Genomic DNA, 144179 nt, shown 5'->3' on the forward strand with positions numbered 1-144179 from the left:
CGTTCTTATCCCAAGTGAGTCTTTGGGCACATCCATGTGTGGGATGATGGCTAGGCACTAAAAAATATGAAGTGCTCCATGTCATTTTCACACCAACAAATCTGAGGGGGAGGGTTAGGCTTGGCTTTTTCTTCTATGCCCTGTGAGTGAACAGAGACATGATGATTTAATGAAGAGGTGATCTTAAAGAAATCCCAGCCCTGTCCTCCTACCACAGCTGCTTTAGTTCAGGGCCTGGGGCTTTGACTTGGCAAGACGGTTGCATTCGGGGAATACCCCTTTCCCTCTCCTTTCCTCCTGTGAAGACTCTGCCATGCACGGCCTAGGCCGAAATCCACCACCAAATCTGAGAGTACGTGCACTCTGCCTGCAAGCACCGCTGCCTTCCATTCTGCACAATGGGTTCTTTGTTCTGACTTTACTTAAATGCACAGGCCATTTTCCATGTTGAAAACAGCTTGTCTGTAGTTGTTCCCACAGATGCTTTATGGCAAAACAAATTGAAGAACTTTTCCTAATTTCTATTTGAATGACGTGTATTCCTTTACTTATCTTTAGAAATGTCAATACAGACTCAGTGGTGTACTTGATAGAAAACAAATAAGTAGACCCATTTTTAAGTTTATTATGACAATAATATCAAGGTTTATCATCCCGAAGAAGCGTCAGGTGCAAATCATCCATTGCTCCCAGTTCTGAGCAGAGCTTGGACAGTTTGCTTCTAAAAATAATAGTGGGACAAGCTCTGCTTAGATGTTGTCAAGAGCTTCCATGATTCCCTTGGGAAGCATTTTCAGTAGACAGTGATGGTCTTGCCGCTTCCTTCTATACCCTATGTCAGCAGGTCTCCCACTCACGCACCTCAGTGTGGATTTACGCAGCTACGACCAGAGTTTAGGAGAGTCTGAATTGAATCACTGAATAGCAATGACTTGTTGGACTAAACCTACAGTTACCAGCTCTTCCAAGCCTGTGCTCTTCTTGGTGGAATGCATTCACTTCCATATGTGATGGCACGGAGCTCCCACTGAATTTAAGGGGGTGGGTTTGGGGGTGATTGAAGTTCAGCTCTGCAGAGGCCTGGAGATCTCCTACTCCATGGCCCTCTCCCCACCATCGCCTCTTCACACACCCCAACTCTCCACTCCCAACTGGCACTCCCAGGGCCCCACCTGTCCAAATAGGTCCTTGTGCAAATTAGGGAATCATCCTCCTTCCCCAGAACACCATATAACCATGTTCTGCTGGAAGACTGCCATGATAGAAATATGATAGGAGGCCTAGGATAATTATGATACGAATGGTGTACGAACCTTATATCCTCCTGTCCTAAAGAGATGCTCGGGGAAGTTCCTCCTCAAAAGCTGCACAGTTTATTCACTACCTTGGAAATCTGGCAGAGAGGGAGGGAATGAGATGCAGGTACAGGCTAGAGAGAATGACTTCCTCTTTGTAAAGTCAGGTTATTTTTGCTTCTGGAAGATCATTACCTGCTCCCGATTGGTCCCTTTCCAGTAAGCTATCATGGGTCTTTGGGAAAGTTACCGTAGAGCTAAGTTTACGGACAAATATTTACTTTTTAAAGTTATTGCAATGAGAGCCTTAAATAGTAGAGACATTTTCATTTTGAAAATATGGACTGGTTTTAGCATGTACGTTAACATAGTGTACTTGTGTAGCTATTTATAGTGTCCAGAATCTTCCAATAGTCATTATCCCATTACAAGAATTCTATGAGAGGTTAACTCACCTTTGTATAAACATAGAGTCTGAGACAATTAGGGGATGAGAAACTCAACCAGGTTCACATGGCTGCACAGAGGGGCACAACTCACACTCAAGGTTGTGTTTAAAATATATAATTTACCATATATACACGGTCCATTACAAAGCCAAACAACTTCCGTAGTGTGCACTAAAAATCCACCCAGACCACACTCACACATCAAGAAGTGTGTCCTTAACAACACAGCTGATAGGATGACTCTGTACCAGAACGGATCCGCCTTCAGTGAGATCCTGGATGTCATATAGGCCCACAGAGCCACTTCCCCATGGATCTATTTGCCATATGCATCACTGCCTCCCAGCCAAGCTAATTAGAATTCACACGCAAAGCTGAGTCGGGCAAGGCACTTTATAACAGAAGCGTGTTCAGGACACAGTTTTCCAGCCCTGCTTATACTTCCTATTCTCCTACCATTGGGGAACCAGGCAAAAGACTATGCTCTCACACGAGTGGACATTCAATTAGAGTTGGTAACCTCGGCACACTTCCAAGAGGTCCCCTTCTTCCATCTGTCAATTGATGGCAAACCCCCGGCTCCTTTGGAAAAGGGTGAGTGAGAACTTCTTGGAGAATATAAGTCTCTATACCAGGATAAGCACCCCCTGCCAAAGGGGTGGAAGCCCTTCAGAATGAAAGATGTTCTCCTTGTCCAGTGGCCGTGGGTGATAGTGGGTAGAGAAACGGGCACTGGGGTATCTAGATAGTTCACTGTCAGCTTAGATGTCAGACTGCCTCACAGTCTGTCTCTCTGCCCTTGAATCACCAGAGCCAGAGCATCTATTTAAAACAAGAGATGCTATCTTGAGTGACCGCTTGCAATAAGCACGTTGCACCGCTCTGGGTGCCCTGGCAATGTTATCTGATCCTTTGAAAACCAATTAGTACATATCTACCATCTCACACTTGGGCCTATAATGGCATTTCCTCTAGCTATATATTATGAGCTTGATATCACAGATACAGGAAGGGTAGAAGATTAAAATTCAGATTAAAAATTATAAAACCCAGAGAAACAAGAAGAAACATGAAGGGGTTTGGCTCAGCAGAAAATCTCCTTGGATGGTCTCAGAATCAAGAGTCCTCACCGCTCAGGACTCAGACCCAGAAAATCTTGTTCTGGGAGATTTGTCCAAGGGCTGCAGCCCCTGCTCTTTTGCAGAGAGGAGCCTTATACCTCTCTGAAGGCACCTGGGATGCCGTTGGAATGGGGCTCCCACCACACAGAAGGCACAAGTGAAAATACAAAAATAAGGACTTTGTATCCAAGGTTTCATAAATAACTGGGGTGGCGGATATTAAATACGATGCAGAGTTACAGTTTGTTCTCCTCAAAGAGGATCTGGGCATAGACGGTGCTGGTGGGAATGCCTTTGGCAGCCTGGTGGGGCTTGATCAGCTCCAGCTCAGCATAGGTCAAGTTCTCTTCGGCAATCTTTGGCTATAAGACAAAACACAACACAATTTGAGCTGACTGCCGGGAGTTCAACATCACACATACATTCGTCAGGCATGTATTTTCATAGCACTTTGGGGATTCAAAGGGAAACAAACGGACAAAAAATTTAAAAGGAAATGTAAAACCTAAATAACATAAGATAGATCTTGTTATCTTATACAGAACACCATGTCTTGCAAAAAACACTATGATTTATTTTTAAGTTGTCACAGAATACTAACAAAAAATTGATTAAACATGAGGCCACAAAGTAAACTTTAATTCTGAAAAGTAAAAATAATGTAACTACAGTCTCTCATCAAAAGGATAAACTAGAGGTAGAGACAGAGACAAAAAGTCCCCAAAACTGACAACAAAACTAGAATGCTACCATCTAGAAAATGTAAGTGACTTAACCTGTATAAAACTGACATTTCTGCATATCTTGAAAATACTGATGAAGATATTACATGCCAGAACCTAAAGAATGTAGTACTCAGAGAAAAATCATAACCTTAAATATCTATATTAAACGACATGAATTAAATGGACCAAGCATCCAACTGAAGTTAGTAAAAAAAAAGAACAAAATAAAGAAAAGCAGAAGGAAGAAGGAAAAAAATAAACACTAGACTGTATAAGTCAGAAAATAGAAAACAGTAGAATAAACAAAAATATCCAAAAGCTTGTGCTTGAAAAACACCAATGAAACAAACAAAAAAATTAATCAAGATAAAAAGGGAAAAAGCAAAAATGAATCAAATAGGAAATGAGAAAGGAGGTATAATAAAATGAAAGAAGTTTTAAAACTTCAACTTTGTTCAACGTACTGCAAAAACCTTGAAATACAGGATAAAACGAGTACTAGTCCAGAAAAATATAAATTATGAACATTAACTCCAGAAAATGTCAATGTACTAGCTACCATCAAAAATAAAGAATGAAAAGAAAGGACCAGAGGAAGGAAGGCCAGAAGGCAGGCAAGACAATATTGCCCAAAGCACCAGGCACAGGCAGTTTGATAAGAGAATTTCTAAGAGAGATTCCCTTAAGGAACAGACAATTCCAATATAATTAAACTGATCCAGAGCATTACAGAAAAGGAAAAACTTCACATATTTTAGAACAATTTCATGTATTAGTATAAATTAGCATAAATCAGATTTACTCAGAGACTATGAAAAGGCACACTAAAGGTAGATAATCATGTTCAAGTTGACTTTTTTCCAGGAATGCAGAGATGGTTCAATATTAGAAAAATCTATTAATATAATTCACAGTAGTAACAGAGAGAAAAACCATATGGTTATCTCTATAGATGCTGGAGAGGCGTTTAATAAAAAATTTTAAATTTTTGTTAAAAATAATTCTTGATGGGCTTCCCTGGTGGCGCAGCGGTTGAGAGTCCGCCTGCCGATGCAGGGGACACGGGTTCGTGCCCCGGTCCGGGAAGATCCCACATGCCGCGGAGCGGCTGGGCCCGTGAGCCATGGCCGCTGAGCCTGCGCGTCCGGAGCCCGTGCTCCGCAACGGGAGAAACCGCAACAGTGAGAGGCACGCGTAGAAAAAAGAAAAAAAAGAAAAAAAAAAAATTTTTTTATAATATAGTCATAGATTTTTTTTCTTACCATGATTAAGAAACATTATTAAAATAAAGAATAATTGGTGATCCAACTTCAGTCATATTAAAAATAAAGCTGCTATAATTAAAACACTGTGGTATCAACAAATGAATAGACCTCAGTGGGACTGATGAAAACATTCAGAAATTAACCCAAATATTATTTTTCAATAAACGGTGTTGGGATACTCGGGTAGCCATCTGAAAAAAATCATCTCCTTTATGTCATCCTTTACATTAGATAAATTCCAGATGAATTAAAATTTTATTATGGAAACTGAACTCATAAAAGTGTTAGAAGAATACGTGTGGGGAAATTTTCAAAAAAATAATCTCAGCCTATGGAAGGTGTTTCAAAGTCTAACACAAAATCCAGGAGCAACAGAAAAATGATATGTAAATTTTCATGCTGTATATTGCAGAATGTTCTCTAAATAAAGTCAAAGGACAATTGAAAACATGAGCAAAATATTTGCAACTCATATGAAAGGGCCTTACAATTTAACAAAGATAATGGCCAACAGTCCATTAGAAAACTAAGCAAAGAACAAGAGACAGGACCAGAGAGTGCACAGGAAGAGAAACACAAAGGCTCTTATACATATTGTGACTCAACCTCTCTCAAAATAAGACAACAGAGATTTAAAATCACTTAGACATCAGTTTTTGTCTTTCAAGTTGACAAACAAACTAAAAGTTTTCCAAAAGAAACAGAAAGAAACAGGTCCTCTTGTATATTGTTGGTGGAAGTGTTTATTGGTACAAGCAAAACACTGCAAGCACTTCAGTGGACATCAACAGGAGCCTGATGCATTCATAGTGGAGTATCCGGTACAGTCTTTAAAAAGAATGATGGAGGGCTTCCCTGGTGGCGCAGTGGTTGAGAGTCCGCCTGCCAATGCAGGGGACACGGGTTCGTGCCCCGGTCTGGGAGGATCCCACGTGCCGCGGAGCGGCTGGGCCCGTGAGCCATGGCCGCTGGGCCTGCGCGTCCGGAGCCTGTGCTCCGCAGCGGGAGAGGCCACAGCAGTGAGAGGCCCGCATACCGCAAAAAAAAAAAAAAAAAAAAAAAAAGAATGATGGAGCTGTATATGTATACTGTACGTTTTCCTATCATTTGTGTAGTGTATGGGAGTATATATACATGTATATATGTTATATACTCAGAAAACCCTTGGAACTCGCCTGGAAGTCAAGAACCTGGTCTCCAAGGTTCCCTCTGGGGAAGTAAATGGGGTGGCTGGAGAGAGACTCAACCTTTATTGTAGACATTTGTTGGTACCTTTCAAATTTTCTAGATGGTACATTATTTAAACAGCACATTAATTAATTTTAATTCACAATTAGAAAAATAAAAGCTGGTCACTAATTTATAGTCGTAAAAGACACATTACTTTCATTTAAGCAGCCCTGCTTTTGTTTTTTGGCTGCTTTGGCTGTGTTGTCATTGTTTTATTTTTATTTGGGGGGCTATACCTTGGTTAACTCACCAGAATTCAGGACAAATAAATCGTACACATTCGATTTAAGTTTCTTAAAAAGTATGCCAAAAGCAAAAAGCCTCTTTTCTTTTGAGATAAAGCATCACACTAGAGGACAGGGAGCAAGAGACAAAGAGAGAATGTAAAGAACTCCTTACGGTCAGGGGCGACCGCTGAGCGACCTTCAAAATTGTCTGGCCCTTTTTAAATTTCAACGTTAAGGACAATTATAGGGATCAGAGCCTCCTGCTTGTCTTTTGATACCAAAAATCTTTACGTTGTCTCTTAGTCATCCATATCTTACCAGCCAACAAAAATACCATTTACATCTTGCCTTTCGGTTTAATTACATTTCACATTATAATGATTCCATTTAGAAATGCCATGTGTCCTCAAATAAGCACACAAAAGCCAACTCATGTAAATTTTAGAACCAAGATTTATGAAATCATATTGTCCAGGTGTTTTATTGCATTACTTTGAAATTGCATTGTTTTCTAGCCTAGATTATCTGTTTATTCTTAAGTTATTCCATTACGTTTGGATATGAAAAATAACACTAGCTTTCTCAATACAGGTCACCAGGCTGGCTTGGCTGATGTGTTGTTTTCATACATTTTTATGATGTTCCTATAGTAAACATAATTTAATAAAGCCAAAGCACACTAAATAAATAATTGCATCTAGAAAAGCAATAAAAACAAATAAAATTAGTACTTTCATAAGTGGAAAGGTACTTCAATTACTGCTACAAGCAACAACCCACCATAAAATGTGTAGAATCATTTCCCTTATGCATATTTCTGGAATATAATAATTTGATTGAAGATATGAGGCAGCACACAGGAGGCTCTGAATTGTGAAGTGTATACAGTTTCCAACAGGAGATGCATAATATTAGCCCTTGGCACCTTTAAAGAACGTATTGTTTTTCTGGCATGCATCCTTGGCTATCCCCATCAACCATGTTCTTAATTACATTTCCCAGCTTGTTTAACTAGAAATAAATTCCTAACAGCCACTGAAATGGGCAAAATGTAGACTCCTCACCAGTTTTCACCCAGCCACCTTTCTTGGCACTGACGCTTTAGTGGAAGGTTTAGGTGCATTAAGAAGTAGCTTAGAGAAAATTAATGGCGTTATCAGTGAGACCAGGTAAGACTGTAGAACTGGTAGTAAAACTGGGAGCCAGGAGCAGAATGTAAAGGTTAAAGCGGGCAATTGCAATGAGGCAGAGGCAAGGTGAGGGACGTGCTGCAGGGCGCCACCCGTATATCAGGTGATGTCCGCCATCTTGCCAACACAAACCTGTTTGGATTTAAGATAAGGAATCACTCCTAATGTGTATGGCAATTCAAGAACTGGAGTACAGTGAATGGGTCTCCGAAGGTGAATCAAGACATACTTCTGTTAGTTCCCTGACAGCTTCTGGCCCTCAAATGACCCTCTCTTCAAGCCCCCGTCCCGTTCCTGGTGGTGCAGGAAGTACATGGGGCATCAGCACTCAAGAAGACCAAATTTAATACTCTTGAACTGGCTGTTCACAAACACGCCTGCAGCAGCTCTCAACTGCACTGGAAAACACAAAGGAAACTGTGGAAGGTACGGCTTCCAGGCCTCAGACATGAGCTTTACACTTAGATCTGCTGTTGCTGTGTTCCCGGAAACAGACGGGGGCTGGAAGTTCTGGTAGGGTCCTTTAGAAGAGGCTCCAGCACTTTCTAAACATGTGAGAAGCAATAGTGCCATTTCCTCTTTCCCAGGACTGTTTGGTTTTACTTTCTTTTCCCTTTCACCCAGCCTGAAGAGACGCCTGGTCCATTTCTCTTTCTATTCCTCCAACAGAGGCCTGGTATTTGTGTCAACCGCTTGGAGTCTCGTAGGTTCTAAACCCTTTTGTTTTATGTGCCTTTAATCTCACTTTTCATACATTTCCTCCTAGTCATGAAGAATCCACTCCCTAGTCTGGAATGGGATTCTATGAGCAAGGCGGGATGGAGGTTCGGATGTAGACATGTGTCACTGCACCCAAGGAAGGTGAGAATAAAAGGAAATGCTCCCGGTTCAGTGAAAGTGTTCACGGCAAGGAGGTGAGGAGAGAGGCCGTCCCCCGGTGGCTGCCTGCAGAGCGTGGGTGCAGGAGGAATTGGGTCAAATGCCAGCTGTGGGACCTTGGGCCAGTTCCATCACTGGCACTCAAGGACCTACCTTGCCGACGTAAATGAAGATTTAAATGAGATGATGTGTGGAATGATTCTGGCACCACTGGGCCTACCCCACAGAAGACGCTAAACGCGGGCCTCCTGAATGAATAAATGTTCTGGTGTCATCATTTTTCTCTAGAGTGTCAGCTCAAATATCCACTTGTGTACCTTCTGAGATCTTCATGAGTTACCAACAACTATGTGAACTAAGTAGTCCTGGATATCTTCTGACACATAAGGAAGAGATTCTAGGAAATTAGTTGTTATGGGCTGAATTGTGTCCCTGCAAAATTCATATGTTGAAGCCCTTACCTGCAATACCCCAGAATGTGACTATATCTGGAATCAGGGTTTTTAAAGAGGTAATTCAGGTAAAATGAGGTCATTAGAGTGGGCCCTAATCCGAGATGACTTGTGTCCTTATAAGAAGAGGACATTAGGACTCATATACATATAGAGAGAAGACCATGTAAAGACACAGGGAGAAGATGGCCATTTATCAGTCAAGGCAAGAGGTCTCAGAAGAAACTAGCCCTGCAGACAACTTGATCTCAGATTTCTAGCCTCCAGAACTGTGAGAAATATTTGTTTAAGCCACCCAATCTATGGTACTTTGTCTGACAGCTGAGCAGACCGATAGATTAGTCAGAATGGTGAGACAGAAGAGAAGAGAAGAGGGAATGGGCTGCCTTAGTGGGAGAGGACTGGGGTGGGTGCATATAATAAGTCACTGCATTTTATGTCAATGTGGGAGGAGAGCCATCCTCTCCCCCTATTCGGTGAGGAGCAACATTGGAATAAAGAGGCTCTAGGACTCTCTCATATGGCACAACTCCCACCCCCCAAGACACACACACACACACACCTCCCACCCCCGCAGCCCTGCCCCCCACGGCGTAGCTGGACCCTGGGCTGCAACAGACCTAGCTGCATTGCTGGGCCATATACCTATTAGCTTTTAGGAAACATGGGATGGGGATGCTGGCATTTATATCCTGCTAAGAAGGGCCCTTGGCTCCAGCCACGAGAAGGAGGCTACTGCAGGCAGCAACCGAGGCCCAGACACGGCTGCCTCCATGTGAATAATGGGCTGCAAGACAGTCTTGCCCTCTGAACTGAATCCAGGGCACAGACAGAGCCCACGCTTATCCTCATCTTTACAACTGAGCAAACAGAGCTCTGAGTGTGGAGCAGTCAGCTTTATCGAATCAGGTTGCTTTTGCCCGAATCCCCGTGCACCCACCTACCCCTCCCCAGCTCTCCCTGAAGCCACTGCTTTTGTTGCCATTTCTCATGCAGCTGATATAAGGAGAAGCAAACCTCAGGAAAAGACTTGGACGAGGTTTAGCAAGTGTTGAGTAGAAGACAGATTGAAATCCCACAGAAAAGGGCTCCTTGGTCCAGGGAAGTGATAATACATCTGTGCGCTTCAGACCTTCTTGGGCAAGGTGTCTTGTCTCTTCCCAGTGAAACATAAATGGAATTAATTTTGAGACTTGTGGCAAAAAGAATGGAAACCAGGTTCCACATGCTCAAGATGTGGAGCCTCTTGGTCTCAGGAAACCAAGGCCCCGAGGTTTAGGTAACTGAGGGTTGAAATTCACTCCATGCTCAGCTTTCCCAAGAGGGTGCAGGGCTGTTCCAACAGTGCTGGGGAGCCCTTCTGCAATGTCTGTTCAGAAGGAACACTCTTCTATAATCTACATAAAAGTGCCATATGCACTAGCAGTGGCCCTAGCCTATGCCCAGATATCTTGTTGTAAAAGACAAATAAATGACCATGTTTCAAAATAAAATGAAATACATAAAATAAACCATGATTTTGGAAATTCCTACTCCCAGGGCTAAGTGGAAGTGGCCAGATGGTGTGAGGCAGTGACCTGTGATCTCCCGTAGCTCTCAGCAATCATGGCAGCCTGGAGTCTGCTGCCTCTGGTACGGAGAAAGAGGACCCAGCCCACTGTGGGTGTAGGATTGGGTGGGGCTCAGGATATGGGTGTCAACACGAGCCAGAAGCAGGGCTAGATTTATTCTTTCACAGTACCTTCCTCTCGGATCTTTCTGGTGTGTTGTTTGGAATATCAAAGAAGTTCTTTAGCAACACATGTTGTAGGTTGCAAGCCCCCAAGGGAAGGCACTGATGTACTTTGGACATCCTGCCACTGCTAAGAGTGCCAAGGCTTATGCTCTAGATGCAAACTACCCCACGTGACTTGCTTTCAGTCTTCCTCCCAGGTTCCCTTCCTGTAACGTCCCAAGCAGGCGAGGGGAGCTCAGGTTTCAATTTATGCTGGATCCCTCCGCATGGAATTCCCTCTCCCCTCATACACAAGGTGGACCCCTCCTTCTTCAAAACCTAACCAAGCCCTCGGTGAGGCCTCCCGGACACTATCTTTGGCCACATCTTCCTCCATACCACTGCCCAACCTCGTGAGGTCTTCTGAGATTGCAGTGGGATCCACCATGACATATTCTCCGCCTCTCTCTCTCTCTAATAATAGTAATCATCAAACTGCTCACTGGCCAAAGAATGAAGAGATTTTATAATAAATTCTTATTTATTTACATAAATAAATATTTAAACCTTTCTATTTAAACCTCCTGAGCTATGTTCTCCAACACAGGCAACACCCCATAACCCCCCAGCCCACAGGTTCACGCACGCTCCGTGCACCCCCAGCCCTAGGATTACAGATCTACTCACACCTCTCACTGTGCCTTCCAGGGACACCAAGGAGATTTTTATTCACTTTTTAATTTAATTTTCTTAAAAGACATGCAGTAAACGTGACTTTTTAGGGGGATCGTTGTATGCATCTGAACACAAGTACAGGTTTCTGGGCCCAGGACACAGGACAGTCCCGTCACATGCCCTCACGCTTTCCTCTGAGGTCATGTCCTCCCTCCAACCTGACCATGGGGGGCAACCTGATCTGTGTTCTGTCACTATGGTTTTCTCTCTTAGAGAATGTCATATGAAAGGCATCATACGGTATGTAACCTTGTGGGATGAGCTTTTTTCTCTCAGCATAATTCCCTCGCATTTCATCCAAGTTGCTGCATGTATCAACAGTTTGCTCCTTTCGATTGTAAGGAGTATTCCACGGTGTGTCACATGCCACACTTTGCTTATACATTCACCTGCTGAAGAACATTTGGGTCGTTTTAAGTTTTTGGTGGTTATGAATCGAGTTGCTCTAAATATTCTTTGCAGGCTTGTGTGTCATGTGTCATTACTCCAGGGTAAACACCCAGGAATGGGGTTGCTGGGTTGCATGAAAAGTACGCTGAACTTCAAAAGAAACTGCCGTACTATCTGTCCAAAGCGTCTACACCATTCTTCCCTCCCTCCAGCAATATCTGAGTTTTAATTGCTCTGCATACAGGATGGCACTTGGTGTTGCCCGTATTTTTTACTTTAGCCATTCGAGTAGGTGCTAGTGATCCAGTAATTACTATTTCACTGTTCCCGAGGGACTCACCAATTCTAGACTTGCACTCAAGTTCTAACTGACGGCCACTGAGCCAGATTAAATTCCCACACAGCACGACATCCCCTCAGAAGAACTGGGAAAGGATTATCACACAGACCAGTTTTCTGATGCAGTGATGGAATCTTCTGGACTCCAGCCATAACAAAGTGAGTATGCAAGTTTCAAAGTCTGAAGCACCACGTCTCCCATCCCCTATCCTTCTGTTCTGCCAGTGAGGAGACGCTGCTACAGCAGACGACGGCCTCCAGGCTGGACCTCCCACTTCTCATTTAAGCCCCACTTACCCCCAGTTTTAGGGTGATGATTATGGGACATATATCTATGGGGAAGGATTTACTGGATAAAACTAGCACCAGAAAAGGCAGAAGTTGTGTAACTCTTGGGAACACACCTCACTTCGAGCTCCTAACGGGAAGTTTCTTGAGTGTTTCATTTTGTAGGTGTGTTTCTGGGATTCAAGCCAAGAATGAACTTTCCTACTAGGACAGAGAGAGATTTAACATTCTACGCAGACTCCTGCGAAACAACATTTTTTCACAGAGATCACAGTTGGACGTGCGAGTTGAATTAAATTGCAGGAATAAAAGAAAAATGCAATCGCAGCCACTGCAAGTTCTCCAATGTCAGAAGTTCAATTGGGTAATACCATTACCGCAGCAACAGATCAATAACTAGGACATGGGATGTTTATGCTAACGTCACCTTAGAGTTTAAAAATGTGATTGCAGTTCTACTGAGTTGCACGATCAGGAATCTATTTACCCAAGAGAGAATTACATATTATCCATATTATCAAGGGCAGACTTCCTCTTCCCCCTTTGAGATAAGTGCTCATTTTTTATTCAACAAAGGAGTACCTGCTAAAACAAACTCTCGCCTCCCAATATCCGTACACATGCAACTATGGCCACTGGGGTGAGGGATGCTGTGCATTCAGTGAAGCTCTATCTGATGGAGGGCCCTCAATGGATACCTGTAGGTCCCAACTCAGGGAAGAAAACTCTGTTGTGGTCCTTATATGTCCTGTAAGAATCAACATGCCTTGGAAAGGAACTTGACTTAATTTTGAGTTCCAAAGGCCTGCTGACTGTTTATATGTTTATTTATATTTAAGCATATTATAGAAAGAAAAAGTAGAGTTCCCTGGTATGCACGTTAAATTAAAATAAAGGATCAAACTGAACAAACGAGACACCTTTCCAAGACAGAGATGTTAAACTGTGGTATGAAGGACACAATCCAGAAGTGACTTTGGGAGGCGACAGAGGATGGGGGTTGAGAAGTGGTCCTTCCGAGACAGAACTCAGGAAATGTCAACTAATCTTCACCAACTCAGTCAGTCCTCACATACCAGCCCTGAGGTATGCGAGGTGGAGCCAACGCCCATGCCCACTTTACAGAGGGGCAAACAGGCTTTAAAAGGCAGGTACATCACTCACGGTCCTGCAGCCATTGCTGGATGGGGTCTGGACTCAGAGCCAGGCAGGCCTGCCCAGAATCCACCCTCTGCTCATGGGCAGTGCCCCACACTTAAAAGTACAGGGCCAGCCGCAGTGACTAAGGCTCTGGTGTGGACGCCTGGTACCCAGGTGAGCCAACCAGGCAGACAGCAGACCTTGAAATCCCAAGGGGGAAAAGAGTAACCTTCCAAAGACAAGGGGGAAGCTTCACTGGCACAAATCTCAGGAGAGTGTGTTTTCAGAACAGGTCTGTACTGCTCAGTGGGCAGGTGAGCTCCAGCTAAAGGGGCAGTGGGGCAAGGAGAGCTGTCCCGTGCTCATCAGAGGCCTGGCTTGGTGTGGAGGGACAGAGTACTTGAGGGTATGGCTCCAAGAGCAGACACGTGGCGCTGACACTGACGAGAGGATGATGAAGGAGGAGGGAATCCCTTCAGGTGATCACTTGTCTCGCTCCACAGTCTCACCCACAAAGGACTCTTAACCTCCAAGGACGGAGCAAGTGTGCCTCTTACCAGCATGGGATGGAAGTGACAAGGGTGCAGGCTCTGCTTCGGCCAGGCTGCGTGTGAGGTGGCAACAGACTCTTGATTAGAGGTGCCCATTGAACAGGTAGAAATATGAAGCCAAGTGTCAATGGGGTAGGACTGGAAAATCCAGGGGAATTTTCCGAGGTACCCGCTGGAGCCACATGCCAGGTCTGCTCTCACTGTCTCCTTGGGGCTGAGGTCAGTGGTCCAATGGGACCTCTCCCTCAGAGCTGGGAGCTGGAATCCAGCTGCGTTCTCACATCAATCAGGCAGCTGTGACTGCTGACTTAGATGCAGCTTGACAATCTGAGCCAGGACCCAGAGACCAGGACCCTTCGTTGCTGTGCACGGAGATAGAGGCACTCTCTGAGGCCCACTTCCTTTGTTGTTTCAGCCATCTATAAGCCTTGCAATTATATCTGCCTACCTCACACCCAGCTTCCCTTCCACACGGTTACTCGGTGACTAATGGCCAATAACCCAGTGTTCTCTAGGACTTTGGAAGGCTTAGAAAGGCTCTGTAACTCAGCAGAGAAGCCTTGGATGGAGATGAAGATTTTAAAGTCTTATCCAGGCGTGTTGGCACCTTGGATTGGATGAAGTCATTCGGAAATCATGAGCTGAGCAAATTCACATCACACTCCTGAATCTGGAGAATTCAAAGGCTGTTTAGCAAAGTGCATTACCAGAATGAATTTGACGTGACGGAAAGTCACATGCCCCTGGCTAATTGCTCTGAGGACAGACAGAAGTGACCAGCTTTAGAAAGTGCTGAAGCTTTGCACTGAAAGGCCTGAGGCATTACAAGTCATCAGGCAGATGGATATCTCTAGATTTCACCAACATATGTTTTGGAAGCTAAAATGTGATTATAGATAACGCTCTTGGGGAGGGTCCTGATACATGAAACTTTTCACAGTGGCACAGTGAGAGCTCCATGATCTAATACAGTCACATATTTTCTCTTCCCCGTGGACCATAGATGTATGTTTTCCCAGCTGCCTTCCAAAATTACTTTTCCTGGCAGTATTACTCAAGAGAATGCTTATGCTTTGAAAAAGAAAGTGTTTGGTTACCTACTACATAGGAGTCCACTCTGAGAGTCTTCAATCTTGAACACTCTTGAGCTTCTAATCAGCTGCAATCTTTAACACTTTTCTAGATTCATCGGATTGGGCAAGGGTCTGTCTAGGGGTACTTAAGAACATGGACTCTTGGAGACTGAAAGACTGCTATTTACTGGCTGTGTGACCTTAGGTAAGTTACTTAACCACTCTGTGCCTCTGTTTCCTCATCAGAGGCACGGGATTCATAAAGTGGGATTAATAATAGTACCTATCCCATGGGGTTATTTTGAGGATTAAATGCATTAATACATGTAATGTACTTAGAAAATTGCCTGGTAGCTCAACAGTAAATGCTACACAAGGGCTCAACTATGACTACAACTTTTATCATAGAAACGAACAAGTGTTGCTTTAACAATTTCCCTTTGAAATATTTAGAGGCAGAGAACTGAAGATATTCAGAGGTCATTTGGAAAACATCATGTACCAGATGCTGCTGGATGCCACTGGACCTCAGAAACCAAGGCAAAGAAATGGGAGGCTTGGGCTCAATAGCTAGCAAGCGACAGAGCCAGCGCAAGAGCTGGCCTATAACCACACCGCTCAGGTCCATGGGAGTGGTGACTTTGTCAAACTTATCCATTGCTGCACCCAGGGGTGTGCAGGGAAATTGCCAAGCAACTGGCCCTCCAAGAAGAAAACTCTCTTTTGTAGCATTTGCTGATTTACGTGTGTAAATCCTCCCGCAATGGCTGATTTCAAGATGCCGAAGAGATCTGTTTTCTCTAGTGGATAGGAGTGGGCTGGGGCACGCCATTGTTTATAACTTAGCTCCTAGGAAGATACCTGAGCCAGGTGCTACCTGGCACACAGGAGTTACTCAATGCTCATTTTTAAATGAATGAGTGAATGAATGAATAAGACAAAATGAAAGAAAACCAGTCTGACACTCATTAAAAACTGTTCTGTGGATATCCTTGGTCCCAGGAATGTAGGGAGGGGATGCTCTCAGAAATCATGGGCAGAACCATGGGACTCATTTCTCTTTCAGCCTATCTAGGGTTTCCATGAGGACAGTCTACTGAGAAGTAGGATGCCTGGGTTCTACTACTTGGGATCATATAAAATTTGCATATGGCTTTCAACTATATGGTTTTAAAGATAGATGATAGATAGATATAGATAGATGATAGATAGATGATAGATAGATAGATAGATAGATAGAAAGATATCTACACTGGGGAGGGTATGAGGAAATGTTCACTCTCATCCTTTGTTGGTGGGAGAAGAAAATACTTTTGGAAGGTAATTGGGCAGAATCTATCAAAATTGAAAATGCAGATATACTTTCCCATCGTAATCCCATTTCTAAAAATCTCTCCTACAGAAACACCATTAAGCAAATTTGTATTTGAAAGGATATTCACTAGAGCATTGATCCAAAGAGTTAGAAATTAGAGTTGGGACTGATTAAAGAAACAATGATGCCATGACACTTTGCAGTCATGAGGAGAATGGGGTAGATCTATATGTACTGATATAGAAGTAAGAGCCTGATATATTGTTAATGAGAAGACAATTCAACGTGTGAATATTTTGTTTAGGATTGTTTTTAGGGAACACACAGAAATGGATTTGTCATAATCCGTGGACAGGACCTACAATGACTGTGGGTCAACTGTATATACGCTTTGAGAATATACACATATATATGGATTTAAGTTTATATGTACATAGAAAAATACTTAGAAGAATATAAGCCAATCTCCTAACAGAAGCCACCTATTAGGAGGCCCAAGGAAGAATTTTACTTTCTGTTTTAACAAATAGAGATCCTGAATTGCCAGCCTTACTCCTGCACCCCACGCAGTATTACCATTACAGCTTTCATCATGAAAACCCATCCAGTAAAGTCAGGACAGAAAACACCCTCGACCCAGTGGCCTAGGACTTTACTGAGTGCTTTTGATGAAAGGCAGCAGACCCCAGAGTCCAGCGAGGAAGAAAAGGAACTGGGGGCCAAGTGCCTGGTCAGATCCAGCTCTGCCACTTCCTGGAGGGGGCGTTTGTGCTGGTCCTCCTTCCCTATGCCTCCCCTGCCTCATCTATGAGATGGACACATTACAACGCATAGGTCAGAGTCATCCCAATGTCCACGTTGGTAAACACTGGGATAGTGCCTGCATGGGCAAGTGCCATCAAAGTGAAGTGTGTGTATCATCGCCATCATCACCTTCATCATCATCACCACCACCATCATCATCACCATCATCGCCGTCATCACCATCATCACCACCACCATCATCATCACCGTCACAATCACCACCACCATCATCATCACCGTCACAATCACCACCACCATCATCATCGCCGTCACAATCACCATCATCACCACCAGCATTATGTTCTAGACACAATGTACAGGCAAGCATTAGGAGCAAACACAAAATAGCAGGAGGTGTGCTAGCTTATTTGTTGGATTCATATGTAATGTGGGCAATGGGCACGTATGACTGAATTCATAGTTCGTATTCATCACCTTTTCATGCACACCGTAATCTTAATTCACAAGACTGTGTCTTATTGCATCACATGTACTTGCTGGAATTTATAAATTCAGCTTTAGGAACTTATAATAATAAATGAGAGTTGAATCTGGCTAGGGAAACAAAATCCCCTACCGTTAGTTTGTCATGAACTCAGAGTTTCACATAGAAATTTTCTTCCTGATATTCTGGATGCCTACCTTGATGTTACAGATAGGTTGATGATGTTTTTCTTTCTTTTCTTTTTTCCCAAAATGGCACTTCATTTCTAGTATTCTCTATTTGAGACTGAAAAAGTCTTTTAAAAACAACTCTGGGGCTTCCCTGGCGGTGCAGTGGTTGAGAGTCTACCTGCCGATGCAGGGGACGCGGGTTCATGCCCCGGTCCGGGAAGATCCCACATGCCGCGGAGTGGCTAGGCCCGTGAACCATGGCCGCTGAGCCTGCACGTCCGGAGCCTGTGCTCCGCAATGGGAGAGGCCACAACAGTGAGAGGCCCGCGTACCGCAAAAAACAAACAAACTAAAAAAAAACCAAAAAAACCTGAAGTTTTAAATGAAATAGGCTTTTTAAAAAAATATATCAAATGTGAGCACAAATGATATTGTTCCAGGAGATTACAAAAATAAAATAGAGTGAAAAAGTTAAAAAACAATTTCCCAGCAGTGCAATGATCCCAGCAATGAAGTGCCCAATAAAGGCAGCAAATCAGCTGAGCCGAGATGCAAAACAAGCTACCACTCTGAAGGGACATTCCCTGCAGACACACAGAGATGGCCCTGCCCCAGAGTGGGCCCAGGACCCCCGGGAGCAGGGTGGGCCTGTGCAACCAGGCAGGGTCACTCAGGGGACTGGACCTGCTGGGCTTCCAGGCCTGCCTCCAGCCTGGACCATCCTCAGGCCCAGCTCACCTCTCTGCTGCCTGTTCACCTTTGTCAGGGGGCTCCAAGGCTCCTGTCCCCACAGCACCGTACACTGCCTGTCAACACTGAGTGGGAGACTGCAAAATGATCCAAAGGAATCTGTGATGCAGCAAGTTGGAGGAACACAGCTCCAAGGTGGTCAATTCTGAAATCACCTCCCTCCTGAAAGCACAAAGCCACACTACCCTTCTAGAACAGGGCAAGGCAGACTCCCTCTGCATCACTTCTAGAGGATTCCTGTCATCTCCCAAAAGGGGGTTCCCAAGGAGTGCTTAAGGTGCTACCAGTCTTAAAAGACTCCTGAAAGTAACGGCTTCACCTGGCCCTTTGTTAATAACATCAGAGCCTCAACCAACCTCCACTGGCCTGTGATGAAGCTGAGAAGCATCCAGCCCCGTAGCTGTTTTTAGACAGCGCGAAGCACAGAGGGGCCTCGGCACGGACCTCGTGGCCTGCGGGGAAGTGACAGCCCTGCATCAGGGCTGAGTCTCTAATATGAGATGTTCCCACTGTCACTTTGGGGAGGCCTGATCTCGCCTCCTTGGTGATCACATCCCACTTACGAAAGGCCCAGCCACCTGCCCTCCCCCGACTGAAGGAAGCCCATGAAACGAAACGACTTCTGTTTTCCCGACTCTCATCCCTTCCGAAGCCCGGGCATCTATTCTTCCCTCCAGTCGACATACATAACTCCCCGTGACAATAACGGGATGTGCATGTGTACCGAGGGGGGCATAGAATTTTTATCTCTGTAAAAATGGTACGAGCGTGGTACAAGCAAAGTTTTTGTTTTCTTCCCCAGGCTTTTACTTGGGGAGATATATTGTTCATGTGCTTGTGGGTTTTTCCTTCTTTTTAATTTTAAATCGAGATTATGAACATATTTTATGCAGGTTAATATATTCTTTTCATGCAAAATTTAACTGAAACCAGTGCTAGCACACTTAACGACAACAAGAGAAATTCTTCAGCTTATTATAAACATCCTTCAAGAAACCTGAAATGCGTGTCCTCTGGAAATAATTTTGCTGGGATTTGGGTTATTATTAAAATCCTCTCAGAATTCTACCACTAGAATAGAATTGTGTCTAATGTGTCTCAAAGCCCTTTTCTGCTACCGATCAGAGAAAAACCCTTTTTGGTCTTGCAAGTACACTGTCGATAGTGAAAACTGAACTGGAAGAGGGGGCTTCTTTCCTGACACCAGGCAAACACTCAATAGGGCTGGCATCTCAGTCCTGGGCTGACCACTGGGTGCAAGGCCCACTCCTAAGACAGGTTCCCTTCAACTATGATGGAATGAACCTCATCCCTCTGTTTTAAGTGCTCTGATCTTTCAGATTCCATGAGAGGAGGCAGGTTTACTGCAGACTTTAAACTCAAGGGAATCCCAGACAAGCAGGTTTTGGTCACACATTCCCTACGTGTCAGGATTCTCTACCTGTGACTGTGAGAGGTCCTAGGAGATCACAGGACAGGGCTACACACAGCTGAGACGGGGATGAGCTATCCAGGAAAGGTTTACAGGAATGAAAGAGAGTCACAATACCCTTTAGAAGTAGATTCTCATGTTTAATTCTCTCTTTGTGGATAAATAAGAAAACCCACCATTCTCCCAAGTGGGCTGAACAGTCTCACTAAAATGTAAATACAACTGTCTCCGGAGGTGGCCGGGGATGACTCTGTCCCGCCAGCCATGACCTAACCGGAGCTGGCTACTGTTTTTGAAGTTACTTAGAGCTGCACTTCTTAAGCTTTAATGTTCACCAGATTCATCTGGAACCTTACAGAATTGAAGATTCTAATTCAGTAAGTCTAGGGTGGGGCCTGAGCTTCCATGTTTCCAGCAAGCTCCCAGGCAATGCCCAGGCTGCTGGTCCGTGGACCTCACGTTGAGCAGTGAGGACTTAGAGCTCCAATCTCAGATCTCTGCCCTCAATTGTTCATTCATTCCACACAGTCTGCAGATCCCAGGTCCCCCACTGGGGACAGAGCGATGGGCAGGTTGTCGATGACTTTAAAACTAATGCTAATCAAAATTTAAAACCTCTGGGCATCAAAGGACATAGCAACAAAGTGCAAAGGCAACCTACAGAATGGGTGAAAATACTTGCAAATTGTATATCCCAAAGGGGTTAATATCCAGAATATATACAGAACTTCTATAAACACAACAACAAAAAACGAGCAATCTGATTTTTAAATGGGGGAAAGACTTGAACAGACATTTCTCCAAAGAAGATATACAAATGGCCAACAGGCACATGAAAAGATGCTCAACATCACTCATCATTATGGAAATGCAAATCAAAACCACAATGAGATACCATCTCACACGCATTAGGCTGGCTACTATATTAAAAAACAAAACAGAAAATAACAAGTGTCGGTAAGGATATAGAGAAACAGAACCCTTGTGCACTGTTGGTGGGAATGTAAAATCATGCAGCCACTATGGAAAAGAGTATAGCAGTTCCTCAAAAAATTAAACAGAGAACTACCATGTGATCCAGGGATTCCACTTCTAGGTACATATCCAAAATATTTGAATGCAGGGACTCAAAGAGATATTTGTACATCCATATTCATAGCAGTATTATTCATTGGCTTGTCATTTTCACCTGGAGTCTGAGGGTCTGCAGGGAGTTGGCATGTGCAGTTGAGATGAGGGAGATGGAGCCTACAAAGCACCTAGCAGAGGGGTTGGCACACAGTAGGTGCTCAGTAAATGAGGGTTCTCGCTTTTTGCCAATGAGTCAGTGGAGGTGGCAGGCAGGTTGTTTCCTCGGGGTGAGCGTGTGTCAGTATCACTCTGGAAAGAGCGGCTGGGTGACTGAGGGGCTCTGTGGCCTGTGACCACTCCAGGAAGCATGCTTTTATGGATTTTGTGGCAAAATGCAACAATTACGGAATTAAACACCTAAACTGGTACCAGACTCCAAAGAAAAGATGTTGCCAAATTATTTTCTAAATTACCCACTAAGGCCTGTGTGAGTCAACAAGTAGCTATTGACTTTAGTTTCAGCTACCATCAAGACTTACTGATTTGAGAGAGAAATATTGACCAAATTGAGACCAAGGTCAATGCTGGCCTCCTGGGAAAATAAATCTTAATATTAACCAAAAACTGCAGACGCTAGGCCTGGTATTTTGACTCTAAACTGCTGGTCAGACAGAGGTCCACTCAAAGTCAGCTCTTTACTTCACTGTGTATTGTTATAGGTGCAAACTGGTCTCCAAATTGACTCGTTTCTGGAAAATTTGATATAAAAATTTCAAGCTTTTTCATATCTTAAAAGATCAAAGGACAATTGGTACTTAAGAACTGTCATGGGTGATATTTCCATAAAACAAAGAATCCATTTTGAAGTGCAGATAAGTGCCCCAACTTACTTTCTGTGAAAATTAAGAATTTCCTATGTTGACTCTCCATCCAGAGGGGCATACCAGCTCAAACAAGCAAACAAAAACTCAACCGTAAAAACTTGCAATTAAGACCAGTTATTTTTGAAAATGCTGTTGAATCTACTTTGTTTATAAGTGGCCCCAAATTGCTTAAGGCAAACTGCTTTTATAGCTGTGGACTCAAAAAAGTTGTCCATTCAACGCTGCTGACACTGCCCCATCTACTGGGTCAGCAGCACCGTCTCCATGGGACATGAAACACTAGGCTCCGTGGGTTGTAGGAACTCACTTTTCTGAAACAGAGTGTTTGCGTGTCCTCACAGGCAAATCTGGGAGTGGGGGTACTTATTGTGAGATGACATGCAAAATATGTCCATGTGGTCCATGACACGCAAACTGCAAATATGATGACATGCAAAAAGTGCTTTTTCTTATATATCCCTGGGATATATCAATGGAATGTCAATAAAGAGCGGTTTGTGTTGTTACCAGGGGTAAAAGATTGGATTAGAAACGACAGGCCCTAAGCAACTTAGAATGTAAGATGGGGGAAATTTACAAAGTATAATCATTCTTGAGGTTGTTGATAAATATCAGGATTAAGAATAAAAGATCTGGAAAAGATACACACACGCACACACAGATGTGCAGTGATACGGACAGCTGGGAGAGAGTGAGCTCAGACTATCTGGGGAAACTGACCTCAGTGGATGGGATGAAGGATGCTCCGAGGAAAGCTGATAGTTTTAGCCTTTGTGTTCAATTGAGTTTCCCAAAGTCTACTGAATGACCAGAAATCTATTAAAATCAGCAAAAACTCCGCTGCTACATTTGAGGACAAGACAGTGTAGTCAACAGAGCAGAACGGATAAGGAATTTTTGATGATATGAACCTGATGGAATCACACTGTATGAAAAGCCCTTCAGGACCCACAACTCACTGCAGGCAAAAGGAGGCTTTCTTTGGAAAACAGAGGAAGCATCCTGTCTAGGAGAACAGCAGAAACCTGGGCACAGAATAGGAAGGTCAGGGGCAAGGCTGAGCCATGAGAGGATGTCAGAATCATGCACAGAGATCCAGGTTCCACTCTGAGACAAAGGCTTCAATTAAGCTGGTTAAAACCTTACACTCTGGCTTCAGAAGGACAAAGGTTCAAGTCCTGACTGCAGCCCACAAGCTGCATGACCTTGGGTTAGTCGTCCATCTGTCACCTTACCGACTCCGAGTCTCACTGTGTCCATCTATAAAAGCACAATGACAGAACCTACTCCACAAAGCTGGGGTGCAAAATCACACATCCCCATCCTGTTGGACACTGCTCTGGTGTGGAGAACACAGCAGTGACCAGAGCAGACAATCTCCCTGCCTTCATGGACCTTGCATTCTGAGAAGAGAAAGACAGGTAATAGATACAAGTAGAAGTACGTCAGGATGCCTCTCATGGGGAGTTCCTTCAGAGGGTGGGTGGTGTTTTATATAGAGTTTCAGGAAGGCTTCTCCACTGAGTTGATATTTGAATAGAGACCCTAGGGCGTGAGTAATAAGCCACAGACATAGCCTGGGGAGGACGGTCCAGGCATATAAGACAACAGAAGCCCTACCAGAACATGCTTGGTATGTTTAAGGACTAGCGAGGAAGACAGAATGATGGGAGGGGAACGAGAAAGGGGGACTGTGGTAAAAATGATGTCAAAGAGGTCATGGGGGCTAGATCATTATAGGGCTGCGCTGTCCAATATGGTAACCAATAGCCAAATGTGACTATTAAGCTCTTGAACTGTGGTTCTGAAATGAGATGTGCAGGAAGCATGACATACACACTGGATTTTGAAGGCTTAGCAGAACAATACGCATTAAAATATTTCATTAATAACTTTTATACTGGTTATATGTTTAAATGATAATATTTTGATATATTGGGTTAAATAAGCCATACTATGAAAATTGGTTTCACCTGTTTGTTTTTACGTCTTTAATGTGGTTACCGGAAAATCTAAATTACATGTGGCTTGCATGATATAAGGCATTAGAGGCCACAGTAATGAGCATGGCATTTATGCTGAGCAATATGGGAAGTAAACAGAAATGCACACAAACTGTTTAGCATATTTCCCAGAACAGAGCGGAAAATGTTTAGGAAACTAGAATTCCATTCACAGACAAACTACTCAAATGTAAAGGCAAATATATTTAGCGGGGAAGACACTGGATTCAAGAAAAAGTAATAACAGAACGAATAAAAGTTAAGTTTCAATAATTGTTTGGAATGTAGTGATGACGTGTAATGAAACTGTCAAGCAGCGATTATGGAAGTATGAAACATAAAGTTAAATAAAAAAGAATCTGACAAAAAAGAATGACAGATAAAATTGGATCCATTCCTAAATTCCAAATGGATCAGAGGAAAACAGGCAAAAAAAAAAGGAAACCATGTAAGTATTTCACTGTAGCCATCCTGGTAGATGTGAACTGGGTTTCTGCTTCTAACCTCCATTTCCATGACACCAATGAGATTAAATACTTTTCATGTGCTGACTGGCTATCTGTATGTCTTCTCTGGTGAAGTACACGTTTAAGACTTCTGCCTATTTTTTTGTAGTGTTGCCTTTTTCTTTTTTATTGATTTGTAGGTGTTCACAAATGCTAGGTAAGAATCCTTCACCAAATATACACGTGGCAGGTACACTCCCCATAGGTGGCTTCCCTTTTCATTCTTGTACTGATATCTTTCATCAGAATAGACCTTCTAAATTTTAATGTAATCCGAAGTTTTCAATCTTTTCCTTTATGGCTCATACATTACACGTCTTGTTTAAAAATCTTTGCTTGCCCTGACCTTATGTAGATAAGCTAATTTTAGGAAGTTTTATTTTTACCTTTCTTACTTAAGTGTATGAACCTTCTCTAATTAATTTGTGTGTGTGTGGTGTGAAGTCCAGGTTATGGATCATTGTTTTTCATGTGGAGATCCTACAGACCCATCACTGTGTACTAAAAATATAATCCTTTCTTCACTGCACTGCAATGTCACGTTTGTCATAAAATCAAGTGACAATACATATGTAGGTATGTTTGGGGCTCTTTATTATGTTCCTTTGGTTTATTTGTCTATTCTTGTGCTAATACCATTACTTACTATACAGCTTAATTATTATGGCTTTAATATAAATCTTGTGAATTGGTATATAAATTCTTCACTTTGTTCTTTTCCTTCAAGATTATCTTGGCCCTCTGCAAGGTCAAGATAATCTTATTATCTTACATACACATTTTAGGATTGGGTTGCCAGTTTCTCTGCCTCTCTCTCCCTTCCTCTCTTTCACACACAAATACACAGCTGCTGAACAAAATTGGCAACAAAATAATAAAAATACGATTACGAACTTAAAAGAAATTAAATCTTCATGCATCCATACTGATATAAAGAAATTGGTGAATAAGTCAATGAGGAAAGGGATCCAGCTCTTCCTTACAGAAGAATTTCAAGTAGTAAATGGAGATGGATTGAGGAAAACAGAAAATCACCATCGGTTCACCATAGTAATAAGTGCTGCAAGCAAAATCCACGGATGAATGCTAAAGTGAGTAGACGAAAGTTCAAGGAAAAACAGGCTATTTGCACAGGCTTGATGTGTCTCCCCTAAAATACCTATTAATTACTGTGGTGGTCTTCATATGTGTCCACAAAGTCTCTGAGACCCCTCCCTGAATTCTGGAGGTTCAGCTTCACTCTCCTCCCCTTGAGTGTGACCTGGACTTAATAACTGGCTTCTAACAAATAAAGTATGGAGAGGGAAAAATAGTGACTCTATACTGAAGGAACCTTGTAGACCCACCTTCACCAAGTGGTCACGGTCAACATCATAGCACGTTCGCCCACTCCATGGGATGCTATGAGAAAGGCATATCTCCTCTGTGTTGTTCTTCCCTCAAATCCATAACCTCATTACTAATCATCAGAAAACCTCAGAGAAACCCAAATCAAGAGACATTGTAAAAAATGCAGCTACTACTCTTTAAAAGTGTCAAGGCTGTAGAAGCAGACAGACGGAGGCGCTGGCCCTGATTGGAGGAGACTAAGGAGACAAGACCACGAAATGCGATGTGACAGCCTGGATGGGATCCTGCACCAGAAAAAGAACATTCGTGGAAAAACTGCTGAAATCTGATCCAAGTCTGGAGTGCAGTTAATGGCAATGTGCTGATGGTAACTTCTTAGTTTTGACAAATACACCATGGCTATGTGAGAAGTTAACCTTAGGAGAAGCTGGGCGAAGGGTAGACAGGAACTCTCTGTACCATCTTTCTAACTCTTCCGTAAAACTGAAGTTGTTTTAAAACTAAAAGTATAACATGTTTTCTGGAAAGTTCTTCAGCAATCTCTTCAGAGTGGTTATCAAGACAAGTTTATACAAGCTGGTCCACTTTCTATTTTATACCTTTCTGAGTGCGATTTTTTCCCTTCTTTTCAAAAAAGGAGCATTGATAATGAAAAGTAATTCCATTTGGATTTTTAAAAAGCCACTCTGTGGGAACTAGCTATGGAGAAAAGCTGACCCAAGAAGAGAGAATGCCTTTGCTTGGGAACAAAGCCCCAAGAACGTGGAGCATGTTTTCAGTCAATAAAGGTAATCCTTGGACCAGCGTTGTGTTTAGGGCTTGAGGGGACAACACGGAGACTGTGGTTACTCACCAGGGCGACTTTCCTTTGTGGCTTCAGCAGCTTCGGTTTATGGAACGGGGCAGCGATGGGAGCTGTGGAAGCACATCAAAGGTTTAGTTTGCAATTCCTCCCAGGACTCTTAAAACCCACATATCACGAGCACCACGGACAGAGAGCCTCGGACATAGGGCTACTTCCTGTCCTCGTGGAGGAACTCTAGTTTCTGATCCAGGGAACAGCTGGACTGGTGCCCCTTGGGGGAGGGTGATCCTCTCCTAACCTTTGGATACGTCATCCTCTCCTCTCAACAAGGTCAACAAAACCACAGCATAAAACACTGCCAGCTACAAAGAGGTCAGATGTGCAGGTGAGAACCCGGTGCACTTGGTAAAGGCTGAGGCTGGGACCCTCCCTGGGGCTTCCTCCTAGTTGCATGCTAACGCTGACAGCGGTGACCTTTGACCCTCACAGCTGCCCTGGGAGGTCAGCAGGGAGGGTCTTATTGTCCCCATCTAACAGAGGAGGAAACCGAGGCTCTTCTTCTAACATCATGTAACTACCTAGTATTTAGATGAATTGGGACTTGAATTCAAAGCCAGGCTCAACCACGTGGCTCTCTGAGTCTCATTTTCTTCTTTCGTAAAGTAGGGCACCACCTATGCTGACTGAATGAGGTGATACAGCAGTACAATGCCTGGCGCAGAGCAGGGACAGCTCCCTTCCCTCCCCAGATCCACAAGTGTCATGCCTTGCAGGACGCTCACGTCTCCCAGCCCCTTCTGTCCACCCAGTATACGTACAGTCTCAGCACCACTGCCTTCCACCACAGGGCGCAAAGGGTGCCAAGGGGCCATCCTGGGAAGCCCCAGTTGAGGGATAAAATGGATCCTGTCTTGTTCTTAAATTATTCACCTGGGCAACCCTTGTATTCCTAACTGTATATCAAATCCTTTGATGTATGACCTTCTCCTAAATTGGCCACAGTTATTTTAGGAATGATCTATAAACAGTTTTACTTCTCACCTCAGGAAATGTCCATCTTCCTCATTTATGTTGCTCTAAGTCGTAACTGGAATCAAGTAATAACCCTCGTTTTAATCCCCAGAACAAATCCAAAATAAATTACACACCTGGTTTTTATCTTTAGGAAAATCATAGAGCCTTCTTTCCCTTAAATGAACCAAGAGGATGCTGACACCCCCTTGGTCCACCCTGCTACGTGCAGAGAATGTTAGTACTTCAAAGGGAAATACACTGTGGAATAGTCTGTAGAGGTTGACTCCCGCTAAAGCCATGCACGTCCAATGGCAATGCCCCCAGCCCACCTCAGGGACGGGGCTCAGTTATGACCAGAATCTAGGTGGGGTTCTCCAGACCATATAATCAGGGATGTCACATCCTCCACCTGCCTACTCTCCTGTCCTGATCTCACATCAGACCCCAGGTGCTCTCCACATGGATGACTGCTGGCTGGCTTCCTACCTTTGGCAGGGACTGCGGGAGGAATGTCAGCTTTTTCCTTCCGCCTCTTGCCCTTCTTGGGCTGCAGTGGGACCAAGCTGGTCACGCTGGTGACAGTCTCCCCTGAGCTGGAGAAGAAAAAGGTCCTGGTGAAGGCAAAGGCAGGCTTGTTCCGGGGAAAGGAAAAGGAAGCAATAGTTACCAGGTACCCCGTGTACCTGTGTGTAAGGTAGGGTACTCTTAGAGCCGGACTGGGATCACTCTGTGCCTATCTCCAGGGATGGCTGGAGGTCTGGTACTGACCCTTGGCTAAGGATGATGAGTTGAGCTAGTTAGGGATTTGTAACATGCTGTGTAAAGTTCTAAAATCTCTGGAGAGACCCAGGGCCGGCTTGCCTACATTGTTTTGGGGTGTATAGATTGTTTGTATAGATTGTTTACACCTGGTCAATGGGTTTACACAGTCTGGCTTGGGTACATCACCAGGAGGATATTAAGATATCACTAAAAACTTCTCCTTGAGCTCCCCTAAAACCAACGCTCCTTGCACACATCTTTGTGGCTCACAATCCAGAGACAGAGCAGCACCTGTGCAAGTGAGAAGGGACCCTGGGGAGTTGCAGCTGGGAGTCCCTAGGGCCCCCCATGATTGTTCACACTTTCTCCTCCTGCTGTAAAGACTTTAAGTTAAAGACTGAGTTAGCCCTCAGGAGTGTTGTGAGTGTTTTCAATTATCTGGGTGGTTACCTGTGTAATCACTGTAGTATCAGACTCTATGTGTTACCGTTATAACCCAAAGTAATAGGTAAGCCTTACATTACAGGTAACAAAACCAAGATTCAAAGATGCTAAGTGACTTGCTCTAAGTGACACTGTTTGTAAGCAGACAACACGGAAGCTGCAAACCCAGACTGGCCTGATGTGAAACCTGTTCTCCTTGCTACCTGTGGGGTGGAGTCCAAGCACTTCCTTGAATGGTCATCGTCTTATTTCAAATGCATCCTATGGCTCCAGCAACTCAGAGGGCAGCTTCTTTTAGAATCTCTTGTCCTCAGGCACATATTCCAGCCAGGTAGGTACAGTTACCAAGAGAGGCTTGGTAACTCCCTTGATCTCCCTAATACAAAGGATTTCTAGAAATCCATAAGATATGACCTAATAGTCAAAATGAATGAAGGTGGTAAACAGTTTTCACACAAGAGGAAAGGCTCGTACCTAGGAAAACATGCTAAAACTTCCTCAAGAAAAAGCCAAATTAAAATGTACTGCACTTTCTTTCTGCACATATCAGAATGGCAACAACCAAACTGAAGGCAAAGCACTCTTTTGGCAAGGGTGTGAGGAATCAGGCACTCAGAAGTATTGCTGGTACAAGTGTAAACCCTTCCTGATGGAGGGTAATTCGGCAATCAGGATCACAGGCGCTGTCAGAATTACAGAGGCTTATACTCTGTGACCCAGCAATTTCACTTCTGGGAATTTATTCTGTAGATATCCTTGCATGGGTATGAAATGTACATATAAGTCATTATAGTCCTGTTGGTAATAGCAATAGATTAGAAACAACCCAACTGTCCATCAGCGGGGGACTGGTTAAGGAAATTATGGTGAATCCACAAATCCACACACGGGGTCCTTTGTAACTGTAATGAGGGATGAGGAAGCTATTTATACAGGGATAAGAAAAGACACATTGTTAAGTGAAAAAGCTAGGTGTTGGACAATGTGTAAAATGTGTCATTTCTTTTGTATAAAAATACAGAAAAATAATATATATTAGTATTTATGTACACAAATAGAGAAACTTTGGAAATATTCACAAGAATTTAAAAATAGTGGTTCCTTAAAATGGGGGTGCTGAGGAAATAAACAAAAGGAAGATTGGACAAGGAGAATTATTTATTATTATTATAATTACATATTACATAACATAATAATAATAATATAATTAATAATTATATTATATAATATATTATTATATAATAATATGAATTATTATTACATATATATTTAAATTAATTATTTAACTTTAAATTTTAATTATTAAATCATGTGATTGTATAATCTTTGAAAAACAGTAAATTAAACACTAATAAATATTTACATATATTTAATAAAAGAAAACAGACTATTCTAATATAGTCCTGGAGTTTTAAAAATAAACAAAGACTGAGTCACGTTGTGGGGAAATTTCCAAGAATGCAGTTCACACTGAGAGTCCCCAAAGACAGCTTATTTTTATTGGGAACAGAAATTCTAACTGGCCATGGCTTTAGAGTACAGGGTCAACTGTGTAAATGTACAAATAGCTAAAAGGGATGTGTGTTTACAAAACTCTGGCCACAAAGAGAAAACAAGGGATCAGAAACCCTCAGAACTGTTTAAATACACAACCACACATACAGCTTCATTTCCTAGCTTTTTAAACTCTTGAAATGTTTATTTTTTCTTTCCATTATAAATTAATGCACGTTCATGTTTTAAAATGGTAATTACAAGCATGGAGACGAAAGAAAATAAGTCTATCGTAACCAAAACATGATCTTCATAAATATTTCCAGCCTTTTTCCTCTTCCTTGTTTTATTTTTTTAAAAAGACTTTATTTTTTAGAGCAGTTCTATGTTCACAACAAAATTGAGCAAAAGATACAGAGATTTTCCATAGACCCCTGACCACCCCCATTATGAACATTTCCACCAGAGGGGTACATTTGTTTTAATTGATGAAACTACCTTGACACACATCATCACCCAAAGTCCACAGTTTACATTAGGGTTCACTCTTGGTGTTGTACATTTTATGGGTTTGGACAAATTTATAATGTAGCCATTACTGTAGTATCATACAGAATAGCTTCCATGCCCTAAAATTCCTCTGTGCTCTTCCTGTTCATCCCTCCCTCCCCCACCTCTGGCAACCACTGATCTATTAACTGTCTCCACAGCTTTGCCTTTCCCAGAATGTCAGATATAGTTTGAATCATACAGTATGGAGCCTTTTCAGATTGGCTTCATTAACTTAGAAATATGCAGTTAAGTTTTCTCCATGTCTTTTCATAGCTTGATAGCTCATTTCTTTTTAATGTTGAATAATATTCCATTGTCTGGATGTACCAGGGTTTATTTATTCATTCATCTACTGAAGGACATCTTTTTTGCTCCCAAGTTTTGGAGATTATGACTAAAGCTGCTGTCAACATCCGTGTGCAGGCTTTTTGCGGACATAAGTTTCAACTCTTCCTTGGTTCTTATACATTGTCTTTTTAAAAATAATATTGGGGCTTCCCTGGTGGCGCAGTGGCTGAGAGTCCACCTGCCGATGCAGGGGACACGGGTTCGTGCTCCGGTCTGGGAAGATCCACATGCCGCGGAGCGGCTGGGCCGGTGAGCCATGGCCGCTGAGCCTGCGCGTCTGGAGCCTGTGCTCCGCAGCGGGAGAGGCCACGACAGTGAGAGGCCCGCGTACCGCAAAAAAAAAAAAAATAATAATAATAATATTGTATTACAATTTTGCATCCTTCTTTTTACTTAATCTACACTTTCCATATTGTCACATCCTCCCACTGTTCCAGTGAGAAGACATGCCCACAGTTTACTTAGCCTTCCCCTGACATCTAAACATCTAATTTGTTTCCCAGTTTGATATACAAATAACATTGCTATAAATATATTTGTGCATAATGGTTTTCCATTCTTAGACTTCTGTTTTTGGATTCTTAGACCTGGAAATGCTAGTTCACAGAGGAGGATCATTTTAAAGGTTATTCAATACCCACTGTCAAAAAAAAAAAAAAAATACCCACTGTCAAAATGATTTCCAACAAGTTAGTGCTACTTTATAGCCTCTTGGTCAATGGATGAGGGCATTTATCTTTTCATCCTTTTTAACACCAGATTTATCAGTTTAAAAATTTCTCACTTAATGAAGAAAAATGTGATATCTCCTTTTACTTGCATTTCTTTGCTTGCTAGGAGGAACATGTCCCGTGTTTGTCTGTGTTTCCTTATTTATGAATGATGTATGGACACCTTCTGCTGTTATTTATTAGGACTGTGAGCCATTCTTATAGATTTGTTGGCATCTTTGACATCAACCTGACATGCTTATTGCAAACATTTCCCTACTTTTGAATTTTGCCTTTTTGTTAAATGCGTGGTCATTTGTTTTTGCTAAAATCGTTTGATAGTTTCTTTTTGTCTATTGCCTCTGAGTTGGGATTATCTTCCCCAGTTGCACCTCACACCCCACAAAATCAAATAATATTCCCCCTTCCTCTTCTCTTTTCTTGGCTTTAATTCTTTAGCTCTTTAATATAAAATGAAAATTTTGAGACATCATAAACGTAGGTCATTATGCCCAGGGCTTTCAGTAAGCTGAAAAAAGATCTGCTTTGTCATCACTAAACTAAATTTAGTTCTACTTCATACCTCAATCATGAGCACTCAGATACAATGAGTCACCACAGTGACATACGATAGACAGCGATTCCCTCAGAATCTTACGTCTCGCGTTGAGCCAGCAGGGCTGGTAGGAATTTTTGACAAAGTCCGTCTTATGATTCACTTACGAGAAAAGTTATTCTACATCTTGGGTTGCAACAGGACTGTATTTTGTGTCTGACACAAGGGAGTGGGCATTGCGGGAGCCAGTCAAACCAAGGAAGATAGAAAATAGGCCGGAAACTCCAGCTAAATTACAGAGCTGTGTGATCGGAAAAAAGTGCTATTTGTGGGGAACAGGGCTGTTTTTCTGGCTCCAACAAGGGTGGGGCAGGAGGCGCACATGTGGGACCCTTGTTGTGACATGTACAAAGTTCCGGCCTGGCCGCCTCTCATAGGAGTCTCTGTCCCACAAAGACTAGGCACCTCTGCTCCGTGGCACGTAGTGGCTGGATCTAGCAAACGGGCACTGGACAGGGGCAGAAAGCCTGCACTAAATTTGCTTCCACTCTGACTAGAGAGGTGATACAGGACAAGTCACTCACTTCCCTGGGCCGCATCCCCCAACCTGTAAGATGGGAAGATGTACCCCTGCTATCTATCTCACGGGGTCATAGTTAGGGTCAGATAAGAAAGCTCAGCCTAAATTAGATGGGGCATGAAATGGCTAAACAGCATGGATCCTAATCTCCAGCGTGTAGATGCAGTAGCGGGGTAGGGGCATGTCATGGTGTTACCCAGGGAAAACAATTTTGCTACTTGGGTATCTCACGATGCCATGTCTCGGCCCTGAGGGGAAGCACAAACTTCAACTTAAAGCTTGATCAGAAAATCTTTCTGCCGAGGGAGCACAGTACACCCTCCTAGAGCCACAGACGTAGCAGTGCTGTACAAGTGCCAAGCAGGACAGAGCAGGCGAGCAGGGCGTAGAGAAAGGCTGAACCCCTGAGCAAAGGGTGGCCACTCCAGGACACTAGGTAAAGCAGGCAACCTGGATTTTACCAGGCACTGAACAAATTGTGAGCAAGCATATTTTGCAGAAGCTAAAGTTAATAAGAGCTATGTCTGTCTACCCTATGCAAAGCACTGTGAAAAGTGCCTGATATCCATAATCTCTGACCCGCCCAGATGGGAAAATTAAGCCTCAGAGAGGTCCAGGCAGGAGATCTGGGATCTGATCCGGGTGGACCTGCCTCCTTGGCCCTGAAGCAAGGACTCTGAGCCCAGCCCAGACAACAGAGAACAAGAGAACTAGGGAAGGAAGAAGGCCAATCAAGCCAGATCTACAATGGCTGCTCTAGGCTTAAACCAGCTCCCCAAAAAGGTACTGGAAGGCGATATCAGCATTCCACTGCACTTTTAGTCTATACTAAATCCAGGACTGTTACAGCTGCTCAAAGCCCTGCCCCGGTGGGAGGAAGAGAGGCCAGCCTGAGTGCTAGGGTCCCGGAGGCAGGAGCAGTGACTGGTGCCCAAGACCAAGGACCATCCTGGCCCAAGATTGGGCAGAGAAGGAGGGGAGCACATGCCTGTCCCTGGGATTGTCTGAAATAAACAATATCAGCTGCCCAAAGGGAGGTGGGTGTGGCCAGGCCAGCCATGTGGAAATTCTGTGCCTCTACAACTAAGTGTGTCTGGGAGCAGAAAAAAAAAAAAACAATAGTATAAACTGAGATGACCCCATCAAGGAACATTTTTTAAATGAAGAACCAAACACCCAGGCACACCTTGCTTTCATAAGTGAATGTGAGCTCAAAGCGCCCTCATACCGAACCACAGCGCCTGTGCATAAGGAGTGCCACCCCTCCATCAAATACCTGCCTCACTGGGATACACCAGAGGAGCAGTTAACTGTTCCCACCGAGGAGCATTCAGACACCCAACCTTCATCCCCCAGGTGCCTGGTGTTTCCCTGGATCCAGGACAAGCTTTGTGCCTCCACATATGAACTATGCCCCCTTGGGGTCTGTTCAATCTCGTTTCCGGCTGAATGAGCAGAGGATCCTCATCCTGGCATAAAGCTGTCCGTCACATACTGCAGAGGGATTCAGTGTGGCCTGAACTGGGATGGCTGGGATGCCAAAGTGTGGTCTGTCGGGCAAAAGATCCCGACCCAGAAAGCCCTCCACGAGCAGGGCTGAGGAAGATGTGCCAATCTGGCCCTGCCAGCATCCTTCTGGGCCTGCCCTCCCTGAACCCTTCCCGCTCCCACACCAGCTTTGAAAGTCAGTGTTTCCGTTGATTCGTTTCACCTTCCGAGGTGTCCATGTGCTTCCTTTCCTCCAGCATGCACACCTCTGTTCAGACCGTGAGAACTCACCAGGACCCCCAGAGGGCTTCTTCCTCAGTTCCTCTCCGAGCAGCTCCAGGCTGCCTTTCCAAGACTGCCCACAACACACTCACCACCCTATAACCTTGTACCTTGCAAGGTCAAGTGTGGAATCTTGCAGGAGGAACGCAGGTCTCAACAACTATGTTAGCATCTCACTGTCGTTTACAATGACAGGTCCCCCGTCCAAGGTAGCTGCCATTGATAAAGGCCAAGGACTAGTGCAAATAGGGCGAATTTCCTGACATCTCGCTCTAGGCTTTTGGAAGTGTGCCACGGGCTTTCCTTGCCACACGAGGTCAATCAACAGCACGTGCCGAGGAGCTGCGTACAAGTTACAGAACTTCACTTTCGAGGCAGACGAATGGCGCCTCCCTTGAGATGACTCTTTCTCATAAATGAGTAACACGTGTCAAGCACGTAGAACTGCATCTGGTACGTTGTGTCACCCATGACTATCTTACCAGCATTATGATCATCATTATTATGGAATCTGCTCTCCGAGTCCTTGAGTGGGGACTGGACGGCCATGGCAGGCTTCCCAGGAACCTGGGCCAGAGTGGGCGCACCTAGAAAGGACCTGCAGACCCCGGGGGTCCTGATGCGTTACTTTCTGCTGCTTTCATCCTACGTATGGCGTTTTTGCACGCATTTTGTGAAGAACACCAGGATAAAAGCCGCTCCTTCGTGAGGCAGTTGCCAAGGCACCTCCCTGTCCGCAGCCTCCCCGTGGCCTTTCATCATAAACGGTTTACACGACCTCAGAGGTTCTGCCGGGCCTCCCCGTGAGAGCTCGTCCTTCCTGGTCCCTGCCAGTTTCACAGAGTCTGCACAAAGGCTTGGAGGTGGTTTAGTCTGTAAGTTTGAAATCTCTGAACACTAACTGGTAAGGTCAGCAGGTGCTTCCTTAATATTGGGTGGGCCAAAAAGTGCCTTCAGTTTTGTAAGTAAAAATAAAAGACACATTTTTCACTTTCACCAAGAACTTTAGTGAAAAACGTATTCACCCTTTTGTTCCACTACCTTCTGCCATTTTTCAGGCAACTTCATGATTCCATCTTCCCAGAACTTTTTTTTTCTTAACATCCTTATTGGAGTATAATTGCTTTACAGTGTTGTGTTCATTTCTGCTGTATAACAGAGTGAATCAGCTGTACGTATACATATATCCCCATATCCCCTCCCTCTTGTGCGTCCCTCCCACCCTCCCTATCCCAACCCGCTAGGTGGTCACAAAGCACCGAGCTGATCTCCCTGTGCTATGCGGCTGCTTCCCACTAGCTATCTATTTTACGTTTGGTACTGTATGTAGGTCCATGCCACTCTCTCACTTTGTCCCAGCTTACCCTTCCCCCTCCCCGGGTCCTCAAGTCCATTCTCTACATCTGCATCTTTATTCCTGTTCTGCCCCTAGGTCCATCAGAACTTTTTTTTTCCTTAGATTCCATATATGTTAGCATACAGTATTTGTTTTTCTCTTTCTGACTTACCTCACTCTGGGTCCATCCACCTCACTACAAATAACTCAATTTCATTTCTTTTTATGGCTGAGTAATATTCCATTGTATATATGTGCCACATCTTCTTTATCCATTCATCTGTAGATGGACACTTAGGTTGCTTCCATGTCCTGGCTATTGTAAATAGTGCTGCAATGAACATTGTGGTACATGTCTCTTTTTGAATTATGGTTTTCTCAAAACTTTTTATCTTTCTGAGCAAAAAACTGTCCCAGGTGCCTTTTACAGTCTTCCAGGGAATTGAAATTTTTTCCATTAAGATAATTTTGTAAAGTAAATGGAAACCCGAAGGTGCAATGTCTGGTGAATACAGCAGATGAATCAGAACTTCCCAGCCAAGCTGTAACAGTTTTTGCCTGGTCACCAAAGAAACATGCGGTCTTGGCGTTATCCTGATGGAAGATTATGCGTTTTCTGTTGACTAATTCTGGTTGCTTTTCGTCGAGTGCCGCTTTCAGTTGGTCTAATTGGGAGCAGTACTTGTTGGAAATAATCGTTTGGTTTTCTGGAAGGAGCTCATAATAGAGGACTCCCTTCCAATCCCACCATATACACAACATCACCTTCTTTGGATGAAGACCGGCCTTAGGTGTGGTTGGCAGTGGTTCATTTCGCTTGCCCCGTGATCTCATCAGTTCCACCTTGTTGTACAGCATCCACTTTTCATTGCCTGTTACAATTTGTTTGAAAAACAGAACGTTTTCATGATGTTTCAGTGGAGAATCGAATGTGGAAATATGGTCAGGAAGGTTTTTTTCCCTTAACTTACGTGGAACCCAAACATCAAAGCGATTCACATAACCCAGCTGGTGTAAATGATTTTCAACCCTTGATTTGGATATGTTGAGTACGTCGGCTGTCTCCCACGTGGTATAATGTTGATTGTTCTTAATTATTGTTTTGATTTGATCGCTATCAACGTCAGCTGGTCTACCTGACCGTGGAGCATCGTCCAGTGAGAAATCTCCAGCACGAAACTTCACAAACCACTTTTGACACGTTCGATCAGTCACAGCACCTTCTCCATACACTGCACAAATCTTTTTGTGCATTTCGGTTGCGTTCTTACCTTTCTTGAAATAATAAAGTGTAATATGCCAAAAATGTTGCTTTTTTTCTTCCAACTTCAATATTAAAAAGGCTACACAAAAATCCACCAATTTTGATGTCTTTTTTTAAATGCACGCTGATATGACAGCTGTCACATACGATCTAACAAAATTGTCTCGAATGAAGTTAAAGACAACTAAGTGCTACTAGAGCCATCTTACGGAAAAAACCGAACGAACCTTTTGGGCCACCCAAACTTTAGCAGTTCTATGTAGTGTTGGTCTTAGGTCATAAGAATAAAAGCAAGGAGAGGTCCCTGGGGTTACCTGCTCAGCATCCACTCCCTGCCCCCTAGGGCTGAAGGTACATGTTTGGGTGGCACTGACCCCCACCCCCTGCTTGGCACAGTTTTATCCTCTGGCCTTAGTGCTTGGTTCAGGTTGGTCCCATAACAGTGAGTTCAGTTGTGTTTGCTCATTAGGAAGCAAGATGGCTCCTTCATGAGGCCAGGGGTGAGAGCACGTGCTGCCACCGTTCCCTTCCCAAGGGGAGCTGGCCTGGCCTGAGGACACATCAAAGCCTGGAGGCAGCACTGCCCAGAGAAGGGCTGGGAGCAGACACCACTGCCCTAAGGGCCCTGTGCCCCCCGGAGCAAAGCCCACCCAACTGCAGCATCCCCCGGTCAGGTGAGCCAGCCAAGTCCCTTCCTGGGTAAGACCATCTGAGCTGGCTTTTCTGTTACCTGGAATCAAAACGTCCGTAAATAGTAGAGAGGGCTAGCTCTTCATCTAAGAGTTGGCAGTTTTATTCATGTTCTTGATCTGGGGAGAGTAATTTGTACCTTGCAGGGTTTTTTATGAGGATCAGAAGTAAATCCCATAAAGTGTTCAGCTGCAGGGTACACAGGCGCTCCCTGAGTAACTATGAGGAATTAGTCCACAGCCGGTATTATCTCACTGAATCCTCAAACGACCCTGAGCCACAGGGACAAAGGCAGGTTTGTGCCCATTTTGTGGAGGGTGAAATATTCCCAGAGAAGCTGAGTGACTGGCACAAGCTGCTGAGTGGCACAGCTCAAACTGACACTAAAACCAGGTAGATGTTTGTCACGTTATTCCAGGAATAACAACCGGGTCCCATCACACAGGCCTGTCCTCCTCATGCCTGCCTCTGCCTAGGGCTCTGGAAGGAGGGAGCTGAGCCTGAGCCCTGGGGTGGGGCGAGGATAAGACTGCACAGCAGTGATGTTGGGGATGCAGGAGGAAGGTCAGGAGACACACACCCAAGTCTGCCATCCCTGCCCTCGCCCCCTTGCTTGCTCAGCTGAATGCGGACAGAGGCTCAGACACCCACAAATCGATGCCTATGACCAGAGGGATGCACTTTTCAAAGTCAAGGGATGCAGGGAAGCTGCAGCCACCCCCAGCATTGATAGCCAAACCCTTCCCGCTTCTCCTTCCATTGCCTTAACATTTCTGCAGCACCTACTTCTTGTTCATTTGTGTGAATGCCAACACCAAAGCTCTCACAGTCAGATCCAAGCTTCCCAGCACACCTATGCTAGTGTGTGAGTCCTGGAGCCAGGTGGCCTGGGCTGGCAGTCCTCGCTGTTCTTCCTCTCACTGGCCAGGAGACCTCACCAACATCGACACTTTTTGTATTGGTTTCTCATCTGTAGCATGGAGATAATCACAGCACCCACTCACGGGGTTGTTGTGAGGCGGGAAGAAGACGGTGTGTGTCCCATGCTTAGCACTGTGCCAGGGCACGGCATTTAATAACAGTGTGGCTCCGTTACTGTTATTACTATGATGACTGCCATCCCCTGGCATCTGGCCCTGCCACCAACTCCAGCCTCACCTCCCTGCTGCTCTGCCCTGAATCTCCAGGGTTCCTCATCTGCTGTGCTTTTCTCTCCCCAGGTCTGTGTGCTGCCCTCCCCCAACCCTCTTCTCCTGTAATGCTCTATCTAACTCACCCTTCAAGACTTGGCCTAGATTTCACCCCCAGGAAGCCTTCCCTACCACCCACAGACCCCTGGGACAGGGTTAGGAGCACCTCCTCTGGTTGTCTGTGACAGCTCCGTGGGCATCCCATGGTCTTGTTCCTCTGGGTCTCCTACTAGAAGCAGACCTCAGGGCGTGGGATGTGTGTCATTTCATCCTTGTTCTATGGGCCTTACAAGCTTACAGAAGAATCAATCGTAAGTACTGACTGAGTAATAACAGAACCATTTGCATAGAGCTCACCATTTACCTGTTGGAAGCACTTTATACAGACTAACTCATGAAATCCTCCCAACACACTATATGCTAGGACAATTATTGCCCTCATTTTATCAGAGAGGTTGAAAAATTAGCTAAAGGCACACAGCAATCAGTGGCAGAGCCCAGATGTGAACTGAGGCAGCCTGGCCACAGAATCTTTAACCATCACAGCAGATTGCCTTTCACAGAAGGAATAAATGTTTTATAACACTGCTACTATTCAATATTATACAAATGAAGCAAGTAGTTACATATCTTAGTTTTGAGCATATATCTTCATATTCTCTCTTTGAAATCACATCTCTGCCTTCCCTCTAAATCCTGAACAAATCACTTATTAAATCCCATACTTCGACTGTGGGAGTATCTTTAAAAATCTCTGATGGTTCAGAAAAGACTGAAAAATGCTTTAAACTAAGCTCTCAAAGTACAGTAAAACTGTGCCTGTAATTTATCCAACATGTAAACAGTCTATGGCCCTGACTCTTTATCCTTGAGAAAGTGTGTGCGCCAGAAAACATGAAGAAAGCTTACACAACTTCAGCGGTAACTGCATCAGCACAGGTGACACAATGTCCATTTTAATTGCTCCCATTTGCAAAAATTTAGTATCTCAAACCCATAAGAAGAGGTCAAGCAAAAGGTCAGGAAATGTACTGGCTGCGAATCGCCTTTTAGGTGCCCCCGTCCACCCTCTTGACAATTTTCTTGAACTTGAAGAAAGGCACCTAAGTGCACTGAGGAGGTATCATGGTATGAAAACACATTATAACTCTATGAAATTGGTGGCATTTCAACTAAAATGTGGTTTTCCGGGACTCTGGGGTACAGTTTCATACCTACCAGTTGAGCTGCTCTCAGGGCTGCTTTCCCCAGGGAGGGCACGCTTAAAATCTTGCAGAATCCTGAGACGCTCACTAAGGCCTGGGTCTCTGCTCCGGGAGAGGGCACTCTGCCGTCAGAAAGGAACTGTCCCCAGCCCCAAAGGTCAAAGCCGCCCCTCCCAGGAAATGGCAACTTCCGACTTCAAGGATGACACACATTCGAGATGAGACTTGTTTTCCTTCTGTTTGAACTTCTCTCAGTAAGTCATGGAAGTCCCTAGAGTCCCCGGGTTCTGCCCCAGTCACTTGGCAAGGTCCCTGTCTCAGTGACCACAGCCTCAGCGCCAGCATGTGGCCTCTTCCTGAGGGTCCCTCCCCTGCCTGAGGGTTTCTGTTCCTGGCATCTTGCCCTGGTCCTGTGCTCTCTGCCCATTCTCCCTTAGGGGGAAGTGGTCAGAGGACAGAGAAGGACATTTGTCCCGATCACAGCTTGAGACTCCAGGGCCCGGCTGCCCACTGCCATAGCACAGATGAAGGAGCCGGGATCTGGGAGCCCTCTGGCACAACAGGAACGGAACAAACAAAAAAATGCCTGGGCTGCAGAGGCAGAGAACAATTCAGGTCAAGGCCAGTTAAAATGGCAAGGATTGACCAGTTCACAAGTGAGGCCCCGTGGCAAGGAATGGGCTGCACTAGGTCAAATCAGCATGAGGTTCTAATAGAAAGACGAATGCAAGTCAGAAGGGCACCCACTACCAGGTTCATGGGGGCAGACCTGGCCCCTGCAGGGTCCTGGGGTGCAGTGGACCAGAAGAGGCAGGCTTTTCCAGAGGCAGATCCGTGGGCTGGCCCAACAGGAGATACGCCAACAGGGAGCGCTCAACTCGGGCGCCCAACCAGTTTCACTGACAGCACCAGCGGGCAGAGGGGGCAGCATTTAAGCGGGACTCTGTGGTCATCTCTGACCTCTGGCAGGCATCGCAGGGCTGGGGGAGACCAAACTCTAATGCCCACCAGGCTGGGGTGACATCTTCGCTGTACTTCCAGCCTCAGCACCAGCTCTGAATAGGTGCAACTGAAGGGGAAGGCCAGGGAATGGAAGGAAGTGGAGCCCAAACTCCCGCACCGCTTGCTAAGAATGTAAGGCCAGATGCTAGACCACAGCATGCAAATCCTGAGAAACACTGGCAGGCTGGTCCCTCCACAGCCTCTGATCACCTGAGCCATAACCTTCCCCCACGCCTGAAATGCCGGCCCTTGGAGCCTTTTCGGGGCATATGCTTTAAAAAAGAAACAAATTGCTTTACTGAAGCATAATTTACTCCCCATAAAATTCACTGATCATAAGTGTACAATTCAATAATTTTAGTAGATTTATAAAGTTGCACAACCATCCCCGCAATACAGCTTTAGAACATCCCTATCACCCCCCAAAACTATAAATAAATAGTTATTTATAGTTAATCCCTATTCAGCCCTAAGCAACTACTAATCTACTTTCTGACTCTATAAATTTCCCTTTTCAGGACATTTCAAATAAGCGGAATCACGCAATATGTAATTTTTTGCATCTGGCTTAGTTGACTTAGTACAACGTTTTTGAGGTTCACTGCTGTGGTAGCATAGATCAGCAGTTTCTTACTTTTTATTATCAAATCGTATTCCAGTGAATGAATTACTAAATTTTGTTTATCCATTCACCAGTTGATGGATATATTTAGATTGTGTCCAGCTTCTGGTGATTATGAATAAAGCAGCTATGAAAAGCTACATGCATGTATTTGTGTGGACACATGTTTTCATTCTCCTGGGTAGATTCCTACCAGTGAAACTGCTGGGTCATATGGTTAAGTCTATGTTTAATGTTTTAAGAAATCACCAAACTGTTTCTCCAAAATGGCTACACAATTTTACATTCCCACCAGCAATGTACAGGGTTCCAGTTTCACCACAACATGGCCAACGCTTGACATTGTCTATCTTTTTTTACGATAGCCATTGTAGTGGGTGTTTAGTGGCACCATGTTTTGGTTTTATTCACACTTCTCTAATGACTAATCATATTGAACATATTTTCATGAACTTGCGAGCCATTTATGTATCTTCTTTAGGGAAATATCTATTCAAGTCTTTTTTGGCCATTTTTTTAAATTGAGGTATAGCTGCTGTACAATATTATGTAAGTTTCAGGTGTACAACATAGTGATTCACAATTTTTTAAGGTTATACTCCATTTATAGTTATTATAAAATACTGGCTATATTCCCTGTGTTGCACCATATATCCTTGTACCTCATTTATTTTATACATAGCAATTTGTACCTCTTAATCCTCTTCCCTCTCCCCACTGGTAACTACCAGTTTGTTCTCTGTATCTGTGAGTCTGTTCCTTTTTTATTATATTTACTGGTTTTTTAGATTCCACGTATAAGTGATAACACACAGTATTTGCTGGCTTGTTTCCCTTAGCATAATACCCTCCAAGTCCATCCATGTTGCTGCAAATGGCAAAATTTCATTCTTTTTTATGGCTGAGTAGTATCCCATTGTATATATATACCACATCTTCTTTATCCACTCATCTGTTGATGGACACTTAGGTTGCTTCCATATCTTGGCAATCATAAATAGTGCTGTTAGGAACATAGGGGTGCATGTATCTTTTCAAATTAGTGTTTTTGTTTTTTTCGAATATATACCCAGGAGTGGAACTGCTGGGTCATGAGGTAGTTCTATTTTAGTTTTTTGAGAAACCTCCACACTGTTTTCCACAGTAGCTATACCGACTTACCTCCCCACCAACAGTGTATGAGGGTTCCCTTCTCTCTACATCCTTGCCAATATTTGTTATTTGTGTTATTTTTGATTCTAGCCATTCTGACAGGTATGAGATGATATCTCATGGTGGATTAATTTGCATTTCTCTGATGATTAATGATGCTGAGCATATTTTCATATGCCTGTTGGCCATCTGTATGTCTTCTTTATCCATTTTTAATTGTGTTATTTATCATGTTATTATTGAGTTGTAAGTGTTCTTTATATATTTTGTCCTAGCATCATTTGTTGAAAAGACTACGCTTTCTCAACTTTTTGGAAAGACTTTGTGAGGGGTTGGTATTCTTATTTTCCTTTAATACTTGGTATGCTTCACCAGTAAAGCAAGGTGGGCCTAGGCTTTTCGTGGCTGGAAAGTTTTTAGCTAACAATTTAACTTCTGGACTTATTATAGGTTTATTCAGACTATAGCTTTCTTTTTAAATCAGTTTTGGAAATTTGTGTTTTTCTAGGAATTTTTCCGTTTCATTTATGTTGTCTAATTTGTTAGAATAAACCTGGATTATCAGGATTATAACCTTTTAATTTTTGTAGGGTTTGTAGTGATTCCTTTTTCCTTTCCTAATTTTGGTAATTGGTTATTTTCTCTCTCTCTTTTTTATTCTCACGGACAGTCTAACTTAAGGTTTGTCAAGTCCATTGATCTTTTCAAAGAACCAACTTTTAGTTTCATTGATACTTCTTTGTGTGTGTGTGTGTGTGTGTGTGTGTGTTTTCCATGCCATTGATTTCTGTTCTAATCTCTATTATAACCTTTCTTCTGCTTACTTTGGATTTCACTCACCCTTCTTTTTCTAGTTTCTTATGGTGAAAGCTTCTATTGATTTTCGACCCTTCTTCTTGTCTGATATAGGCATTTAAAGGCCATAAATTTTTCTCTAAGCACTACTTTTGCTGCATCCTATAAGTTTTGATATGCTGTGTTCTCATTTTTATTTAATTCAAAATATTTTCTAATTTTTCTTTTGACTTCTTCTTTGACCCACGTATTATTTAAAAGTATGTTGTTTGAAATTCAAAACATTTAGGACTTTCCCAGATTTCTTTCTGTCACTAATTTCTGTTTAATTCTGTTGTGGTCAGAGAACAGACTTCATATGATTTCTCACATAAATAAAATACTAATTTTATAAAGATTTGTTTTATGGCCTAGCATACGGCCTATCCTGGAGAATGTGTCAAATAAACGTGAAAAGAATATATTACGCAGTCACTGGGTAAAGCATTCTTATTTGTCAGGTAAAACTGCTTCATCTTCTGTGTCCTGGTTGATTTTCTCTCAGAAGTCTATCAATTATTGAGAGTGGAGCATTGAAATTTCCAGCTATTACTCTAGAAAAATTGAAAAATTTCATCTTTCAGTTTTCTGTTTTTGCTTCATGTATGTTGAGGCTCTGCTGTTTGGTCCATACAATGTGTTAAATGAGCCTGATATGTTGATCTTTTATAATTATAAAACTTCTTTCTTTGTCTCTAGTAATATCTCTTGTCTTAAAGTGTGTCTTATTAACTTAGCTACCACCTCTCTTATTGTTCCTACTTGCCTGGTGTATCTTTTTCTATCCTTTGGGTGCCCTCCACTCTCCCCTGCACATGCATGTTGTCTCAGCCAGAGATATGCTTGACCCAACTGTGACCCAAACCTCAGGCTAGCAGAACCACTGGGCCTCCCTGCTCAATACCGCTAAGACTGCCACTCCCACTGCCAACACTGCTGAACGTGGGCTTTGCACACTGCTCCAAGTCAAGTGAGCCCCCTTCTACCACAATAGAGAGGCTGATGGTCCTCCCAGCATTTCTTACCTTAAAAGAATCTCCTCATCAGCCAAGCTGGGAGGGGAGAATATCAGAGCAGCCCAAGGCCAAAACTCCACAGAGTACCACTGTTCCTCTCAGCAGCTCAGCAGTTTTTCAAGTAGAAAAGCCTCTCAGGTTAATATATACCTCTGGTCTTTTCAAAGTGCTAAAATGGTTACTTTTGTCAATTTTGTTAAGATTTATAGTTGCTTTTTGGGGGAGAGGACTTGCTAATCCCCTCACTCAACCATACTCAGACATCTCTCCTGGGGACATATACACATACATTTGCACTCACGAAGGCAGGGATTTCTGTCTCTTTACTTCACTGCTGCTTCCCAAGCTCCTAGAACAGTACCTGGTAGACGGTAAGCTCTCAATAAAATAACTTTGCATTTTGATATGAGTAACAGGATTTCTGAGGATCCCAAACTCAATAGCAGGAACACAAAGCAGTCCAGTATAGGGACTGTTGGGACTGTAAACAGGATCCCCCAGAGATATCAAATACAATTGTTAATTGAAACTTTAACAGAGGTAGTTGGACATTCACATACAGCCACAAGAAATAAAGCAGAGAGATCCTATGTACACGTTACCCATTTTTTCTCCGAAGGTTTCCTAAGAAACAGCTTTTTGTTTCATTGATTTTCTCTATCACATTGCTGTTTTCCATTTCATCAGTTCCTGCTTTGATCTTTATTATCTCCTTCCTTCTGTTTGCTTCAGGTTTATTTTGCTCTTTTCCTAATTTCCTGAGGTGAGACCTCAGAATGTTGATTGGAGGGCTTTCATCTCTTCTAATGTAAGCGTTTAATACTATAAATTTCACTGTTAGCACAGCTTTAGCTGCATACCACATATTCTGTTATGTTTATTCTCATTTTTGGTCAATCCTATGTATTTTTTATTTCCTTCTAGACTTCCTCTTTGACCCATGGGTTTTTTTTTAAGTGTGTTGTTTAATTTCCACATGGTTAGAGATTTTCTTGCTGTTGTTTTATTTCTGCTTTATGGTTTGATTCCACTGCAGTCAGAGAACACATTTTATATGATTTTAATTATTTTAAATTTGTTGGGATTTGTTTTATAACCCAGGATTTGGTCTAAGACAAGCCATATCTTATGGTGAATGTTGCATGGGGGATGGAAAAACATGTGTTCTGCTATTGGTGGTTGGAGTGTTTGATACATATCAATTTGGTCCTCTTGGGTGACTGTGTTGTTTAGGTCTTCAAAATCCTTGCTAATTCTCTATCTAGTTGGTCTATCTACTGCTGAGAGGGGATGTTGAAGTTGCCAATTATCATTGTGGACTTATCTATTTCTTCTTTCAGCTCTTTCAGTTTTTGCTTTAGGCATTTTGTGGTTCTGCTATTTGATATGTACACATTTAGGATCTTTGTCTTCCTGGTGGATTGACCCTTTTATCATTATTTAATGTCCCTCTTTATCTCTAGTAAGTTTCTTTGCTCTGAAGTCTATTTTATCATGTATTAGTATGCCCACTCTTGAATTTTTTGGTAATGTTTGCACGGTATATCTTTTTCCATCCTTCTATTTCAATCTTCCTATGTCACTGTGTTTGAAATGAGTTCCTTGTAAAGAGCATATATTTAGGTCATTTTTTTTTTAATCCACTCTGTCAGCTTCTGTCATCTGATGTATTTAAACCACTTACATTTAAGATAAATAGTATGTCAGCAATTAAGTCTGCCATTTTATTATTTGCTTTCTGTCTGTTTTCTGCGGTTCTCATCCCTCTGTTTCTTTATGTTACTTGAACATATTTTAGGATTCTATCTTTATTATTCTATACTGTTTTTGAATGTACTTTTCATAATCCTTTAATAATTGCTTTGAGCATTGCAATACACACGTGACACCACAGCCCACTGGTAAAAATGTTCTATCACTTGAAGTAAAGTGTGGAAATCTCATTTCTATTTAGGTCACTTACCTTCCTCATTTTTACATATCATAATGCTCTTCTTGAGTATCAGATGGTTTTATAATTTTTTGTTTCAATCATCAAATATTACTTTTTAAACTCATGAAGAAAAGAATAGTCTACTTACGCACCCATATTTCTGCTGTTTCAATTCTTTCTTCTTCTTTCCTAATGCATCAAGATATTTCCTTTTATTTCAAGAAGTTCTTTTAGCCATTCTTTTAAAGTAGGCCTGACAGTGAAACTAAAAATTCTTTTCGTTTCCCTTCATCTGAGAATGTCTTTATATCCCCTTCATTCCTAAAGGATAGTTTTGCTGAATATAGAATTTGTGGGTGACATTTCTTCTCTTGCAATATTTGAAAAATGGGCTGCTTCTTTCTGCCTTCCACGGATTCAGATGAAAAATGCACTGTCATTCAAATCTGTGTTTCCCTGTAGGTAATGCATTGTTTCTCTCTGGTTGCTTTTAACATATTTCTCTTTGCCTTTGTCTTTCATCATTTTCTTCTTACTACCTTTCAGAGTCCTCCTTTGTCTGTCTCTTATATTATTTGCAGAATTGATAGTTGTGCTTATTAGCAGGGAAGAGCAGAGAGAAATTGATCTAATCCATCCTGTCTGGACCAGAAGTCTCAAATTTTTAAATACTATGAGTTCGCAATATCTACCATAACTCCATAACTATTGTTACCTGTGAGGTGTGTCCCATCAGCTAAAAGGGTAGCATCTTAGCACATGTATCACTAATGGACGCATTCTGTAGAGTAGGACATAGGACAAGCAGGCGTTGGTGGAAGGGGATCAGGAGTGTTTGTGGTCAAAAGGCATCAAAGTGGTTCAGTCCACCTGCCAGCTCCTTCCTAAACAGGGGAACAGTCATTCAAGAGCAGGTGTCAAGCCTCCTCCAGCATGTATGTTGGGCCAGCCTGAGCCACATGTTTGCTGGCCCCTCTCAGGGTGACAGTCAGAACATGAAATCTGGAAACATGCAAGTGCATGCAGAACACACATTTTAGGCCAATTTTTGAACTAATATGCAGACGTTAAGGTAAAGATATGAATTTAACCATTTCTTGGTAATATCAAAAGAAAGTAAAATAGCAAAGAGTTTTACTTGAAAACAAGAAGAAAATATTCCTACCTGTTCTGAGGGCATTTCACCAAATAGTGTCTCACTGTGAAAGGAAAAAGAAATAGAAGATGGTAAATAAATGCTACTTTAGATATATATTTCCAGGAATTCCTAGGAAATGTAGGTGGCCAGGTATTGCCCAAACGTTGGCACAAACCACCTCTCAGGGCTATTATACTTCTCTTTGGATGAGTACAGCAGAGTCATGGCAAGGACACCACAGTGACTTGATATTGTTCCATACCTGGATCAAGCCAGGCATGAAGCCATGCACCTCAGGCTTCCTGGTTACATAACCCCCCAAATTCATTTTTTTTGCCAAGCCAGGTTGAATTGGGTTCTAACCTAGAGTTATAGAGTCACCCAACTTCTGAGCTCTGCCTTAGCCATGAGAAAGCCTTCCTGGGGCAACTTTTCTCCACTTAGGCGCTCCTGTCTATAAAATGGGTTTTAATTCTCTGATCAAAGCTCTTCCAGGACTAAGAGGAGGTCCTGGGAAAAAAACAGCCTTTTTTTTTTTTTTTTGCAATGACATCCTCCATAGTAGGTCTCCTTCAGAAAAACCGTGTTCTAGCTACAGAGGAAAAATAAGAATACCTAGGCAGTTATCCTAAAAAGTGTTCACTCTAAGCTCATCGTTGAGTTCACATCAAATAGAAGTAAAGCTGAAACAGCCACAGGGCCCTGGAGTTGTGTAGTAGAGTGTTACATCAATGGCCCCAATGAATCACACATTAATATATCTATCCACATCCTTGTGTAACTCCCTCCCACACGGACTCTAAGCTTGGCCACATGATGTGCTTTGGCCAGTGAAATATTAGCCAATGAGTCACAAGCAGAAGCATAAAAGGCCCTGTGCTCTGAGGTTTGTGAGCTCTCTCTCTCTCGCTCTCTCTCTCTCTCTCTCTCTCTCTCTCTCTCTCGCTCTCTCTCTCTCTCTCTCTCTCTCTCTCTCTCTCTCGCTCTCTCTCTCTCTCTCTCTCTCTCTCTCTCTCTCTCTCTCGCTCTCTCTCTCTCTCTCTCTCTCTCTCTCTCTCTCTCGCTCGCTCTCTCTCTCTCTCTCTCTCATTGCAGGGAACTCTTCTGCTATCACATGAAGAAGCCTGGCTAGCCTACTGGAAGATGAGACCACATGAAACAGACACAAGTCATCCCAGCTGAGGCGCCGAAGGAGCCAGGCCCCAGCTGACCCACTAGCAGGCTGCAGCTGCATGAGTGATCCAGCTGAGGCCAGAAGAACTGCTCAGCTGAGCCCAGGTCAACTTGCTGACCTGCAGAATTGTGAGCAAATAAAACAGTTGTTGTTTCAAGCTCCTACACTTGAAGTGATCTGTGATGCAAGTGACCAATGCAGGCTCCAAACCAGAATGACAGCATCAGCTTTAGAGGGGTTCTTTTGGTTTGTCTTGTCCAACCCCCTAACAGTATCTGAACTCTTTCTGCATTCCATTTACTTAATACCTACTATATGCTGGATCATTTATAGATGCAATAATAATAGAACCATAGTTCATACTTCCTGAACACGTCATATGTTCCTGGCACTATTCTAAGCTTATTATATAGATCAGTGGTCTTTAGTCTGGGGTTTGCGTACCCCTGGGCACCCTTAGGAAGAATAGTTTTAAGGACATCTGTTTCTGGATCCTCACCTTCCACGGTATTCTTTACTTAGAATTCATTCCCCTGGAACTTGCCTGAGGTCTGGCTGTATTCCTTTCCATCCCTCCCTGTTACATCACCCTTTCTACTTCATAAAATCAAGGCATACTTCTTACCCATTCTGACTTGTACTACAGAGACCTGTCCTAGGGGTAAAAGCCAGTGGGCACATCAATGGCCCCAATGAATCAATAAATGATTTAAAATATTGGTGTCAGTGTTGAGAAAGCAATGACTGGGCAAATAAACTTTTCACTAGAGGAAAGCGTTCCAATATTTTGCTTTCAACAAGGATTGAAATATGACCGAATCCAGTCCTCAGCTGGTAGAGTATTAAAATCATTTTTGATGATAGATCATTGTGACTTTTGACATAAAACTCAGAAGCAATTTAAAGTACTGAGTGGTATAAGGAAACTTCATCCATTCCTGCCTCTTTTTATATTGAACGAGGTATTTCAGAGCTAACGTCTCTTAAAAATATAGGAATAGAAGTGATGCTAAATTCTATTACAAATTCATACAAGAATATAGGAAGTAAAAATAAAAATCCATTTCAATAAATATACATTTCCATTAAAATTCTACTTCTTATGATTATTTATCTAAACTTGTATTTATGTGGTTTTGATTAATTTTATATTCATTTCTAAATCTTTACTAATTGTGCAGTATTTACTGATAACTCAATCCAGGAAAAAAATTTAGCACCTAGAGACTTGTGGAATAAGGAAATTTTTAAAATCTTAATTTAAATTTTTAGACACATACTATTTTACAGAGAAATATAATCAGTGATCAACAAAGAACTTTCAAAACAAAAATGTATGAAAATAGGATAAAATTTTGTGGGGGAAGTGGATTGAAGATAAAAATTCAAAGAGAAGAAGGGACAATATAAAATTTCTAATGGCTAACGTTTGTTTTGGAGTCTTTTTAAATCAACAGATGTAGTTAAATTCATGATACTTAGATGTAAAGGAAAGATTTAACCATTTCTTTTTTTTTTTTTTTTTTTTTTTGTGGTACACAGGCCTCATCACTGTCGTGGCCTCTCCCGTTGCGGAGCACAGGCTCCGGACGCGCAGGCTCAGCGGCCACCGCTCACGGGCCCAGCCGCTCTGCGGCATGTGGGATCCTCCCGGACCGGGGCACGAACCCGTGTCCCCTGCATCGGCAGGCAGACTCTCAACCACTGCGCCACCAGGGAAGCCCCAACCATTTCTTTTTAAGATGTCAGTATTTGCCTTGGAAATTACATCCTTTACAACAATTTATATTTATGATGAAAAAGTTTAGATGTCAAAAATAAAAAAAGTTCAATGATGCAAAAATTTTTTAATGATTTTAGGGGCTATGCAAACAAAAATGTTTGAAGACCACAACTTTGTACTCTAATTCAATCTTCACAATAACTTTGTCATCATACCTATTTTACAGTGGAGGACACTGAGGCACAGAGAGGTTAACGGCCTTGCCCAAGGTCACACAGCTAATATTATGGGCTGAGCTATACCCCCTCCCAAATTTATATGTTGAAGCCCTAAAGGCCAATACCTCAAAATATGACTGCATTTGGAGATAGGGCCTTTAAAGGAGTGAGTAAGTTAAAATGAGGTCATTAGGATGGGCTGGTGTCCTTATAAGAAGAGATTAGGGATACAGACATGCACAGAGGGAAAACCATGTGAAGACACAGGGAGACAATGGCCACCTATAAGCTTTGCTATGGCAGCCCGAGCAAACTAACACACCTGTGAAGGGACAAAACTGGGCAGCCTGACTCCAGAGCCCTCTTGTAACTACTCCACACCATTCTCAGAGGAACTGGGCAGCTGGTATTAGGGCTCCTACACATGAAAGAAGTAGTGTCCAGGATAAACAGCTGGTCTCCTATCCCAGGGCTGGAGCAGGGCAGAGCCGGGACTGGGCCCTAGAGAACCCCATGCTCTGACCTGTTTGGGAAAGTCCGGTCCAGGGGCAGTAAGGCGGGCAGCCTGCAGATCAGGAAGCCAGGGAGCAGGAGAGCAGCTGGGGGGCTCCTTAGTAATTGGCCATGGGGGCAGGGGGCTAACTCAGAAGGGCCAGGAGCCTGGCGAGGAGAGTCGGTGCCAGGCACAGGCCGTGCACCTCGGCCAGCACTTGCCAACTGAAGCTTATGAGGTCTCAGCCCAGTGAATGCAGGGCTGATGTCCCTTTAATGAAGAGGGACAGCCCAGGGGCCAAAAGTGATCCTGGGCACCAAGGGGAAGAATTATGGGCATCTGAGAAATAGACCTTGCCTGGAATCTCCCTTAAATATGCATAGCATAATCACTGCTGATTACGTAACTGTGTCACCTGTCTTAGCTAGGGGTTCCCAGAAGCAAAGCCTGTAAGACAGGGATTCAAGTGCAGAGTCTATGTGGGAGGTGATCCTAAGAAACCCACTGGAGAGTGGGGAAGTGAGACCAGGAAGAGAAGAAAAGCAATGTAGGGTAATTCTGGAGCCAGTCTCCACCACAGGCCACAGCCTGGCACCCAGGGCACTTGACCCAAAGGCTCCCGGCTCCACACAAGGCAACCAACCTGCAGAGAAATGAAAACTCGGGACACGGTGTTTTTTAAGTGGTGACTTGTGATCTTCAGGACTTTGAGGACTCTAAAAGAAAGGGCTGTTTTTCTCACCTCTTCTGATAGGAAGACATTTGTGAGCACGAGGTCCTGAGCCACCATTCCTCTGCCTCGTAGCCTACGGCCACGCTGCACCCAGAGGCCACCGCATGGCCAAACCTCCCAGATGACATGTCCAGGCCGGAGGCCATCACTGCCACCTGGGACTGTCCCTGTCACCACTACCTACCCCACTATGGTTAATCTGGGGTGGAGGCAGCCATGCCCCCCATCCTATCACGCTCTGTAGCAGTGTTAGGGCCTCTGAGGTACGGCTGACCTTCCCCCTCATTGCCCCCCAACTTGCCTGCACCTTCTTCAGAACCCCAGGCCTTGCAGAGACTCTAAGATAGGTCCTGTGGACGTTCCTGCTCCGTTCACAGAGCATTCTGCACGCACGGTGAGCACAGTGGCATCCCCTGCACAGGACCCGGTGCATTTGCACGGTGCTCTCCCAGCATCCTCCCGCCCCAGCACAGGCAGGCGCCCTGCAGCCTGGAAAAGCACCATCTGCGTCTCTCTGGAGGGAGGGTCAGGACCGGGATGCCCTCTTCCTACCCGAGCCGTTTCCTCTGCGCAGCAGGGTGCTCCCTCCACGCCAAGCTCAAGGGCCAGCCCCTCCAGGAAGCAGCCCTGCCTTGACCACGTTTCCAGGCCGGCACGGTTACAAGGACAGGTAAAGCCGTCTCCCTCAGTCACCAGGTGGAAAGCGGAGGGGGAGAACCAAGTTTTCTACCTCCTGTTGTCTTGGTACAAAGAGCATTTTAGGGCCACAGCTCTTCAGTGAAAGCACCAGCGCATAAAGCTCTCTATCTAGAGTCATGCTGTCCTGTATGGAAGCCGTGAGCTGGGGTGGCTATCAAGTACGGGAAATGTAACTGGTCCAGAATACGACGTGCTGGAACTGTGAAATCTTAGGGGCTCAGGATGTTTATTTGGGGCCTGAGAAGACCTGCTGGGTTTCAGCCTTCATATGAAAAAAGGAATGTAAAATATCTCTTTCAGAATCTTTATGATGATGCTTGTTGAAATGGTATTTCAGATATATTAGGTTTAATAAAATGGATTAAAATTAATGTCACCTGTTATCTTTTTACTTTTTAAATGTGACTACTAAAAAAAAAAAAATTGTCCAACTACATGCACAGCCCACCTTGCATTTCTACTCGGGACAGTGCACAGGGGGGTTGTATCTGCCCTAGTCGTCGGGAGGGCTGAGCCACCGTCACCATGACTACAATGGAGGGATGCCACCCGGAGAGGTGGACCACACACAGAAGAAGGTGGCCCCTGGAGCTGCCCAGGCCGAGGACTGGCAGGGTAACTTTTATCCCCATTTCACAGTGAGGACACCTGGGGCTCAGGACATTTATTTGGGGCCTGAGAAGACCTGCTTTACAAGTAAAGGAGCTTGAATCCAGGCCCTAGGTCCAGCGCTCTATTCACGAAGCTACTGGGAAGGCTTCCGAGAACCCACTCGGGGAGACGGGCTCCCTTCTGATGGGGCAGTGGGCCCAGGAGAGCTCACCGAGCCTTCCCACACGCTCTGATGACCAAGCCTGTGTCTCAGAAGTGTTTGGAGGGGAGAGCTAATGCTGGGGTGTCCCAGTGTCCAAGCGTCTCTGATGCCAGGCTGGTGAGCCCTTCATCCTCCCCAAGGTCCCAGGGATACCTTGTCCACAGCCACCCCATTCCGTACCTGGCAGCCTCCTCCCTCCGCTAAGTGGGGCTGTGAGTGGGAGGCAGCGCCCCAGCTCTCTCTTTCTTGTACTTCTGGGAGAAAAGATCACAGGCCCTTCGATCCCATCACCACGGGTAAGCAAGCAGAGAGCCAGTATGTGGCAGGCAGATGTAGGTGCCTAGCAAGCCGTGGGGAGCCTGGCTTTGGAGCCAGGGTTTTAGCACATCGAGTGCAAGCTAAAAGCAGTCATGACAAACATGAGAGCCGAGACAAAGGGGCTAGACCCCTCTCCCTCTGGTTGCGTGTGCCTTCAAAGCCGTCCTTTTAAAAGCTCAAACATGGAAGGCTGAGGGATTGTTGGGGCCATACCAAAGCAGCAGGTATGGACTCATTCCGGAAGAAGCAAAGGCCTTTGAAACCAGTGTGCTTGAAAATCCACTAGAGTAACGCCACCAGGATTGGTGCATTCCAGGGTGACTCAGAGCTGCAGAGGCCCTGGGATGAAGTTCCGGGCACCCCGGCACTCACAAAGATTAGGGATGGAGACTCACAGCTCAGAGGAAAGTAGAAAGTAAGTCACACGTGGTGCAATTAACTCCAGCTCTATGAACAATGAGCGCCCTAGGAGGACAGGGTGAGGGCAGGGCAGCAGGAAGGTGAGAGAGAAGGGGACTGGCCCTCAGGTCCCCTGGCTTCCAGGATGGGGTGTGTGTATCTCAGGGGCCCAGCGGGAGATCACATCAGGAGCAGACAGCTACTCTGACATCCTCTTTTCAGACAGATCTTGCCGAACAGGCGGGAGAGCGGGTGCCAGGCTGTCCTCTGCTTCCCACGTGTGTGTGAGGAGCCTGCAAACCTGCGTGCTCTGTGGCTCCCACGCAGGCAGGAGGATGCAGAAGGACCAACAAACACACACTTGCATAGGAAACCCAGAAACTGTCTATATAACAAGGGGGTCTGGGCCTGATTGGATTTTTGTGCATCCAGGGAGCACAGTTTATCTATGAGTTTCATTTCAAGATAGTAATGGGATCATTTCAAAATATTCATTGTAAAGAGAAGCGCTGAGTAGGCTAGAGTGAAAAAGAACTGGTTCTAAGGCCTTGCTACTCAGAGTGAGGCCTCCCATCATCAGGGTGGCACTGCCTGCACTTCTCGTTAGAAATGCAGACTGTCAGGCCTGCCCTTACGCTCTGAGTCAGAATCTGCATTGGAGCGGGTTCTCAGGTGAGCAGTCCGTTCCTGAAGGTTTGGGCAGTGCTGTTCTAAGCCTCTCAGGTCCAGGTGAGGGCTAATGCCAGGCCTAACGTGCACAGTCCTGCCAGGGATACAGGATGCCAGCCTGCGGGCAGACGGACGCCAAGCCCCCGAGGAGCTGCGGGAGCCGTGAACTGTCTGGGGAGGACCTAAGCAACAACCGCATTGAAGGCTGAAGGAAAATTCCTCAGCAACGTCAGGCCCCAGATGGCTGAGGTTTTCTTGAACAGAAACACGGAGGCTGAGGATCGGGCTGGGCTTGGGCTCTGCCACTCCCTTGTTTCAGGACTTGATCAAGCTCCCCAGCTGTGTCCTCTGTCAAATGGGAGCAATATGGGCTGTCATTCGGGCTGGTGGTGAGGACTCATGAGAATGTGGAGGGGCCAGCAAGGGGTCTGGCCCACAGCAGGTGCTCAGGCAAAGCTCTTGACAGCTCACAGGGCTTCAGACGCTGTGCACAGGCACGCACGAGGCCATCTGGAGCCCGCTCCCGGGGGCACGAGGGCAGCTAAGATCTGGGTTCTCAGTGGCTCTGTGGGAATCCTGGAGCTTATGTCCCAGTCTGCCTTGTTGGCTTTGGAGGAGAAGGACTTCTCCTGAACTGCCTACGTTACTTTGTTTTCCTGCTCCTCCCCACGGCCTAAGAGGGCCTGCACTCCAGGCAGATTTCTCTATCATGCCCCTGAGCCCAGGCAGAGGTGCCTTTTGAGCAGAACAGGCTTGAAGCCTGCCAATGTGGCATGAAAACTCCAACAGCTGGGAACAAAGCAGCTGGGAAATAAAGCCATTTGCCCACCATTTGTTGAGCAGCTGTCATGAGCCGAATTCCAAGGAGAATGGGTCAGATGCATGGTCCCTGTCTTACACACCATCCTCCTGGAGGGAGGCAAATACATTTGCACGTGTGCAACATGTGCCACAAGCTCATCAAAGCCATCAAGTCTTTGGAACAGGAGAAAAGCTCGGCCACCGTGGATGAGGTATGCGCAGGCGTGGAGGGAGGCTCTCAGAGTGCAGCACAGACACACAGAGCACGGTGCGCAGGGCACGGGCTGCGGAAGAAGGACCCGGCTAGAGCTCTGGCTCTGCCTCCAGTGCTGCGTGGCTCTGCGCACCCGTCCAGCTCCCCATCCCTTCTCTCCACCCTGCTCGGGCCCTGGAGGCTGACCTCTGTGCACGTCCTCTGGCTTCCAGTCTGGCTGGTAGGACAAAAGGAAAGCAGCCATGGGACACCTGAGGGCAGGGGGCAGGGAGGGGCTGAGGAAGGTAGGCTCCTGGCTCCCTCCCTGCTGCGGCCTGGTTTGGCATTGCCTGAGTCCCTCTTCTAAGGCTCTTATTGGTGACAATTCTCCCACAGCTGCAGCTCTCAAAAGTTCCAGAAACCTCTTCTCCCCTTGTCCCCTAAGCTCTAGGGTGGAAACAGCATCCCCCGGGTGCTGGTCCCTGAATGCCTTTCTCTCCCTCCCTCCCAGATTCCTTTAGCCCTGACTACACCTCTGGGGAGAGTCCCCTCTGGCAACTCTGCTCAGTTCCCCTGTTTAATTGTCCCCCTAAGCCATGACCACCAAATCTAATACTTCCCAGCTTTATGACCTTGGGCTAATAGTAATAATTATTATATATAACTATAACCATAGTCATCATAAATGCAGGACACTTACAAGGAGCTGGAATGGGTAAAGGGTTTTATTTGTGGGGTTTTTTTTTTTCAACTTAATCCTCACAACAACCCTGTGAGACTGGTATACTGGTATTTTCCCCATTATTTAGAGGGAGAAGGTGAGGCACGGCAGGTAAGTCATCAGCTGGTAGGTGAAGAGTCGCCATTTGAACCAGAGTTATTCTAATTCCAGAGCCCAGCTCTTACCCAGATCATCTCTGGGAGCTGCAGGGTCCCCATCCGTTTCAGAAATTCTGAAGTGGGGGTGCACAGGGAGGGTATTTCAGAGGAAACAGGAGCTGGTGGAAACGCGACCTGGAGGTTTGGTGAGAGGCGGGGACTGGAGAGAGAAAGCAGGCAGCATTCACAGGGAGATAAGAGTCAGAGTCATGAGAACTGTAATCACTGAGGAAGGAAGAGTAAAGCAAGAAGGGGCTAAGGACAGAACCCAGGGGACAGGGGCACCGACAAGAAAGGAGACGGAAGGAAGGCAACACTCAGACTGGACAGGAAGAGAAGGGAAGGGGTGCCTTTCCAGTCCCATCTGCCTGCCAGGCACAGTGTCAGGTACTGCAATTAAATTATGAACACACAACGTTCAATCTAAGGAAGGTGGCGTCCATCCCATGTCATTTAATAGATGAGGAAACCAAAGTTCAGAGTGGTTAAGGAACGTGTCAAAAACTCAGTCTTAAGCGGCAGAGCCAGGATCAAACCCAGGGTCATCTGACTCCACAGCCTCTTCTGGGAGGAAGAGAGAGGTAAGGGCCCTCAGAAACCACCGAAGGAAGGGATTTGAGAAAAGGGGGTACTGAAATGATGTCAAGAGTGGCCACAGTTGATTTTAGCAGAGTCTAAGGTAGACACATCTCCTCACTCACACTGCTTACCAGTCACAGGTAAATAATCCCTGACTCAGGGTGCATCTTTCAACGAAAGTGATACTTTGCCCAACATCTTCCGCCTGTCTGTGGTTTGGTTGTGCTCACACTCCAGACATGACTTTTTTTTTTCTTTTTTTTGCGGTACGCGGGCCTCTCACTGTTGTGGCCTCTCCCGTTGCGGAGCACAGGCTCCGGACGCGCAGGCTCAGCGGCCATGGTTCACGGGCCCAGCCGTTCCGCGGCATGTGGGATCCTACCGGACCGGGCACGAACCCGTGTCCCCTGCATCGGCAGGCAGACTCTCAACCACTGCGCCACCAGGGAAGCCCCCAGACATGACTTTTATCTGTTCTCTTACCTCTGGATTTCCTCTTGCTAAACACAGACTGCCAGATGATGGTCAGAGTGAAGAGCAGAACGCTGAGAATCCCCACACAGCACACGAGCACAGCATACACGTAGAGGTCTGAAAGGCAGGGACACGCAGGTGATTGTTGGGACAGGCCACACCACGGGAGATGCTCCAAATAAAAAAAACTTCACACATTATCAAAACTCAACTCAAAATGAACCGCAAGCCTAAATGTAAAAGAGAAACAAGAAAACTTCTGGAAAAAACACAGAAGAAAAATCTTTGAGATCTAGGACTAAGCAGAGAATTTTTAGCCTTGACACCAAAAGCACCATCCATATAAGGAAAATTAGAAAAATTAGATTTCCTCAAAATTTAAAACTTTGCTCTGTAAATACCCATATGAAGAATGAGATATCCCATATATTGGGATAATATCTATCAGAACAGCCAAAATAAAAACTAGGACAATACCAAATGCTGACAAAGATACAGATAAGACATTGCTGGTGAGAATGTAAGACGGTGCGGCCACTCTGGAAAAGCAGCTTGGCAGCTTCTTAAAAGATACACCTACGACTACCGTGCAACTCACCAACTGCTCTCTGGGGCATTTGTCCAGAGAAATGAAAACTTAAGTTCACACGAAAACCTGTACGTGTATGTTTGCAGCAATTTTATTCATAATAACCCAGAACTGGAAACAGCCCAGATGTCCTTCAGTGTGTGAATGGGTAAACAAACTGTGGTCCATCCACACCATGAAACACTTCCCAGCAATAGAAGGGAATGAACTATTGCACAAAGCATTATATCAAGTGGAAAAAAAAATTCCCCCAAATTACACACTGTATGATTTTATTTATACAACGTTTTTGGAACGACAAGATGATAGAAATGGAGAACAGATTAGTGGTTGCCAGGGGTTAAGGAGGGAACAGATGGGAGACAAATGAGTCTTGCTATCAGGGACCCTTGTAGTGATGGGAATGTTCTGTATCTCAGCTATATCAACGTCAATATCCTGGTTGCAATGTTATACTACAGTTTTGTAAGATGATACCATTGGGAGAAATTGGATAAAAGGGTACCAACTGGTACAAGGAATCTCTCTGCATTACTTATTAGAAATATATGTTAATCTACAATTATCTCAAAGTAAGTTTGTTTTACGTTCCAATGATTCAATCATGTTCATGTGTATCTTAGTTTAGGCTGCTATAACAAAATACCATAGACTGGGTGACTTAGACGACAAACATTTATATCTCACAGTTCTAGAGACTGGGAAGTCCAAGATCAAGGCACTGGCAGGTGCAGTGTCTGGTAAGGACTCTATTCCTGGTTTGGAGACGTCTTCTCTTGGTATCCTCACGTGGAGGAGAACAGAGAGCAAGCAAGCAAGCTCTCGAGGATCCCTTCTTATAAGGACACTAATCCCATTCATGAGGGCTCCACGCTCATTACCTAATCACCTCCCAAAGGCCCCATCTCCTGATACCATCACATTAGGGGTTAGGATTTCAACATATGAATTTTAGGGGACACGAACATTCAGACCATAACAATATACATCCACTTCTTAAACTCCAGGGATCAACTTCGTCACCGATCTGACTGATACGATGCCCAAACTGCTCGGAAAGCAAAAGGGAAGCTAGAGTCATGATTTTAATCTTCTATGAAGCAAGAGGCTACAGATACTTGAACTTAGAAAATGTGTGAACTTAGCAAAAATGTTTCTCCGCTGACAAACTTCTTTAGCCAACAGACATATTCAGTCTGCTCTTAGGTACAAGAAATATAATGATGAACATCCAAAGGTCTCCTCGTCAAGAAATCAGAGGGCTGCATGGTACCTGAACCATAGAAATACGTGTCCAGAACCAGAAACACGCAGAAGAGGGACCCATCCCGGTTGGGGCGGTTGGGAGGGGCTTCCCAGAGGACTGGACCTCTGTGGTGAGTTGTAGTTAAAATAACACAGACAATGCAAAAATACAGAGAGAGAATAAAGAGAGAGAGAGAGAAAAAGTCATCAGCCATCCATCGCTTTGAGTTAACTACTGCTGTACTTTATGATGTATACATATAATTTTTAAATTAAGATCCTACTGTTTTTTATCTTTCTTTTTATTTAAATTTCATTTTCTCATTATGATCTCCTCAAAAAGTGGTTTTAATTTTGAAAACTATGATAAAAGTTTGTGGCATTAATACATCATCATGAGAGACTTAATATCTTATCATTGGCTACTCAAAGTGTTCCGAACGTCCCTATAATAAATGATTCTATGATGAGTATTCACAACCTTAAACCTTAATGAGTCTCTCACACTGTGTTCTCAAGATTAAAGTTCCCAGAAGTGGAATTACTGAGTCAGCAAGAATGCACTCGGGACCTAGAGAAGCAGCTGATTAAGTGCTTAAGCTGAAAAAGCAAGCAGTAAGCCTACTGGGGTGGCTGGCTTCCGCGGCGAGCCTGGAGAAGCAGGTAAGGCTATATGGTCAAGGAGAGGGAAGGAGGGGGAATGGGATGGAATCAGACATCTTGGGTTCCCCAGGGAGGCCCGGAGATGTCCCTGTCCCTGGAGTGCCTCCCTTGGTCTCAGGTTCAGCCAGCATATTCACTTAAGCTAGTTAAACTAAGTAGAAAACGCAATAGGACGAGGTTGCAGGTGAAGGGAGCACTTGCACTAATATTTAGGGAACAGGGCAGGTGGGTGGGAACGAGAAAGAGTGTCCTACAAAGAGAGCAGGAGCCAGGAGCCAGTCACAGGAGCCGAGGAGGATCCAGTGAGAGTTCTAGAAGCCAAGAGAGTAGAATGCTGTAAGAAAGATTCTCTAACAGCATCACGTACTACTAGAAAACCCCCACTGGGATTTCCCACTAGGAAGCTACTGGAAAAGTCCTGGAGGAAAGCCCTTTCAGTGTGATGGGAGGGACAAAGCCAGGTTACAGGGGTCGAGGAGCTCCATGGGGTATGAGGAGACTACACAGAAATAGAGAAAACTCTCTCCTGTAACTGAGATCAAAACTGCCTTTCTAAATAGATGCCTGTGTCTCGGATGTGTGGGTCTTGCAACTTAATACAGTAGAGAACTCTGCAAGTGGTCAGTTAGGAGACAGGCTTGGGCCTCCATTTAAACAATATGAAATTCCAGGGGACAGAGCAGAGGTCACAGACTGGGACTCAGGACAGGATACAGGACAGGACAGAACACGGAGAACATAAGGCCAGTCCTGGATTTACACACTGTTGAGAATAGTTACAAACTATTCTGGGAACAGGACTGCAGAGCCATTTCTGGCACCAGAGGCTGGGAAACAATGTGGTCACAGTGCCAGGCAGACAGAACGGGGGCTGGTGGGCGCAGCATCTGCCTCAAAAGGATTCCAGAGATTCGGGTCCCGGGACCAAAAGGCAACAGCAATTTGGCTTCAGTCTTGGGATGGAGAGAAGAACTACCTTCCTGAAGTTTCTGCACTGCTGGAGCGAAGCGACCTAACCCACAAGCTCCCCTCTTCATCAGAACTCTTTCTTTGGTTTCGGGACTGCAGGAACCAAAGGGGGAACAAGGTCGCAGCGAGACTCTCCCACGAGTGTCCCCAGAAGCATGCTGCAGACATCTGTGGCCCACTCTCAGGCAGGAGGCAAGGGGCACCAGGAGGCCCACATGATGGTTTCAGATCACAGCCTCCTCAACGCGCACAGAGGGGGCTCGCCACAGGGAGCCACAGCTGCAGTCATAAAACATCTGGCCTGTCTGGAAGGTTCAGCTACGCTGCCAAGCACACAGGCCCTCCAGGCTGTGGACACCGGCCAGCAGGCACCAGCCGCCCGCACGTGGGTCCCCACAGGCCTAGGATGGATCATGCCTGCTCTATTGTATTCTTGAAGCCGCAAGAACATTAAAAAGTGTCACCTTGTAGGAGGAGGAAAAACTCAAGAAGAACACCTGAGTTTCCCTGGATTGGGCAGCAGCCACTACCCCAAGGTGCTGACTTTTTCCTCTGTTCCAATCATTCCTTTGCTGCACAAAGGCAATCTCCCTGCTGTATCTACTCAGAATGCTAAAACCACCTCCCCTTTCTCTGAAAACAAAGGTTAAACCCTGAGCCATTTGAGCCGGGGTCACAAACTCCCAACACTCCAGGGATACATTTTGCCAGCAGGCTAGAGCCAAGCTCTGCCCCGGTGACACAGGCAGCCACAGTGCAGCTCCAGACATCGTTCTCAGGCTGGAATACTGGCCCAACGTTGCCCTATCTTCTGTCTTTTCCTTTACCTTTTATGTAAACACCTCTCTAATTATAAATGTGGGCCAGAGGTTTTCAAACTCAGACCCAGCCAAACAATGCTTGTCTGGAGGCTGAATCCAAACCTTCAGGTTCAAATTGAACAAAACATCTGCACTTAACCAAATCTGGGCTTAGCTTTTAAAATACCACAGAACACTGAACACTCAAAATAATTCTAAAAATCTTGTTATATTCTCCAAATTCACTTGCAGTTTCGTCTTCTGCCATTGGACTTCCAAAGACATTGCTTCGTTGGACTCAATTGCAAGCCGCCATGCAGAAAGTTATCTCCCTGCTGCCCCCGGCCCGGGGCCTCCCTGAAGCAGATGGTGGGGCCGGCAGGCTGGAGTGATGTGCACGTGGCAGGGAGGCCAAGACAAGGGGCACAACGTCTGCATGCCAGCTCCCACCCTCCCAGAAAGCCAGGCCACGCCAGGCAGAACGGTCCCCGCTCTGCACACCTCTTGCCCGGCAACCCTGAGGCCGGCTGGAGTATTCAGAGCTGCTTTGAAACCCAGTGACCCCAGCATTCCTCAGCACAGGGAAGGAATCCAACTCCCCCCGGACCACTAAATCCAGAAGGTCAGTGTCCATCCTCTACATTTCCAGGGCAACGACAAATACCTAGATCACAGTTATGTTGAGAAAACCTCGTACTTCTACTAATTTTTTTATCCAGCCGGTGATAACATCTTGCTCAGGGAGAAATACCTGAGCAATAGCCTTGAAGGATTTTAACTCACTCCAGCGTCTCACCAAGAGGACTGACAATGCTTTTTTTTGTGTGCTGCAGGCAAACAGCCAGGCCGAGCTAAGCCCCAGGAGGATGGATATCCGTCCTCAAGCCCTGCCGCAGCTCTCCCATCCAGGAACAAAAGGGCAAAGGCCTGGGATCAGGCGCTGGGGAATTTCAACTGTACCCCTGACCTCGCCAACGCTGTGGCTGGGTTAAAAAAGCAAAACCCATAGATGCTGCTGCCGCTGCTGCTGCTGAAATCACAGGGAAAGAGCACTTTGGACACAGCTGCTCTGAGGCAGGATACACAGTGAGAATTCCAATTCAGCCTTCCTAAAGGGACCCAATTCTCTGTGTTGAGAAGACAGTGCATGTTGGCCTACAGATTTTTTGTGGAGTTAGATCGAGAATAACCCTGATATTCTGTAGCTACACATGAATTTAAAAATATCATTAATTATATACAAAGCGTTTTAGAGATGCTCATTGTGCCACAAGGCGCGTGTGGACTTTGAAATGCTACAATCCTGCCAAATATATAAAGTCTTGGGTTTTGTACCATAGCATTTTCAAACAGTTCTTGGATCACTTGCACCAGAAACACCTCAAGCCCTGATGAAGTGCAAATTCTTTTATCTCTTCCTAAATATAATAATCAGATTCTTGGTAGGGGGTGGGGCAGGGTGGGGGGGGGCAGCCCAGAGTCTGGGTTACTAACAACCCCCACATGATATCCTTATGCATCTGATGATAAACAGGGCTCCTGCTGTCACATCTGCCAGTGGCCTACCTTAGGGAGCCCCCAGGACATCTCCAGACTCCCACGTCTTCCCAGTGCCTGGGTCATAGGACAGCCTCAGAAATATGGATACATCAATTGCTTTTTCTACTGCTTCACTTTATGAGAAGGAAAGTCACACATCTCTTTGTTAACAAAGGCATTCACTGAATGAGAGACTAAGGGAGGGAATTGGGGATTATTTTACTTGGAGGTCATCAAGTAAAGAAAAAGCCATCTATAAAATGTGCAGAAGAAAAGGCAGGGAATACAAAGAATCACTGTTAAAGTGCAACCCGAGAAATGCAATATTTATGACTTCAAAACGAAACAATCCTAATGGCCTACCTGAGCGACATCTTATGGTTTGCAAACCATGTTCATAATTATGGTTACATTTTTCTAAGAGAGAAAGTTCCTCAATCCACTGCTTTTAACTAGCTACTGGAAGACATAGGTTTGAATCCAAGTGCTCTCCCCCAAGGGCAAGTTCCTACACCTGTTGAATTAACAAAAGGTGATGGTGAAGGCCCAAGGCACACGTCTCCTTAGATCCTTTTGGCTAGGTCCATACATCATCCAAAAATGCAATGCCTTCACAAGATGTAATCCTTCACAGTTTCTTGATCACATCTTAACATTAATCTGTTGTGTTTTGTTTTTTTTTTACTGATCAAAGGTTCTCCCTGAGAACTCACAAAATACATTCTTTCATTGCTTATGGTCATAATCCTCAACCACTTTACAATAACAATTTCTGTGAGTTTTCCATACACTAAGGCCATATACTTTCTCAGCCTCGACACTCTTGACTTTTGGGGCCAGATAATTAATTCTTTGTTGTCAGGGCTGACCTGTGCATTGGAGGATGTGTAGCAGCTTCCTTGGCCTCTACCCAATAGATGCCAGTAGCACCAAAATGCTAGTCGTGGCAACCAAAAATGTATCCAGTCATTGGCAAATGTTCCCTAGAGGGATAAACTCACCTCCTGTTGAGAATCGCTGCTCTAAGGCTCCACTCTGAGTGTACTTCAGAATCACTCACGAGTCTTGTTAAAACCCAGATTGCTGAGTACCACCCCCTGAGATTCTGATTCCGTAAGCAAGGGTAGCACTCAACGAAGTGCATTTGTAACAGCCTTCCAAGTGCTGCTGATGCTGATGTGATGCTGATGCTGGTGGTCTGGAACCAGTTTTGGAAAACACCTCCCTAAGGTCATGGCTGCATGCTGGCAACCCATGAAGAGCTTTTAACAAGTTACAACTTAATCAGAATCTCTAGAGATGTGGTGCAGGCGTTGGCATTTTTAAAGCTCCCCAGTGATGCTAACGTGGGTTGAAAATCAATTGCTTAAGGTTTACAGATGTTTCCAGAATCCCAAACTCCTTAAGAAACCTGAGATAAAATCAGTCACAGTGGATGTAATTTGCATTTTTATATGACTTGAAGATCCCTCCCTCGTATCACCTCGGAGCAGAAATTCTGGCACAAAACAAACAACCCCAAAGTATGCAGACTGGAGCTTTCATGTCTGCTTTTTCAAAATCTGTGGGCTGATAGCACCAGGGATTTCCAACCTACTCTTGAGTAAGTTTAGGGCAAGAAAACCATTTGATATTAGGGGAAAACTAAGAAGTCTATTCCTTTCCTATTATCTAAAAGTGAGGCTGCATCTTATAATAAAGAAATAAGCAATTACCTTCAAAAAATGCCCAGGTCTCTTTCTTTTTCTCGAACGATGAATCTTCAGACGCTTTCAGGGAAATTACTGTAAGACAAAAAAGAAATGGCATAGCATGAAGTGGAGTAGCTTATGGACCTAGCCCACCTCAGTCCAAAATAATATCATATGGTATATATGGCACTTACATTTATAAAGTAATTTTCATATTTGCAAAAACCACATTTAATTGTCACAACCCACAAGCCAGGGGAAGGTGCAATGACTTACATATAACAAGTAAGAGACCAGAGAGGGGAATTAAGTTGCTGGTACTCAGTCCAGCAGAAGCCTCACTCACCCCATATATTTGCAAAATAAAGAGTTCCCCAGCGGGAATTCCAAGAACCAAAACATTTTTTATTTTACCATTTTAGCGGACATCTTTCCAAAATGTAGTGTACTTGCCTGGGTATCCCTAGATAGAGAAGCCTGAGGTCATCTGATGACTCAGGGTCAGTGCTCTGAGCACATTCTCCATGTAAGACAGTCACAGAGCTGCAAGCATCTGATTTTGAGATTATTTTGTCTGCTTTCAGTCAGTGGTTGAGCACTGAATTCACTGTGCCTGCTTTCAATTGTCAGGGAAACAGAATTGAGTTACACTATGTCAAACCTTGAACATCATACTAGAGTCTGGAAACATGGGAAGGTTCCACATACAGGGCTAACATAATCATAGGCAAAAATCAAAAAAATTAACCTGACAGAAAAATGTAAAATGTCAGGGAATGAGAGTATTGCCCAATAGAACTTTCTGAGATGATGGAGATGTTCTGTGTCTGCAAGGCACATACAGCTGCCACTGGCCACATGTTTTTATAGAGCATGTGAAACGTGGCTTATCCGCATGGGACTAAGAAACTGAATTTGTAACTGTATTTCATTTTAATTAATTTAAATTTAAATAGCTACATTTGATCAGTGGCTACCACACTGAAGAGCTGTAGAGAAGAGAATCTCTAAGACCCAAATAACAAGACAAAGGTGGCTAGAATAAAAATTGAATCAATATGAGAGGTAAGGAATATGGCAAAGATGGTCGGGAACTTTATTTACTGCCCCTCCCACATACTTTTATATTATTATTGTCATGGATTCCAATTCTGAATTTTCCATCTTTATTTTTCTCCAGGCCTTGCACTGCGTATTTCCATTGATCTACCACACAGATCACTAATCTTCTCTTCACCTGTGTCTAACCTGCTGTTAAAGCCATCTCTTAAATTTAAGATTTCATTTATGGATTTTTTTCAGCTATAGATCATCCACTTAATTCTTTTTATATATCCTAGCTCTCCGATGAATTTATCCAGCATGTTATCTAATTTTTCAACCATATTTATCACATTATTTTAATGTACATGAATGATATCTTTCACATCTGCATTGCCCATAGGCTTATTTTTATTACCCATTTTTGATTTTGATCTTGTCCCTTGATGTGCTTGATAATTTTTTAATTGAATGCCAGACATCATATATGGAAAATCATGTAGATTCGAGATAAAGTTTTATTTTCCTTGTAGGAAATTAGAGTAGGGGGATGATCACCTAATCCAATGAGAATATGAACTGTTTAGAAGCTGGGTTTCAGTTTTTATAGGATATGGTTTCTCTCGGGTTTGCCCTAACTTCAGGGACCCCCAGTAGAAAGCCCCAAGTATTTATTATAGCGCTTCCAATTTTCATCTCACTGATAGAACTCTGCTCTATCAGAGGCTCTGCTTGCCTCCTAAACAACCTGATTGTCACTTTCTGCATAACTTTTCTCAACAAGCACTGCGAAAAAACAGCTGAATTTCTTAAAGAGTTAAGCGACTCTGACAATTGGTCTCATTCACTGCTCTTCTCTGCACTCTATCTATATAGTCCTTCAGAGAACAATTAAGATAGCTGAAATACATATGCACGTAGACAATTGTGTGATACAAATATACTTACGAAATATAAATATATAATTAGAAAAGCTGAAATACAGATTTTTTTTTCAGCATTTCTAATTGTTCTCAGAAGGAGGGCTCTGTTCTGTGGGAAAGAACCCCTCTCCCAGTAGAACCTAAATTCCTCAAAACCAGAAGCTGGTCTTCTACCTCAGTATCACCATCTTGGGACACACTGCCTGGCAGCTGGTAGGTGCCCAGTAAATAAATGAATGATCTATTTCTTCCTGACGGCCCCTCAAAGGAAGACATCTGGACATCCAGGAATGAACTCTTAGTGGACATCTGGTCTTGCGTGTGATATTAGACATGTCAGACAATTCATCCATCACCTTTCCTGCTTCATTTGCCCCACCCACAGCTCCTGTAATCTGCTCACTGCCAGAGCAACCGATCAGATTCCCCCATCAAGAATTTAAACTAAGAAACAGAGTACATATGGTGGTTGTAGGCCCTGGGGTTGAAAAAGCCTGTGGACCCTGGGGTGGGCAGCCATGTTTGGAAAACAGGAAAGCCAACGGAGCTGAGGGCAGAACCTGCAGGAGAAAGGTGGAGGTGGGAGGATTTGACCTTGATGGCACTCTGGGTACCAAGAGGGCTGACGTGTTATTTGCTGACCTTGCATTGCATGAGCTCCATATCCTTCAACCATCCCCACCTCTCTTCTGAATTAGCTTGAATGGGTTTTCATCTTCAACCAATTAAGCCTAGGCTGCGATAACCACAGAGTCCTAATGAAGACAATATCGAAATGAGAAAGAAGTGGACCTCTGAGGACCGTAGTTTTCAGGAGATCCAGGATGCCCACCATGGTCCACAGCCTTACGACTCCAAGTGTCGTCCATGGGCCAGCAGCATCAGTGTCACCTGGGAGCTTGTCAGAAGTGCAGGATTGTAGGGGACCCAACCCAGATCTACTGGATCAGAATCTGCTTTTAAACCCAGGTTCCCTGGATGAATTATATGCACTTTGAAGTGTGAGATGCACTGATGTACACGGGTTGAGTTGCCGTTTGCTGGTTATGTAACCTTGGGCAAGTCACTTAACTTCCCACTGCCTGAGTTTCCCCATTTGTTATGCAGAGATGATAATAAGTTCAGGGTGCGTGTGAGAACCAGATGGGTTAATATATGTGAAATACTCAGAACAGTGCCTGAGACCTAGTGAGCCATTTTTATCCACAAGGACCTTAGCTCCATAAGACAGGGATTTGGTCTATTTTATTCACTGCTCTAATTCCCACACCTGAATTCTAGCATGGTCCTCTGCTATCAGTCCTTTGCCTGAGAATGTGAATCTCCAGTTGTCCAAATGGTCCATAAGAAAGAGTTCCCTGACCCTGTGGCTAAACGTCTGCAACTCAGTCAGGCTGCTACCATTCCAGCAAAGGCCACTGCCTTTGGACCACTTTTGACTCATCTTACATTTTTTAATTTCAGAAGCTGTGGGCCCTTGATTCAGTCCAATTACAATTCCCTTTGCCTTACGCGGGATAGAAGGTAACAAGGTCTCCCCAGTGGAGTTATGGAGATGGGTGTTGAAAGAGCCAACAAGCTGGGATTCAAAGCTAAGGGGGCTCTAAGCAAGGAATTCACGGAGGTTCCTCATTTCTCTCCGGTGCAGCTGTTGTATGGGAAAGTGCAGCAACTCTGTTTGGCATACGATGATCCGTAACACCAACCATAATCTTATCTGTTCCTACAAGAAAAATGTTTACATGAACTCTGCCAGAGCTTTTGAAATTTTCCCAAGGTTCCACGTAGCCATCTTGTTTCAGCTGCTAATCCCGTGCTGTCTCAAAATGAACGCGATACACTGTCAAGCCACACGTCTGCGTGCACAGACCATGGCCAACGCCCTGCTCAAGGTGGCCTCTGTCTTGCTGCGTGCTCTGAGCCCAGCCTCTCAGCCAAGAGCTAACGTGGGGGTGGGCAGTGGGCACCCCCTTGGCAAGGTCCATTACTCCAGCTGCTGGGAGTGATGCCAGCCCTGCTTCCCGGGGAGCCTCGCCTCTTCCATCCTTCCTGCATCCAGAGGTCCCGCGAGGCAGGGCGGTACCGGGACCACCTCCTCCCACAGGGTGTGGGGCCTGGGAGGAGGGTAGTGCAACTGATCAGAGAAGCAGAAGGAAGCCCAGTTTGGCCTCAGCACCAAACCACTCTTCTCAATACAGCTTTATCAGGAAGTGGGCATTTTGATTTCTGACTCCTGTGCACATTCATCAATCGGTCTGGGCCACAGTATAAAAGGAGAGTAAAGAGCGCTCAAAAGCTAAGTCATCCACTGACCTCCTGACGGCTTTGTAATTTCCTGGGGACCCCGGCGCCCAGTGCGCAGAGCATGGCTGACCTTCTTGTGAGGTGGTGGCCCGGATGACAGAGCAGCAGGCCGTCCTGGGTCCCTCCCCAGGAGAGCAGAATCCGATGAAATCTAAGAAGGGGTGGGGTGTGAGAGCCACCACGCCTCGGGCGTCTGGGAAGAAGCGGCTGAAAGTGCTGCAGGATCAGACAGTCTGGAAGAACACAGCCCAGAGGCACCGAGACAAAACGATCCTATCGGCCTCATGTCTGGAGGAAGCAGGTTGGAAAGAAAGAATCTTAGTCAAGTCCCCTTTGCCGGGACCTGAGGGGAAACCATCACTCAGAGAGGTGTGAAAACTGAGACCCTTGATTTCTGACTTGGACAGACCGTCCCACTGACTCCCCTGGGGAGGGCATGTTTCACAGGCTGTGGCAGACCATGTCCCCTGAGTTCACGCCAAAGACCCTATGACAATGCCCTCCGGCTGAGGGACCTCCTGTTTCCTTCCTGGTCTCCTGTTCACTGATGATACAGAGCATTTACCTGAGCCTGTGCTGAAGGACTGACCCCCGTCATCCAGTGAACAGATGGCTCATGACTTTTAGAGGCCCTGGGAAGGCTTCCCTTCTCCCAGTGTTCTTTCCTGTCTGCTCACCTAGGCCTCCAGTTCCTTTAACAAAGAATCCTATAATTAGAGGGGCTTAAATTGCAACCATGGGTTACACCCAAAGTAGGGTGCACCTTTCTGACACAGAACACCTTCCGGAAGGCAGAGGGTGTTGGAGAGGAGTGCAGGGAGGGCCCTGGAACAGACAGAGGAGTGAGGAAGCCGCACGGGGCAGCGGCACGGACGCGGGAAAGACTGGCCCTGAGTTTGAGAGACACACCTTCACCTTCCTATTTCTACTACCGGTCAGGCTAGGCTGAAGCATTCTCCAGGATTCTATAACTCCTGATGGTAGAGGGTGTTGCCTTCACCGAGCACCTGAAGACCAAGATTTCTAAAACTTTACTGTGGGGGAGAATTACTTAGGCCTCTTGTTAAAATGGGGATTCCCAGGCATGACCCCTGAGCTTCTGGTTCAAGGAATTTGGGTAGGGCCTGGGAACCTGCATGATTAGGGAGCACACAGTCATGGAAATTCTGAGGCTTGAGGTCCCAGGACCCCACGTGGAGAAGCCCTGGCTCACATATCCCTACTACAGACAGCAGTGGGCACCAAGTCCCAAGAGACATGGGAGAGGGGATTCAGGTCCTGAAGAGCCAGATCCTGGGCCTCAATCTCCCATCCAGGCTAGGTTGGGGTCCAGCACTCAGAACTCAACCAATGCTCTTCAATTTAATCCAGGGAAAAGGAGAGTAACAGCAAAACCTAAGGAATAAGCCTATAACATAAGTGTTGTTTACAAAGGACTCCCAAAGGGCCCCTTAATAACATGCTTCAGAGCAGAGGAATACAAGGTGAAGAACACAGCTTTCAAGAAAGTTGTTTTCAAAAAAGCAGACTGTCTATAAGGGCTGATGCGTCTCCCCAAGTGGCCGACTCAAACTTGGAAACTAGACAGAATTTGCGTCAGAGAGACCTTCCTCCAATGATTCTCTAATATTCCACACCCTCTGTCCCTGCTGAACACATCGCCTTAGAACGCATCACTATGCTTTACTCATTTCTCCGGTTCATTGTCTGCCTCCCCCAGCAGAAGGGAAGTTCCATGCGGGTTGGAATTGCATCTGTTTTCACTTCCCAGAATCCTTCTTGGCCCATAACAGGTCCTAGTTAAGTTGAGCGCACAAATGAATGGAATGAATACGATGCTGTATTGGTGGATCAAGGTCTCCCAAAGAAAGCTTGGTGCTGGGACAAACTTATATTGTGGAAGGCTGGGAAGAAAGCCCAGGGCAGGGGACCCTGGCCTACCCAGCACCTTCCTTCCCATGGAAGACCTGTCTCAGAAGCAGGGGGAACACACTAGCTCACCAGGCCTTCAGGGCCGACTTCTCTGCAGTGCTCTAACTTTGGAGCTGCATGCTTTGGGTCTGTCGTGATTTACTTTACAGCCTCTGAGATCTTAGTTTCTAACAGAATGGAAGCCGGAAGCCCAGAAACCTTAAGCATAAGATGATTAAGCTCTTTTGAGTTGAAAGGAGAGGGGCAGAAGTCTAAGGCCCTGGACCTTGCATGTAGACCTTGCTAATGTGCACCCAGGGGGTGTAGAAAGCTGGAAAGCAGACACACCCTACCTCAGTTTCCTCAGGCAGCATTCTGCACACATCAATGGGAAAGGAAAATCTCCAAGGACCAGAAGAGGCTGGGGATATGAAATATGCACAAGAAGAGACCCTTAAATAAAATAAAGAGGAGTCAACACTTTTGCTCCAAATTCAAAAATTAATATAGTCAGTTCACTGGCCCTTCTTATTCAATCATCAGATGGTTTCCCAAGGAAGAAACTAAATGTAGCTGTGTCCCCACTATTTATAACTGGGTCAGTGTTCTCAAGAAAGGCAACTCCAGTCCAGAGAGACACAGAGAACTTCTCTGTTTCTGCTTTCAGAAGTTTGCCTATTGCTTCCTTTTCCCCTTGCCCTTCCAAGACTCAGGCCAAAGGCAGTCTCTCTTGGGGCCTGGACAAAGCCATATATATGTGACTAGGACCTCTGAGTGACTTGCACTGATGGAGCAGCTGATGAGAAACGGAAAAGCTCCAGCTTTGTCTATTTTAAGCCACTCTTTCCTTTGCTTTCACTCTAAGACAAATTCTAGAAAACAAAGCAAAAAAGCAAACGAAAAACCATGTTAAACAGACTTCCCATTGTGACAAGGCAGTTAGATAAGAACTTCACATTCTGAGACGGAATCAGCTGCAGAATACAAAGGCCATGTGTGTGTCCCCACGTAGCGTTTAGGAAATACTAAACCTTAGGGCTTGGTAACGGGCCCTCTCCAGACACAACCCCAGGGTAGATCTATATATACTATTATATTCCACTCCTTGTTGCCATTCATTAAAATGGCATTATACCAAAGAGTTTGGATCACTCATCAGTCCTTCATCTAAAAATTTTGTGACGGAGCCCTTCTGGGTACCATGCACTGTGTCAGGCACGTGGCTGCATTTAAGAAGAATCTGGCAGGGTCCCTGGAGCCCAGGTCCCCGGGCAGGGCCACCACGCCAACCTCTCCCCTTATCACTGCCCACCTTAGCCCTTACCAATCACAAACATGCATCCGACTCCGCTAAGTTATTTGCAAATCCCTCTTCTCCTTCATCCATACCTTTGCTCCAGCTGTTTCATCTCCTGACATGGCACGGCCCATAGTCGTCACATCCCTCCTCACCCTGTGGTCCCAGCGGAATGCCACATCCTCCAGGTGGCCTTCTCCTATTCCCCAAAGAACGTAACCTCGTCTTTCGCTGACTCCCCCGTACCCGCTTCACCCTCTCGTATGGCCTTTTCATACTCCCTTTCTATTAGCTTTGTCGATAATGTCTACCAAACCTATACCCATATTGACATATGTCTCCTCCTCCAGATTGTGAGGCTGGGGACCCCAGAGGGAGGGGGTCAAACCTCCCCACGCATAACTCTCTTTGGGCAAAGCACAGGGACCACAGGCTCATAAACTGGGGGTTTCATTCATGGGGCTGAGCTTAAATTCCAATCTCTTAAACTCTTCCAAGAACATGGCAGCCGCAAGGAGCGTAGATACAATGAAGAAGTGTTTGAAGTGGTGTTTAAATTACACTCCAGTTGTCAATTTGTTCCTTTTGAGTATAGGACCTGTTGACACTTTAAACATCATGACGTGAGCTTGCTTAATTGAGCACTAAATGTTTCGTTAATCTCATTCCTAATTATCTGTTCCACGTTTCTGGAGAAAAAGGAATTCTTTAATTTCTGCCACCGAAACTTGAAATATCGGTTCCCTGTGGTGGTACTTTCAGATCCAATTATTAAATTCCCTCTAATATTTGGGGTTAAACAGATAAGAAATTATATTATAATTTCATCTTTGCCCCCAAATACTTTTTAGGGTAAACAGAGTTTTCTATTTGCTTTGTCCACTCCTAACATTTAAAGCTCACTTATATAATCTGAAGTCAAAGAACAATTTGGCTTGTTAAAATATGTTGTTTGGGGTTAGACTGAAATACTGTTTAAATTTTAGCAGACAGCCCTTGCAAATTGCTTCTCTTATTAGCATTTTCACCGTTGATGAAAACATCTCCATCTGAAAAGGTGGAGATTCGGTTCTGCTCAGAACATCAGACTGCTTCTGAGTCATTGGGTGGCAGAACTGTGCTGAAAAGCCATTGAGGATAATTTTGTACGAGGCCTGGGGAATGGGGAATCCAAGCGGTTGTACCCCTAAGACAAGAAGCTTAAAATGAATGACAATGTCACTCTTGAGAACCCCGGGGGGCTCACACTCCCTGGTGCCAAGGGTGCATGTGGTGCCCTCAAGCAAAGCACCAAACTGGCCATGTCAGAGCTCAACAACTGTTAGGGACATGTGGCACCCAGGACCGTGCCGCAGCCTGCCCTTGACCGGGAGCCCCAGGGACTCTCAGGCTTCATCCCGGAAATCCTCCTGAAGAAAATCCAGGCTTAGGAACTGGTCCAACCTCCCATTCCCACACCCACGCCAGGGCCGTCCTTGCGCTTAGAACTCTCCAGGGTCTGCGTGTCCTGGGAGGGACCAGGCCACATCAGTGCCTGAGGAGGACAGGTATGGGGGGGGTCACAGGGACATCAAGCAGGATGGAGAAGGCACAAAGGTAGGGAGACCCCCAAAGCTTGGGGAGCAGAGACAGCAAAGGGAGGTCAAGGGATTACTGAAGAAAGCGGGCACAAAACACAATGGGCAAGTGCCTGGACACGGGGACGTGGGGCAGACAGGGTGAAGGGCGTGTGGAGAGGCAACAAGACCTGCCCGTACCAGCTCAGGGAAGACGGCGGGCTTCATTTAAACTGCACGCTTGAGGCATAGCAAGTACCAGTCAGCGCTGACTGCGGAGAACAAACGCAGGGTCAGACACTACCTCTGTGTCTACGGGGACAGAGTAAAGCAAACTTCAGAAAGTATCACAGTTTGCCAAAAAATTGACCACAAGTAGCTATCGGACTGCTTCTGAAATAATGAAAGTGCTTTTGCACCTATAGGACAGATGTTGGCCCCCTAAAATAGCAAGCTTCAACTCGATTCGAAAGTGATACTGGAATTTACCCCAAAGAAAACAGCTTGTCTTCACGTCTAGGGACGTGTTATGCTCTCAGGACGTGTCAGGACAGAAATCCTTTTTTACGTTGTTGGACCCAACTACTTAAAAAGCAAAGCTGTTAGTTATTTCTTTTGGCCTAAAGGAACCAAGAACATTTGGAAAACTCTGCACTAGTCTATCTATGAAGCCTCCAGCTCAGAAAACCTTGAACAACCCAAGCATAAATAAGGCACCCCTTAGAGAGAGACCCCGCTGAGCAGCTTTGTCTCCCTGTTGGAAATTACCCCGAACCCCTGCTCGTGCCCTTTATTTCCATCCTGACTTCCCTGTTCCACCAACTCCAGCCTTGCTCAGCCTGCTCAGCGCTAGGGACAGGGCACTCAGGACCTGACCTCCCCAAAGTCTTGGGTTCGGGCAGGGCAGGCCCACGCAGTTCACTTCCTCCTATCTCACCTACAGCGAGACCCAACCCTGCATCTCACCTGCTCATGATAAATGAGGCAGAAGCTGTTACCTAGAGATGGTTGTCACCAGAAAGGAGGACACAGGGCTCACCAGGCTGCCAGGCTGCCAAGGTCAATGCACCTCATTCCTGCCTGGAACACTGTGCACCTCTAGATTTCCCAAAGATTGACTTTTTGCACTCCTGGGAAGAAGCTGCCACATCTTCGCCCTGCAGTGCTGCTCTCCTAACTGGAAACACCTTGCCTTTTCCAGACCACCAGAGGGCTGGCCCAGAGGAGCCCGTTCCAAACACCAAGTCTGCTGCCCCGAATACTGGTGTTTCCCAGGGCTTCACCCTTGGCCCCTGCCCCTTGGGGATCCCCTTGGGGATCTTACCCACCCCCATGGTTTCACCTGCCTGACTCAGAATCAGTTCTCACTGCCCAGATCAGATGGGCGCTTCAGCTCTACATTTCTGCATGCTTACTGGACATCAGTGCAGGAGGACCTCCAGCCAACCTCACTCTCATTTCCTCTGTGGCCAGCTTCATCTCTTATGTTCCCTCTGTCGGCCGTGGGCACCATCCTGCACACAGTGAGTTAGACTCCTGGGTATCATCCCAAAGCTTTCTCCCTTACTTGCACCCAGTTATTCAAAACTTCTTATTTGACCTCCAATGTCTCTCCATTCCTACTGCCAAACTTTGCAACATTTCAAGCCTGGGAAAATACAAAAGACTCTGCCTCTTCACCCTGTAGTCTGATTCCCCCAGATCCATGTCTCAAGCAGTCAACAGAGGGGTCTGTCAAGACTTTAAACGCTTCTCAGGGTTTCCAAGGACTAAAGCGGAGATTCCCCAAAATGCCTGATGATAAATCATCTAGACTGGATGTTAAATATTAAAATTCCAACCCAGACCTAATAGACTAGAATCTCCAGGGCAGATGCCTGGGAATCTGCATGTTAACAATGGCCCTGGAGATTCTTATCATTAGGCAAGGTTGAGAATACTGGCCTACAAAATCAAGTGTAAATTCCTTAATATTCAGTACAGGCCCCTCCACTATCAGCCCTGCCTGCCTCCCCTCGTTACCCACTGCTGGCCTGACATTCCAGTTCAGGCTCCAGCAGTCCTGACCCACGGCTGTAGGGCCCTCCATCCACTGATTTACCGTCCCCTCTGGCTCCCTGCCCCACGTAACAGCCAGTGTCCGCTCAAGCACTGCCCCCCGCCTCATCACACAATGCTCCATGCACACCTTCATCACTGCACCCGACTCCATGACATCGTATCTGCTTCTGTATCTGCCACCCTCTAAACAGATCCGCCCCTGTGTCCCCAAGTTTCCAGCAGAGCAGATGTACCATAAAATAAATGCCCACTGAGTGAGGGATAAATGAATCTACCGAGCACTGCAGGACACTGTCGTCCATGTTATTTTCCAATGTGATGTCTTCGCTGAGCCCAGCAAAGCTTCCTCAGCTGAACTGATCATCTCTCTGAAGGCTGCCACTCATTTCCTCATCATGTTTGCTACTCTTCTCTAGACTGAATCTATCTTTCTGAAAGTGAGGTTCCCCAAACGGACGGTGTAGTCCACATTAGTGTCTCCCCAGCACAGTACACATGACACAGCCAACTTCCTTCTCAGGGACACCAGGCCAACTTACTGTATGCGGATGGAAATAACACAGGCTGTTCCTGCTGCCATATCACCCTGCAGATGCGCATCTAATTCACCACCGACATCACCAAAGTCCCTTCACAGAGAGCCTCCCGTTGACTCTCCTACACTGCCTGTGATTCGTTTTCCCCAAATGTATCACTCTGCCATTTTCCAAATTGAATCTCATTCTGGTATTTCCTGCTCGTATTTCTTACCTCCCTGGATTCCCTTTTCATTATGTTTTACTCCTTGCTGATGTTAAGAACTTCCCAATTTTGTACTTTCTGTAAAGTTCATTAAGGTGATGTGTGCCCCCTTTTCAATGTCATTGATAAAAACAATTAAATGAAATCAAACCTAACATCAACCCTCCTGGAAACCGCTCCAGAGGGTTCCAACACCATGTGTCACTTAGGGCTTTTGGATCCACGTCCTCTGCGGGCAGGGCTTCTGGCTCAGTGAAATGGTCACATGGCATAAGCAACTGAAGAAACTGTGTAACATTCCTTGCCTTTCCTTCTACCTCTGTGTGATAAAAATGACACTAAGTTCACGTGGTATGACAGGTTCTCTAAAATAAGCCAAGCGTGACTCCACTGTCACCCAGAGGATCACACATTTTCATTCTTCATTAATTATCATATCGTTTGGTACCAACAACACTGAAGTCAGGAGCTCTCCCCACCTACGATCTCATACATATGCGGTTTCCAGACAAACCCCAATTTACTACTTCCCCATTCTTCAAAATCCCCAATTCTCCATCATATTTTAATAATTTGCACAGTTAAAACATAAAATGGCAACTTATGCTTTGTCCCAAATTAATATAGCCAATATTTTTTTAGCCCCATACTTTCAGAGGTGTCTTCAGGAAAAAAGTCATGACAAATTTATTTATTAACATAGTTTTTTTCCCCAATAATTGCTACTTTTTTTTTTTTTTTTCCACCACACACACACATGTTCAAGGACTTACTCTGATTTGGGGGAAACTCAAAACCACACAGAGTAAAATAAAGCAAGTAACACTGCAATTATGGGGGCAAATTGTTATTTGGTCTGTTCTTAAATTTCTGTTCCAGTTTCTGATTTTGCATGACACTGGTAAAGCACTCTGCAAGCACGTGGCTAACGAGCCGGACTTCTTCAGGAGCCAGCATCTCGGGGACCAGCAGGGATGCGACAGGCTGCAGTTTACACACAATTCCCTGGACACGCCTTGTAACTCCACCCCTTCCTCTTCCACTCATAAGAGCAAATCAAAGTACCGAGAAGTGGGGAAAAGAGATTAGTTCCACTGAAGTCTTAAGAACCACCTCAGGTTTTTGCAGCACGTACCCAAATAAATGTTCTAGAAGGAACCCAGCTTCATTCACTAGAAGTAGACGCACATGAAATAACGGACTTGATGACGGCACTCACTTGAATGTAGGAAATCCTTTTACCTATTCTAACTGGCAGAGCGGTCGTCACTGCCGAGAGACTTACTACACGGCTCCGGAATACACCCAGACATAAAAATTAAAAGGGCATATATAAGATCTTATGTTTCAGAGCCAAGTAGTATCCAGAGTGGATTCCCTCCTTAGCCTGTGGTCATCCGATGTACTCTTCTATTTTCTGTGCCAAAATACATATTTATATTAATAGTCATTTGTTTTCCTGAATTAATTTGCTTAAGGAGAAAAAGTGCACAACATTTCAGATGATATATCATTCCGTGCTTAAGAACATTAAAATAAGCAAACTCCAAAGACAAATGAAGTTGGACTATCCATGTAAATTATTTACTTTAGCATATAGGATATTAAAAATGCCTATTCACAACTGAGTTTTATCCCTTCGACAACATCACTAATGCCTTTAATATTATACGACATGTATACAACAAAATTAGATTCTTTTTCACACTTGGGATCATCAGCTTTACTCAACTTTACTTTACTTGATTCTCTTGATCTTCTACCAGACCAAATTCAGGTTCCAAGCACTCAAAGATGTAATTTTAGTACACAGTAGCCAGTCTTATTAAAATTGTGAGAGGTGTCTTCTTGAATGGAACTTCAGTGGCAAAAAATGATAGCCCTCAAACACGGCACTGGGTAGCTAAGTTGTTCCGGAACGCGGCCCACGCCTCCTATCTGTCTCCAGGAAGGGAGGGCCACCTCTGGTCCCTTGCCCACTTTCGGATGAATTTCTCAGTGAGCTGTTGCCGGAGGCTTGGATCAGTTCCTCTGGGCGATGGGTCAGAACCACTGAGGCTGCCCTGCTCTGAGGCCTGGCAACTCACATCAGGCATCCCGACCTCCCAATGAGGGCCTCCTCCCATAGGTGCCCGGCACCCTGCCAGGCAAAGCGATCAAGGCTGTGCAGACCTGAGCTGGAGGCAAAGAACACAGCCAGACCAATCTTTCAGCTGCAAAACAGGTTTTGGCCAGGGGTGGCTTGGGTGGCATGGGGCCAGACACTTGTCCCTTTCTGTTCAGCCTTCCACGCCTATAATACAAGTCAGCCACAGCATCCATGTAAAGATCTATCCTCATTCCCAGGCCTGCCTCATATGGCTTGGCCCTTAGAGGCCAAGAAGATGTGTTCTAGCTCAGCAGAGCCGTCCTGGAGGCCACTGCCTGGCCAGCTGGAGGGAGGCCCACTGACCTGTCACCCTCCCACTCTCCCCAGAGAGTGGATGCACCCTTACCTCTCATTTCTGTCGCCGAGGAGCCATTGGACCAAGCTGTCCACTTATTCCTGTGCTTGCTGATTTCCTGGACTTTGCAGACGTAATGCCCTTGATCGGCTGGCCGGAGGGTCAAGACAGAGAGGGTGTAGAGCACCCCGCGCCGCTCCTCAAGGAGGCGCAGCCTCTGACGGTAGGCGCTGCGGCTGAAATTCCCATAGTACTGCACCACCCGGAGCTTGGTCATCTTAACCATCAGGGCCTCCTGGGAGTCCGGGCGCGCGAAGAACCAGCGTACGGCCAGCAAGCTGTCCTTCCGCCTCTTCTGGGAGACGTGACAGAGAAGAGTAGCATTTTCCCCCTCCAGGTAGTCAACCACGGGCCCCGGGGACACGGTGACATTGAGGGCCCCACAGACCTCTGCAGAGAAAAAAGGAAAGAAGAAAATGAGGAAGGCCACCGCCTTTCCCCAGGTGAACACACATGGCGTCTTCTCTCCAGGAGCCAGGTTGGTCTGCATGGCCAGAGAGGTGGGCCACCCCCATCCCCTCTGTGCTCACTCTGCTTTCTCAAAAGAGCCCTCCTTGGGGTGTGGAGTGTGCCTCTGTGGGCACCCATGTCCTCATCTATGAGATGATCCCAGCCAAGCGGGATGCCATGGACCACCTGGCCCAGATGTATTTTTTTTTTAATTTTAATTACTTGCTGACATTTAAAAGTCAGGACATAGCATATACAGATTTGGATTTGGGGAAGCTCTTAAAAATTTCCAGCTCACATCCAATCGCCCCTCCCCACCTGCCTCCCAAGGCCTGCTTCCATCAGTTTCATCACCTCCCTGAGTGGAAAACGCTGTAGCCCCTTTCCCTATCTCAGGCATTTCAGCTGTAACCAAGGCAGATTATCAGTACCGGTCAGGCGGGTGTTAAACCTGTACCAGGGAGCTGGAATGACAGGGGTGTCTCAGCTTCTTGCTCCAAGTCTCTTAGGACCAGGATCCATGGTCAAGGAGTTGAAGTGCAAGAGTAAAGAATGAATGAGCCCAGGAGCAGGGAGGGGTGCCAGACTCTCCCAGCACCCCAAAAGATGCTCCAGGATTCCAGGCCCAGGCCGCTACTTCCGGTCCTTTGGCTTCTTAGTTAGGGCTGCCCCTCCTAGCCGCCATTCTGCCCCAAGCTGACTTTTGAGAGTGCCGCTCCCTGGCCACCCAAGATCATCCAGCCTAGCCGCCCTCACAGAGGCCTCCTCCCAGGAGACGCGCTGCATGGCGTCTGCAAGGATTGTGCAGTGCGGCGGTGCAGCTCCGGAGCTCACGGTCGGGGGAACCTCCGCCTGGCAGGCAGAGCCCAGAAAGGGACAGGAGGTCCAGAGCTTCCTTCTGTCCAAGCTGGGCTGTCTTCTCACCAGGTCCCACATCGTCACCCCTGCGCTGCCCAGCACATGACTCCAGGAAGCACCATTCCCTGCCCACTCCAGTGCTCGAGCAGGTGCCCCCAAGGTCATCCCAAATCACAAATGGCCCCCAAACACCGCCTTCTGGTCACATGAAGGGACTTGGGCCCTGACGGCAGAGTCACCCAAAGCTTGGAACTCTGGTCAGTGCTGCAGGTAAGCAAGGAGGAAGGATGAAAAAGAGAGCAAAGGTTTGGACCTTCTACTGCGAATAGGCTGTGAGTCAACAAGGTGAGGCCCTGTGTGTGTTGGGGTGGTGGTTACTGGGGGGGGTATGACCTACAAAGTATCCTTCATTGTAAAAACCCAGGCAATAAGTTCATCCTTATGTATGGTTTCCACTATTGATTTAATAAACTAAACACCTTGAGAGATATGACTTGAGGGTCAATTTCATTTCATTTTCTTTCTCATCTCTTAAAAGCCAGGCCACCAGGACACTCCAGGATACTCCAAGATCCTTAACTTAATCACACCCATGAAGCACCTTTTGCCATATAAGGTGACATTCATAGTTCCAGGGATGAGGACGCAGACATCTTTGGGGGTCATCGTTCAACTCACTGCACTGTGATAGTCTTTTGTCACCATAAAAAAAAAAAAATGATGGAAGTGAATTCAGAAGAAAAAGGTTGATGCTTGGCTGGACTCAGCTCTTCATGGACAAGAACGAGGTCTTCTAGGTCTACAGTGACAAAGGACAAAGCCGCCCAGGGAGATACTCGGGAAATGCAGATCAACAAGTAACCAAGGAAGGCACACGCTCCCGAGTAACAATCTCACTGTCCACGCAGGTCACTCACGCAGGACAAAAAGAGGAGGAACTGCCCTTACCGTCTTCCTGTACCTCACCCACCCAGCCCCCACTGCCCACACATCATGTTAAATTAGTCCAAAAGCATTTTCCCCGAATGCCAGGATTCAGGCTGAAGTTCACACGGGTCCCACAGCAGGAGTTCCCTGGTGAGTGGCCACACAGCCGGAAACACCAGGCTGACCCCACTCCACTAGCTGCCCGGGGGTTCGGCAGGTCGACAGCAGCAGAGATGGAGCAGCTGGCTTCCAGAACTGAAGTCCCGCTCTGCCCGCCCCCGAGGGCTCCCCACTGGAGACAAGGAGAAGGCAGGAAATTGAAACAATATGGATGGGATGAGAGCACAGCCAGGACCCCACACCCTAGTCTCCTCCTATCAATGCTGCATGAAGGAGGGATTATTTATAGTGACTGAGACCAGGAGAACGTGCCAAGTGCTCCAGTCCCCATGAGAGGCCAGATTCCATCCTACAGGCGAACCAGTAACTCTTCCTCTTCTGCAGCTCAGGCCGCGTCAGCAGCTCCCAGGAAAGGGGACCGACTGAACTATCTTCCCCAGAGGAGCCCTCGTTCTTGCTCTACTGGTGTGCCTCTCTGCCTTCAGTTGGCCCCATACCCTCTTACAAATGGCCCAGGCACACTTCTCCCACTGAAGTGCTAGACCCTTGTTACGGGCTGAACGGCGTCCCCTGCAAATTCCTATACCGAAGCCCGAATCCCCAGGACCTCTGAATGGGGCTGTATTGGAGAGAAAGCCTTTAGAGAGATGACTAAGTTAAAATGAGGCCCATAGGGTGTACCCCAATCCAACATGACTGGTGTCCTTATAACGAGGGGAGATTAAGACACAGACACAGACAGAGGAAAGACCATGTGAAGACACAGGGAGAAGACAGCCATCTATAGGCCAAGGAAAGAGACCTCAGAAGACACCAACCCTGCAGACACCTTGACCTCAGACTTCTGGCCTCCAGAACTGGGAGAAACAAAATTCTGTTGTTGAAGCCCCCTGTCTGTGGCACTTTGTGATAGCAGCCTTGCTCTCAGGAAGGTTCATTTCAGGCCTAGTCCTACCACCAGCCCGAATATTTACACCCACTTTCAATGAGAGCGTATGGGGGTGGGACTGAAACGATGACGCTCACAGGCTCCTGGGCAGCGTTAAGCTTTGCTAGAAGACACAGGCTCTCAGGTTGTGTGGATCGCTGTGCCTGCAACGACCTTTCTCAGAAAGCTGGTGCCCCAGCTAATGCCCTCCCCTTGACACTGGAAATGACTACCCTAAGCCCAGGGAACACAACTCAGCTCTCAGGCACGCAGCTGTGAGAAGTGGCATTGCTTGACGCAGGGGAGAAAATGAAGATAGAGGACCCAGTGCTTGGCCAATGTTAGCTGAGCTGGATGTTTAAATACTAGGAGAGAGCATCACACAGCTTCTGCCCCATGGCAGTCATCAGGCTGCAGAGGGGCCAAGAGGCAGGCAGTGGAGGCAGGCTGACTAGAGTGTGGGGCCGGGGCCGGGGGGGTTCAGGCCTTTCCCTTCTGGGTCTCCACACCTTGCAGGGCAGAGGGGCAAGGCAAGCAAACTACAAGACAGGGGAGGTGGGGTGTCACTAGACCCTCTGACACCAGGTAAGGTAAGGGAGCAGCCAGGGGCAGGGCAGAGTCTTCTCTCTCCTGGCCAAGGAGGGAGAAGCATCGAAGTCATTCTAGGCTGGAGAATTTAATTTCTTGCTTTCTGACCCTGCATTGCAGGGAAAGGAGGTGGGAGGTAGATCCCCCGCCCCCATCCCCTGGCCACCTCCACAGTCAGTGCTCCGCTTCTTCCAGCTTACACCCCAGCTTATGCTTTGTTCACTTAATCACTCAACAAATAGTTGCTGAGAACTGCCATGTGCCAGACACTGTGAGAAGAAGACACATCCCTAACCTCGCATAGGTGAGAGTCCAGTGGGCTAGGCACTGGTCATCAGGAAAAAGACACAGGAGAATGTGACTACAAACAGCAACACATGCTACAGATAAAAGGTGTGGGGCTTATGAAAATCAGGGTGAGAGACTTCCCTGGTGGAGCAGTGGTTAAGAATCCGCCTGTCAATGCAGGGAACACAGGTTAGAGCCCTGGTCGGGGAAGATCCCACATGCCGCGGAGCAACTAGCCTGTGTGCCACAACTACTGAGCCTGTGCTCTAGAGCCCGCGAGCCACAACTACTGAGCCCGCATGCCACAACTACTGAAGCCCACGTGCCTAGAGCCCGCATTCCGCAACAAGCGAAGCCACCGCAGTGAGAAGCCCGCACACCACAACGAAGAGTAGCCCCTGCTGGCCGCAACTAGAGAAAGCCAGTGTGCAGCAACAAAGACCCAAAGAAGCAAAAAAATAAATAAATAAATTTATTTAAAAAAAAAAAAAAATCAGGGTGAGATTCTGATCTCTGCGTGTCAGGGAGGAAAGAGACCCTGGAGAGGTGACCCTGAGCTGAAGGCTGAGGTAGAATTCATGACATAAGTTCAGGGCAGCAGTGAAGAATGATCTTCCTGGAAGACGATTCTACCTGTGCAAAGGCCCTGAGGCAGGAGGAACATGGTGCAGACTGGAAATGGAAAGATCAGTGTCCTCCAGTGAAGTGCACCACACCATCGCCCAGGCAGCCACCTGTGTTTGCAGACTAACCTCAGGAGGGGCCGTTGCACCTCAGTCAGGGCCCCCAAGACCAGTTCTTAAAGGAGGAATATAACAACATGGGCAGGAAAGAGACTGACCCAAAACAGAGGGTTGGGATTCCTGCTGCAGAGAACCATATTCCTTCAACAAGCACGTGCTCCATGACTTGGTAGGTGGGTGTGCCTGCCCCACCGTGGGCTGGGCGCTAGGATGCTCAAGGCCCAGAGCCTTCCCAGTGGTGTAGCGGGGCTATAGGCAGAGAGCCAGGGGTTGGAATCCAGCAAAGCCGGGCTGGAACCCTGGTTCTATTAGGAGTGAGGCTCTCAGAGCCTCAGTTTCCTCATCTCAAAAACAGGAAGATGATGCCTTGCGTGGTGGGTATAAGGCTCCAACAAGAAAGCACCTTGAAAATATCGATAAAATTTGCACTCCCTGAGGGCGCAACAGGTGGGGATAACAGAAAGTGACACGCACAGTGACCTGTAAGCAGGATGGGCTTCTTGTGGGTATGATCTGCAGTCACACACGGCCCTATGCTTGGAGGGCCCCCACTTGATTTAATCTCTGCTGTTGCCGTCTTAAAAGCTTAAGAATTTTTAAATGAGGGGCCCCGCATTTCCATTTTGCACTGGATCCCACAAATTACGTAGCTGGTTCTGCCTGTAAGTGAACATTAAGTTCCTGTGGATAAAATTTATGGGGTCTAATCCTCTTGATCCCATTTGGATAATGTTGTAAAAAGGACTAAAGCTCACAAAACAGCCTAAAAGGACATCAGTGTGGCCAACAGTACGCAACCAACTCATGTAGTACTCAACCTCCCCCTCTCCCTCCGTCCCTCTCTCTCTTCCTCTCATACCCATCATGAAGTGAGAAATAGCAACTTACAGGTGCAGGGGAGTATAGAACTTCTAACAAAAACAAGGCACCTGCCTCACCTGGGACACAGAGGTAGCAAGGCTGGGGCCCCTCTGTTCCGACCTGGCTAGAGATGTGCTAGTGGCTCTGTGCTCCACACTTCTTCTCTGTCCTGAACAGACTGCCCCCCATCCTTTCAGGGAGCCAGGAGCTCCTGGCTCCCTGAATGCGAATTGTGTGTTCCAGTTGGCAGTGCAAATCTCATTCTTATTAAAAGGACAGTCTGAATTCATGACAAATAAATCTCTGAAAGAAATACAATTGTATTACTTAAAAACCCATGGCACTAGAAGCCAGTATTTACCGAGCACCAAGCAGAGACTCAGTCTATAGAGTAGGTAATGTGTTCACATTAAGGCGGTCACCTTAAAATAGCTCTTAACCAGGACAAACACATGGCCTTGACCAAAGATGAACGCTAACATTTGCTGGGTGTGACCTCTAGACCAAGTACTGCTCTACTGTAGATGTATTTTCTCAATTTATCCTCATAGTATGTTTATCCCCATTTTTACAGACAAGAGGGCTGATGCCCAGAGAGGCTAAGCCACTTACTCGAGCTCACACAGAACATGGCAGAGCTGGAATTAGCACCTAGGTCATCTGGCATCAGAGACAACACTCACTCACCAATCTGGACCACAGCACGGCTTTTAGTAAATATTTGCCCCTCACTTTGCTTTTCTGTAAAATGATAGGTGGGACTAGGTAACCCCTAAGGTCCCACTTCTCCCCACAATGGAGAGGCAGAAAAGTGCACCAGTTAAGAGTCCAGACTTATGTATAAAGTGGTTCTGCCAGGCTCTCTCTTGAGGGGGATCATGATGAGGGATTGTGGGTGAAAAATTTAGAAGAGAGACAGGCACACATGAGTGCTGCACTAGCTGTCATCATTACGCAGCCTTAGGCACAGCCAGGGTGGACTCTAACGGTTCTCTAATTCCAGCTCTCTAGGCTCCTGAGGTCTCCTGGAAACATGAGAATGTCTTTGACCCCCAAAAAGCTCCTCTCTGGGGACACCCTCTCTGACAGCACCTGCAATTAAGAAGGTGGTCATGGAGCACAGGCGACAAAGATCCCTGTGCACCCTGTATCTCACTGGCTGCTGGCCACTAGAGCTGCCCTGGCCCAACCATCTCCGTCAAACCTCCAGTAACTGTCAGCCAAGACAGTGACAACTGTGAAAGGAACATTTTCCACAGGTCCGATTTCAAGTTCACTGGAAACTCCACTGCACTGGTAGCCAGGGGACAATGGGTAAATTTCTTCCCACTGTGATCCAAGTTCCTCCCCCCTAAAACTCTGGTGTATGCTGGCTCAAATGCCAGCTCCACCATTTGGTAGCTGGGCCACCCTTGGAAAATTACTTAACTCTATGCATCAGCCCCCTTACTTACAAAACACCAGCAACACAGCCCAGCCAGGCCTCCTGCGTTCAAATCCCAGCTCCACCACATATAAGCCTTGTGACTTAAAGCAAGTCAACGCGTGGACCTGGCCTCGGTTTCCTCATCTATAAAATGGGGTAATAATAATAGCACGTCCCTCAGAGGCAAGCTTAACTGAGTTAATGTTTGCAAAGCACTTGGATAGATATATTTACTCTCGTCATCATTACTTTTAGGCACTGTCATGATTATATGAGATAACTGTAGCTCCCAATGGACACCCAGAAAATGTGAGTACCATCGATATATTTATTATTATTATTATTCTAGCCAGCACAGCCCTTTCAGCCTTGAGAGATAAGGAGAGAAAATTCTTCGGCAAATTAGAAGTGGGAGCAGAAACCCCAAATGAAAGCTAGCAATGCAGGTAGGGGCTGCCCCTAAAGCACGGTGGTTTGGAAAAGGGTAAAGGGCCCGCGGCTCCAGGCAGCCGCGGATCCCCTATCTCCCCAGGCCTGGTCATCATGAAACGCCCGCGAACAAGTCCTCAGACCCGAACTGCCAGCGGCGCAGATCCGGCCCCTTCGGACCGGGTCCTCCGAGGAACTCTCCGAAGAGAGTTAAAGGGAAGTTTCTGCCCACACTAACCTGCCAACAGCTGTCGGTGCTGCCTGTTGGGAAGAAGACAGAAAACAAACCAAAACTAGGGCTCGCACGGTTCTGCTCGCATCTTCCACTTGGAGGCCTGGCCCCTGGAAGGAAACCGGGCTGCGGAGGGTCTCCGCGGAGCGCTGGGGTCCCGGCCAGGCGGGGAGCGAGGAAGGGGCGCAGCATCCCCGACCCTTGGGAGGCGCCGCTGTGCTCAGCCGCCTGACCAACCAGACCCGGGCCCACGGACGCCGACGGGGACCGCGAGGGGACAGCCCAGAGGCGGCAGGGCCTCCCAGCCAGGCCCAAGCCCCGAGCCCCGGGCTCCCCGGCGCCGGCCGCCCTCGCCCCACCCGAGGGGTCCCCGAGGCGCCCGGTCCCAACGCGCTTACCCGGGGCCGGAGCCCGCGCCAGCAGCACGGCCGCCGCCAGCGCCAGGAGCCGCATCTCCCCGCCGCGCCCAGCGCTGTGACGCGGGAGCAGCGCCGCCGCCCGCCCGCCACCACAACCAACCCCCACCCGCCCCCCCACACACCGACCCCACCACCGCGCAGCCCGCCCCGTGCCCGCCCCCGGCTCGGCCCCGGCCCCCGCCCCCGCCCCCGCCCCTCGGGCCGCCTGCCCCCGCCGGGCCAGGGCTTCTGGACGCCCCGAGCGGCGGAGGCGCGGGCCGCCGCCAGCGATCCTCTCTGTGATCTGTGGGCGGCTCATTTCACCACCCCCATTTCACAGATGTGGAAACTGAGGTTCTGAGAGGCGTTGGCTCAGACACAGGACATACTAGATGCAATGACATTGGAGGTCACTTTGCATTACAGGCCAGTTATTGCTAAGGGGAGGGTGTCTTGGAGGTTGGGAAGAGGGTGGGGGGCGACTCCCAAATTCTGGGGCTTCCCTGACCTAAGGCTAACCTGCTGCCCAGGGAACCTCCTGCAGTCGCTCCACAGAGACCTTTGGGAGCCGAGGAGCAGCTGAATTTGGATGCGGGTGGGAGGGTATCAGGGACGGAGACGCTTGGAAAATTGAGGTCCACACAGATAAGTTCAGAGTGTGTGGACACTATATAACAGCGATGGCTGCTTAGGGTGCCCTCAGCCACAGACCTGGGCTAGATACTTTGCACCATGTCACTAAATCCCGACACTGTGAGACCCTGGGACAGCTTTTCAATCTCCATGTGCCTCAGTTTCCTCCACCTGTACAGTGGGAAAATTGGCATGTCCCTCATTGGGTGTTGAAGATCAAGTAAGACATTTCCAGTTATGGCACTGCACCTGGCCCCTGGCCTGTGAATGTCACCTATCTTTACTCTTATTATTACAGATAAGGAAGCAGAGGCAGAGAGATGAAAGGGCTGATCCTTGCCAGGATGTGATGACAAGGCCATTCAGCCCAGATTACTCTGAGCCAATGGTCTTTTCACCATGCTTCTAAGTTTGAGCCTGACTGATGTGCTAATCCAGCATCTCTAGAGCAAAGAAAGTGTATATTAGGTATGTTTTGTGCGTGTCTGTCAGGGGAGGGCTTTGTGGGGCTCCAGAAAAGGTGGGCCCTAATTGGGACTGGGGTCCCTGGAAGAGGAAGAGAACATGGCACCCTCTCCTTCTCGCTAAAAACAGTGAATAGGGGTGGGGAAGGCATGGAGACAGAGGTGGTGCTGCCCACTGGTGCTCAGCCCCAGGGCATGTCCCAGAGGAGACGTCCACCCTGCAGCCCAGGCCAGTGGGTATACAGCCCTTGTGATCTCTCCAAATGCCAGGAACTCCCAGGGGGCCAGGGTCTTCCTAGGGCTTTTCTAGCTGGAGACCCTCACAAGGAGCAGGGCCCTACAGGGACTGGGCTGACTGTCCAGACAGTCTGACTGGAGGGAGCAGCCCCAGCTCTCGCCACCAGGTGGGTGATGGAACTGGGGAGCCAACAGGGAACTGGCTGCAAGGCTGCTGGGTCTGATGCCAAGGACAAGAAGTGAGGGCAAGAACGGATGTCGAACTGGATCCTACAGCCCAGGAATGCACACTTTTCTGGGAGACTTCCAGACCAGAGCTTGGAAACCACTTTGCATGTGTGAGCAACTAAGCCTCACACCCCATCCCTGTGAGGTCCCAGGCTCCAATTTATGGGTTAGTAAGCTCAGGCTCAAAGAGGACTGGAGACCTGTCCAGGGCTCTTGGGCCACAGAGTATCTGGACGGGGAACTTGGATTCTGACTATGGAAGACAGCGCTTGGTGAGACAGGGGAGAGGATGCCAGAGGAGGAGCGCTGGTTCTGAAAGTCAACCAACATCCCACCCTGGGTACCACTTGTGGGTCCTTGGGCAACACAACCTCTCTGAACCTCACTGTCCACATGTAAAATGGCATGTCAGCATGACTGCACATGGGTAGGGCGCTAAGGAAGCGGCAGGACTGTTTGGTGTCCTCCATGACCTCCCACCTCAACCTTTGTGCTTGCTATTTACTCCCCATTGGTGGAAAGTAGAAAGGGCCCTTTACACAGGTCAGTCACATTTAAAGGAGCCAATTTTTGCTTTGGTCATTGTATCACTTTTTTTTTAAGGTTTTTTTTTTGGGGATATGGACCATTTTTTTAGTCTTTATTGAATTTGTTACAATATTGCTTCTGTTTTATGTTTTGTTTTTTTGGCCGCATGAGGCGCCCGTGGGATCTTAGCTCCCCGACCTGGGATTGAACCCACACCCCTTGCATTGGAAGGTGAAGTCTTAACCACTGGACAACCAGGGAAGTCCCCCATTGTATCATTTCTGAATATCGTTCTCTCCTCATGGAACTGAGCAGATATTCCACTCAGCATTAGTCTTAAATGCCCACCCTTTGCCTCGGTTTCTCTTTGCCAGAATTGATGCTGTGCTGGAGATTTAGGGGCTGGAAAGTGCTTTTCTTGCAGTTCTGCGAAACGTAACGTTGTTCTCTTTTCAGCTGTGTGCTCTCTCAGTACTTTTCAGCTTCCCAAATAATCTACCAGACCATCTTGATAAGACCTTTGCTGCATGACCCGGGAACCGGGAAACACACCCAGTCTCCAGGGCAGACACCGCCAATGACCCGGATGAGATGCAGTATTTCAGTTGTTCTGGACTACAATAGCAAAGACCTTCCAGATACTGACCTTCACGCTGCTGCCTGCTCACTCGCTTACAACCTTAGGACAATTTGAAAATCCTCCACCAACTTGTTTGTCCAACCCCTGGCTCCATCAGGTCTATGTTCTAAATTAGAAGAAGAATACAATCCAATTATTTTTTTAAGTTATCTCTTCTAAAAATCCCCCCTATCTGGAGTTTCTAGACGAGCATTCAGACTGTTTTGAAGTTGATCCAGGTCCCGGTGGACACTAAGCTATGCGGAGGCCCTACTCAACTAATCCTGATTCTATCGGTCACCACCGAAAGAATCTTAGAAATCCAAATTCCCTCAAAACAAATGTGTTCTGCGATCACATGGCAGGCTGGGGAGTGGAGGTCTCCTTTTCCTCTTCCATTATTCAGTTGTTTACTAAAACCTGGTCTGAGATGAAAGAAGAGGGCGTGGTTTTTTAATCAGCTTGATTTTGTGTATAGCAAGTATATTCCTAAACTAAAAGCACCAAAGAAAAGTAAACACCCCCTTCTAAGGTGTTTGGTGGGTTTCTGTGTTGCTTTTTCAGTCTGGATTTATACAAGTAATTTTTAAGATCTCCTCCTCCTTAATGCTCGCAGGCATTCTGGAGCCAAAAGCACTTAGTTGCATGCTTGAATTATCACCAATAGGGAGTGAACAAAGAGTACACTCCGGACAGAAAGGGTTTCAGCTGTGACTGATGGAGGGAGGATAGGAAAGAAGAGATCATGGTTACAGAGGATGCATCCATCCAACCAGAAGAAGCAGCCATCAACCAGCAATGGTGGAACTTTCATGAAACCTGCAGCATCTTTCCCATGCACAACTAGGGAAGGGGTGTGGAGTGCACTGGTTTTTCCCTAAAGGTAAGGAAATATGAAGCTATGAGGCTGACAGTACATCTAGATAGAAATAGCTTCTCCAAACAAAGCTATAGTATACAAGTTTGGGTCATTCCATGACCTTAGCAGTGATTGTGAGCTTGGTTGTCAGGCTCTGCAGGCTAGATGCAGAAAGAAACGGCCCCCAGATTCTAGAAGTCTCCAGATGGAAGGGACTGGAAAGAGGGTGGGATTGGGAACTGGACAGGTCATCTATATCACTGATTACAACAGAGCCCATGCCTGTTTCCTCTTCCTATAGTCCTGCTGGCAACATCTACCATGAAAGCAGCCCTTGAACTGAAAATTAAAGGATGCTGGGAGAGTCCCGCCAGCAGCGGGTGAGGGACAGTTCCAGGCAAGGGAACATGTGCCAAAGCACAGAAGCTAAAGGACACAGGACTTTCAAGTCCTGCAGGTGGCTTCTGGGGGCCTAAAAGACCAGTTGAGTCTGGGGAGTGAGATGTGGATGGAGAGACAGGCAGGAACAAAGCCCTAGCGGCCCCGCAAATGGCAGATCCAGGAGTTTGTACTTCATCCCAATGATGGTGGTTGCCATCAGTGAAGGAGGGGAGATGTTGCAAGGGTCCCCCAGGCATCACAGAGGAGGCACCACTAGGTTTGGAGGCAGGGGCTACGTTGAGTCTAATATCTCCAATGCTATTGACAATAATCCAAGAGAAATGGTGAATTTCAGAGTCTATAACTCACAGTGAGGGTAGAGAAAAAGGAAAGACAATTGACTCATCCTCAAGCCAATGTGAGATGCCTTGAAAACAAGTGTCATTGTCCAGGATCTGAGACGAGAGAAGGGCTGAGTACTGAGCCCTAGAAAACCCATTCCTGCACAGTGCCCAGTGCATGGTGGGCCATCAATATATATCTCAGGGGTGAAGGAGAAAGAAAGGAAGCTGTTTCTTGGGCTACCATAACAAAGTGCCACAAACTGGGGGGCTTAAACCACAGAAATGTATTGTACTCACCGTTCTGGAGGCAGAAGCCTGAGATCAAAGTGCCAGCAGGTTTGCTTTCCTCTGAGGCTTCTCTCCTTGGCTTGTGGATGGCCATCTTCTCCCTGTGTCTTCACCTGGTCTTTCTTCTTTGTGTGTCTGTGTCCTAATCTCCTCTTATGAGGACACCAGTCATACCAGATTAGGGCCCACCCTACTGACCTCCATTTTAATTTAATTACCTCCCTATCTCCAAGTACAGTCACTGTCTGAGGTGCTAGGGTTTAGGACTTCAGCATGTGAATTCCAGGGGAGATTCAATCCAGCCCATAATAGCAGGGAAGAAGGGAGGAGGAGGAAAGAAGGAGGCAGCCAAAGAGGGAGCTGATGAAGGCAGCTGACAAATCGAGATGGGGATACGGAGCCAGGAGAATAGAGACTCAGCCACCAAGGTCAGCTATCAAGGAGAGGGACAGCCGATCCCCAAACAAAAGCAACAAGAGAACCAAGAAAATTCTTCATTCACTCACCCTAGCCTGGGATTGAAAAACATAGCCTGGGAGTCTGGGAGAAGATACTTCTCTCCTCTCACGCATTTCAGATGTTCCTAAATAGCAGCCTTTACTGGGCCACAGAGATCTGGAGCTGGGAGCAGCTTTCATGCCAGCACCCACCCCCTCAGCACCCCATCATCCCCGCATGGATGAGCCCATCCTGGTCTTCCTGCTCCATCCCCTGTGCCCTGTGGGTACTTACTACTTTGGGTTAACCAAACAAGCAAAGGTCAGTGCTAGAGGTTGGCAGAGGCTGTCCTTGGAGAGACAACCTTCAATAGGCAGCTTGGACCCCCTAGGGGGTCTTTGGAAATGTGTGGGACATTTTTGATTGTCACAATGATTTGAGGGGTGGATGAACTACTGTCATTCAGAGGCAGGGGCCATGACATGAATGCCCTACATTGCAGTGGGCAGTCCTGCATGGGAAATAACAGTCCACGCAAAATGCCAATCGTCACACGCACTTTAGAAACAGAGAGAGCGATGGGAAGTCACTGACGCAGTCACTGGGGCAACCGAGGGCTTCTGGGGTTTTGTGAGAAGAGGGTGCACAAGATTCAGAGTCATGTCCAAGAAAAACTGGCTGTTGATTGTCTTCCAGCAGCTCCAGGTCACCATGCTATTCTTGGACTAGGCATCTTTCAGCCCAGTCTCTCACGGCCAGCCTGGCTTTCTTCTCTGTCTCTGCAGAGGAATGCTGAGTCCAGCTCTCAGCTCCCCGCCAGGCCAGTAAAATCAGAGTCAGGACTGCTCAGGCCCCTCCAAAACACTGGCCCAAATCGAGCCAGAGCTGGTCAAAAGGGAAGCCTGGATGATAGCTCAGCCAGCCTCCATCTCGGGCAGGCCAGGTTGCACCTCCCAGCCTTCCTGTCTGGATGAAGACAAGATGCAAGAAGCTAGTGCTTTGCGTGGCATCTAGAGTAACCTCTTTCAGAGGTGAGTGAGAAGACATCCCACCCTACCTACCCTTTTACTCCCCTGAGGGCACTCCCATATGCACCCCACTCCACACACGGACGGATGAGAGATACAAGACATCTTCAGGGTACATTTCCCTCTTCCTGGCACCCACTCCTCGCAGGTGAGCTCCAAGATCTGGTCCCACTTCTCTTCCACAGCCCTGCCCTAACTCCGTTCCCATTCCCTCAGGGACTTTCTCTGAACCTCTAGCTAACTGCTGAAATAATTCATGTAAAAGGCTGATATTGTCTTAGCGTGCTCGCTCGCTTTCCAAGGATATTGTAATTAAAATAGAGGAGGACAAGTCTTAAGTCAATGAATGGCTCTCTGATGATGAAATTGCTCAACTGTTAATTGCCTGAAGAGAAGATCATGGAGACAAAGGGATGAGCTCTCTAGAGGGCAAAAGAAACCCTCTTTTCCTTCTTTATAGTGATAGCCTTTATTCTAGAAATGCAGAGCCCCAGTCCTAGCTCAGTTTGGGATGTTTGGGCTAGTTGCCCCTTCAGGGGGGTGCTGGGTTTCTATCCTTTCAAGACTCTGCTTGAAGGGGTATCACCTCTTCCAGGAAGCCTTCCAAGCCCCCAAAGGCTGAGTTAGGTCCCCTCTTCAGAGCCCCCACGGTTTCCTATACAAATCTCTACACACAGCATCGTAAATGTCCCTGCTGGACTCTGATACCTAATACAAGACACTGGCCATCAATCATCTCTGTGTTTTTCCTGCATGTAGGTTGGCAATGGGATGATCTCCGATGGTATAGCTTTACATACTGTCCACACTGGGAGATTGTGTCATCTTAGCATGCTGCAGTGAGAACCCATCAGCCCCAGAAGAATCTACCTTGTATTCAGTCCCATATTCATTTAGGAAGCAACTTGTTTTTGCAAACACCAAGCTCAGCAGTGACATAAAATTAATGTTGTTAGTTTGAGTTTTATTGCTGTTGTAATTGTGTTTGTATTTAATGTGTAGATGTGTTTTTATTTTTATGGTTATCAAGGAACTTATAAACTTGAATATTTGTGTTGTTTAAGTCATTGTGTAAGCAGCGATAACTAAGTCAACCCGGGCCTGTTCTTGGCCTTTGAAAGGATAGTATTCAAGTTTGCAAAATACCGCTGTAGGGAACTCTCATTCTCTTCTCCTAAGATTGATGGTACCTCACACTGCAGTTCCTGGGTATGCCCTGGGAGGGGCTGCAGGAAGTCCGGCAGCAGAGCGGGTGGGACAGGGAGGGTGGGAGGGAGGGAGACTCAAGAGGGAAGAGATATGGGAACATATGTATATGTATAACTGATTCACTTTGTTATAAAGCAGAAACGAACACACCATTGTAAAGCAATTATACCCCAATAAAAATGTTAAAAAAAAAAAAAAAAAAACAGCCCTCAGGGGTTAGAGCATCATTCATGGACCTTCTCTCCAGGTCCTTGTGCTGCACCCCAGCCAGGCACAGCACGGCCCAGTGCACAGCAGCACGTACCACATACTCACACACAAATGCACACACACGTGCTTACGTGTACACACAGGGTCGGGCTCCTGGCACCGTGCTTTGAGCTCGAGACGTGGCATTTTCATGAACTGTTTTTGTGAACTCTTGTTCCGTCTTGCCTACAGCTCAGCACATCTTGGTCCTCATCATCCTTGGCCCAGCTCACTTCTAGGTGGGGGCTTCCCGTCAGTCTCACTGACAGGGGAAGCAGTAGAGACTTAGAAGAGAATGGAAGGGAACATACTGTATTCTCTTAACCAACCTACATGCCACCACGCACACACACACACACCAGATCCCCTCTGATAGGAGCCCAAAGCACTCTGAGTGCTCAGGGCCAGTAATCCCACTCCGTATTTGCCAAAAGTCAGCCTCTTGGTCCCAAATTCAGTCATGCCATTCTGGGCATATAAATCGACAAAATACTGACTAAGCACTCACCGTGTGCTTGCTCTCCTGAGGGCCTGAGACCCGGAAGCCTCCCCACCAGAAACAGGGACCTCCTCAAGCCTTCCTGGCTGCCGCCCCAGCATGTGTATTCATTTGTTAGGGCTGCCATAACAAGACACTGCAGACAGGGGGGCTTAAACCACAGACATGTATTATCTCCCAGCTCTGGAGGACAGGTTCAAGATCAAGACGTCTGCAGGGTTAGTGTCTTGTGAGGCCTCACTCCTCGGTTTGCAGATGGCTGTCTTCTCCCTGCGTCTCCATTTTGTGGTCTTTCTTCTGTGTGTGTCTGTGTCCTAATCTCCTCTTCTTATAAAGACATCAGTCATATTGGATTAGAGCCCAGCCTAATAATGACCTTACTTTACTTTACTTACTTCTTTAAAGACCTGATCTCCAAACAAGGTCACATTCTGAGGTACTAGGGGTTAGGACTTCAACCTTTAAATTTGGGGGAGGGGGACACAATTCAGCCCATGACAGTATCCATAGCTGAGCACCTCAGAGACTCCCATGGAAAGGTCAGTCAGGACTCTGACATCTTTGATGGACCCTCATCTTCCCCCACCGAAGCCTCATACCTGGACCACCTTTGTGACATCACATTCCCCTGTCAATGTATCCTCCTTAACATCTGCCATTTCTCTCTTTCCCCTTCTGTCTCCCTGCAAAGCCCCGTTTTCATGATCTTGTTTTCTTCCCATTTTCACTATCTTTTACCCTTTCTTGCTGTTGAGCTCCCACCACAGTTTTCTCATGAGATCTCCCTCTCACTCACAGCTTTCAACCTTTATAAGAAATGAGGACACACCACAAAAAGAGCTTTGTAATTTAACTCTCTTGAGTTGGCTGAGTCCTCATTCATTATAAAGTCCTCTTAAAATCAAAGCTAATTTGATTCAGAAGAGCCAAGGATTAAGATGTCAAGAGCTGGGCTTCTCAGAATGTGGTCAATAGACCACAAATGTGGACACAGAAGGCCCCCAATGTCACTTCTAACCTCAGGTAATGTTTGATTAAATGTTTTATTGCCTTTTTATTATAAAAGCCATGCTTCCTCAAATGGAAAACAAAGAATAATGCATGTTACAGGAAAACCAAAATTTATCAACAATTATCAACTGGAGATAATCACTTTGAGGTTTCATTGCACTTGCAATATTTCCAAGAATATCTGTGTATCTAGTGAATGGAATATTTTCCATGTTATTTCCTAATCAGTCACATTTAGTACATAGGAAATCTTTTGATATATATTTTGTCTCAATCCTTCGATTACCTCTTTTTTTTGGAAATTCATTTGAGTTTCCAAGGTAAGTATATTGTCTTTTTCTAAAAAAACGAACAGAATTTTCTGTCCATTATATATAACATTTCTGTTTCATGTTTTATTGAATTGGTTGTAACCTCCGGAACGATGTTAAATAAAAAATTGTAATAGATGACATATTTTATCTGATTTCAATGGGAACACTTGTAGATTTTTTGCTACTTGGTTTAAGATAAATACTCTATATCATCTGAAGAAAATTTCTATCCTTAGTTCTAAAAATAATATAGGAATTATTGTTGTATTTACTACATTTTAAATTGTGATATAATTTGCATACCATAAAATTCAGCTCTTTAAAGCATGTGATTCAGTGGTCTATAGGCTATTCACAACGTGTGCAATCATCACTGCTATCTAATTTCAAAATGCTTTCATCACCCCAAGAAGAAACCCCATATCCATTAGCAGTCACTTCTCGTTCCTCTCCTTTCCCTGAATCCCAGGCAACCATCAATCTGCTTTCTGTCTCTATAAATTTGCCTGTTTGGAAATTTCATATAAGTAGAATAATGCATTTTGTAGCCTTTTGTGTCTGGCTTCTTTCACTTAGAATAATATTTTCAAGGTTCATTCACGTTATAGCATAGATCAGTACTGAATCCTTTTTATGGCTGAATAATTTTGTTTATCCATTCATCACTTGATGGGCATGTAGGTTGTTCTCACTTTTTTGTATTAGAAATAATGTTGCTATGAATATTCATGTACAAGTTTTTGTGTGGACATTTGTTTTCAATTATCAGAATTGCTGAGCTGTATAGTAACTCTATTTTTGACTTTTTATGGAACTGCCAGAATGTCTTCTAATGTGGCTACACCATTTTACATTCCTACCAGCATTGTATGAGGGTTCTAATTTCTCCACATCCTCACCAACTCTTCTTATTATGTTCTTTTTTATTATAGCCATCCTGGTGGGTTTCTCACGTAGTTTTGATTTGCATTTCCCTAAAGACAAATGATGTTGAGTGTATTTTCATATGCTTATTAGTCATTTGTATATCTCCTTTGAAGAAATATTTTTCAAATCTTTAGCCCGTTTTTAAATTGAGAGACTTGTTTTTTATTGTTGAGTTGTAAGAGTTCTTTACATATTTTGGAAACCAGACTTTTATCAGATATGCGATGTGCAAATATTTCTCCCATTTTGTGGATTGTTTTCCACTTTCTTAATAGTATCCTCTGAACACAAAAGTTTTTCATTTTGACAAAGGCCAATTTATATAATTTTTGTTTGCTTGTGCTTTTGGTGTCATATCTAAGAGAAATCATTGCCTAATCCAAGGTCATGAAGATTTACACCTCTGTTTTCCTCTAAGAGTTTTATAGTTTTAACTCTTACATTTAGATCTTTTTTATTTTAATTTGTATATGTGGTATGAGGTAGAAATCCAGCTTCACTGTTTTGCGTACAGATATCCAGTTGTCCCAGCCCATTTGCTGAAAAGATTATCCTTTCCCCCGTTGAATTATCTGGGCACCATAGGTGAAAAACAATTGACCATAAATGTATGGGGTTATTTTTGAATATTTTTCTTTTTAATATCTACTGAGACTATCATAAGATCCTTCTTTCAATATGAAGTACTGTTAGATTTAACAATTTCTGTCTTTACAGTCATGAGATGCCCCAAACTCAAATCATGGTGAATTGTTATTTTCACACTCTATAAATTTGATGAGATATCGTTTTGTGTTTATAAGTGAGATCAATATATTGTTTACTCTTTTAGTGCCATCTTTGTCAGGCTTTGTTGTCACATTTCTGTAAATTTCATAAAATAAGTTCCATCTCTTTCTGTAGTTTGGGAAAATAAATGGTGTAAAGTGGTTCAAGATCTAAAATGTTTGAGGTCCCTTGATCCTTTGGAAAGGTTCCCCTTACTCACCCTGATCCTTGTCTTATTTGGTGGAGGTCCCAGGTCTCTACAAAGTGATGAGTTTAAACCATGAATGAATACTTACCTCAGCTGAGTTTGAGATACGTTTTAAAAATAAGTCACTATCTGAAGAACAATTTTATCCTCTCCTTCCTCCATCCATGTCAGCTGAAGTTATCCTCTACATTAAAAATTTGTTTCCCCAATGTTCTTGTCATCTTTCATTTGTCCTTAATGCCCATCATCTTTCCCCCTGTCTGCAGCTGCTACTACTTCATCTAAAGAAAATACAACCTGTGGAGTTGACATGTTTGCTATTCTGAATATCTCGCATCTGTCTTTATGTTAAAATTTTGCTTCTTCGTGTGATGGTTAGAGTGTAGGCTCTGGAACCAGGCTGCCTGGGTGTGAAGCCTGATTCTGCTGTACACCAGCTCTATGACCTTGACAAGGTCTTAGCTTACTCACCTATAAAACAGGACTAATCCTAGGACCCACCTCATTGGTTTGTGGAGAGCATTACACGACTTATTATTCATAAAGTGTTTAGAACAATGCTTGGCCCTTAGAATATCCATGTTTAACACATAAGTACACTTGTCTTTTAAAGGCTGAAATTCCAGAGCCTAGATGCCATGCCTCATTTTGTTCCCTCTGCACCTGATTTCTAAATAGAAATGTTCTCCTCCTCACCAGTGCTCGCTATTTCTGGTTCAGCTGCCTCCTCTCCCCTTAGATAGTCCTTGGATTCGACCTGCCTACTGAGCTCCCTCCAACACCACATAGCTCTTCTCAGAAGAGCTTGACAAAGTTTGGACCATTGTCTTATCCTTTCTTTTCTTCCTGAAGGTCCTCCAGCCCTATTCAAAGTGAATTGAGAAAGTCTGTGACCCTGCTGCATCTTGAAAATGGTGCTGCAGTATCATCCCCACGGTTGACATCCATTCCAAAATGATCCCATAGCTTCTGCTGCACTGGGACTGGTACAGAGAATGCATCTAACACAAGGCCACGGAAAGGGCCATGGTAACCACACATACCCAGATGACCACAAATCTATCTCCAAACTCTTCAAAGCCCCGGATCCTTCTAACTAGCTCCCTTCCAAAGGTTTCTATCATGAACTGAGCTTATTCAAAAGTGGGCTCATGGGCATCCCAGCAAATCTTGTCCTTTGGTGCTCCAAAATGGAACCCACATTCACCAACCACTCAGGTTAAAAAAAAAAAAACTTGGAAGTTGTTGTGGACAACTTCCTCTTACCACCCTCATCAAACACTAGCCCAAACCTGTGATTCGCATCTCCTAAATCTCTTCGAATTCACCCTGCCTACAGCTCTTCAACTGCGCTCCTTGGCACCAGTGATGCTCTCTCATCCATTCTTGACCCTGCTCACCACAGAGATCTTTCACAAAGGCCAACCTGATTTGCTGAACATTCCTCAGGAGCTCCTTGCAGTTTTCAGGGGAAAAAAAATTCAAGTTCCATCCTCTTGGCTCCCAAACCCTACTTGACCTAACTGCCCACCTGCCTACGACAGAGAACATGAAGTTTCTCTCGTCAGGGGCTGGTTTCTCCGTATCTGGTCAGGATCCAGCCTCCTCTTAGTTGGCTCTTCTTTCCCCATTTTTCTTGCATTCCCTGCCTCCCTCTCTCTTTCGGATCATTCCCACTACAAATAAACGTGCTCTCTCCCCATCTTTGCCTTTTTGTAGTCTCCTTTTGTCCAGCTAAGCCATCATTGCTTTCCTTTTGAGACAAGCTTGCCAGCAGAGCTGTCTAATGTTTGTGTCCAGTGGTTCTTTGTGTGCCCACTACTGCCCCATGCCCGCCTGGCCTCTGCCACCCTCAGTCCCTGGCACTGCTCTCATCATAGCCATCAGCAACCTCCATGTGCCAAATGAAAGGAAACATTTTACCCTCAGCTCACTCCCACTCACTCTCACTTTTAACAGGGCTCGGCTCACCCACTCCTAGAAACAATCTTTGTTAGTTTTAATGACTCTGAAGAAAACTCCTGGTTCTCACTAATTCTACCTGTCCTCCCAGCCTCTGTGAACACCTACCTCTTTGGAACGTTTTCCTTCCTCCACAATCAGCATGAGTTTGGGGGCCCTCCGCTGGGCTCCCCAAACCTCCTTTAGGTGATTCATCCCCTTGGCTTGCAATTGTCTGTCCTACCTGCCTCTCACTGCACGATTGGGGTACATGTCTCATCAGTATGCCTAACACACAGTGGGCCATCCATGTATTTTCTTGAATGAATGCAGCCCCCTGTAAGGGCAAAGAAAAATTCTGTAGCAACATTTTAAAACAGAGTTGACATATCTGAACGCATGCATCAGCAGGACTTACCCAGCCCCCATCTCTACCTCTGGGAACCTGCTGTCTCGGGATGTCCGTGCCAGCGTGTAACCTTCAGAAATGGCAATTTCCAGTGGGTCCAATAATATGATTCACTCAGTCATTGCCTTAAACTTTGAGTTATTCAAGTTTAATCCCATTAAAATAAGACATAGAACTAGGGCCTATGATGAGTTCCTAACAATGAAAAAATTAGGGCTGATGCTTCATTTGCAGTTGGCTCTCCTATGAGTCACGACCCACTAGACCCACCAGAAAAATTAAGAATTGCCTTGGCCACACGCTTGCGGGCTTCAGGTCTTGCACCCACCGTCAGAAACACTTGATTCGGGTTTTGAAATGGACTCTAGCTGAAACGCTGTGCCCTTTGGAGGGTGCGTTCCCCGTCCCTTCTCACGGCCCTCCCATCTCGGCACGCTTCCTTCCCCGGCCCTCATCCTCTCTCCTTGCACCCGTGGCTGTGGTCCTGATGGCCGGGAAAGGAGCAGCTGCGGTGCCGGAGGTGAGCGCAGGGTGGGGCACATCACCTCCAGCTCATTGCTTCTCTGACCGTGACTGTGACGGAAGCAACTTGACATGGGGTCTTGGACTTTCACTACTGTCCGAAGTGCTCTGTCCCTCCTCCTCTGGCTCTTGCTCCTGCACTTGGCCCCGGGCCCACCTTCTCTCCAGCAACTCCTCGTAAAAGATCTGGCAGCTGAAGCCCTCTTGGATGCCATACTGGGCGTGCTCCAGCAGCACCTCCAGCGTGGGGAAGACCCGGCAGCAGGCCACACACCGCAGCCCGTGGTTGGTGGTGACCAGCCAGTCCGGGGTGGCCCGCAGCTCCTGCAGGCAGCACTCCAGGGGCACCAGCAGCTCCGTGTCGTCCGGCTCTGGGCAGGTGTTGTTCTTGCCATCTTCCAGTTCCCAGCGCAGGTCGGTGTTGGAAGCCATCTCAAAGGAGGAGCCTTTCCGCCTCTGCCTCTTGATGAACTCTGCTTCGTGGATGCGGGGCTGCCGACTGACCGGCTCAAAGCCACAGTCGGTCTCCCAGGCCACGGCCACACCCTGCACCGTCTTCACATGGGTGTAGAAGGCGCACATGCTTTGCCGGGCAGTGTCCTCGCCACCACACGTGCTGGAAGAGCATGACTGGTCCTGGGAGTAGGACTGGTACTCAGAGGAGGGCCGGGACGATGGCGAGCTGCTCCAGCCCAGCATGCCCCGACCCTTGCCCGAGAAGTAGATGTCCTCCTCGTGGGGAACGGCCAGGCCGGGCCACGGAGACGGCTCCTCTCTCTTAGATGTCCCTGGGAGGTGGAAGGACATTTGCATCGGTGCTGAGGAATCCGTGCCACAACCCACCTCAGGTCTCTGAAAGGATGCAGGCTCCAGGGACCCCTGGGCAGGTACTTTCTGCTCCCTGTGCCTGTTTCCCCATAAAGTGGGGATGAAATGCCTTTCTCTTGGGGCGAGGATAAAGATCAAATGTATAAACAGATATATCTTAAAGTTATGGATGTGATGACGGGGATCAAATAATGTATGAATGTAATATCCAAGCACTTGACTAAACCCGAAAAGGCCATCAACTGCTGAATGCAGACTGTGGGACACCTACCCACACAGGGCAATCCTCTTTGTTGATAAGAAGGAATAAACTACTGTTACATGCAAAACATGGATGAGTCTCTAATGCCTTCTGCTAAATGAAAGAACTCAGGGTAAAAAGGTCATAGAGTATTTGATCCCATTTAGATGACATTTTGGAAAAGGCAAAACTATAGGGAGACAGAACAGAACAGGGGTTACCTGAAGCTAAGGGCGGCAGGGGAACTGACCGTAAAGGGTCACTAAGAACTTTTAGAGGGTGATGAAAATATTCTGCATCATGATCTTTGTGGTGGTTAAACAAATGTGCACGTGTCAGAATTCTTCAAACTGTACACAAAATCGGTGAGGTTTGTGTATTTAAATCACAGCTCAATAAAGCCAGTTTAGGAAGCCAGACTTGGGAAGTGCTTTGGCCAGGCCACTCAGCCCAACCTTCCCCTTGGCATTTGTAACATGTCTCGTCTTCCCCCAGGGGCATCTCACCCTTTCCTTGAACATCCATTGGATCCCGTCACCGTATAAGTGCTAAGTGCTTGCCACATTTTAACTCATTTAATATTAAAAAAAAAATCCTAAGAAATTCCATTGTTATGATTTTTGACAAATTAAGAAACTGAGGCACAGAGCATTGAAATGACTGATGGAGCCGGAGCTGGTGCCGGTCACTCAGTCCCAAGAGCCGGTGTGACCCTTAGGTGCTGCCCATGGTCATTTCAAATTGATGTTCTAGATTAACTTTAGTCTATTTATTATAAAGGAATTTTTTACATCACTGCTGAAATCACAGAACTGACATGTCAATTCTGTTTTTTTCAAAGCACATTAAAATACATGACTAACATTTCAGGATTTCATCCTCATACCTTCTGAAATCACCTCATGTGCTCACAACAGCGGCCTCAGTCAGACCCATGTCCATTTTTATGGTCAACAAAGCACTTTGGTGACAGCACCAAGGGGCGATCTGGTGCCCTCCCCTCCCCACCCCCTCCAGGACCACCCTCTCAGGGACACATCAGCCACACCCCTTCTTTCGACCTACATGACCAGTGCACTTCCACGCTCTCCTCCACGGACCCTGGGCCGGCCAGGCTGAGGATGGTCCCGTCCGTTGGTGACTGTTCTCCCCTATGGTCCGTGAAGTGACGCTTCATGATGACAACAGTGCCCAGGGACTCAGAGCTCCAGCTGTTGGGTGAGAGTTGGCTCGGGCAGTGCTGAAGCCCTGCGCTGGCCCCAGGCCGAGTGGCCTCTAGGCATCCATGGTCACTAGGCTCCTGGCTTTATTCTGTGACCTCATCAGTGACACTGGTCTGTTCTGTGACCCATGGCAAGGACACAGACCCAGCCAGGATGCCAAGAGAGGCTCCCCACCAGGATCTCATTCCCTGTCGGGACCTTTCCTGCTTTGTGTATTGTCAGGGACTCAAACATAAAGCACAGACACACACACGTATAAACACATGTACACACAAATAGACACAAACACCTAAACACACACACATAGACACTTACACACATGTGAACACATGTATACTCATACCGACACACACATAATCACTCAGGCGCACATACACTCAAACATACATAAACACACATTTAAACATGAAGAAACATACACACTCACACATACAAATTCAGACCATATTCACTTAACCACATACATGCTCACACACGTACTATCATCACCCAACATCAAAGTGGGCCTACCGTGAACTGTGGCAGCAGCAGATGACCTGAAATCTTGCCTCCCCCGCATTACTCCAGAGTCGCCACTGCTGCCTCATTAGGGCTCTTGGAGCTCCGTGGCCTGCGTCCCCAGGCACCTCCTCAAGTCTCCCCTCTCTGTGCTCACCCTCGCTCAGCTCCAGCGACTCAAACATACCAGGGGTGCTCCTGCCTCTGGGCTTTGCATTTGCCCTACCTTCTGCCAGGAGTGCCCTCCCCTAGGGCCCGCATGGCTCACTCTGTCACTGCAATCTCTGCTGAAACAGCACCTATCAGAGCCACCTAGCATCCATCACCCTCAGACTCTATAACATATGCATGTATATACATAACAACTTCCCTGCATTCATCTGCTTCTTCCTAAATGTCAGCTCCAGGAGGAGAGAGATGTCATTCATTTCCTCCTCTATATCCCTAGCATCTGGAATACACTGACACATTAACAAGCATTCTAGAGATAATTGTCAGATTAATAAATAAATAAATGATGAACACGTTGGACAGTATTTGGATGAGCTGACAGGGGCCTGCCTGCCTAGGGGAGCTGCCTTCTTTCTACCCCTCAGATCCCTGTAGCCCCAAGGCAGGCTGGTCCTTACCCCACAACTCGGAGTCCCCTCCTGCTTCTCCACCTGCACAAACCTCACTCCACACACAATCGCTCTGGCACATCTTCCAGCTTGCCGTCTCTCTCTGCTCCAGGATGTCTTAGGATTTGAAGACACTTCCTCCAAAACACTTCTCCCCATATTCCCCCAACCCCTGCTCAGTCTCACCAACTCGATTCCTCTGGATCTCAAATTCTCAACAGCTCAAAAGGTGATAGATTGAAAACAATCCCCATATCCTGAAAGCAACACCAACACCACCGGCACAGCCAGCATCCAGGAATATACTCCTCTCCAGAACTAGAAGCCACTATGTAAAGCAAAATACCACAGAGCTTTACTGGGCAATGGAAAGTCACACTTGCACCTACAAAGAGACAATGTTCCCTGGCAGGAAGAGGAAACACTGCAAATGTATTCTTTCTTGCCTAATAAATTAAGAGACTTGCCTTTACACAAGGGGTACTAGCACAAAAATTAAATCAATGGAAGACAAAGATAGTCCAGAAAAAGATCACATGACGTATTTGAATTTAAGAGATAAAGTAAATAACAAAAGTCTGGGAGAAAAAAAAATGATGCTGAAAACTTTTATTCACTTAAAAAAAAATCAACTTTGGTATCACCTCATATAAGACAACTAAGGCTATTTTTTATGGCTCTGGGGTTGCTTTTTAATTTAAAATGTTTAGAGAGAAAATATAAGTTAACATTTGTAATTATAGGGTGGCTTTTCTAAACTTAAATGTTATCAATCACAAGCACTGAGAATCTTTGTCATCTTTTTTATTATTTTTTTTAATTTTATTTTACTTATTTTTTTATACAGCAGGTTCTTCTTAGTCATCAATTTTATACACATCAGTGTATACATGTCAATGTTTTTTAATTTCATTGCTAAAGAAAACATCTCACTGTTTACATTTGCATTTCTCTGCTTTTCAGTAAAACTGAAATGAACAGTTCAGTAAAGGAAATGAACAGGCAATTCCCAGGAGAACAAGGGCAGATGGCTGATAAGCATATGAGAAGATGTTCAACCTAACACTAGGAAGGAAACTACAAATTAAAAACACATGCTATATAGTATATTGTTTTCACCCACAAGGCAAGCAAGAATTTCAAAGATGGACAGTTGCTAAGTGCTGGTGAGAACAAAAGGAAATGAACACATTTACACTCTACTGGTAAGTACATGACTTGCCTCTCTCAAAGGAAATTTGGTAGCACCCATTATAATTCAAAGTGGGCTCTTTTAGGGCTTCCCTGGTGGTGTGGTGGTGAAGAATCCACCGGCCAGTGCAAGCGACACAGGTTCGAGCCCTGGTCTGGGAAGTTGCCACATGCCACGGAGCAACTAAGCTCATGCCCCACTACTACTGAGCGTGCGCTTTAGAGCCCACGAGCCACAACTACTGAGCCTGTGTGCCTAGAGCCCGTGCTCTGCAACAAGAGAAGCCAATGCAATGAGAAGCCTGTGCACCAACGAACAGTAGCCCCTGCTTTCTGCAACTAGAGAAAGCCTGCGGTGCAGCAATGAAGACCCACTTCAGCCAAATAAAGATGCTGATAAATAAATATTTAAAAAAAAAAAAGTGGGCTCTTTCAACTCAGCAATTTACTTAACACCTCCTTCCTGGGAAACGTTCACATTTTGTGTATGTGGGTGAAATAGCACATCGAGAAATATTTATTACAGTATTATCCATACTAGAAAATAAAAGGAAACTTTTCAAAGATCCATCAAAATAAAGAAGTAGTTAAATAAATTACAACATAACCAAACTGTGGAATACTATACTGCGATAAAGAGATCTACATGTACTAATAAGTAAATCCATGTTAAGTGAAAAAAACAAGATGTAAGGGAATTCCACTTACATAAAAACTAAATATGTATCCCCTCCCCCAAAAGCCCTAAATCGAGTCTATACTGTCTATGAATGCAAAGGCACAGAGGAGATAATCACACCTCACTGGGAACAGTGGTGATCTCAGGGAAAGGGAAAAAATTAGGAGGGGCTATGGGAGATTGTAGGTCTTTTCCAAAAATGACCACACCAATGCTCCCATCCCATGTGATCTTCTTACAGTGTGAAGTTGACAGTCCTCCATCAAGAGACAGGGTCCCTCTTCCTGAACCAGAGTGGACCTTTTAACTACCTCCCCCAACAGAATGCAGAGGAGTGAGGCTTGGAGACTTTCAATGCTAGGTCATAAAAGACAATATGACTTCCTCTGGGTTCCTTCTCTGTCTCTCTCTCTCTCTCCACTCTCCTTTGGACTCAGCCACCACATTGTAAGGAAGCCCAGGCCACATAGAGGTGTTCCAGCCAACAGTTCCGGCAAAGGTCCTAGCCAGCCATCAGACATGTGAATGAACCAGCCTTCAGATGATTCCAACTTGCAGCCTTTGAATCTTCCAGCTGGGGCCCCAGGCATCTCAGGGCAGAGGTAAGCCACCACCTCTGAATTCAGCCATCTCCTGCGTGAATTCCTGACCCTCAGAAACTGTGAGCATAGATTCACACACTGATTTGGGGGCAAACTGTTACTCAGCCATAGTAATTCAGCAGACTTTGATTTTCAATGCAATGTTTAAGTATGTTCTAGTGAGACAGCTCACCGACCAGCGTCTGGACTGCAGTGCACCATCCTGGCCCAGCTGAGCGCTGTGGCTCCCCCAGCACTACTTGGGAGGAAGGCTCCCACCACCCACTGTCCATTTACCCACTTGTTCAACCCCAGTATGCAGGTATAACAGCTTCAAAGTTGTTAGCCCTTGGGAAACTACTTTACCAACTAGAGTACAGTGTTTACACACAGTTCCTTTTGCCTTTAGCCTTACAGTTTCTAGTTGAAAACACCATTTTCCAAAGTTACTTGGGTCAGTTCCTTTTTGCCCCAGAATGTGCACACGTTCCTTCTAACCCTCTCAACAATCCCACCAGGGAGACACAATTAACCACATATTCAGAGGGAGGTAGAGACACCAAGGGGTTAGATGAAGTACAGGCAGGAGATAGGAGGGTGGGGTGCTGACCCCTCACCCCAGAGGCAGGGCTGCTTTGTCAGACTGTCCGATGCTGTTCCCCCCCACCCCCGGCTGCTGCGCAGGGGCGGCTTAGAGCAAAGCCCCGCCGAAGTGTGCCACTGTCCTTCACTTTCATGTGGGCTCTGGGCTGCTTGCAGCCACAAGAAGGTCCTCTGTCCCAGCCCTGCTTCCTGCTCCAAGCAGATGTTTAGCCAAGGCCACCCATACAGGGTTTCTGCCCTCCCTGGGGAAGAGCAGGGGTGGGGGTGTTATGGCCCAGACCCACCCAGCCCCCTACGTCCCAGCCCCCTCAGTTTTCCAGCTGGGTCTCCAGCCTCGCCAAGAACTTCATGCTCCACTGCTGAAGCCGGCAGGGTTGGTGTGCAAAACCCCAAAAGGACCAACGCAGCACTTTCTCGGAGCTCTGACTCCTGGCCAACTCATCTCACACATCACATGTGAGTCTTAAACCTCATCAAGAAGGCCTGGAGGATTTTCCAGTCTCCACTTTTCTTCCAAAACCTCCTCTTCTCAGCACCACCCCCCCACTTATTTTTTTCTTAGCTGAGAAGAAGCTAACAGGAAATGAACCAGCCACGGCCCCAGCAGGAAGCAGAGATGCCACCTCTTTCTTCCCTTCACTTCTAACTGCAGAGATGGGCTTGTGCCACAATCTAGGCTACAGGGAGAATCAGATCATTCATCCCAGAGCCGATGAGCCTCCAGAAATAGCCTGTCCACTTGGCCAAGGAGCCTGATGTTACCTGGGGTGGTGCACCGGTCGCAGCATTTCTACGGCTGAGCCGCTGTGTAAAGTGTTTAAAGTGGGCAGCACTCCTCTCTTCACACTAGCAAATAGGGCCCCCTGAGGGGACACCAGCCACCTTGTCGCTGCCTCGCTCAAAAAACTCCTATTATCAGACTTAACACCGAGGGAGGTGGGGAAGTGGTGAGTTGCCTTAGATGCTGCGGGCCAGGTATAGGGCGACCTCCAGCCTGGGAGTCCGTCCCACTGAAAGCCTATTCCCAGGAATTATTGACGGCCTCAGCCTGTGCTAACTCTGCAGAGGAAGTGCCAGAAGATAAGTTGAGGATCAGAGTAGGGAAGTATCATCTTTCGAGTTCATTTTCTGTTGCTTCTTGTCACTATTTAAAAAGAAGTGAGTCAGTGGACCGCATGAGGGAAAACCCAGCCACAGAGAAATATAATACGAAGAGTTCTCCCCAAGCAAACGGAGAAGGGAGTTTTGCTTTTGTTTTCCTTCAGACTTAATAACAGGCTGCTGCTTCTCTGTGGTTTGTTTGGAACTGTCTCAGGGTTTTGACCTTAACCTCAGGACGCCCACACAAATAGCCTAGGACTTCTCTGTCATCAGGGAGCAGGGTGAGGGACACCTGTGCAGGGCCCTCAGGCATGTCCTTGGCTGTGCTCCAGGCCCCAGAGCCCCAACCTGGCCCAGAGCCCCTCCACCCCAGCTCTGGCTCCATGGAACTGCAAAGGTTCAACGAGATTTTTGGATTCAGAAGTGTCTTTTTCCAACTTGTGTTTCCTTGGAAAGGTGACCTCAGCTGGGAGGAAGGACATCCCAGCTGAAGGCCACGCATGTGACCCAGGAGCTCTAGGATCGCAGCTGCTGGTCTCTCCCCCTTGAATGTTCTTAGAGAGCCATGCGGAGAGCTCTGGGGAAAGGGCTGAGTCTTCCTTCTCTCTTATGTCCAAAATGTCCTGGCCATAGGTCACCCTGGACCCAGCTCTGAGGACATCAGCTGCTACCTCGTACTGAGTGAACCTTCTGGAAGCATGGCTCCCACCTGGAGGGGGAGATCCCAGGACCCTAAAGACCAACAGTGAGTTAGCACAGTTTCTAAACGTGCTGGGCTTACCCCCATGCAGCCTTCAGCCAACATCCAAGGTATTTGCACGCCTGCTGAAAAGCAGCTCATGGATCGCCAGAGCAGAACTAGGATGATTTATTTTTATCCCCATAATCAGAACGGCTATTGCAGACTCTCGTCTTAAGACTGGCTTTTCCTATCCCAGTCCTTCAGGGAAAGTGGCTCTTTTCTAAGATGATGCAGTTGCTTATTGGATGGTAGAGGTGTCCCAGGGGAACCCAGCCACTGTCTCTCCCCAACCTACCACCCAAAGCCTTGCAGCTGATCCCATGCCTTCTTCCGGGAATGCAGTGGCGGTAAGGTGGGGGATTTCTGGGAAGGCTGGATCAGGCTGCGTGAAATTACCACAGGAAAGTTCCCAAGAAAGGAACCCAAGGCCGAGACTTAGGGGCCGCCACGTGAGGCAGCCCATTGAGCCACACCCGTTGCTGCTGGCTGACCCCCGCAGGGCGGTGAGACTGGTTCCAGCTCCCCCTCCACAGTGGGGTTTGTGTCTGTGTGTTTTCAGTGTACAAACCCTGCCTTCCTTGATTAAAACTGATTCCTAAGTATTTTATTCTTTTGGATGCTGTGTAAATGGATCTGTTTTCTTAATGTCTTCTTCAGATTGTTCATTACTGTTGTACAGAAATATGACTTTTTAAAATTCAATTTTGCTGAATTTGCATATTAATTCAAACAGGTTTTTTTGGGGTGTGTGGATTCTTTAGGGTTTTTGATACGTAAGATCATGTCATCTGCAAATAGAGCTAGTTTTACTTCTTTTTCAATTTGGACACATTTTATTGCTTTTCCTTGCCTAACTGCTCTAGCAAGAACTTGAGTATTCTGTTGAATTGAAAGCTGGCATCCTTGTCTTATTCCTTATCTTCAGGGAAAGCGTTCAGCCTTTTACCATCGAGAACATCGCTGGCTTTTGTATAGGGCCTTTTTCATGTTGTGGAAGTTCCCTTCTAATCCTAGTTTACTGAGTGCTTTTATCATGAAAGGATGTTGATTTTTGTGGATTGCTTTTTCTGCATCAATTGACATGATTACGTCCCTTCATTCTATTTATGTGATGCATTACACTGTTTGATTTTTCAAATGTTGAACCACCCTTGCCTTCCCAGGTTAAATCCCATTTGGCTTTGCTGCGGTAGGCAGGCTGCTTCATGTGATCAGCATGTCCAGGTGGGTGAAGTGGAGGATCTCAGGGTCAAGGAGGCAGGACCGGGCTCTAGCACGCCCACAAGTGCACAGGGAATGGGCAGAAAACAGCGAGATCAGTGCGCCTCCTACCTGTCACCTGAACCAGCCAGCATCCTTGGCGCTATGAGCACCAATCCTGGGGAGGAAAGAGAAACCCCGCCAGTGTTGGTGAGAAGGAGCTCAGCGCTGATTCACTTCACAAGGGGACAGACAGCTCTCCTAAGATGCCATCCCAAGTCCACTCTGGCTGTCAGAAATTCAACAAATATGATAAAGATTGGAGGGGAGCATACATGAATTTTTTATTATTTGCAAGAGAAGACTAAAAGGATCTGCATATTATTTAAATTTTGAGTTATAGTTTTTTTTGTATTTTTTTTTTGTTTTTTTTTTTTGTGGTATATGGGCCTCTCACTGCTGTGGCCTCTCCTGTTGCGGAGCACAGGCTCCGGACGCGCAGGCTCAGCGGCCATGGCTCACGGGCCCAGCCGCTCCACGGCATGTGGGATCTTCCTGGACCGGGGCACAAACCCGTGTCCCCTGCATCGGCAGGCGGACTCTCAACCTCTGCGCCACCAGAGAAGCCCTGAGTTATAGTTTTAAATGATTCCCTAAAACTTGAAGATAACCCAGCAAATATATTATTACTTTGTTAGCTACAACACATAATAGACTATTGACATAGCACAAATTCACAGGCAGTGGTGCATGACAGTGAAATAGCGTTGTAGAGACCCCAAAATAACGTTTCATATTATTTACCTGCCTTTGTGAAAGAAGTATGACTAGCTCGTATTTGGACCACAATGTATACACAAATTCAGGTCAGCTTTTTGGAAAATGACGGGCCACGAACACTAGTAATGTGAGAAGAAGCAGTCACACTGTAGGATCCACCACCCAACGCACACAAATTAAATTGATCACAATAAACCCAAACAAAGATAATTAAAAGGCAAGAATGGCAGCAACTGAAAACGGATCTCTCAAGACTCAGTGATGAGGTTCTGGAAACAAAGCCTGCTTCTCCCACATTGCTGGGTTTCTCTCTGCACCAGACGTATGCCGGAGAAGCTTGGCAGCCCTGCATGAGAGCCAAACGTCTTAGCAGGACCCCAGACCTCAGTCCTTGCACAGCCTAATGTTGGACTATTTTAATATATAAATGCCAAACCTTTGGAACCTTAAATAATCCAGATTGCCAGTTTGTTTTGCCCACAGCCAAATGTAAAAACTGAAGTCAGCATAACCAGGCATTATGCCTCCAGAAAGATGGAAAAGTGACTTGCATTTTTAATGAGTTCCCAGCCAAGAGGGGCATCCAGTGGTGTGCTGGGGCCACCTAGGACTGGCTAAGGAAAGCCAATTAATAAATCTTTCAAAAATTTTTGCAAGCCAATTGTGAAACATAGCCATTATTGCAATTAAAATCTTATAAACTTCCAATTAAATAGATTATATTATACACAAAAGTAATAAATATTCAGAACTCATCAATTCCTAACTATTTTACTACATTTCATGACACACTGGCAGCTTGTAAGAGGGCTTGGAGGGTGGATTTACACCATGGTAATTGGCAAAGGCTACAGTCAAGGCCTTTCCTACCACCCCTACCCCCACCCCAGACCCCACCACCACCCCAGGGAGGGAGCAGGTTGTTAAACATTTACCGTTGCACCACTGGAGGCTCCTACATTCAGTTAGTGGAGCCCACAGTTCTGGCTGGGAAAACAAGCCCTTTAGGCAAATTTCCCCCAGTAATTCTAACTTTCTGGGAGTTTCCACAATAGAGGCGGTTTCTTAATCCTTCAGGGAAGTGCTCAGACCCTCCCACCTGCATGTGGGTCACAGTGTAGGAAAAGCACTTACTCCCACCATCATTTTATGATTCTCACAGCGACCTAGACATGTGGGCAAAGGAGTATCCTTTCCCTATCAACATGAAGAAACAGCCGTGGAGCAGTGGGTGCGGTTTCCTGGGGTCACACAGCCTGTGGGAGGGGAATTCAGCTTCCTTAGCTAGATCAGATGGACACATTTTAGCTTTCAAAAAAAGAATTAAATAAACACAAGGTCCAGAACCGGTATACTGGTTAGAAATATTAATTGAAACAAATGTTCTGCCAATATGTAGCAACAACTTTAAACCTGTGATACCCTCAGTCTCAGCAATCTCGCTTCTAGAACTTTATCTTTGAGGAAGTTAACAGTATGCCAAGATTTCTCCGGCCTATTTTCAATACGGTGTTATTTATACGCACAAACTCAGAAGCAACCAGTGTCTCAAGCAAGGAGGTTCAATTGATTGGGTTACATCAACCTCACCTGGGAATTTGTTAGAAATGCAGATTCTTGGGTTCCACCCCAGTACCTCCAGCCATTTGGGTTTAAATAAGCCCTCTGTGTGATTGATTCAGATGCCTGCTAGAGTTTGAGAATAAAATATGGGACAACCAAAAAAGGGATGCAATGCAGTTCATGAAGAGCTCAGGAAAATATGTTCCCAATATAGGAAGTACAGCCATATACAATTGACCCTTGAACACATTGGGGGGGGGGCACCCATCCTGCACAAGTTAAAAATAGGTCAGCCCTCCATATCCGAGGTTCCTCATCCACAGATTCAACCTACTGCAGTACTTACTATTGGAAAAAATCCACGTATAAGTGGACTTTCATAATTCAAACCCGTGTTGTTCAAGGGTCCAATGTACCATACGATCCCAGTTATGGAAACCTAGTATATGTATATATATGCACGCTCACATATGTAAAGTCTGGAATGATACATACCAAAAAGTGAGCAACATTTATCTTTGGAAAAGGGGTTCTCCCATCATTTTGCTTACCCTTATTTTCTAATTTTTGTACAATAAACATGTAAGAAAATAAGCAATAAATTACTTCTAGTTTTATTTAAATATTAATGATTTTTTTAAAAATACTAAATTAAAAAATATTTATATATATATTATATATATATGTATATATACACACACATATGCTCACAAGTAAGATTTTGCAAAACTCCACACTTCCTGCCCATCCATCCCCAGGATGCTCCATACCAGGTCCCGTGGGCACGTACCTCACTCCAGTACCTCGGGACAGGTGTCAGAAGGCAGCAGCGTTTGGCTCACTGGGCGCAGGAAATGCGGCTGGGGCAAAGGGCAGAAACCTGGCCCTATCTACACAAGGATAAAATAAACTGGCTACAGAGAAGCCCGTGGGAAAGACATGACATGTGTTTGCAAGGAAACATAAACAAGGACGAATGAAAACAGAAAAGTGGCTCAGTGAGAGACTGATCAAAGCCAGCTGGGCAAGCAGGCCCTGACTTCAGGGAAGAGGGCAGCTGTAGGCGGGCTGGGGGATGGCTGGGCGGGGTCGGGCCTGGGGGCAGGGCCGGGCAGCCTCTCTAGCCACGCATCGCCTGAGGGGGTGAGAGAGGGGAAATTGCGTATGACTGGGCTTCAGGCATTTTGAGACCTGAATTAGCTGTTCCAGTCACTTGGATGGGAGGAAGGATCACCCAGATTCTGTCTTCTCATCCCCAAGTTCATAAACAGAAAAGAATCAGTATCTATCTACCACCAGCCATGTGCCCGGCACAGAGGAAGGCATTTCATCATGTCTTCTCATCCTTATGATGGTCCCAGAGAACCCCCAGGCCCTTCCACTCCTGCCAATTTGCCTGTCTAACTTGCCCAAGGTCAAGTAGCTGCTGAGCTGTGAACCAGGTGTCCAAACTAGGACCCGCGCGCATTGGCAGAGCACAGGCTTGCCCTATCACAGAAAGCCGGGTTGTCATTGGCGACCACCAGAGTCCTGCCAGTGCCTTCCCCATCTCCCTTCCCACCCCCTCTGGACACCTGCCCCTGCCCACAGTTCCTCCACCCACCTGCCATCCACCAGTCCTGAGCAACTGAGCCCCTTAAAGAGCTAGTGTGAGCCTCAGCCTTGGCATCATTTCCATCTTGCAAAGGCTAAGGCAGCTTTACAATGTTTATTTTCAATTGTGCCAGGCAAATGCTAAGACATGTTGTAAATTATCATTAATTTGAAGAGATGTTTCCCTTTGAGAGGCAAAATGCCTAGCTGATTTCATGAACAATAGCTGAAGCTTAGAAGTTACACTACACTTAAGTTTTCTCTTGTCCTTGGCCTAAATCTGACCTTTTGTTCCTCCCACTCATTGCTTTCAGAGCTCAGACATAGGATCCCCACTCACAATGGGGGAGGAGGTGGAGGGGCTCCCTCAGGACCAGGTGATGTCTAAGAGCATGACCGGCCCCCAGCTGCAGGGCTCAGTCAGCTCCTGTCACCACCCTGGGATTGTGCCCATTCCTCGTCCCCCTTCTCACCCCTCTTCCCTCATCTGGGTGAGTCATTGCCATCCTCATTTAAGAAGTTGATGAAAAGAGATGATTTTAGCCTGCTTGAGGCCAAGTCATGCCCATCTTGGCTGGCACTCATTTTTCTTTATCCGTACGTCAAGGGTTTTACATGGCTCAACTTCTGATAAAGCTTCTTTAGATATTATTTCCTCTGAAAAGCTTTCATTTGCTTGGAAAAAACTCTCTTTCTTTGAGGGCAAACTCCCTTCCCACCATTCTGCTCATCTGCCCACCTCCCTCTCTGGGGAAGTGGAGTCCACCCCTCTGCCTGGAATTTCTTGGGGACCAGGGGAGGCACCCGCAATTCAGGTGCACAAAAACCCTCCACATGGTCCTCTACAACACTGATGGTTCTTTTAGGGATGAGCCATTAATAAATGCACAGCCACCATGACAAGTTGAGAAGGTCTGGGTTCTGTGCCTTCCGTCACTTCAGAGATTCCTATACTGAAGGCCTGTTCCATATGAGTCCATCCAACTGATGGAAATAACAGCCATCATCTCTACGCTAGCTACTCCTCCCAAACCGGAGAACAGACATCAGTGTAGCCCTGCCCCTCCTCCTGCTTACTCTACCTCTCCTGACACCCACAGGTCCCCCTCAGCCTGACTCAGCCCATACCCGCAGCTGTCCTCACAGCATCCCCACCCTCTGCCTCACCAGCCTCACCAGGCACTGGGCTGTCCTGTCCCCTACTCTTATTTTTACCATGTTGCTGCCCTTGCTGCCAAAGTGGTTTCACAGTTCATTCTGTCTGCTCCCCTACCCGAGGACTCTCTTGGCCAAGACCACTGGAGGCCACCCTCTCAGGCTGGCAGAAACAGCATTTATTTCTCTTACTCTCTCCCAGGGCAGTCTGGCATCGGAGCCAAGTCTGAGGTGCAAACGAGGACAGAGGTCAGAGAGGGATGTGCTTCCATTGCGATATCTGGGTCCAGCAGCCTTGGAGACCAGGCTCCCCAAAATACTAAGGGATGATACTATTATACACAGTACTGCCGCTCAGATCATCTCACACTGGCCATGCCACACGTACGCTACATTTTTAGGAATAAGAATTGTATCTGCCCTAGAGAAATTCTCATGTCTGTGCCAAAAGAATATGCACAAGAATTTTCATTCTTCCTCTTCCCCTCCTCCTCCTCCTCCTCCAAATTCTTCCTCTCTTTCTCCTTTTTCTTTTCCCCTAAATGCTTGTAATTGCTTTGACGTTTTCCATCCCACCTTTTTTTCTTTTTTTGCGGTACGCGGACCTCTCACTGTTGTGGCCTCTCCCGTTGCGGAGCACAGGCTCTGGACACATAGGCCCAGCGGCCATGGCTCACGGGCCCAGCCGCTCCGCGGCATGTGGGATCTTCCCGGACCGGGGCACGAACCTGTGTCCCCTGCATCGGCAGGTGGACTCTCAACAACTGCACCACCAGGGAAGCCCCCCACCATGTTTTTTATTCTAGGAGCTCTTCCTGAATTTACGTTACACAAATTCAGTACTATATTTTTCTATCATTGCTGAGAATTAATCAATATTCTATTGATATATTATGTCCCTGAACAATATAATGCTTTCATATCTGTCTCCCATACAACCTCCCATATTGAGATCATGTGGGATTTCAATGTACACGAATGGCAATGTATAGTAATTTTTAAAATAATCCTGACTTATTTAAATTTAAATTTTACCGGTTTCTTTACTCACTGCTACTTCTTTTATCTCACACATTCCTCTTAAATTCATTTTTCATTTTGCTGAAGTTCATCTTCCAGTCATTTTTTTCAGAAAGAATTTTGGGGTAGTAAATTTTCTGAGTTTTTGAGGTTTTTTTTCCTTTTCACTTGAATGATAGTTTGTTTGGGAAGAGAATACTATGGTGCATAATCATATCCCCTGAGAATTTTGAAAACATTTTTGCTTCTTTATCTTCTTTCATTCAGTTCTGCCAATGAGAAGTCTAATTTTGGTCAAAGTCCCATTTTTTATAGGTCATTTGCTTTTCTTTGTTCTTGGTACTCTCAAATTTTACTTTGATTTTGCTGTATATAATTGGTTTTGCATTTGTCTCGCTACATTCTTCCTTTTAAGCTGTGTTCTAGTATCTTTCTGCAACTTTGGTCAATTTTATTCCCTCTCTTTTGATATGTCCCTGTTTTTGTTCTGTTTGCTCTTCCCTTCCAGAACACCTGGTAAATGAGTAGGACTTCTGGATCTTTCCTTCATGACTCTGAACTTCTATTTCACATAATCGCTTACCGTCTTTCTGCAACTACTTTCATGAAAGAGAAAACAGACTTCACAAATCCAGACAACCGAACGGCAGGATACTGTGTATCACAGACTTCCTGACCCTCCTCCCACGCAGCCTAAGCCTGGGCACGGTGATTGTTTTGCCCTTTCTTAGCTTTGCCGTGGTCTTTTATACTCCTGGTTATTGGCACACCAGGTTCCAGAATGCTCTGCCCTCCTCCCCGACTCATAAACTCCTCACGTCCAGGCCTGAATGACTTCGCCGCAGTCTGCATACACAGCCTGGGAGACTTCTTTGTCATCCAATGATAATGTCCACGTGAAAAATCATATTCTTTGAAGGATGCTTAATTTATCTGACAAGTCTGGGATTATGACAAATGACTCGGAAGAGAAAGAATCAGTCAGTGGGAGGAGCCCCGAGCGCAGCCTGGCCCTGGCCCTTCTAGGCTTCATGTCACAGGCACCACCCGCTCTGCTTGCATCTTCAGCTCAGCTCAGCTTCCCTCTGCCTAAGCAACCCCTCTGCACACTCCATCTCACCGTAAAAGAGCCTTATGGCTCCTCCAGGACGATTCTCCCCTGCTTTTTTCATGGATCTCAGAGCACATTCTAGAACAATCTCTGACATGTATGTTTTTAACCCCAGTTCACAAGCTTGAACTCCTGTAGGAACGCGGGGTTCGCTCTCTCTCCAAGTGCAGCCCACCCTTTGGCTCCCTAAGAGCTGATTCAAGAGACCTGAGATCAGCTGCAGACCCTTCCCAAGACTAGCACTCTCCGGGTCTTTCACATCCTCATAAATGGCACCAAACCCTAGGACTGAGACTGAGTCACTCTTTCCCTCACCCCCAAATCTATGTCAGCAAGCCCTGGCATCTCCACCTCTAAACCCCATCCCAAACCTATCCATCCTCTGCATCTTTGCTGCTGGCACTCCAACCCCAGCCATGCTCACCTCTTGCTTGGACTGGGGCAAGGACCAATCTGGACTCTAGGGCCTGCAGAGTGATATTGACATGTCATGACTCATTCAAAAATCAGAATAACTGATACTTTCATCTCCATCTGCCTAAGTTGTTTGTCTGCCTCTCAGCTATTTCCAAACCTGGAAGATAAAAAGAGCTGTTATCCACCTACTTATTCAAACCCCCATACGTTCTATGATGGAATATATTAGAATTCCACAATATGTATACTTTTAACACAAATAGAAGAGTATATACACATATTTATTTAATTTTTATGTGTTGATTTATAGATTCCATGTCAAATATATTTTTAACTTAAAGACATAGAGATTGGTAATATGTGTAATTTGTTGATCTTGCCGATAACCCGATCCCATCTTACCTTCTCCTCCAGGTACTGAGCCCTGGAGGCAGCAAACCACAGCCATGCCTTTAGATCCTGGCTGGCTGCTGCCATCTGCGGCTCACTCCCCCTGTGTAGGGCTAACTCTTTCTCCTGGTATTTGAGTACCATCTGTCCCTTCCCCTTTGGGCAGGATGTTCTGCCCGCTGAGATGGGCTGTCTGGGATCTGCATGTGTTCTGGGGGCCCCTGGGCTGGGAAGGCCTCTGCTAGCATCCTCCCAAACCACAGGGTGGGGCAGGAGGAACGGCCCTCGCTCAAGACATCGCACCTACAGACACAATGACTTCTTGCAGTTGCTTCAAAAACATGTCCAAGGGCTCCTGCCCATTGGCACCTTTATCCCCAGGAGCCGCTCCCAGGGCATGTCTGCCTTTATAAGCCAAGGAGAAAGCACTGGTCTTCAGCATACTTCTCTGTGTTCTTCACATAGGAGACCTTGTGTAGGGCGCAAACAAAACCAGAACTCGGGAGTGGTGCTGGGAAAATATGTCATGAAGTGGGATGGTGGAGAGGATCCCACATTCTACTGAGTTTACAGAAATTAAAACAATTACTGAGAATCCAGATGCATTCACCTTCAGTTCACAATCAGCTGTCTTAATTAAAATGCTGTTAAAAGAAGCAAATCAATTAACAGATACCTTACAAGATGGTTTATTCTATCTTACACACAGAAAATTTCTTATGAGTATCGCATTCCTGCATTAGGTTATCAGTTAACCAAGTCTGCTAATGAGCTACATTGTTATCAAGTCAGATAAAAGATGCCCTGGGAATCCAGGCAAATTATTACAACATAGCACTTTGTTTTGAAATATAGCTCATCTTTCATCACACACAAGGAGGGTAACCTTATCTAAGGAGTGAACCAGTCCATAGAGCCACCGAGATTTCTGTTGAATGAAAAGGCAAAGAGTATTCCTTAATGCAGCCTGGAAATAAAGGATTAACATTACAGGGGAGAGAAATGTGAATGGGGCCTGTGCCACGGAGGCTTACGTTTACGGCAATAATCAAAGACGTGGGTTTCCTAAGCCTCTGCCAGCTGTGTTCTCCATGATAAAGTATGTACATTGTCACAGTCACCACAAAATAATTATATAAGCATAACAATAATTGCTTGCATTTGTATAGCTCTCTACAAGGCATGGCAGCTCTTTTCTCATTTAATCCTTTGTTGGCTCCACCATTTGAAGAGCTACAGAGCTGCAGGCCCATTCCATGGCCATCAGACCCCCTTCTCCCACTCCAGCCCAGCCTGCCATTTCATCCTTTGGAAGGTCTGTCTCTCATTTATAGGAATGGAGACTGCCCCATAGTTTCCATGTTTCAGGGCCCCTGAATGTTGACAAGGGTTTTCTTTTGGCAGCTGAGGTGAGGCCTACTGTTCTAGAAAATGCTGCTCACCTCTTGGTAAGATGGTGGTGCTGGAGAGGCTGTGTCTTGAGTCTGGGTCTCATTCCATGAGCCATTTGCTGCCAGTAAGATCCACTGACGTGGACACAATGCCATCCTGAAGCATGACCAGCTCCGACTGGGGAACCAGGATAGCCAGTGAGCATTTATTGGCTTCCAAACTTTCTCACTACCGGAAAGAGGGCTCATACTTCCCTCTATGCAGTCAGCTTCTTGCAGAAGAGAAGCAATATTTTCCTTCAGGACAGAGGCACTTTAGATTCTCTAAGTTCTATTATTTGCCCTGGATTTTGAGTTCCGTGTGAAGGTCCATCACCAGCTTTGTTTGCTCAAACTTAAGCTATCTACAAGACTGCAACCTTGGGCAGCTGTCCAGAGTGCCAAACCCCTTCTGAAGAGGCTGCTTTCTCAGAGCTCAATCACTTGTGCATTTCCGGAAAGAAAAAGAACCATCTGGAAGATTTACTGACAAGAGTGGCTATGCTCTAACTAATCATGGCATATGCTAATGCACCCCACACAATTAAACAAGTGTGAAAGAGTTCATCAGCAAATCTTAGCAAGGTGGGGCATTTCCTTGTATGACATAGAAAGGGACCTGAAGACCAGTGGCTCTAGATAAAGGGGAGAGTTTTTCAGATAGAGCTCAATCTAGAGGTTGTTTTCTGCCTGCCAAACCAAGGCCACAAAACCTCATCCACTTTGGTGACAAAAAGGGAAGAAGTCATTCCCCAAGGTTAATAAGCATATCGAGGGGAAAGTGCCACTTTCTGTATTCGAAGAGTTTGCAATGACCTGAGCAGGTGCTGCAAGGTAGACAGGCCGATGGGAATGTAACTAGAAACTGATACCTTCGAGTCTGAACTATACACTGTTACAGAGGGTGAGACTTCTCCACACTTAGTGTATCAGCTTTGGCATGAGGGAATGGCAGTAAAGATATATATTAAAAGCTAGGAACATGGAAGAAAAGATGGTCACTGAACCAGACCCCGATATGGTAGAGCTTGGGCTGAAAGTACGGCAGAGACCCTGCTGCAGCCACTCTTGGCTAAGGGTCTCACCCACACTTCCACGATGAGGCCAAATTCCCACCAAAACTTCACTGTAGTTTCACATAAATGTTACCCATAGTTATAACAGCATGACATACTTATGCTTACGTTGTATACTTGTTTATTCCATTCCATTGTGCATATTCAGTCCTAATATCTTGAGTCTAGCATCTGCCCATGAGAGAAGGGGCAGAAATAGCAGAAAGACAGGGCAGAATGAAGCCTCAATGGGGCAAGCCAAGTCCACATCCGTAAAAAAGACAGCATATACCTAACTACCCCATGTGTGGAGGACCAAGGGCACAGGTCGAGGTCAGGGTTACAAAGCTTGATGGCATCAGAGCCTACATGGAAGACAAGCAAGTTGGAAACAAGCAAGGATAGTGAGAGAGAGAAGAGGAAGAAGGGATTCCAAGAGAAAGCCTCAAATGCTGTCAGGTTGTTGTGCTTCTCCTTTAAAGGATGGCGAGTCCAGAGGAACAAAGAGTTTGACTTGGCTGGTCTAGAGGTCCAGGGGCTTAACAGAAAGTTTACCCCTCTTATTATCTTAAAAAATTCCTGAGTTGAAAGGACCCCTTCAGGTGTCGCTAAGGAGAGGATCAAAAGTGGCTGGACCTAGTCATCATTTGCACTTGAGATACCGATGCCCAGAGAATATGGGCAGACCAGGAGAGCAGTCTCCTCCCACCCCCAATGTCCCTGAGCTGGGGAAGTGGCAACCGTGAGTTACCACATTGAGGAACTCTTCTCTGACAAGAAAGGGATTCCTCTACAAACAGGTGTGCCACCAGCCCTTAGAGATCCAGACATAACCTGCAGGAAAAGATAAGCTGGGCAGAGGCTGGGATAGCATCTGCTGGCTGGACTAGTAAGTGAATCAGGCTGCAGACATGGACTGGGCATCAAGAGGGAGAGAAAGAGACTTTTAGAGACTCTAAGATCATAGTGGCGGCCTAAACACAAATCTTCCACCACATCCTCCAAAAATCATGCAGACCAAAAAGGATAAAAGGAAAAAACTAAACTAGTAACAAGGTGCCTATATGTCCTGGTTTGCCTGGAACTATCCCAGGGTATAAATGCTGAGGATAAGTTAATGCCTGCTAATGCTGAAAAGCCTTTTGACCAAATCCCACACACATTTCTGAAAAACTCAGTAAAATCGGAATTGATGGGTGTTCCGTAACATGATAAAACATGTGTACTTTTGCCCTAAAGCTAACACTTTACTTAATGAAAACCACTAGAGGATTTTCCACCAAGATCAGGCACAAGACAAGTATACTCACTGTTTCCACTATTATTTAACATTGGTGGTTTTAGCCAATGCAGTCAGAGAAGAGAAAACAATTAGAGGCTTAAGAATTGGGAGAGAAGATCTACAATTTGGCAGATGACATAATATGATGAAAACTCAAGGAGATCAAGAAGAAAATGAACAAAACAATATAAGCATTCAATAAGGTAGCTGCTATCATGTTAACACACCAAAAAAAAAAATCCATAAGCAATCAATGAACAAGTAGGAGACATAATGGGAAATTCCATTTACAAAAGCAACAAAAACATTTAGAAGTAAACTTAACAAGAAATGTGAAAAATCCATAAGAGTAAAATCTGAAAACTCTCCTGAGACAAGCAAAAAAACAGACTTGTAAAAAATATATTTCTTGTCAGTGAAGGATAATATCATAAAGAAGTCAATTGTCTTCAATTTAATATGTGAACATAATGCAACTCCAATAAAAATACCAAGATGTTTGTTTCTGTAGCTAGATTCTGAAGTTGACTGTAAAGTTTATATGGAAAAACAAATGCACAGGAATAGCTAAAACAGAATAGCAGGATATGCAGGAACCAGCCCCGCCAAGTAATAGAGCATACATGAAGCCACCAAAAGAAAGAGTGTGGTAAAAGCACATGAATAACCACAAATACCATTGGAGAATACCATGAAGTCTAGAAGTATCCAAACATATGTGGAAACTTAGAACATTATAAAGGTGGCAAGTAAAACACTGGGGAGAATAGGGTGGTTTTGAAAAATGATATTGAAATAACTGGATTTTTATTTGGGAAAAAGATAAAATTGGAACTATATCTCATACCACATACCATACCAAATGAATCAGAGATCCAAATAAAAATAAACCCATATAAGAACCAGAATAATATATATTTATATATACATACATATATGTACATGTATAAACATTTATCGAATTTTATAAACATTGTACATATGTAAAAAAAATTTTAATTAAATACATTTTTGTAAAAGGAACACAGGAGGAATAAAATGGGAACTATTGAGATTGATTACCTCAAAGCAGTGGGTGGGAGCAGGGTGGAGTGGACAGGATGAGAGCAAGACGTCTCTGAGTTTACCTGTTTACATGTTTTTAGTTTTGAACCATACGCATGTTTCACATACTCTAAAATTAAACTAAAAGGATTAAGATAGGAAACTAAAACCAGCATATACACTGAAACAAATGTCTCTAACACTATCAAATTGATAGTGAAACCACATTGAGAAAATAGTTAATTCTTTTTGAACACAATACTCTGTACACATGGAGGACTAAATTTTAAGAACAAAGAACTGCAAAGAATTTTTTTTTTCGATTTTTAAAAAAAATTTATTTATTTATTTTTGGCTGCTTTGGGTCTTTGTTGCTGTGTGCAGGCTTTCTCTAGTTGTGGTGAGTGGGGGCTACTCTTCCTTGCGGCACATGGGCTTCTTAATGCAGTGGCTGCTCTTGTTGCAGAGCATGGGCTCTAGGCACACAGGCTTCAGTAGTTGTGGCTCACGGGCTCTAGAGTGCAGGCTTAGTAGTTGTGGTGCATGGGCTTGGTTGCTCCGCAGCATGTGGGATCTTCCTGGACCAGGGATCAAACCCGTGTCCCCTGCATTGGCAGGCAGATTCTTTCTTTTGTTTTTGTTTTTTAAAACTTCATTGGGGCATAATTTACATTCAATAAATTAATCCATTGTAAATTTATAATTCAGTGATTTTCCGCAGTTTATAGAGTTGTACAACCATCCCCACAATCCTGTTTTAGAACACTTCTGTTACCTCAAAAAATTCCCTCATGTCCATTCGCTTTCAATCCACTTCTTACGTATAGCCCCAGGAAACCACTTACCTTTCTGTATCTAGAAATTTGCCCTTCCTGCATATTTCTTTCTTTTTTTAATAAATTTATTTATTTATTTTTGGCTGCGTTGGGTCTTCGTTGCTGCACGCAGGCTTTCTCTAGTTGCAGCAAGTAGGGGGGCTACTCTTTGTTGAGGTGCTTGGGCTTCTCATTGCAGTGGCTTCTCTAGTTGTGGAGCATGGGCTCTAGGCATACGGGCTTCAGTAGTTGTGGCACATGGGCTCAGCAGTTGTGGCTCTCGAGCTCTAGAGCGCAGGCTCAGTAGTTGTGGCTCGCGGGCTTAGTTGCTCCGTGGCATGTGGGATCTTCCCAGACCAGGGCTCGAACCCGTGTCCCCTGCATTGGCAGGTGGATTCTTAACCACTGTGCCATCAGGGAAGCCCCTGCAAAGAAATTTTTAAGCAAATTTATAGTTGTACAGTGTTGTAATTCTGGAAGTACGTATTTTGTGTGTATTATAGGGTAGAGCAAATGGGTAAAAATATTTATATGGTTGGGGAACAAGATTTTCACTTTAGAGGAAGTAAAATAGAAATATGGAATGAGGAAATCTCAAGAAGAACCTTATGGTATTGAGTTTTTGATTTAAATACACATTTGCTGACTGTCCATTGAGAGGGCCTACAAGCGATGATGCTTCAACAGCCATGAGCACACATTGTGCCCAGATCTTGGTTTCCAAAAACTATTCCACATCAAAAAGAAAGAGGAGGAGGAGGAGAAGGAGAAAAACATGGTTCGAGGGGAAATGGGTGATTCCAGGTCTGAGCAGGAACAGTACAAGGTGAGCCTGGGACACTGTGTTGTGTCAGAAGTCTAGGAAATGCTCAATGACTACTGAGGTCCTGTCTAAACCCACCAAGAAGTGACTTGTACTGATAACTTGTGACAATTTGAGCATGAAAAAGATTCATGATGGTGATGAATTATAGTGCATTGAAGTCCATAGGAATAATGTTCAAAAAGAAAGAGAAAGAGAAAAGGGGAAGAGGACGTCTTTTTCTAGAAGAATGCAGCTATTAAATGTAGAAGGAATTCTGGAACTAGAAACTCAGTACTTTGTAACCCCCAGTGCAATAGCTGATTCAAACATGGATTATGAACAAATATAAAATCATTGGGTGGGGCTTCCCTGGTGGCGCAGTGGTTGAGAGTCTGCCTGCCGATGCAGGGGACACGGGTTCGTGCCCCGATCCGGGAAGATCCCACATGCCGTGGAGCGGCTGGGTCCGTGAGCCGTAGCCACTGAGCCTGCGCGTCCGGAGCCTGTGCTCCGCAACGGGAGAGGCCACAACAGTGAGAGGCCCGCGTACCGCAAAAAAAAAAAAAAAAAAAAAGTAAAATCACTAGGTGAAGAATTATTGGGGTCACGGTGTTCCCACCATCTCAAAGTCCCACCCCTTTTATTATTTACTAATTACAAAGGCAGGGTTTTCTCTCTACAGTGCAGAGATCTAGCTGTTGCTTCCTTAACCAAGTGATCAAAAGCAGCGACACCAACCTTGAGAGAGACCGGGGTCATGTGCCTCCTGGTGCACTGCACTGAAAGATACATACGCAACGTTACCTCTGAGGCAATCCTGACAAAATTCTCAATTTGCATCTGCTCAAGAGGAAACGGTCAGATAAATCCAGAAAATGGGACATCATGAAAGACGAATGGCTTACGTACTTCAAAACTGACAGTGCCATGCAGAGAGAAGGCAACATCGAGAGAGAGACTAAAAAGGGACAAAATTCGATGCAGTGGCTCCTGGCTTGGAAAAATAGAAATATAAGAGATACTTGGGAAACATTTGAATACAGGCTGTGTAATAGATGATGTTATCAAATTACCACCCATTTCCATTCATTTCTTACCGTTCATGTTGTTGTACTGTGATTATGTGGGAGATACATGGTGTATTTAAGGGTGAAATATCATGATATTTATATTAGTTTTTAAATGAATCAGAAAAAAGTTATGTACACAGAGATAAAGCAAGTAGGGCAAAATGTTAATTTATGGATCTAGGTGAAAGGTGAGATGTTTTTATTGCACTGTTCTTTCAACTCTTCTGTGGCTTTGAAGATTTTTCAAAAAGAAGGACTGTGAGAGCACATGGGTGGTGATGAGGTGCAGGAAAGCAGGACTAGGGGAAGTGAGTTGTGAACCAACCATTCAGATAAACCTGAAGGAGGTGCCTCCTTTCCTGGGGGCAGGGCTCCTTCAGCCAGCAGCCTAGGATCCTGTTCCCCTTCATGAAGGCTGCCCTGCACACTCAGGCTTGTCCACTCTGAGACCCCACAGCTGCGTTGAAAGGCAGACACTTCTGCCAAACTGATAGCTTGATGACACAAAGAAAAGTTTTGGAATTTTTTTGTCTTCAAATGGACTGAGCTGGCTAACGGTTGATTGGCCTCTGTCAAAGAGAAGGTCTTGGAAAATCAAATCAAATAAGATAAAATTTATCTTGCTGTTAAAACCCAGTTTTCTCAGATCTAATCAGGCAAACAGCCCGCAGCTTCATTTAAAATCTTGCCAAAATACCCCCATATTAGCTGTCCCAAAGAGATGCTGATTCCCGGTCTCACAGCCATCCTGGCAACAGGACTTCTGGCCCATGACTAGCAATCCCCCTCCCGTCCTGTGGGGGGCGTGCAGGAGAGCCACCAGCCAGCGCAGGACAAGAGAGGGACTGCCTTTCCTCCTTTCAGTAAGAGCGATCCATCACTCTTACAACTCACCTTTCAGAGAAGTCGAGGTTTAACATGCAAAACAGAAGGGCAGCATGTTCACTAATTATTCCTAGGTGACGGAAAGCACCGGCAAAGTTCTGCTACAGGAGAAGGGCTTGCTTGTCCTTTGCTTTTTCTTTCGGGTCTAACTTCTTCCCGACTCAGCCTGACTCCATCTAGTGTCAGTTTTGGAAACTTGAATTGTGCTCCCTTCTGTGCAGAGAAGCTCTGATGTGATACATGCTGAGAACAGTCTGCTGCACATGGTGGGGGAGTAGATGGGGGTGGGACTCCCGTCCAGCCATTAACTCCCAGCCACCCGCCTCTCCCCATCCTTCATCCGTTCCTTCCCTTCCTCCTCACCCTGCCTTCCCCCTGCATCCTTCACGTTCCCTTTCCTGTACTTCACTCTCGCAGTGCTTATTGTTGAATGACTACGGCAGCCACCTTGCCTGGATTATGGAAATCTCCTACAGCTCCAATGTATCAAAATAATTCAGAACATCCAAACATACAGAGCGGAGCTGCTCTCTAACACGATCATATGTAGGAACGTAAAAGCACAGTGACTGTTCATTCAACAATGCTTTTGAATTGGTTTGCTTTGTATCGTTCACAGCAGAATCTTTACACACACATATGTGTGTGTCAGGCCTTCATTTTGAGTCATCACATAATCGCCTCCCCTCCCTCCACTAGCACGCACATACGCATGTACACATGGACCAGGATTAAGCATTTAGGCATTGTGAAATCTTTCAATTTTGTGAATTGCATGACTAAGATGTCCCTAAATCAGGGTTTGCAACAGTTCTGGAAACTTCCAGGGGCACTGGAGCTTCCAAAGCACGATGCCTTAACCCAAAGTGTCCTCTGATGCGTGTGGGTGGTTTGGAGGGTCAAGACCGCATCGCTCACCGTGGGTGGTGAGATCACTGTGCCAGAATCTCTGCCTGTCCACTCGATTGTTCTGACACAGGACCAGAGCTGGCCACAGCAGCCCACAGCCGCACGCCAGGGTGCCTCAGTCACCCAGCAGAGGGCCCCTGAGACCATGCTGTGGGCAGAGTCTCCGCCCACATCCATCCCAAACTGACCCCTATCCTACATTCCCCACTCCAGAGACCCCAAAGACCCCCAAAGGTGATGCAGCTTCTGAGCCTGGGGCTCATCTATGCATTCCCAGGTCCCTTCACCCCTACCATCAAGAGCTAATCCTCATCCTTGCAGACTTAGTCTATTGCCTCCCCTGACCCAGACTGCCAAAGCCCTGTTAGAACCCCTGGTAAAGGCCGGTCTGCCCTGATCCTATAGTGGGAGAGCAGTCAGAGTGCTGCCCTGGGTGAGCTGGGACGAGGATGCCCTCCTGGCGAGTGGTGGCAGCTGCACGCTCAGGAGAACCTGTCGTTACACCGATTCCCCCAAGGGCTGGAAGAAGGTAGAGCTGCCCAGGGAAGAAGGGCCCTTAGGGCGGGGCAAGGGAGGGGCATTGGCTGACTTGGAATTCTACTTTCCTGCATGAGTGGGTCATGGATTTGGTGACAGTTGGGAGCCGCTCAGCGTGTTTCTTCTGGAAAGAGAGAAATGGGACAACTTAGCCAGTGTGGGTCTGGGTGTGTGTGTGAATGTGTGCGTATGAGATGAGACACATGGCATCTGTGGTTACCCCAGCCCTCAAAGCCCCAATTCCACCACACATTTCCAAAATCCCCCGGAGCTGGGTACCTAACCCCTCTGTGAGAACCCTGGGTGCAAGAGGAGGTAACACTGCCAGTGAGAGGACAGCTGTGTGGCCACCCCAGGACCTGGAGGCCATGCCTCCCAGGCCTCCCAAACCCAGAACAACCACTTGGTGATTTTCCTAGGACAACGTGGCTTTACGCCTATCATCCTGACACTATTATCAGTACAGTAATGTCTCTTCTCCACTCTCCAAAAGTCCTGATTTGATAAGATAAATGGTCACCCTAATCACACCTGTTGCCCCCAGTCCAGGCCCCTGTGGGGTGGCCAAACAGACAGTAGAGGGGGAAGACTGGAGACGGGACAGAAAGAGACAGAGAAACAATGAGCATCAGAAACAGAGAGAGGCAATGCTTGGAGATAGAGTTGATGAAACATGCTTTAGGGCGTCATGCTCAGAAATCAGTGCCAGAAACTGGAAAGTCTGAAGGAGGGCAGATCCTTCAGAAAGTGAAAGTCTTGAAAAAATCCATTTCCAGCTCATCCCCAGGGCATCCCCCTGATGGCCGCATACCACACATCCATCTCTTCTCCATCCACAGATCCACCCATTTCTTCGAGAGATGCTACTTTGTACTTACCAAGCCCCAGGTCCCAGGGAAGCACTGGAGGGGGAGATTGTGCTTTGCATCCCTCTAAAAGCCCACCACCCTGTCTCAGCCCAGACATCTGTCCTGAATACCAGACACTCACTGAACATCTCCTCTACTTGGAAGTCTCCAGAAGCCTCAGACTTACCATGTTCAAAAAAGGTAGTCACCAAGACACACACCCCCAGCCCACTGCCCACACCTGCTCTACCACCTACTTCCCAGAGGGCATCCTCCAGCTAGGACCTCCCCACCCCGACAAATGCCGGCTGTTCTGGATTTACCTGCACCTTCACTCAGCCTCCGGGGCTGGCTGCCTCATTGGTATCACTCAGATCCTTGCTCCAGAGGCCTTTGTGGTAGCTTGCAGCTCTCTGGGTGCAGAGTACTCCATATGATACAAAAGAGCAAGTGCAAAGGTCCTGAGGTAGGATTGTCCTTGGAGCACATAGGCTCTATGCAGAAGAGTAGTGTGGCTGGGTGGTAGCAGGGAAGCCAGGTAGCTGGGGGCAGAACACATGTGGTTTCCCAACTGGGACATGGCAGGAGCTCGGGACGTGATCCTGAGAGCGGGGGATGCACTGGGATGACTCTGAGCAAGAGGTAGGGCAAAATCTAACCCACAGTGTGGAGAAGGGAGCCCAAGCTCCCTTTGGCTACCATACCCTGTGGGCTCCCCACTCAGATGACACCTGCCCACTGCCCAAAGGAGGGGAGATCGAGAAGAGGGGGCTGTGTGGTGCATCTTAGATCCCTAGGAAGAGTTTCAAACTGGAGAAAGGAGCTAAGATGTCAGGCGATGGAGCAGGATGGATAAAACAGGAGGGAAAATACCAGTCACAAGTTGGCAGCGACCTTACCTTGGAGTTCCCTTCTTTAGCTCGATGCTGTCTAAACAGAGAAAGCAGGGCATTAGGAAGGGGGCCCTGCAATGGTGATGCGGCTCACTCAGTGCCAGGCCAGCAGGAGGGGTCGGAGCCACCTGACTTGGGCACTGCAGAGACGCTCCCTGGGTTGGGGTCACTGGAGGGGAGGTGGTCTTGGGCTGAGTGCTCTGCCTCCTCCCCTTTGGCACGGTCGCAGCTTCTCCATCTGGTCCCTCACTGAGCCCTCTAGCTCAGCACACGGGTAAAACTGAGGCTTCCCCAGAGACACCGCCCACCCACCCCCACCAGTGGCTTCTCTCCTCCCCCCTCCTTGCAGATCCTGGGTCCTCTTGCCCTTAGGAGATCTAGAACATCTCCTGCTGTGTGATGAAGAGACTTTTCTCTCCCCTCATACTCCTAGTGATACAAAATCAACGACAAGTGAAGTCCTATGACCAACGAAGTTGCTTGTGCAGTTGGACACGCTGGAATCTCCTGAGTGCTGTCTCCTCCTCCCTCTGCCCCCCTCTGCACATCTTCACAGGTAATAATCATATTTTCCAGATACATGGTGAGGGTCCTTCCTCCTCATCCTCTGAAAAACTGCATCACCATCCCATTAAACAGTCTTATACGGGGAGTGGATTTTGCAGGTCTCACCTTGAGAGAAAAGGGGTGCGAATCAATGTTACATCTTGCTGTCAAAACATCTGCATGGGATGCACCTCTCCGTGGCTGCCACGGCATGCGGAGAGCCACGCTGGGTTCACGTAAGCCCAGCTCTGTTTGGATCATGAGGATACGCTCAGCGCTTCTCAGTGTAGGACTTGCCCAATTTATGAAAAAAAGTGCCACTTGGCCCAGGTAGGCAGGGCCAGCCACACTTCCCACCACCCACCCATGCCAGCAGCAGCCTCATCGCCTCCCGGGATCGATCTCATCTGATCACACTACGTGAGTAAGAGAATAGAAATTACTGTCTGAAGCCAGCTCAGCTCCCTTTCCCACCTTTACTGCAGGAGGGTTGATTCTTAGGAATCTCAAGAATGACTAAATGGAAAAGTACAGAGAGAGAGAGAGAAGCAGAGAGAGACAGACAGAGACAGAGACACAGAGAGGTCACTGCATTTCTTTTCAACCCATGTTTTTTATTCTCTCTCCAGCCAGTGTTGCCCTCAGAGCCTCACGCCAGGTGACTGGCCAGGTCATGTCTTGTCTCAGGCAAAGGCAGAGATGGGGCTGAGCATCATTTCCTTACCATTGAAGCCCACATTAGTGCTTCTCCGTTCGGAGGAATCATTATCAAACAAGTGCTTCCTGATCGTGCAGGTCTTCAGGGTCAGGAAGCTGGCCGACGTGGTGAAGCCCACAGCAATCCCAATGATGGCGTTATTTGATATCTGAAGGGCAGGGAGGAATTGAACAAAGAGCTTCAATCAGTCACCACACGGCAAAGGTCTTCCACAGCTCCCTTTACATCAGGATGAAGTTCAAAGTCATTCACTTGGTCCTTAACGTTCCACAGTCCAATTCACTGAGGCCGGCCTGATTTTCCACTCTCCTGGGAGCACATCCCCTCCCTCAAACTCCACCCACACCCCAACTCCTCTTCCTGGAACTCCATCCATGGTCCCTTCAGCTGTGGAAATCATTCCCAAGTGGCTGATGGCTCGTTTCTCTGGCTTCCTGTAGCCTTCCTCACTTATTCTTTCATTAGTTCACTTGCGGAGTATGTGCTGATTGCCTGCTCTGCTGAGCGCTGAAGGCAAATGAATGAGTCCCTGACACCACCTTGAGGAGCCTGTGGTCAGCAGCAGAAGACGAGAGCTCACCTGAATGCCAGGAGACTGAGACGGGCCAGTTTGGGAGCCGAGAGCCTTCCCAGAGGAGGTGACATGCAAGCGGCACTGTGCCTGGTGAGCACCTCTGCACCCAGATAGCTCCACCCCGAGGTGGAGAGAGGCTGGGACCATGCGTGTGCAGAGAGACACCGGCCAGGCCACGGAAGCCAAGCAGACCCTGCTGTCCCGGGCTCGTGGCCGCAGCCACCGAGAGTGGATGGAGGTGACCCTGACGACTCACGTCCCCTTCGAGGACAGGCTCTCCTGCAGCACCACACCCCCGGGATGAAGCTGTGTTAGCCACTCAGGCAGGCTTGGGGGTGAACACTGCCCCAGTTCCATGACGACTGGCAGGAAACCCTACCAGGACACCCCACCTGCCCGGGCCTTTCAGGGTACCTCCTCCTGCCCCTCCGCCCTGCACCTAGAATCAGCTGGGCAGCCACCTACCAATTTCGGCCCCAGCAGCCTGGCCCGTTGCTAACACTTGAGCTGCTCCAACATCTGTGAAGACAGAAAACCCAGAGTCTGGTTAGAACAGAACTTCTGGCCAAGATCAGGCCAGAGAGGTATGGGTGCAACCCCTGCCCCCAACCACCCATGCCCACAGGTCTGGGAAAGCCTAGCACAGGAAGCCCTCCCCCTGGGCTACCACCCTGAGGAGCACAGAGGTGGCATCTGGTCGCCATGGAGTGTCTGGGAGCCTTGCTGGGACATTAGAGTCCCCTGCAAAACCAGGAGTGAGGTTCCGCTGAGTTCAGTTAAACCCGATCCTTCTTTTTGTCCTATTAGAAGACTGCTTTTTATTTCACTCGTTTTACAAGTGATTTTTTTTTTTAGGTTAACAATTTTTTTGAGGTGCAGTTAAAGTGAAAGCAGCTCTTTAACACGGTTTCTAAGACCCACACTGTGACCCCTGCCTGCCTTTTTTTTTTTTTTAACATCTTTATTGGAGTATAATTGCTTTACAATGGTGTGTTAGTTTCTGCTTTATAACAAAGTGAATCAGCTATATGTATATATCTATCCCCACATCTCTTCCTCTTGCGTCTCCCTCCGTCCCACCCTCCCTAGGCCACCCCTCTAGGTGGTCACAAAGCCCCGAGCTGCCTGCCTCTTTCGGCTCCTCCTCATTGCCAGGAACCCTCTCACTGCAGTCAGATTGCACTGATTCCAGCTCCCCACTCAGGCGGTTCTGGCTGCCCTTGGGCCACGCCCTCTACCCAGCCCCGTATTCTCCCCTCTTATCCTCCATCTCACCTTAGTTCTGTGTCACTTCCTCCTGACGCCCCACACCTGGCTTAGCTGCCCTTCTGGGTGCTCCACAGCGGCTGTACTTACCCATCGTAAGTGACCACACCATTTATTTAAGAACATTACAGGGCACTGCTGTGTGCCAGGCACTGTCCTCAGAGCTTCTCAGCTGTTAGCCCACTGATGCATCTCCTGGCTGGTCTCCCCACGGAGCTGCACAGTGCCCTGTGGCGTGTTCTACCTCTAGCACTTGACACAGTGCCTGGCACACAGGAGGTATTAATAGACATTTTTAAAAATAGTTCTTTACTGGAGTACAATTGCTTCACAATGCTGTGTTAGTTTCTGCTGTACAGCAAAGTGAATCAGCCCTATGCATACATAGGGAGCCTCCCTCCCACCCTCCCTATCCCACCTCTCTAGGACATGGAACCAACCTAAATGTCCATCGACAGATGAATGGATAAAAAAGATGTGGCACGTGTTAATAGACATTTGGCGAATGACTGGACGATGGTAATAGAGCATGCTGCAAGGGGCGTCTCAGTCTTCTAGCCTGGGCTGGAAACCTTAAGACAGGAGTCGTGGCTCACAAGCTGGACCTTGATCCCTGAAGATGGGCCCTAGAAAAGCTAAAGCAGAGCCATGGGCTTTGGAGAGGGAAGTGTACATTAACTGGCCACTTACTCTGAGGGGGCAGAACTTGCATTAATACCTTTAATACTGACAGCAACAGCTCTGTGAGACAGGCATAGTCATCACTGCCGTTTGATGAGTGAGGAACACGGGCATTGAGGACTTGATGATGTGCCCAAGGGTCAAGAGAAGTGGAAAGTGGCAGCCCTGCCACCCATACCCAGAGCCCCGTGATGCCCTGCAAACTCAAATCCCAGGCGGCTAACTAATAGAATGATGCAAAAACCATCAAGGCCAAGGGCTGGAGGGCTGAGGCAGGGGCAGGTAGACGGTGAGGCCCAAACCTGAATCTCGGGTTCAAGCTTCCAGGCAAAGGCAGAAGCAGCAAAAACATCCCTGTTTCTCCTAAAAGAGAGCAAGTGACTTCATTGAGAGGGACGACATGTTCCCCAGCTTAGCTCCAGGAGAGGTCCGCCTCTTGAGTCCTGACCTCCTGGAGGTCAATGGTGACTGGAGCACTTGCTCACCAAAGCAGCAAGATGTCACACGGCCACGTCTGCTGACCATGTTCAGTGCTGCCCAGGGGTCGGGTTGACACTCCACAGAGTGTCTTCACTCTGAGTGCATTGGTGGGGAAGGGACCATCGTAATGGAGTTTAGGGTTTTTCTGGTGGCCTCACTTGGTGGTGAAAAAGCTGGAGGATTCTGAGGCAAAAATACACAGCCTTGCTCTAATCACAAGTTTTCTTGGAAATCTGGTGACTTCTGTCATTGATGGGCCCACGTGGGGCCCATCCACTCACCCACACCTCACAACACAATATGACCCTGGTTTCGTCAGTTCTTTGAAGCCCCCATTGAGCTTCATTGTCTCTTTACATTAATTCTTCACCTTAATCCTGCCGCTCCAGTCACGTTGTAAACATTTCCAGGGATGGGACAAAGCCCTGTGTTTCACGCATGGTAGGGCTGGGCTGCTAAAGCCACCAAATGGAACCGACTTCCGGCCTGATGCCAGGAACACAGAGCTGTGTGTGCTCACGCTGGGGCCTTTCTGACACCAGTCTGCTCTGCACTGCGTTTACTGGGCAAAAGACAGGGGACGGGGCAGGGCAGGCGCAAGTGCGTGAGGCCAGGCCCACTAAAGGACAGCCTCTCCCCTGCCCCCTCACACACAGACATCTCTCCTGGGTCCTCCATTGGGGGTCTTCCCCTGGTGACCATCGCTCTGACCATCATGCAGCATAAAAACTTTGTATGAGCTCAAGACGAAACTTGAACAGAGAAAGAAGAAAGGACACAGATCAGAAAAAGCGAGATGGAAAGAGTCAGGGAGCCAGAGAGATACAAGGAGACATGGGGACAGTGGGACACACACGTAGGCTCTGCCGGAGAAGCCCAGACCACTGACAGGTGGGCTGAGAAGGAAAGGGGAGCAAGAACAACTGGCGTCCAGAGAAGCATGGCCCCAGCCTCAGCGACAGCGCCAGGCCCCAGTCCTCACCAAGCTGCCCAGCATCTTTCATCAACCTTACCGACCGAATGCATCATCCTGAATGCCGTGCTCTTTCTGGCCCTCCCTGGCAGGGATCCTAGGCTCAGCTCAGCACCCACTCTCACTCCCAACAGGGTCAGGCCCCTTAGACACCTCCCTCCACACTCCATCCTGGGTCCGCCCCAAGGTGGGAGGCTGTCCCTAGTCCCTGGTCCCAAACAGGCTCCGGGGCCTCGGGTCCAAGGTCAGAGACTGAGTGAGTGCCCTCCATGGGGCTGCTGCCCTGACTGCTGCAGTGGGCCACACTGTGCACTCCACCAGCCACAGCCCATCCCCGTAATTCCTGCTAGCCAGCCAGACAGCCACTCGGCGGCAGCCTTTTCCCTCCTCGGGGAGGGAAATCCTCCATGCCGCCCTCCTCCCGAGCTCCGCCCTGTGCTCTCAGAGCCCCTGGATGAGGATCTCTCAGAAGCACACTTGTGTCCAGCTGCCCACACCCCTGCCTCCTGCCAGGGTCATCAGCTGGGGGAGTCCCTCCTGGGCTGTAGACCCTATGAGTCCCCAGCGCTGATTTCCCCTGGCACCGCAAAGCAGCTGGAGGATGGATGGCCCTAGCAGGGCTGGTCTGCAAGCACAGCCAGAAGCCTCCTGGCTGCTTCTGCGTTCAGGTCTGTGAGAGACCCATGAGGAAGCCACGCCGCACTTTCTTTGCTGAAATTCTCTGGGTTCTCTCGTGCAAACATGATTTGAGAGCTTAGCATCCAGAAGACAGTCTCTCAAACCCAAGGGACAGTCCAGGGGGGCTGAGCAGGGGCTGGCAGTACCAAGGCTGGTTCCTGGGGGGCAGGCAGGGACCCACTGACTGGTAGATTCACAGGGCTGTGGTAGGCACAGTGCTGCCCAAATCTGGCTTGACCACCGGCACTCCTGGCTAGGACCGTCCACACTGAACCAGGTGGCAGAAGCCACGGTCTTAGGGCATGGCCTTTGCTGCTTCCTAGAGCAGAGAGCAGGGGGATTGCCTCTAGATGGGCCCGCTGAGGTTCCAGGGCCTCCACCCACATTGTCCCCATGTGTGCCACATCGGACCCAGTAGCTCTCACCAAACCACACACCTGAGGCTACCCCTGACCAGAGGATGGTGCCTTTTGCTAAGAGGCACAAAACCACTATTCCGGCTCTGAGTCTAGAGTCGACCTTCCATCTCAGGCCCCGTTTGGACATGCTGCTGACAGAGACCTGACACTCCACCCCTCCCTGCAAAACAGTGTCCCACCCCCCTCTCTACAGCCCCTCCCACCTCAGTCCTGCAGAGCACAGCCTGCTCTCTGCAAGTGGTTACACAACAGGAAGGACTCTCCTGCAAGCTGAACAGTCCTGAGGCCTGGAGGCTCCCTCCGTCACCCTCCCCCCGAGTACTGGGGGGGCAGCCTTCAGAGGAAGACAGCAGCAGCGCTGCTCCAGAGAGCGAGCGGAAGGCGCAGGGTGGCCTGCCCAATCTCAGTTGGAATCTGACCCGCTGAGAGCCCATCCCTGCCATTCAGACCTCCCGTGCTGTCCACACCTGTTGGGTCCACCCTCCATGGGAGCTGGCCCTCTTCGACACCCTTATTTGGGCAGAATCAGGCTGTGTGTTTCCAGTTGTGGGGCAGTGGGCGTGCATGCACGCAGGTGTCGTTCTATAAGTATCCGACCTAAAAATAGGGAGAGGCTGCCCTAAGTGTCCATTGATGCCTGGCCATTTTCATCTTGAAACTTAAATATTGCAGAATGGCTCCTAAGTTTAGATCGTATAAATTCCAATGTCCTCAACTCGAGGAAGGGGTTTCAGATGTCTAGAAAAGACATCCGTCCTCCCCTAACAGAATCCACACATAGGAATGAAGTACCTGCCACTGTGCTCCACGTGGTCCTGGTGACCAGGGGGATCCAAGAGCAACCCAAGACCCCGGTCCCCCATGAAGGAGCTTGCAGAGTGACGGGGAGACAAGATTTACACTGAAGAAAGGATCAGAGTGTCGTGGGTGATGTCCGGCATCTTCCTGCAAACCTCAGCCTCCAGGTGTTGGAGAAAGTCTGAATGGGGGTGTGTGGGCTGACCTTGCCACACTTGCCTGCCCACCTTTCCTGGCCCCTCGGCTGCAGGCAGCACCTTGGCTTTCCTGTGGGGAACCACTTCCTTGTGATTCCCTCGAGGCCAGTTCCAGGACGGACCTGTGAACCATCCCTGATGAATCAGGTATTACTTCTTCCTGTCAGCAGGGACTGGTCAAGGGGTGATCCAACTCAGTCCAGTGAGACTCAACTCTGGGACTTTGGGGGAAAATATTAAGAAAGCGGAGTGCCTTCTGGAATTGGTAACTGAGGGGTGGAGGGAGGCCCATGGGGTGGAGGGAACCTGCTGAGACTGAAGCCTCCACAGAAAAGGGTCAGGCTGAGACAAAGTTCGAGATGGCTTTTGAGCCCCTGGATCCAGCTGTGCCTGAAGCACCTCTTCTTGAATTCTCAGCCCCCTCAATAAGGAAACACCTTCTTTATCTTATAGTCTTATCTGAGCTACGTAAATATCACCTGCAATCAGAAACATCCTGATGACTTAGGTAGCAGGTCCTTCACAGAGCAGAGGTGCTGGCTGTGAACGAGGAGCTTACAGCACAGCCTCAAATAAACCCAACTGGGATCTGCAAGTTAAGCAAGCCTGTGCACCTCTGGGTCTTTGCACATGCTGCTTTTTGATGCAATACCTTTTTTGTCCCTATGGAAAGCTCTTATCCTCCAAGACATAGCACAAAGCCACTTCCTCTGGAGGTCCCCTCCTCTCTGTCAGCTCAGGATCCCCCTGCAACCTTGTCACACCCCTGCCCTTGCCCCCGAAGGGTGTTCTGTGGCATGAAGGACACACTTCAGATAGCCCAAGTGAGCCATTTCTCCCCAGGACCAGGATGACGTGTGAGACTCCTTGGAACTTATTTTCTCCTCCTGGGAGATGCAAGCAGAAGGTAAAAGGGGAGAATCTTGAACTGATGGGAAAGTTACCCCCAAATTACTGTTAAACCAGAAGTAGTTTGCAGTGATAAAATCAATTTTGTAGTGATAACAGGGCTCAGGAGGAAGTAAAGTTCAGCCACAGAGACACAAATCTAGTGACAGCATTGCTCCTAAGATTCTGAGACCAGGAACACTCGCGGAACACGTGTGCAACACAGATGGGACATGGGGCTGCCATCTGTGTGGATGCACCTGAGGCCCCGGGTCCAAGTACTACACAGCCAGATCCCACTGGGAGGGAGGATTAGAAAGGGGATTGGAAGTGAAGAGCGAAAGGGCCTGGCCCAATGATGCTCCACACCGTGGTCTGAGCCTGGCCCTCACTCTTCTCACCTGAAAATGGGGCCTTCAGCCCCTGACACATAGAAGGGACTCACCCAGACAGCTCTTTCTTTTGCCTGTTTGTCCCGAAGCCTCCTTGCAGTGGAAGCTGATCTTGGGTTCCCAGTGGAACCCAGGGCACGCTTCTCTAATTGGGCTAGTTCGGGGGCTGTGGGTGCTGGCCACCCCTTCCCTCTTCAGAGCTCACGATGGGTCTGCTTCTCAGGAAAACAAGGTCGGTGGACCTGGTCCTTTTGCCCCACCCTGGGGCTGTTTGGTGCTGGAAATTGGGCACACTCGGCCCCAATACAGAATAGAGGCTCCAGTCCTATCCTGAGCAGGATGCCAGCCTCTGAGTTGGCCTGGGTTATGCAGCAGCCCTGCTCCCAGCAGCTGCTGGGTTTGCGCTGGGGTCTAGAGTCTTCCTCTGACATGGCTGTGACTTGCAGGAACATCAGGCTCCCTGCTCACAAGCCTCGAAACCACCTTGAAATTGCGTTTCCTCGATACCCTCTTCCGGTCTCAGTAAAGAAGCTGCAACTACCAAACTTGAAGTAAACAGGACGTTGCCACTCCTCTCCCACAGCTGTTGGCGTTCCTCTCTTCCTGTGAAAGCACCTAGACTTGGGGCAGAACCCAAACTTGCAGAGCCGCACGGGTCTGAGAGATGGAAAGCAGAAGGAAATCAGAAGATCCAGGAGAACAAAGCAAAGACGGCTCCACGATGGGCCTGGGAGCTTGGGAATAGCGTCTTGGTTTCCATGGATCCCCATCCAGGCAAGAGGGCACGCTGAGCCAGCCAGCACACTCGCTCCCAAACCTAGCTCAGGATGGCCCAGGTCCCGGCCTGCAGTGGGCCCTGGCTCCTGGAAGATGGGCAGTGGGTAAGGAATTCTAGGCAGGGGGTCCCTGCTAACACACGGAAGCACACAGCTGTTAGCGTCCAGGGGGACCAAAGGGGCACCTAACCCAGCCTGGGGGCGTCAAGAAGGTCCCCTGGAGTGAGCACTATTTAAGTTAAAAACAAAAGGACAAGTAGGAGCTAGTGAAGATGGTGGGGGAGAGGGGAATGCAGGCAGGTAGGGAAGGTGCCCCAGCAGAGAAAGAGGTGTCAGCAAAGGCCAGGAGGCCCAAGGGGGTGCAGGGGCTTGGGAATAAAGAAGCTGGCTCAGTGGGTCAGAGCAGCGAGGGGGCACAGGTAAACTGAGGCTCTCCAGGCTTTCCAGAGGATGGGAACGGGACAGGCAGCCCGGACACGGCTGCCCTGGGCAGGAGCTGGAAGCAGGAGGCCACAGAGGGCCACCAGAAAGATGGAGGAGCCCACTCAAGGCAACAAAATACAAGGGAAAATGACTCCAGCTTCTAGAAATAACCTTATAATTAAGAGGAAAACAATAATGGTGGGTGACCAGACGGTATCAAAACTTATGCCCACTTTGTTTTTCCTGAGCAATCTTTGCTAATTAATTCTTAAAGATTCACACACTGGGATTAAAACACTCAGCTACAGAAGCCAAACTGAGCAATACCCTTCCAGGCTAATGGAGGGGCTGGAGGCAGGGAGCCAGCTCCGGCCCAAGGTAGAACCAAGGGTGCTCTAGGCCTAGGGAGTGCTCCCAAAGGGGCAGGGCCCCTACGGAGCCCCAGGTCCATGCTGGCCAGGAGGGGTGACATGTAAATGCTATCACACCTGGCAGGCGAGCTGCTGAAACCTCGAGGGAGTCAAAGGTGCTTGGGGCTGCCCTGGTGGGGTGGGCGGTGATGTCCAGGGAGGCTGGGGTCAGAGGTCCCACAGCTGGAACACCCAGCCAACTCTACACTCACCAGTGGAGGTGTTCGCTCCATCTTTGAATGTCTCTGGGGAGGGCATGAAACTTACCTCTGCCCCCATGGTGGGTGGGAAGGAATGATACTTGGAACCCCTCATGGCTCCCAGCTCGCTGGCCTCTCAGCAACTGAGGTGCCCATGGGAGGCCTGCCCAGCCACACACGGAGCATGGCTGCGAGGATCCCCTCACAGGTTGGGGGGAGCACAGACTGAAGTGAGGGCAGGAACCGTCTTCCACGAGCACTCAGCCACCGATTGACACGGGATCTTCGGCTTTCCAGGGGACCAGGGACAGACAGGGGCAGAACATACCAGGAGGCTGCTCTGGAGGGGCGCTCAGGTCAGAAAGGAGATGGTCCCAGCTCTCTGCTGTTGCCTCTAGAAGGCTGTGGTATTCCATCTAGGGGACAGCCCACCCACTCAACATAGGCGCTTCGGACCCGAGAAGGCCTGTCTTCAGGAGCGAGTCTCAGGGCCCACCTTTGCAGAGAGAGCAGGGGAGGCTGGAAACAGAGCAGAATAACTAATTAATGATGCTAAAGCATCGTGGAAGAGGAAAGCGTTTCATAACTGCTAAGTGGTGGGTTATTATTATTCATGCATATTCGTACTGTGCTCTTCAGCCTCTGGGAAGCTTCGCTCAGGAGTCCTCGGGGACTTGGCGGAGGGGGTATGTGTCCAGGGGGTGGGGCTGTGGGATGACAGGTGGCCTGGCCCTCGGGGAAGGGGCCATGATGCTGCAGAGGAAAGCCACACCCAGCCAATGAGAGCCGGGGGAGCTTGGCAACACCGAGCCATCTGCTGCCATCATCCGGCCCTGCTGTGTGCCAAGGTCTGTGTTGGGCATCTCCACCATAATTATCTTTTCAAAGGCCACTTCCAACATTTGCAGAACCCAGGGCATGCCACAAATCTAAATATTTAAAGGTTAGAGATCAAGCTACACACAGGGCCCAACACACTTCCCCCTGCCACCTCCTGGTAGGCCCTGCAGTCCACTCCCCAGGGGTCACCTCCTGGAGAGGGAAACTCAGCCCTGCCTATGGCCCCAAGAGCTGCCAAGGTCTTCTGAACAGAGCAGGCAGAAGTCGGGCTTGGCCTGGGCTTCCTGGAAAGACCAGACCCTCCAGGATTTGGGATGGAGCCTGGCTCAGTCTGACACCCCAAGAGGCCTCCCACTAACCAACACTTTGCTTTCCCCACTGAACTCCTGGGCAGTGTTAAGACATCTTCCCAAACTAGAGCACCAAGTGCACGGAGGAAGCGCAGCTATCTGGGAGCTGGGTCTGTGTAGGAATGCCCTTGGTCATTGAACTAAAAGCAGCCGCTGGCTTGCTCTCTAGTTTCCAGCCCCCACCAAGCTGCGGTTCCTGTCCCCTCACTCTCAGCTGCCCAGCACACGTACAAGTCCCTCTCCCTTATATCCGTGTGCTGACCCAGTTCCAGAACTTTCAAGGACTTTCTGACAAGACTAAAAAAAAAAAAGAAAAAAAAAATTCTTGCATTTGGATATGGGTGTGTGATATGGGGGCCCTCTAAAGCCAGGTAGGGGCAGGGGCCTCTCTTGGGGACCACAGTTCTCCTTTCACAGGGACGCCTCAGCAGGTGACGTGTCCTGTTGGGTCACACACCTGAATAGCAGTGTTCTGGGGTTTGAACCTGGGCTGGCCAGGCTCCTCAGAAGAGTCTCAGGCCAGCACATAGGGTCACAGTGGCTCCAGGTTGACTAAAGCTTCTTAACAATGTGTCGTGTGGCTCAGTGACTAGGGCTCATCTACAGCTCTGTAGGAAGGGGCTCTGTTCTTCATACCGCAGGTTTGCCTCATGGACCCTCTCTGAGCTTCTGCAGAGCTTTCCCTGGGCTGTTGTCTCACAGTCGCAGGCCTGCCCGTCCAACACTATCTTCTGTGGCACAAGCTGTGACAGACATGGCACCTCGGCCTCTCCCCAACCTCAGGCCACACGCTGCTTCCAGTGGGGAAGCTGGCATGAGTCTGTAATGCGGCCTCAGAAGCCAGCGTGGACCCTGCTGGTGAGGCCCTAGACACATCCAGCCTGTCTTCTCTTTCCTAG

At 46.6% G+C, this 144179-nt stretch overlaps 3 protein-coding genes across 3 annotated transcripts; all 3 read right to left on the reverse strand.

Annotated features, from left to right (window-relative positions):
• Positions 1-1843: 1843 nt before the first annotated feature.
• Positions 1844-88580, reverse strand: VSTM4 (V-set and transmembrane domain containing 4). Its single transcript, XM_032609098.1, has 8 exons — positions 88459-88580; positions 80202-80600; positions 65897-65965; positions 58386-58493; positions 48238-48271; positions 28099-28205; positions 26647-26708; positions 1844-3227 (listed from the first exon to the last, which is right to left on the reverse strand). The coding sequence occupies exons 1-8, from the start codon at positions 88511-88513 to the stop codon at positions 3102-3104; spliced, it is 960 nt and encodes a 319-aa protein (XP_032464989.1). The 5' UTR covers positions 88514-88580; the 3' UTR covers positions 1844-3101.
• A 14012-nt stretch (positions 88581-102592) lies between these two features.
• On the reverse strand, positions 102593-104860 carry FAM170B (family with sequence similarity 170 member B). Its single transcript, XM_032607392.1, has 2 exons — positions 104697-104860; positions 102593-103350 (listed from the first exon to the last, which is right to left on the reverse strand). Exons 1-2 carry the CDS (start codon positions 104806-104808, stop codon positions 102593-102595), a joined length of 870 nt encoding a protein of 289 aa, XP_032463283.1. The 5' UTR covers positions 104809-104860.
• A 17382-nt stretch (positions 104861-122242) lies between these two features.
• On the reverse strand, positions 122243-134869 carry TMEM273 (transmembrane protein 273). Its single transcript, XM_032607585.1, is given in 5 exon segments — positions 122243-122355; positions 132942-133074; positions 133076-133083; positions 133975-134028; positions 134866-134869. Coding segments are annotated over 5 exon segments (312 nt in total).
• Positions 134870-144179: the final 9310 nt, after the last annotated feature.

The sequence above is a fragment of the Phocoena sinus genome, chromosome 16, assembly GCF_008692025.1.
Source record: "Phocoena sinus isolate mPhoSin1 chromosome 16, mPhoSin1.pri, whole genome shotgun sequence".
In the NCBI taxonomy this organism is placed as follows: Eukaryota; Metazoa; Chordata; class Mammalia; order Artiodactyla; family Phocoenidae; genus Phocoena; species Phocoena sinus.

Coding starts and splice junctions, on each gene's coding strand:
- VSTM4 (XM_032609098.1), bottom strand. CDS start 88,513: ATGCGGCTCCTGGCGCTGGCGGCGGCCGTGCTGCTGGCGCGGGCTCCG. Junction 28,206..48,237: donor GTGAAATGCCCTCAGAACAG/GTAGGAATATTT, acceptor TTTCTTCTCCAG/CTCAGGGGAGACTGTCACCA. Junction 26,709..28,098: donor TCCCGCAGTCCCTGCCAAAG/GTAGGAAGCCAG, acceptor GTGCTTCCACAG/CTCCCATCGCTGCCCCGTTC.
- FAM170B (XM_032607392.1), bottom strand. CDS start 104,808: ATGAAGCGTCACTTCACGGACCATAGGGGAGAACAGTCACCAACGGAC. Junction 103,351..104,696: donor CGTGGAAGTGCACTGGTCAT/GTAGGTCGAAAG, acceptor TCCACCTCCCAG/GGACATCTAAGAGAGAGGAG.